A 107,436-nucleotide genomic window follows, 5' to 3' on the forward strand; every position below is an offset into this window, starting at 1 on the left:
CTAAAATCATAAATAAAAAAGAGCAGATAGGTAATCCTGTGAACAACTGAATGCCAAGAAATGAGATAATTTGATGAAACGGACAAATTCCTAGAAGGGCAAAATTTACCAAAACTGGCTCAAAGAAGGAATAGAAAATCTGAATAAGACTATAAAAATTAAAGATCTTAAGTTACTACTTTAAAACTTCCTACAAAGAGAAGCTCAGTCTAATTTAGCTTCACTGGTGAACTCTACCAAACATTTAAAAGGAATTAACATGGATCCTTCACAAACTCTTTTAGAAAATAGATGGGAAGTGAGCAAAAAAAAGGGAGTTCACCCTGGTAAACAGCGTATATGCCTTTTCAGTTTGTTGATTATTTCCTTTGCTTTTTGAAGCTTTTGAGTTTTATGTAGTCCACTTTTCTATTTTTGACATTGTTGCCTGTGATTTTCATGCCAAATCCAAGAAATCATTGCCACCAACAACGTCAAAGTTTTTCCCTAGCTTTTTCTCTGAGGAGTTTTAGAGTTCCAAGTCAGTGTTTACATCTTGCTTAAAAGAGGAATATTTGTTGTCCATAAAAAAGAAGCAAATCCTGCCATTGGGACAACATGGATAAGCATACAGACATTATTATAAGTGAAATAATCCAGTTACAGAATGACAAATATGGCATGATTCCACTTATATGAGGTTTTTAAAATAGTCAAAGTCATAGAAGCAGAGGGTAGAATGAATGATAGTTGTCAGGGGCTGGGGGGAGAGAGAAGTTGGAAATTGTTTTCCAATGGGTATAAAGTTTTTTTATTCATGATGAATAAGGCTATAGTTAACAATACGGCATTGTGCATTTTATAATATGTTAAAGGGGTGGATCTTATGTTGTGTTCAATCAAAAAAGATTACAAAGGCACAGAAGGGCATTTTTCCAGGTGATCAATATGGTTAGTACCTTAGTTTAGTGATGGTGTCGTAAGTGTATGCATATGTACGATCTCAACAAAATGTGAAGTTATTTGGTGCATCAATTACACCCCAGCAAGGCCAAGAAGGAGCAAATGCAAAGAACCTGCAGGAATTCTCACCCTAAATGGTGAAAAGCTGATTTCTTCACCATAAATTCAGGGAAAATATAATGATGTCAGCTATCATCATGTATATTCAACAAAATATTAAAAGTTCTAATGAGGGTAATTAGAGAAGACAAACAAATAAAAGATAACCATATTCGAAAAGAAAAAGCAAAACGGTCTTTATCTGTAGATGACATAATTTTGTACGTAGAAATTCCCAAGGATCCACTAAATATCTGTTAGAAGTAATAAATGAGTTTATGAACTTTGCAAAATACATAATAAATTGCAAAAATCAATTGTATTTCTTTACACTAGCAATAGACAATCCAAAAACAAATCTTTTTTTTTTTTTTTGAACCCATGTCCCCTGCATCGGCAGGCGGACTCTCAACCACTGCGCCACCAGGGAAGCCCCAAAACCAAATCTTATAAAAATCAATTTACAATACTATCATAGGGAATAAAATGCACAGAAAAAGTTAATAGGAGTGCAAGAATTGTCCACTGTAAACCAAAAATCAGTGTTCTGAGAAAATAAAGAAGATCTACATAAATGGGAAGATAGCTCATATTCTTGTATTGGGAGGCTTAGTGTTGTCAGTAAAGCAATACCCCCAAGTTGACCTATAGTTTCAACAAAATTTCTATCCAAATCTCAACTGGCTTACTTTTGGGCAGAACTGACATTAATTGTCAATTTATAATATCATTGTCATTAATATTGATATGGACTCAAGGACCCAGATTGCCAAAACAATATTGGAAAAGAAAAATGAACTTAGAGGACTTTCATTTTACAATTTCAAAGGTTACTGCAAATCTATAGTACAGTGTGATTCAGGCATTAGGATAGACTTTAACATAAAAGAATAAAATTGAGAGCACAGAAATAAACCCTAAAGTTATGGTCAATTGATTTTTAACAAAGGGGACCAGAAAATTCAGTGGGAGGAAGGAAGTCTTCAAGAAATGATGCTTGGGTAAGACGGGAATAAAGACACAGACCTACTAGAGAATGGACTTGAGGATATGGGGAGGGGGAAGGGTAAGCTGTGACAAAGTGAGAGAGTGGCATGGACATATATACCCCACCAAACGTAAAATAGATAGCTAGTGGGAAGCAGCCGCATAGCACAGGGAGATCAGCTTGGTGGTTTGTGACCACCTAGAGGGGTGGGATAGGGAGGGTGGGAGGGAGGGAGACACAAGAGGGAAGAGATATGGGAACATATGTATATGTATAACTGATTCACTTTGTTATAAAGCAGAAACTAACACACCATTGTAAAGCAATTGTACTCCAATAAAGATGTAAAAAAAAAAAAACCCCACACAGTTATGGTCCATTAATCTATGACAAAGGAGGTAAAAATACACAATAGTGAAAAGATAGTCTCTTCAATAAGAGGTGCTGAGAAAATTGGACAGCTACGTGTAAAAGAATGAAAATAGAACATTCCCTAACACCATATAAAAAATGAACTCAAAATGGGTTAAAGACCTAAATGTAAGACCTGAAACCATAAAACTCCTAGAAGAAAACAGGCAGAACACTCTTTGACATATATCATAGCAGTGTTTTCTGAATCTGTCTCCTAAAGCAAAGGAAATAAAAGCAAAAATAAACTAATGGGACCTAATTAAACTTACAAGCTTTTGCACAGCAAAGGAAACCTTCGACTAAATGAAAAGACAGCTTACTGAATGGGAGAAAATATTTGCAAATAATGACCGATAAAGAATTACTATCCAAAATATATAAACAGCCTATACAACTCAACATCAAAAAAGAAAAAAGCCAGATTAAAAAGTGAGCAGAAGGGCTTCCCTGGTGGCACAGTGGTTGAGAGTCCGCCTGCCGATGCAGGGGACATGGGTTCATGCCCCGGTCCGGGAGGATCCCACATGCCGCAGAGCGGCTGGGCCCGTGAGCCATGGCCGCTGAGCCTGCGCATCCGGAGCCTGTGCTCCGCAACGGGAGAGGCCACAACAGTGAGAGGCCTGCGTACTGCAAAAAAAAAAAAAAGAAAGTGAGCAGAAGACTTGAATAGACATTCTTCCAAAAAGACATGCAGATGTCCAATAGGCATATGAAAAGATGCTCAATATCCTCAATCAGCAGAGAAATGCAAATTTAAACCACAATGAGACGTTACCTCACCCCTGTCAGGATGGATATCATCAAAGACCACGATAAGAGATGTTGCCTAGTATGTGGAGAAAAGGGAATCCTCGTACACTGTTGGTGGGAATGTAAATTGGTGCACTCACTATGGAAAACTGTATGGAAGTTTCTCAAAAGTCTAAAAATAGATCTACCATATGAACCAACAATTCCAGTCCTGGGTATTTATCCAAAAAAATCCCCCAAACACTAATTCAAAAAGATACATCCTTAAAAAAAAAAAAAAAAAAAAAAAAGATACATCCTTGATTTTTTGTTATAGAAATTAAGCAATATCCTGGTTAGCTTTCCATGTAAGTTACTTTTAGAAGTATTGTGCTATATTGACCATCTCCGCATATCTCTGCAGGTCAAGTCCTTGCTGGCCTGCCACCCCAAATTTGCTGCTTATTTTAATAAACTGCTCATCTTACTTTGACAGTAAAAAAAAAAAAAAAGAAAAGAAATGATGCTTGGAGAAATAGATATACACATACAAAAAGTTTCAGGACCTCTATCTTATACCATAAACAAACAAGTCTCAAAATGAATCATAGACTTAAATATAAGAACTAAAACTATTAATTTTCAGAAGAGAACATAAGAGCAAATATTCACAATTTTGGTTAGACAATGATTTCTTAAATGTGACACAAAAGAACAAATGATAAAAGAGATTGACATCAGAAAGATAGCAGGATAGGAGGTCCCAGCCCTCCTCTCCCACAGTAACACCAATTTAACAACTGTCCATGATGAAAATTCCTTTATGAGATACCTGGAATCCAGGTGAGAGGGTTCATCAGCGTGGTGCAGCACAGAAATGAGAAAAGACCTGTTTGAAAGGGTGAACAGAAAAGTTCCACTTTCCTCCCAACAAGTCACAGAGCAGCACTGAGAAAGATCCCCTTGGCCCATAAGTTCTTTCACTGGCGAAAGAGAGAGAAAGACTCTGGATTCTAGCATCAGGCCACAACCATGGACGTCACCAGGCAGCCTGCCCAGGGTCCCTGACAACTGGACTGTACAGACTCTCTGGCCAAGCTGTCTGGTGTAGACCTTTCCCTGCCTAAGCCAGTCGGTAAAGACTGGAAAGGGTGACTGCTTCTTCAAATGGGCAGACAGAAATGCAAGGCTGCAGGGACCATGAAGACTTGGGGGAATATGATACAACCAAGGAAACAAAATGCAGCTGCACTAATTGACCCTAAAGAAATGGATATCTATGAACTGCCTGACAAAGAATTCAAACTAATCATCTCAGAGAAGTTCAGGCAGATCTTTAAGTTGCAATGAAATGGTGCTAAGCAGCATTATGAAGGAATAAGAAAGTGCAAATCTCACTGAAAAAGGTAAAGGGAAATATACAGACAAACTATAATGTAATACTGGACCAGTGATATGTAAATTACCTTTTAGCACTGACATAAAAGCTAAATAAAAACGTATTGGGGCTTCCCTGGTGGCGCAGTGGTTGAGAGTCCGCCTGCTGATGCAGGTGACGCGGGTTCGTGCCCCGGTCCGGGAGAATCCCACATGCCGCGGAGCGTTTGGGCCCATCAGCCATGGCCGCTGAGCCTGCGCGTCCAGAGCCTGTGCTCCGCAACGGGAGAGGCCACAACGGTGAGAGGCCCGCGTACCACAAAAAAAAAAAAAAAAAAAAGTGTTAACAATTACGACCATAAAAGTTTGTTTTATAGTTAACAGCCATAAAACGGTAAATCAACAGTAACACAATCATAGTAGGGGATTTAACACCCCACCTTCTCCAATGGACAGGTCACCCAAAATGAAAATAAATAAGGAAACACAAGCTTTAAATGTTATATTAAACAAGATGCACTTAATAGATATTTATAGGACATTCCATGCAAAAACAACAGAATACACTTTCTTCTCAAGTGCTCATGAAAGATTCTCCAGGATAGATCACATCTTGGTCACAAATCAACCCTTGGTAAATTTAAGAAAATTGAAATCATATCAAGTATCTTTTCCAACCATAACGCTATGAGACTAGATATCAATTACAGGAAAAAATCTGTAAAAAATACAAACACATGGAGACTAAACATTACACTAATAAATAACCAAGAGATCACTGAAGAAATCAAAGAGGAAATCAAAAAATACCTAGAGACAAATGACAATAAACACCATGACCCAAAACCTATGGGATGTAGCAAAAGCAGTTTTAAGAGAGAAGTTTATAGCAACACAATCCTACCTCAAGAAACAAGAAACATCTCAAATAAACAACCTAACCTAAAACCATAAGCAATTAGAGAAAGAAGAACAAAAAACCTCCAAAGTTAGCAGAAGGAAAGAAATCATAAAGATCAGATCAGAAATAAATGAAAAAGAAATGAAGGAAACGATAGCAAAGATCAATAATACTAATAGCTGGTTCTTTGAGAAGATAAACAAAATTGATAAGCCATTAGCCAGACACATCAAGAAAAAAAGGGAGAAGACTCAAATCAATAGAAATGAAAAAGGAGAAGTAACTACTGACACTGCAGAAATACAAAGGATCATGAGAGATTACTACAAGCAAATATATGCCCATAAAGTGGATAACCTAGAAGAAATGGATAAATTCTTAGAAAAGCACTACCTTCTGAGACTGAACCAGGAAGAAATAGAACAGGTAAACAGACCAATCACAAGCACTGAAATTGAGATTGTGATTAAAAATCTTCAAACAAAAAAAGTCCAGGAGCAGATGGCTTCACAGGTGAATTCTAACAAACATTTAGAGAAGAGGTAGCACCTATCCTTCTCCAACTCTTCCAAAATATACCAGAAGGAGGAACACTCTCAAACTCATTCTACGAGGCCACCATCACCCTGATACCAAAACCAGACAAAGATGTCACAAAGAAAGAAAACTACAGACCTATGTCACTGATGAACGTAGATGCAAAAATCCTCAACAGAATACTAGCAAACAGAATCCAACAGCACATTAAAAGGATCATAAACGATGATCAAGTAGAATTTATCCCAGGAATGCAAGGATTCTTCAATATATGCAAAACAATCAATGTGATACACCATATTAAAAAATTGAAGGAGAAAAACCATATGATCATCTCAATAGGTGCAGAAAAAGCTTTTGACAAAATTCAACAACGATTTATGATAAAAACCCTCCAGAAAGCAGGCATAGAGGGAACTTACCTAAACATAATAAAGGACATATATGACAAACCCACAGGAAACATGTTTCTCAATGGTGAAAAACTGAAACCATTTCCACTAAGATCAGGAACAAGACAAGGTTGTTCACTCTCACCACTATTATTCAACATAGTTTTGGAAGTTTCAGCCACAGCAAACAGAGAAGAAAAAGGAAATAAAAGGAATCCAATTTGGAAAAGAAGAAGAAAAGCTGTCACTGTTTGCAGATGACATGATACTATACATAGAGAATCCTAAAGATGCTAGCAGAAAACTACTAGAGCTAATCAATGAATTTGGTAAAGTAGCATGATACAAAATGAATGCACAGAAATCTCTGGCATTCCTGTACACTAATGATGAAAAATCTGAAAGAGAAATTAAGGAAACACTCCCATTTACTATTGCAACAGTAAGAATCAAATACCTAGGAATAAACCTACCTAAGGAGATAAAGACCTGTATGCAGAAAACTATAAGACACTGATGAAAGAAATTAAAGATGATACAAAGAGATGGAGAGATAGACCATGTTCTTGGATTGGAAAATCAACATTGTGAAAATGACTCTACTACCCAAAGCAATCTACATATTCAGTGCAAACCTTATCAAACTGCCAATGACATTTTTCACAGAACTAGAATAAAAAATTTCACAATTTGTATGGAAACACAAAAGATCCCGAATAGCTAAAACAATGTTGACAGAGAAAAATGGAGCTGCAGGAATCAGGCTCCCTGTCTTCAGACTGTACTACAAAGCTACAGTAATCAAGACATTATGGTATTGGCACAAAAACAGAAATATAGTTCTTTGGAACAGGATAGAAAGTCGAGAGATAAACCCATGCACAAATGGTCACCTTATCTTTGATAAAGGAAGGAAGAATATACAATGGAGAAGAGACAACCTCTTCAATAAGTGGTGCTGGGTAAACTGGACAGGTACATGTAAAAGAATGAAATTAGACCACTTCCTAACACCATACACAAAAATAAACTCAAAATGGATTAAAGACCTAAATGTAAGGCCAGACACCATCAAACTCTTGGAGGAAAACATAGGCAGAACACTCTATGACATAAATCACAGCAAGATCCTTTTTGACCCACCTCCTAGAGAAATGGAAATAAATACAAAAATAAACAAATGGGACCTAATAAACTTCAAAGCTTTTGCACAGCAAAGGAAAACATAAACAAGACCAAAAGACAACCCTCAGAATGGGAGAAAATATTTGCAAATGAAACCGACAAAGGATTAATCTCCAAAATTCATAAGCGGCTCATGCAGCTCAATATCAAAAAAACAAACAAGCCAATCCAAAAATGGGCAGAAGACCTAAACAGACATTTCTCCAAAGAAGATATACAGATTGCCAACAAACACATGAAAGGACGCTTAACATCACCAATCATTAGAGAAATGCAAATAAAAACTACAATGAGGTATCACCTCACACTGGTGAGAATGGCCGTCATCAAAAATCTACAAACAATAAATGCTGGAGAAGGTGTGGAGAAAAGGGAACCTTCTTGCACTGTTGGTGGGAATGTAAATTGATACCCCCACTATGGAGAACAGTATGGAAGTTCCTTAAAAAACTAAAAATAGAACTACCATATGACCCATCAATCCCACCACTGGGCATATACCCTGAAAAAACCATAATTCAAAAAGAGTCATGTGGACTTCCTTGGTGGTGCAGTGGTTGAAAGTCCCCCTGCTGATGCAGGGGACACGGGTTCGTGCCCCGGTCCGGGAAGATTCGACATGCCGCGGAGTGGCTGGGCCTGTGAGCCAAGGCCGCTGAGCCTGCACATCCAGAGCCTGTGCTCCGCAACGGGAGAGGCCACAACAGTGAGAGGCCTGCATACTGCAAAAAAAAAAAAAAGGAGTCATGTACCACAATGTTCATTGCAGGTGTATTTACAGTAGCCAGGACATGGAAGCAACCTAAGTGTCCATCGACAGATGAATGGATAAAGAAGATGTGGCACATATATACAATGGAATAGTGCTCAGCCATAAAAAGAAAGAAAAATTGAGTTATTTGTAGTGAGGCGGATGGACCTAGAGACTGTCATACAGAGTGAAGTAAGTCAGAAATAGAAAAAGAAATACCGTATGCAAACAGATATATATGGAATCTAAAAAAAAAAAAACCAAGGTTCTGAAGAACCTATGGGCAGGACAGGAATAAAGACTCAGACATAGAGAATGGACTTGATGACACGGGAAGAGGGAAGGGTAAGATGGGATGAAGTGAAAGAGTGGCATGGACATATATACACTACCAAATGTAAATTAGATACTAGTTAGGAAGCAGCCGCGTAGCACAGGGAGAACAGCTCAGTGCTTTGTGTCCACCTAGAGGGGTGGGATAGGGAGGGTGGGAGGGAGACGCAAGAGGGAGGAGATATAGGGATATATGTATACGTATAGCTGATTCATTTTGTTATAGAGCAGAAACTAACACACCATTGTAAAGCAATTATACTCCAATAAAGATGTTAAAAAATAAAATATTTTTTTATAAATACAGGATAAGAAATGAAAATTCTGACACAATTAGCATATACCATGTGTGTTTTGTGGCAAGTAAAATTGTAGAGTTTTTGTATGCAATCGAGGTTAGTTGTTATCAGCTTAAAATAGACTGTCCAAACTGTAAAAAGCTTTATGCAAGAATATGGTAACCAGAAAGGAAAACCTAACAGTAGATACAAAATGATAAAGAGGAAATTATCAAAGTATATTACCACACACACAAAAAGACATTTGCATTGATTTGTTCCAGAATTCAGTTCATTCCTTTGATCTCATTGAAACCCTTCCATATTACAAGGAGGCAAAATTAGGGTTCATATCCATGTTTGCTTAGTGGAGACATACAGTGCCTAGATCACATGAGAAACTTCTGTAAGGCAAGGCTGCACTGAAAACTGAGGTCTTCTCAAGGGGCCTCCCAAGAAAGATGCCCCTGGAAGATGCTGCCCTCAACCAAAAGACATATTCTTCTATATCATTGGGATCAGAGCTGTCCCAAATTTGGGGGAGACAAGAAAATAGGACATAGACAGAAGAATTCTGTGGCATGAGATAAGCTTCCTCTAATCACCAGGACCCTGAAGTACAAACAGGGAGTGAAGTATTCCAACTTAAATAGTAAACAAAATAAACTTCTGATGAACCCACTTTCTCCTTCAGCTACTGCCCTATTCTCTGATTTCTTTCTTTCCCATTTATATTTTTACCCATTCCTATAAGATATTCAACCCCACCAAATTTCTTAAGATCCTAATGTTTTCCATATTTTCACATCCAAATGGTTATTTGTGGTAGATGGTAAATTCCTCTTCCTAGAAACTTTTTTTGGCCACCAAACCCTACTCTGTTCTTGTTTTACTAACTCGTTGCAGGCTTCTCTTTCTCATTCTCCTGTGCTGACTCTTCCAACACCGGAGTGCTGAAGGGCTCAGGTCCTGAATATTTTCTCTTCTCTGTGTATACTCACTCTCTTCATCTCTTTACTGATGGCTCCTAAATTTACATCACCATCATAGCCTCTCCTGTAAACCCCAGGTTTTAAAACTTGCTCCACCTTCAAATGACATCCAGAATCTGGCTGACCCTAACTGCACTATAACTTCCCAAGTCTAAGTCGCTCTCATTTCTCATCTGGACTATCATCCCCTCCCCAGTTTCTCCAAATAAATCTTCATGTAAATCTTGTGATGTCAAATCTCTGCTCAAATATCTCTTGTGGCTTCCAACTCATCCAGGATGAAAGTCGACACTGTTACACTCAAGTCCGTGTTAGATTTAGTTCCCCTCTGTCTCTTTACCTCTCTTATATTATCTAACTTTGTTATAGACACACCAGTTTCCTTCATGTCTCAAAGGATACCGGGCATACTCCCACTGCCTTTCTTTTGCCCACAAAATACTTACTTCAAAAATTTTTTAGTTCTTTCAGTTCTCTAGCCAACTGCTACCACATTTGAGAGAATTTCCCTATGCATTCTCCTTACATGTTAATATTTCCTTGTTCTGCTTCATCTTCTTCATACCACTTAGCACTCCCAGCTATATATTTGAATATTGTCTATTTCCTCATTATTCAAATAGAAGAGGTATGTTTTGTTCTGTGTTGTATCACGTTGAAGAATTCTTGGCACATTAAGAGTTTGGGGAACATATTAAGTGATTGTGGAATATTGAATAAAAGGAACATGAGAAAGCCCGAGGCATTGGGATCCAATCATATAACCCATAAAATATCATTTATTTCAAAAAGAAGGATTTAATATGGGGAAATAAGTTGCAAATTTTCCAACAAGGGGTGGCAAGACAATTTAGGTCATCAGTAACAAGAAGCTGCTACCACAAGTCTAGACAACACATAGAGGAGTTGGTGCTACCAGAGGAGGTTCAGGTTCCAGGGTCACCCAGAGGAGCCTGGAAGAAATGTACCAGATGGTGGTTGCTGGAGAAACAGAGGAGATATTATCACTGGTGAAGTCACTGCTTCTCTTCTCCTCTTGCTCTCCAATCTTTTACCATCACCTCCTACTGCCTGAACCATAGTCCAATTGGCAAGGCCATCTGGAAATGTAGTTTGCAAGGACACCAACCTGGTTATTATCTTAAGTTCTATTGGGGTTCAACTCTAGCAAATGCTGTGATATCCACGTATATTTGTGTTCAGAATGGGATATATTTCCATCACAATCTTTTAAAACAAATCTTCTAGCCTCTCTATATGTTATGCTTTCTGTGTCATATAACAGATTCTTTGTTTTCAGAAACACCTGTTCTGTTTTATTGGTCAGCTTGTCTCCTCCTGTTCCTATAACTCAGTGTTTCTTTAATTCAGTAACTCACTTGTTTTATGTATCTTTAAAACCTGGGTGAGAAAGTCACTTACCTTTGTCCTTTTTCAAAATTAGCATAGCTATCAGCAGAACATTTTTATTCCATATACACTTTTAACCTTGTGAGCACTGAAATTTACATACAGAAGGGTATATTAAAATATAAGTAGATTTTAAGAATTATTATAAAGACAACTGTTTAACCACCACCCAAATTAGAAAATATAACACACTAGTAAATAAGATGATACACATGTTCTGTACAAAGTAATATTCCTTCTTACCATTTTATCAGTAATCACCCTCTAAATGTTTATAGTAATCATTTCAATTCATATCATTTTGTTGTTGTTTATGGTTCCTTTATTAGATAAAATTTACACATGGTCAAATGTACAAATCCTAAGTTAAAATTCAATGTATTTGCATAAATTCATATACTAGTGTCATCTACAATCCTTTCAAGGGGCAGATTAATTCCATCATCCAGAAAGCTCTTTTGTGCTCATTCCTCAGTCAGAATTGTCATGTAGCCCTCACTTCTCTTCCAATATATATTTCACTAGGTATTAGGTTTATTATTAACCTATAATTAGAATTACAGGTTAATATTTTTTGTATTTGGCTTTTTCTCAGTATATTGTACATGAAATTAATGTATGTTTTTGTTTGGATCAATATTTTATTCCTTTTTATTGCTGTGTAGTATTACCTAGAACAGACTTGGAAATATTCCCAAACCACATTATCTGATAAGAGGTTAATATCCAAAATACTTAAGGAACTCCTACAACTCGACAGCAAAACCCAAAATACTACTTTAAAAATAGGCAAAGAACCTAAATAGACATTTCCCCAAAGAAGACATACAAATTGGCAGCAGGTATATGGAAACTTGTTCAAATTCACTAATCATCATGGAAATGCAAATCAAAAATACAAGGCAGGGGGGCTTCCCTGGTGGCGCAGTGGTTGAGAGTCCGCCTGCCGATGCAGGGGACACGGGTTCGTGCCCTGGTCCGGGAAGATCCCACATGCTGTGGAGCGGCTGGGCCCGTGAGCCATGGCCGCTGAGCCTGCGCGTCCGGAGCCTGTGCTCCACAACGGGAGAGGTCACAACGGTGAGAGGCCCGTGTACCGCAAAAAAAAAAAAAAAAAAAAAATACAACGGGGAATCATCTCAACCTCTTAGAATGACTATGATGGAAAAAAATTTATGTTTTAAGGCAGGACGAGAAATTTTAAGCATAGCATGTTCTCTGCCCATATTGGGCTCTCCTTAGTAGGCAATGTGCTTCTGCATTATACATTAACCAGACCTCCTGAAAGGAGGGAATGCATGCTTGATTTAACAGGTCATGGTGACCTGCTGCTTGCTTGGTATGTGCAGAACTGGACTATGTATCTTTGGTGAACTTGGTGTAAAATGTCAGTGTGTCATTTTGATGCAAAATTCTTTGTCTCAAAAATGTATGTGACTGTGCCTTTGACTTCTAACAAACGGGATAGGCTTCAGAATTTTCTGGAAGGCTTTCTCCTGGGTTATAATGCTCAGCTTGACTCGAATAAAATTCTTTATTTCTCCCTTTTGATTGAAGATTGATTAATTTTCATCAGCAGCTATCATCCGAAAACGAGAGATAATAAGTTATGCTCAATAAAGGGAATACTTGTACACTGTTGATGCTGATGTAAATTGGTACAGCCACTACAGAAAACAGTATGAAGGATCCACAAAATTTTTTTTTTAAAACACCATAAAATCCAGCAATCCTACTTCTTGTCATATATCTAAAGGGAATGAAAGCAAGATAATGAAAAGTTACCTGCACTCTCATGTTTATTGCATCATTATTTACAATAGCCAAGATATGGAAGCAACCTAAGTGTCCATCCACAGATGAATGGACAAAGATATGATATATGTATAAAAAATGGAATATAATTCAGCCATGAAAAAATGGAAGTGCTGCTCTTTGTGACAGCATGGATGGACCTTGAGGACACTGTGATCAGTTAGATTAAGTTAGACAGAGATTGACAGATTCTGTAGGTAACTTAGATGTCAGATCTAAAAAAGAAAAAAAAATTCATGGAACAGAGACTAGGATAGTGGTTATCAGGGGACGGGGGAAATGGGGAAACGTTCAATGTTACAAACTTGCAGCTAGTAGATAAATAAAGTCTGGAGATGTAATGCACAGCTAGCGATTATAGTCGAAAATACTATTTTATAAATGTCAAACTTGATAAGTTAGATCTTAATTGTTTTCAACACAAAAAATAAATAATAATTTTGTGACATGAATAAAGTGTTAGCTAACACTATGCTGGTAATCCTACTGCAACATACAAATGTATCAAATCAACATGTTGTGTACATTAACCTTATACAGCTTATATGTCAATTATATTACAATAAAAAACAAGCAAACAAAAACTTGAAACAATCCAGATGGCCTTCCCCAGAAGATTGGTTAAACTAACTTTTGCATATACATTTTGTGTACTCACCAATAAAAAGAAAACAAACTATAGATAAACATAGCAACTTGGATGGATATCTGTATAATTTTGCTTAGTGAAAAAAGCCAATTCCAAAAGATTATAAATCAAATTATTTCTTTTTTAAAATTAAAAAATTCTGCTTATTGAGATAAGATTTATATAAAATTGTGTACATTTAAAATGTACAACATAATGATTAGATATAGGTACATGTTGTGAAATAATTACCACAATAAGGTATGTTAACACATCCGTCACCTCACATAGTTATATTTTTTTGTTGAGCGCTTTAAAAATCTAATATTTTAGGAACTTTCAAATTTACAGTAAAATATTGCTGACTCTAGTCACCATGCTGTACATAACATTCCCAGAACTTCTTAAGTGTAAACTGGAAGTCTGTGCCCTTTGAACACATCACTCGATCCTGCTACCCCTGGCAACCAAGCTGGTAATCACTTCCCTGTTTCTATGAGTTCAGGCTTTTTAGATTCCACATATATGGAAGGTTATACAGGGTTTGTCTTTCTCTTTACTTTTTTTTTTTTTTTTTTTGGCGGTACGCTGGCCTCTCACTGTTGTGGCCTCTCCCATTGCGGAGCACAGGCTCTGGACGCGCAGGCTCAGTGGCCACGGCTCACAGGCCTAGCCACTTCACGGTATGTGGGATCTCCCCGGACTGGGGCACGAACCCGTGTCCCCTGCATCGGCAGGCGGACTCTCAACCACTGCACCACCAGGGAAGCCCTGTCTTTCTCTTTATGACTTATTTCACTTAGCATAATGCCCTCAAGGAGTCAACCGTGTTGTAAATGGCAGGACTTCTTGATTTTTCACATGGCTGAATAATATTCTCCATACTATTTCTCTATTATATCTCTATCTGTTACATTTCATCTATCTATATCTCATAGGTGGTACATACCTATATTTTTCTAATTCACTTAGTGGTGGATACTTAGGTTGTTTCCATGTCTTGGGTATTATAAATAATGCTGCAAAGAACGTGGTAGTGCAGATATCTCTTTAAGATAGAGATTTCATTCTTTTGGTTAGGTACCCAGAAGTAGGATTGTTGGGTCATATTGTGTTTATATTTTTAATATTTGGAGGACCCTCCATACCGTTTTCTCTAGTTGCTGTTCCAATTCACATTGCCATCAGTTGTCTACATGTGTTCTTTTCCTCCACATCTTCACCAGCACTTAACATCTCCCCTCTTTTATACAATAATTGTTCTAACAGGTGTGAGGTAGTATCTCATTGCAGATTTGATTTACATTTCCCTGATGACCAGTGATGTTGAAATCCTTGTCATGCATCTGTTGGCCTTTTGAATATCTTCTTTGAAGAAATGTCTGTTCAGTTCCTCGGACCATTTTTAAATCAGATTGTTAGGGTTTTTTTTTTGTAATTTGATATATAGTTTATGTGCAATGTTGTGTCATTTTCAGGTGTATAGCATAGTGTTTCAGGGATTTTTAAGATTTTTTCCATTATAGGTTATTACAAGATATTAGGTATAATTCCCTGTACACAGTAAATCCTTGTTGCTTATCTATTTTATGTATAGTAGTTTGTTTCTCTTAAACCCATACCCCTAATTTGTCCCTTCCCACTCCCTCTCCCTTTTGGTAACCATAAATTTGTTTTCTATGTCTGTCAGACTGTTTCTGTTTTGTATATATATTCATTTGTATTATTTTTTAGATTCTACATGTGACTGATATCATATAGTATTTGTCTTTCTCTATCTAAGTTACTTCACTAAGCATGATATTCTCTAGATCCATCCATGTTGCTACAAATGGCAATAGTTCATTCTTTTTCTTGGCTGAGTAATGTTCCATATATACATATGGAATATATCTTCTTAATCCAGTCATCTGCTGATGGGCATTTGAGTTGCTTCCATGTTTTGGTTATTGTAAATAATGCTGCTACAAACATTAGTGTGCCTGTATCTTTTCTAATTAGTGTTTTGGTTTTGGGGGGATGTATACCCAGGAGTGGAATTGCTGGATCATATAGTAGTTTCTTTTCTAGTTTCTTTTGAGGAATCTCCACACTGTTTTCCATAGTGGGTACACCAATTTACATTCCCATCAGCAGTGTACAAGGGCTCCCTTTTCACCATATCTTCACCAACATTTGTTCTTTGTGGTCTTTTTGATGATAGCCATTCTGACAGCTGTGAGCTAATACCCCACTGTGGTTTTGATTTTCATTTCTCTAGTCATTAGCGATGTTGAGCATCAATTCATTTGCCTGTTAGTCATCCATTTGTCTCCTTTGGAAAAATGTATGTACAGGTCTTCTGCCCATTTTTGTTTAGATTATTTGTTTCTTCAGTGTTACAAGCTGTTTATATATTTTGGATATTAACCCTGAGTCAGCTGCATCAATTGCAAATATTTTCTCCCATTTTATAGGTTGTCTTTTTGATTTTTGATTGTTTCATTTGCTGTGAAAAAAGATTTTAGTTTCATTAGGTCCCATTTGTTTATTTTTTATCTTATTTCCATTACTCGAGAAGGTAGGCTAAAAAAATCTTGCTGTGATATATGTCATAGAGTGTTCTGCCTATGTTTTCCTCTAAGAGTTTTATAGTATCTGGCCTTACATTTAGGTCTTTAGTCCATTTTGAGTTTAGTTTTGTGAATGGTGTTAGGAAGTGTTCTGATTTCATTCTTTTACATGAAGCTGTCCAATTTTCCCAGCACCACTTATTGAAGAGGATGTCTTTTCTCCATTGTATATTCTTGCCACCACTGTCAAAGATAAGGTGAACATATATATATATATATATATTTTTTTTTTTTTTTTTTTTTTTTGCGGTACACGGGCCTCTCACTGCTGTGGCCTCTCCCGTTGCGGAGCACAGGCTCCGGACGTGCAGGCTCAGAGGCCATGGCTCACGGGCCCAGGTGCTCCACAGCATGTGGGATCTTCCCAGACCGGGGCACGAGCCCGTGTCCCCTGCATCGGCAGGCGGACTCTCAACCACTGCACCACCAGGGAAGCCCCAACATCATTCCTGATGGTGAAAAACTGAAACCATTTCCACTAAGATCAGGAACAAGACAAGGGTGCACACTCTCACCACTATTATTCAACATAGTTTTGAAAGTTTTAGCCACAGAAACCTGAGAAGAAAAAGAAATAAAAGGAATCCTACTAGGGAATGAAGATGTAAAACTCTCACTGTTTGCAGATGATATGAAACGATAAAGTTTCCTAAAGATGCTACCAGAGAATCCTAAAGGTACTACTAGAAATCTACTAGAGCTAATCAATGAGTTTGGTAAAGTAGCAGGATACAAAATTAATGCACAGAAATCTCTTGCATTCATATACACTAATGGTGAAAAATCTGAAAGAGAAATTAAGGAAACACTTGCATTTACCATTGCAACAAAAAGAATAAAATACCTAGGAATAAACCAACTAAAAGAGACAAAAGACCTGAATGCAGAAAACTATAAGATGCTGATGAAAGAAATTAAAGATGATACAAAGAGATGGAGAGATACACAATGTTCTTGGAGTGGAAGAATCAGCATTGTAAAAATGACTATACTACCCAAAGCAATCTACAGATTCAGTGTAATCCCTATCAAACTACCAATGACATTCTTCACAGTACTAGAACGAAACATTTCTCAATTAGTATGGAAACACAAAAGACCCTGAATAGCCAAAGCAATGTTGAGAAAGGAAAATGGAGATGGAGGAATCAGGCTCCCTGACTTCAGACTATGCTACAAAGCTACAGTAATCAAGCCAGTATGGTACTGTCTAGAAATATAGATCAATGAAACAGCATAGAAATCCCCAAGATAAACTCAAGCATATATGGCCACCTTATCTTCGATAAAGGATGCAAGAATATACAATGGAGAAAAGACAGCCTCTTCAATAAGTGGTGCTGGGAAAACTGGACAGGTACGTGTAAAAGTATGAAATTAGAACACTCCCTAACACCATACACAAAAATAAACTCAAAATGGATTAAAGACCTAAATGTAAGGCCAGACACTATAGAACTCTTAGAGGAAAACAGAGGCAGAACACTCTATGATGTAAATCACAGCATGATCCTCTTTGGCCCACCTCCTAGAGAAATGGAAATAACAACATAAATTAACAAATGGGCCCTAAAGAAACTTAAAAGCTTTTGCATAGCAAAGGAAAACATAAACAACATGAAAAAGCAACCCTCAGAATGGGAGAAAATATTTGTAAATGAAGCAAGTGACAAAGGATTAATCTTCAAAATTCACAAGCAGCTCATGCAGCTCAATATCAAAAAAACAAACAACCCAATCCAAACATGGGCAGAAGACCTAAACAGACATTTCTCCAAAGAAGATATACAGATTGCCTACAAACACATGAAAGCATGCTCAAAATCACTAATCATTAGAGAAATGGAAATCAAAACTACAATGAGGTATCACATCACTCTGGTCAGAATGGCCATCATTAAAAAATCTACAAACAGGGGCTTCCCTGGTGGCACAGTGGTTGAGAGTCCACCTGCCGATGCAGGGACACGGGTTCGTGCCCCGGTCCGGGAAGATCCCACATGCCGTGGAGCAGCTGGGCCCGTGGGCCATGGCCGCTGAGCCTGCGCGTCCGGAGCCTGTGCTCTGCAATGGGAGAGGCCACAACAGTGAGAGGCCCGCGTACCGCAAAAAAATAAAAAATAAAAAAATCTACAAACAATAAATGCTGGAGAGGGTGTTGAGAAAAGGGAACCCTCTTGCACTCTTTGTGGGAATGTAAATTGATACAGCCACTATGGAGAACATTATGGAGGTTCCTTAAAAAACTAAAAATAGAACTACCATATCACCCAGCAATCCCACTACTGGGCATATATCCTGAGAAAACCATAATTCAAAAAGAATCATATAGGGCTTCCCTGGTGGTGCAGTGGTTGAGAGTCCGCCTGCTGATGCAGGGGACATGGGTTCGTGCCCCGGTCCAGGAAGATCCCACGTGCCACAGAGCGGCTGGGCCCGTGAGCCATGGCCGCTGAGCCTGCGCGTCCGGAGCCTGTGCTCCGCAACGGGAGAGGCCACAACAGTGAGAGGCCCGCATACCGTAAAAAAAAAAAAAGAATTATATAGCTCACTGTTCAATGCAGCACTATTTACAATTCCCAGGACATGGAAGCAACCTAAGTGTCCATCGACAAATGATAAAGAAGATGTGGCACATATATACAATGGAATATTACTCAGCCATAAAAAGTAATGACATTCAGTTATTTGTAGTGAGGTGGATGGACCTAGAGACTGTCATACAGAGTGAAGTAAGTCAGAAAGAGAAAAACAAATACCGTATGCTAACACGTGTATAGAATCTAAAAAAAACGCAAATGGTTTTGAAGAACCTAGGGGCAGGGCAGCAATAAAAACACAGACATAGAGAATGGACTTGAGGACACGGGTAGGGGGATGGGTAAGCTGGGACAAAGTGAGAGAGTGGCATGGACACATATACACTACCAAATGTAAAATAGACAGCTAGTGGGAAGCAGCTACATGGCACAGGGAGATCAGCTCGGTGCTTTGTGTCCACTTAGAGGGGTGGGATAGGGAAGGTAGGCGGGAGATGCAAGAGGGAGGAGATATGGGGACATATGTATACATATAGCTGATTCACTTTGTTATACAGCAGAAACTAACACACCATTGTAAAGAAATTCTACTCCAATAAAGATGTTAAAAAAAGAGGGTCTCAGCTGTAGGAATAATGTGGTTATCAGGGGAGACCACAGAAACCTAGTTCAGCTCCTTTGGGGCAAAAATTCACCCAGCCCAGGGTGTGTAACAGCCAAGGATGCCTCCATCCATCTTTCAGAGTGTCAACCTCTCACTTGAACCTCAAAATAAACTGAATTCTGTGGACTGTGTGGATCACCGTCACCATGGTCGTGGAGAACAAGCTGGTGATGTTGAAAAAATCAAAAACTGGGTAATTTTGTCTCGCATCCCCAGAAAGAACAGAAAACGATTATTTGTTGGAATGTTGGTTGTGCTTTAGAAAAGGAAACTAAATGAAATATAAATGACTGATTCCAAACAGCCAATAAGGAAAGACGAGATGAGATGTTTGGGATCCTGGTGGTTGATCTTTGTGCTTCACTGCTGACCTGCTTTAGGCCCTTAATTTCCACAATGTCTACTCTTTAGAGATGTGAGATCTGTGACTGTGTGGTGCAGGCTGGTCTGTTCTCCAGCTTCTTTGCCTTCTTCTCCCTGGTGAAGATAAAATGCAGAATAAAGCTGATCCTAAAACTGAAAAAAAAGTGATTGTATTTTGTTAATTATTTTAATCTAAATTCAGTGTAAACAATAAAAACACTTGTTTTCTGTTCTTTCCACAGGAAAATCATAAAGCAGTTCACTTCTGTGTGTCTCAAATTCCATTTTCTGGAAGTGACTGAAGACCCTGTATCAGCCTTATTTTAGCTTGATTAGAGACCATTGTACATGCCAAAGTCCAAATTTGACTTTACAGAAATCACTGAGCCCAAGCACATTCAGAGAGTAAAACTTTAAACAGATTTAATGGTCATCAGAGAGAAGTATCTTTGGTAAATTATTTTCTCTGTGACTTTTCTAAAGAAGAAATACCTCCTGATTCCAAAAGGACTGGGGACATTGCTTCCACTGCTCTGTTGCAGTAGTGAGGTCACAGGAACCATTGATGAGAAACTGGTGTGAGGTCACATAGACTTAGTGTCAATTAGTGAAAGGAAATGTTTTTCTCCCTTTGAAGTTGTAGCTAAAGTCATCCTGACTCTTCGTGAGGATCACCTGTACACAATGGCCTTTGAGGAACTCCTGGATGAATTTGGTGACCTGGGGAAATTCCAGATCCTTCAGCTGGTTTTTTTTTTTTTTTTTTTGGCGATACGCTGGCCTCTCACTGTTGTGGCCTCTCCCGTTGCAGAGCACAGGCTCTGGACGCGCAGGCTCAGGGGCCATGGCTCACGGGCCCAGCCGCTCCGCGGCATGTGGGACCCTCCTGGACCGGGGCACGAACCTGCGTCCCCTGCATCGGCAGGCGGACTCCCAACCACTGTGCCACCAGGGAAGCCCCTTCAGCTGGTTTTAATTCTTCCTTCTCTCATGATAGTAGTTTGTCATCTACTATTGGAGAATTTCACTGCAGCCATTCCTAGTCATCGCTGCTGGGTCCACATCCTTGATAATGGCACTGTCTCTGATAATGACACTGGGACCCTCAGCCCTGATGTCCTCCTGAGAATCTCCATCCCGTTAGATGCTAGCTTGAAACCAGAGAAATGTCATCATTTCCTCCTCCCCCAGTGGCATCTCCTTCACCTGAACGGCACCTTCCCCAACATGACTGACCTGGACATGGAGCCCTGCGTGGGCGGCTGGGTATATGACCGAAGCTCCTTCTCCTCCACCATCGTGACTGAGGTAAAGGCCCCATCTACCTCTCGTGAGTTCATGTTATGGGTGTTTACAATAGCATAAAATAAACACAGTTCAACCGTTCAGTTGCTGAGTAGATAATGTAGCCACCTCTCTTTCATTCTTTTAGGAAAAGTGATTGCTTATCTATTTAATTGCCAAGCACTTATAGCACAATTGATGACAGTGAAATCAACAAACTAGACATGAATTTCACTATCACAAAGCTTTAAATTTAATGTGAAGATTGATGGTTGGATAAGTACTTGATATAAATTGTGGAAAATTATTCTTGGTCGTTTGCTCTCAACCTAGTTGCAAATTGCAACTATTTGTTAGTTTTTTAAAAAATTCCATGTCCTGGCTACTTGTCTGAGAAACAAATTGGAGTGCATTTCACTCTGGGTGTGAAATCTGGGAATCAGTGTTGAAAAAAAACTTCAGTGGGGCTTCCCTGGTGGTGCAGTGGTTGAGAATCTGCCTGCTAATGCAGGGGACACGGGTTCGAGCCCTGGTCTGGGAAGATCCCACATGCCGCGGAGAAACTAGGCCTGTGAGCCACAACTACTAAGCCTGCGCTTCTGGAGCCTGTGCTCCGCAACAAGAGAGGCCACGATAGTGAGAGGCCCGCACACGGCAATGAAGAGTGGCCCCCGCTTGCCACAACTAGAGAAAGCCCTCGCACAGAAACGAAGATGCAACACGGCAAAAATTAATTAATTAATTAATAAACTCCTACCCCCAACATCTTCAAAAAAAAAACTTCAGTGTTTTCAATGTGTGCAAATATTGAGGTCTACTGAGGTATGCAGTGTTAAGTGAATGTAAAGATTGGCCCCAAGATAACCTAGGAGAGTTAGCTGAGGAATTCTAGAAAATATATGCTTAAGCTGAGACATGAATGATTCAGATGAGTAGATGTAGTAAAGGAAGCCATAGGGTGTGTTCACTGAGGGCTATTGGAGTCAGTGCACATCAAGGGATACAAGATGCTGTGAAGCTCCTCTGTGCTGGTTTCCTTCTCTTCCGGTGGGACCTCGTATGTGATCATCAGTCACAGAAACGAGTGGTTCAATCCCGATTCATGGCTGGAATGCTGGTGTGGGGCCTCATATATGGCCATCTCTCAGACGGATGAGTGTCTCTAGCTCACTGCTGCCCTTCCTCTGTGGTGTTTTCACAGTTTATGATTAACTGTTTCATAAAGAAGTCTTTATTGAGCTCCCCCAGTATACAATTTAAACTGTTGTGGGTTGCCTTGGTTCCCAGGGAGCTATAGATGGAATTGCAGAATTAGACTCATTGTGATAAATGCCATTTTGTTGCCACAGAGCTCTCTGTACTGGACACAGAAATGACCTCTTTATGAGATCTGGGAACATTTCAGAACAGCATTTAGAGGCAAGTTACCCTAAACTTCATTTATAGAGATGAGAAGGAGTTGCCAATGGGAAGTAAAAGGAATGCAGGCCTTTGCCATAGCTTCTATATTAAGCACCTTACAGATTCAGTGAGCTAAATGCTGTGGCTTCCTACATCAGTCACCATGCTGTGGTTACCCCACTGCAATTAGTATTCATTCTATAAAACCTGGTGCTTTGTTACTTGGTGCTGAAGTTGAATTAAGACATGTTGTGGCTATAATCTGGATGTTTGATTCTGTAAAAAAAAAAAAAGCCTCGTTAGAGGTAATACTTGCAAGCATGTAAGGTAATTAATCTGTAGACCCCTGGTGTTATAACTTGTGTGTGAGAGGTTTGGGTTATTCTGTGCCTGGCAGTAATCATTTGAAAGTAAGAGGACTACCATGGCAGCCATACATGCAAGTCTCCTGTAGGGGAGGTGAAAGGCTTAAAGTATCCCTTGTTGTCTGTAAGCCTAACATCATTTAATCCTACAGCTGAAAATTGTGGACTCTGAACGTATCACCTCAGTGTAATTCATAAAAGATTTCAGGGTCAGAGTGCTCATATTGGCCAGTCTTCCAACTGAACCCTTTACGATGATTCACAGTAAAATGCTGATTGATCTCTTTATATGGGCATAGGGTAATAGATATGTGTGGCTGTGTGTGGAAGTGGGTTATGACAGGTGATGAGTGTGGAAACTTAAGGAAAGAAGAGGGAGTCTTATAGCTAAGCTAAAGATTTTAAACTAAAAAGCTTCTGAATACCATCATGAAAAGGAAAAACAAAGTGGGATTATGTCAAACTAAAAAACTTTGCAAAGCAAAGGAAATGATCAACAAAGTGAAAAGGAAACCTACAGAATGAGAGAAAATATTTGAAAGTCATATAGCTGATAAAGAGTTACTATCCAAAGTTTACAGGGAACTACTACAACCAATGGCAAAAATCCACAAATAACCTGACTTTTTAAATGGGCAAAGGAAATCAATAGGTATTTCTCCAAAGATCACATAGAAATAGTGAACAGGTATATGAAAAGATGCATAACATCTCTAATCATTAGAGAATTACAAATGAAAACAACGAGATGTACCCTTATGCCAGTTCAGAAGTCTAATATATCCAAAACACTGTTTTCAAGACCAATGTCAAGGGGCTTTGTCCTTATCTTTTTTTCCAGGAATTTTACTGTTTCGGGGTATTGTGTAAGTCTAATCCATTTTGAGTGAATTTTTTCAATTGTGTATATAGGGGTCAAACTTCATTCTTCTCTATGTGATTATACAGTTTTCTCAATACGATTACTGAAGACACTGTTATTGGCTTCTTTACCACATATGGTATCTGAAGACTTAATTTCTGGGATCATAAATCTTTTCTATTGGTTTATGGTCTATTTTAATGCCAGTACCATTCTGTTTTATTACTATAGCTTTGTAGTATATTTTGAAATCAAAAGTGTGATGCTTCTAGCTTGGATCTTCTTTGTGAGGATTGCTTTGACTATTTAGGTCATTGGTGATTTCACATAAATTTTAGGATAGTTTTTCTATTTCTGTGAAAAATGTCATTAGAATTTTGAAAGAGATTGCACTGAATCTATAGATGGCTTTGCGTACTACGGACATTGTAAAAATACTAATTTTGCTAATATGAACTTGGGTCATCTTTCCATTTATTTATGTCTTACGTTCTTTCATCAAAGTCTTGTTTTCAGTGTCCAGATCTTTCATCTCCTTGGATAAAATTATACTTAATTATTTTATTGTTTTTGATGCTAGAGTAAATGGGACTGTTTCTTTCTTATTTTTTTTTTTAACATCTTTACTGGAGTATAACTGCTTTACAATGGTGTGTTAGTTTCTGCTTTATAACAAAGTGAATCAGTTATACATATACATATGTCCCCATATCTCCTCCATCTTTCGTAACCCTCCCTCCCACCCTCCCTCTCCCACCCCTCTAGGTGGTCACAAAGCACCAAGCTGATCTCCCTGTGCTATGCGGCTGCTTCCCACTAGCTATCTATTTTAGGTTTGGTAGTGTATATATGTCCTTGCCACTCACTCACTTAGTCCCAGCTTACCCGTCCCCCTCCCTGTATCCTCAAGTCGTTTCTCTAGTAGGTCTGTGGGGACTGTTGTTTTATCAGCTTTTTCAGAACTTCTTTTTTTCTTTTTTAACATCTTTATTGGGGTATAATTGCTTTACAATGGTGTGTTAGTTTCTGCTTTATAACAAAGTGAATCAGTTATACATATACATATGTCCCCATATCTCCTCCCTCTTTCATCTCCCTCCCTCCCACCCTCCCTATCCCACCCCTCTAGGTGGTCACAAAGCACCAAGCTGATCTCCCTGTGCTATGCGGCTGCTTCCCACTAGCTATCTATTTTACGTTTGGTAGTGAATATATGTCCATGCCACTCTTTCACTTTGCCCCAGCTTACCTTTTCCCCACCCTATATCCTCAAGTCCATTCTCTAGTAGGTCTGCATCTTTATTCCCATCTTGTCCCTAGGTTCTTCATGACCATTGTTTTTTTTTTAGATTCCATATATATGTGTTAACATATGGTATTTTTTTCTCTCGTTCTGACTTACTTCACTCTGTATGACAGTCTCTAGGTCCATCCACCTCACTACAAATAACTCAATCTCGTTTCTTTTGAGCAATATTCCATTGTATATATGTGCCACATCTTCTTTATCCATTCATCTGTTGATGGAAACCTTGGTTGCTTCCATGTCCTGGCTATTGTAAATAGAGCTGCAATGAACGTTTTGGTACATGACTCTTTTTGAATTGTATCTCAGGTATATGCCCAGTAGTGGGATTGCTGGGTGGCATGGTAGTTCTATTTTTAGTTTTCTAAGGAACATCCATACTGTTCTCCATAGTGGCTGTATCAATTTACATTCTCACCAACAGTGCAAGAGGGTTCCCTTTTCTCCACACCCTCTTCAGCATTTATTGTTTCTAGATTTTTTGATGATGGCCATTCTGACTGGTGTGAGATGATATCTCATTGTAGTTTTGATTTGCATTTCTCTAATGATTAATGATGTTGAACATTCTTTCATGTGTCTGTTGGCAATCTGTATATCTTCTTTGGAGAAATGTCTATTTAGGTCTTCTGCCCATTTTTGGATTGGGTTTTTGTTTTTTTGATATTGAACTGCATGAGCTGCTTGTAAATTCTGGAGATTAATCCTTTGTCAGTTGCTTCATTTGCAAATATTTTCTCCCATTCTGAGGGTTGTCTTTTCATCTTGTTTATGGTTTCCTTTGTTGTGCAAAAGCTTTGAAGTTTCATTAGGTCCCATTTGTTTATTTTTGTTTTTATTTCCATTTCTCTAGGAGGTGAGTCAAAAAGGATCTTGCTGTGATTTATGTCATAGAGTGTCCTGCCTATGTTTTCCTCCAAGAGTTTGATGGTGTATGGCCTTATATTTAGGTCTTTAATCCATTTTGAGTTTATTTTTGTGTATGGTGTTAGGGAGTGTTCTAATTTCATTCTTTTACATGTAGCTGTCTTGTTTTCCCAGCATGACTTATTGAAGAGGCTGTATTTTCTCCACTGTATATTCTTGCCTCCTTTATCAAAGGTAAGGTGACCATATGTGCGTGGGTTTATCTCTGGGCTTTATATCCTGTTCCATTGATCTATATTTCTGTTTTTGTGCCAGTACCATACTGTCTTGATTACTGTAGCTTTGTAGTATAGTCGGAAGTCAGGGACCATCACTCTGATACCAAAACCAGACAAAGATGTCACAAAGAAAGAAAACTACAGGACAATATCACTGATGAACATAGATGCAAAATTCCTCAACAAAATACCAGCAAACAGAATCCAACAGCACATAAAAGGATCGTACACTATGATCAAGTGGGGTTTATCCCAGGAATCCAAGGATTCTTCAATATACGCAAATCAATCAATGTGATACACCATATTAACAAACTGAAGGAGAAAAACCATATGATCATCTCAATAGATGCAGAGAAAGCTTTTGACAAAATTCAACATCGATTTATGGTAAAAACCCTCCAGAAAGTAGGCTTAGAGGGAACTTTCCTCAACATAATAAAGGCCATATATGACAAACCCACAGCCAACATCATTCTCAATGGTGAAAAACTGAAACCATTTCCACTAAGATCAGGAACAAGACCAGGTTGCCCACTCTCACCACTATTATTCAACATAGTTTTGGAAATTTTAGCCACAGCAATCAGAGAAGAAAAAGAAAGAAAAGGAATACAAATGGGAAAAGAAGTAAAGCTGTCACTGTTTGCAAATGACATGATATTATACAAAGAGAATCCTAAAGATGCTACCAGAAAACTACTAGAGCTAATTGATGAATTTGTTAAAGTAGCAGGATACAAAATGAATGCACATACATCTCTTGCATTCCTATACACTAATGATGAAAAATCTGAAAGTGAAATTAAGAAAACACTCCCATTTACCACTGCAACAAAAAGAATAATATATCTATGAATAAACCTACCTAAGGAGACAAAAGACCTGTATGCAGAAAATTACAAGACACTGATAAAAGAAATTAAAGATGATACAAATAGATGGAGAGATATACCATGTTCCTGGATTGGAAGAATCAACATTGTGAAAATGACTCTACTACCCAAAGCAATCTACAGATTCAATGCAACCACTATCAAACTAGCACTGGCATTTTTCACAAAACTAGAACAAAAATTTCACAATTTGTATGGAAACACAAAAGACCCTGAATAGCCAAAGCAATCTTGAGAAAGAAAAACAGAGCTGGAGGAATCAGATATTTCTTTGTTAGCATGTAGAAATGCATTTGATCTCTATATGTTGATTTCATATCCTACAAAGTTACTGAATTTGTAGATTAGTTCTAACAAATTTTTTTGGTTGAGTTTACAGGATTTTCTATGTACAAGTTCATATCATCTGCAACCACAGAGAAAATAATTCCTCCTTTCCAGTATGGATACATTTTACTTCTTTTTCTCTCCTGGTAGCTCTGAGTAGGAATTCCAGGATTATGTTGATAGGAGAGGTGTGAGTGGGCACACTTTTTTCCCCTGAACATAGAGGGAAATATTTCAAAGTGTCACTACTATGTGTGATGTTATCTGAAGACCTGTTGTATATCATTTTTATTATGTTCAGGTATGTTCCTTCTATACCCAGTTAATTGGGCACTTATATTTTTATTACAAATACGTAGACATTAACAACACACTCTTGAACAAACATTCCACTGAAGAGGAAATTGAAAGAGGGTTTTAAAAATATCTGAGACAAACAAAAACAAAATCACAGCACACCATAATTTCTGAGATGTGGCAAGATACTAGTAAAAGTGAATTTTATATTAACAAATGTCTATGTTAGAAAGAAAAAAGATCTTAAATAAACAATCTAACTTTATACCTCAAAGAAGTAGAAAAGAGAACAAACTAAGCCAAAAGTTAGTAGAAGGAATTAACAGTCAAGATTACAGCAGCATTAAATGCACCAACATTCAAATTATAGGGGTCCCAGAAGAAGAAGAGAAAAAGAAACGGACTCAGAAAATATTTGAAGAGATTATAGTTGAAAACTTCCCTAACATGGGAAAGGAAATAGTTAATCAAGTCCAGGAAGCACAGAGAGTCCCATACAGGATAAATCCAAGGAGAAACACGCCAAGACACATATTAATCAAACTATCAGAAATTAAATACCAAGAAAAAATATTAAAAGCAGCAAGGGAAAAATAACAAATAACACACTAGGGAATCCCCATAAGCTTAACAGCTGATCTTTCAGCAGAAACTCTGCAGGCCAGAAAGGAGTGGCAGGACATATTTAAAGTGATGAAGGAGAAAAACCTACAGCCAAGATTACTCTACCCAGCAAGGATCTCATTCAGATTTGACAGAGAAATTAAAACCTTTAGAGACAAGCAAAAGCTAAAAGAACTCAGCACCACCAAACCAGCTTTACAAAAAATGCTAAAGGAACTTCTCTAGGCAGGAAACACAGAGAAAGAAAAGACCTACAATAACAAACCCAAAACAAATAAGAAAATGGTAATAAGAACATACACATCGATAATTACCTTAAATGTAAAAGGATTAAATGCTCCAACCAAAAGACATAGACTGGCTGAATGGATACAAAAACAAGACCTGTATATATGCTGTCTACAAGAGACCCACTTCAGACGTAGGGACACATACAGACTGAAAGTGAGGGGAGGGAAAAAGATATTCCATGCAAATGGAAATCAAAAGAAAGCTGGAGCAGCAATTCTCATATCAGACAAAATAGACTTGAAAACAAAGACTACTACACGTGACAAAGGACACTACATAATGATCAAGGGATCAAACCAAGAAGAAGATATAACAATTGTAAATATTTATGCACCCAACATAGGAGCACCTCAATACCTAAGACAAATACTAACAGCCGGAAAAGGGGAAATCGACAGTAACACCATGATAGTAGGGGACTTTAACACCCCACTTTCAACAATGGACAGATCATCCAAAATGAAAATAAATAAAGAAACACAAGCTTTAAATGATATATTAAACAAGATGGACTTAATTCATATTTATAGGACATTCCATCCAAAAACAACAGAATACACATTCTTCTCAAGTGCACATGGAACATTCTCCAGGATAAATCATATCTTGGGTCACAAAATCAGGCATGGTAAATTTAAGAAAACTGAAATCATATCAAGTATCTTTTCTGACCACAATGCTATGAGACTAGATATCAATTACAGGGAAAAAATCTGTAAAAAATACAAACACATGGAGGCTAAACAATACACTACTTAATAACCAAGAGATCACTGAAGAAATCAAAGAGGAAATCAAAAAATACCTAGAAACAAATGACAATAAAACACTATGAGCCAAAACCTATGGGATGCAGCAAAAGCAGTTCTAAGCGGGAAGTTTATAGCAACACAATCCTACCTTAAGAAACAGAAACATCTCAGATAAACAACCTAACCTTACATCTAAGCAATTAGAGAAAGAAGAATAAATAAACCCCAAAGTTAGCAGAAGAAAAGAAATCATAAAGATCAGATCAGAAATAAATGAAAAAGAAATGAAGGAAACGATAGCAAAGATCAATAAAACTAAAAGCTGGTTCTTTGAGAAGATAAACAAAATTGATTAACCAGACTCATCAAGAAAAAAAAGAAGACTCAAATCAACAGAATTAGAAAGGAAAAAGGAGAAGTAACAACTGAAACCGCAGAAATACAAAGGATCATGAGAGATTACTGCAAGCAACTATTTGCCAATAAAATGGACAACCTGGAAGAAATGGACAAATTCTTAGAAAAGCACAATATTCGACACTGAACAGGAAGAAATAGAAAATATAAACAGACCAATCACAAGCACTGAAATTGAGATTGTGATTAAATATCTTCCAACAAACAAAAGCCCAGGACCAGATGGTTTCACAGGCGAATTCTACCAAACATTTAGAGAAGAGCTAACACCTATCCTTCTCAAACCCTTCCAAAATATAGCAGAGGGAGGAACACTACGAAACTCATTCTATGAGACCACCATCACCCTGATACCAAAACCAGACAAGAATATCACAAAGAAAGAAAACTACAGGCCAATATCACTGATGAACATAGATGCAAAAATCTTCAACAACATACTAGCAAACAGACTCCAGCAGCACATTAAAAGGATCATACACCATGATCAAGAGGGGTTTATCCCAGGAATGCAAGGATTCTTCAATATACACAAATCAATCAATGTGATACATCATATTAACAAACTGAAGGATAAACACCATATGATAATCTCAGTAGATGCAGGAAAAGTTTTCAACAAAATTCAACACCAATTTATGATAAAAACCCTCCAAAAAGTAGGCATAGAAGGAACTTACCTCAACATAATAAAGGCCATATATGACAAATCCACAGCCAACATCATTCTCAATGGTGAAAAACTGAAACCATTTCCACTAAGGTCAGGAACAAGACAAGGTTGCCCACTCTCACCACTATTATTCAACATAGTTTTGGAAGTTTTAGCCACACCAATCAGAGAGGAAAAAGAAATAAAAGGAACCCAAATTGGAAAAGAAGAAGTAAAGCTGTCATTGTTTGCAGATGACATGACACTATACATAAAGAATCCTAAAGATGCTAGCAGAAAACTACTAGAGCTAATCAATGGATTTGGTAAAGCTGCAGGATACAAAATGAATGCACAGAAATCTCTTGCATTCCTATACACTAATTATGGAAAATCTGAAAAAGAAATTAAGGAAACACTCCCATTTACCATTGCAACAAAAAGAATAAAATACCTAGGAATAAACCAACTTAAGGAGACAAAAGACCTGTATGCAGAAAACTACAAGATGCTGATGAAAAAAATTAAACATGATACAAACAGATGGAGAGATATACCATGTGCTTGGATTGGAAGAATCAACATTGTGAAAATGACTCTGCTACCCAAAGCAATCTACAGATTCAATGCAATCCCTATCAAACTACCAATGGCATTTTTCACAGAACTAGAATAAAAAATTTCACAATTTGTATAGAAACACAAAAGACCCTGAATAGCCAAAGCAATCTTAAGAAAGAATAATGGAGCTGGAGGAATCAGACTCCCTGACTTCAGACTATACTACAAAGCTACAGTAATCAAGAAAGTGTGGTACTGGCACAAAAACAGAAATATAGATCATTGGAACAGGATAGAGAGCCCAGAGGTAAACTCATGCACATATGGTCACCTTATTTTTAATAAAGGAGGAAAGAATATACAATGCAGAAAAGACAGCCGCTTCAATACGTGGTGCTGGGAAAACTGGACAGCTACATGTAAAAGAATGAAATTAGAACATTCCCTAACACCATACACAAAAATAAATTCAAAATGGATTAAAGACCTAAATGTAAGGCCAGACACTATGAAACTCTTAGAGGAAAACATAGGCAGCACACTCTATAACATAAATCACACGAGATCCTTTTTGACCCACCTCTTAGAGAAATAGAAATAAAAACAAACAAACAAAAAAAACAAACGTGACCGAATGATACTTAAAAGCTTTTGGACAACAAAGGAAAACATAAACAAGATGAAAAGGCAACCGTCAGAATGGGAGAAAATATTTGCAAATGAAGCAACTGACAAAGGATTAATCCCCAGAATTTACAAGCAGCTCATGCAAGTCAATATCAAAAAAACAGAAACCCAATCCAAAAATGGGCAGAATACCTACATACACATTTCTCCAAAGGAGATATACAGATGGCCCAGAAACACATGAAAGAATGCTCAACATCATTAATCATTAGAGAAATGCAAATCAAAACTACAATGACATATCACCTCACACTGGTGAAAATGGCCATCATCAAAAAATCTATAAACAATAAATGCTGGAGAGGGTGTGGAGAAAAGGGAACCCTCTTGCACTGTTGGTGGGAATGTAAATTGATACCCCCACTATATACAACAGTATGGAGGTTCCTTAAAAAACTAAAAATAGAAATACCATACGACCCAGCAACCCCCTACTGGGCATATACCCTGAGAAAACAATAATTCAAAAAGAGTCAATTACCACAATGTTCATTGCAACTCTATTTACAGTAGCCAGGACATGGAAGCAACCTAAGTGCCCATCAACAGATGAATGGATAAAGAAGGTGTGGCACATATATACAATGGAATATTGCTCAGGCATAAAAAGAAACGAAATTGAGTTATTTGTAGTGAGGTGGATGGACCTAGAGTCTGTCATACAGAGTGCACTAAGTCAGAAAGAGAAAAACAAATACCGTATGCTAACACATATATATGGAATGTAGAAAAAGAAAAAGAAAAAGAAAAAAAGGTCAGAAGAACCTAGGGGCAAGACGGGAATAAAGACACAGACCTACTAGAGAATGGACTTGAGAATACAAGGAGGGGAAGGGTAAGATGGAACAAAGTGAGAGAGTGGCACAGACATATATACACTACCAAATGTAAAATAGGTAGCTAGTGGGAAGCAGCTGCATAGCACAGGGAGATCAGCTCGGTGCTTTGTGACCACCTAGAGGGGCGGGATAGGGAGGGTGGGAGGGAGGGAGATGCAAGAGGGAAGAGATATGGGGACATATGTATATGTATAACTGATTTTGTTATAAAGCAGAAACCAACACACCATTGTAAACCAGTTATACTCCAATAAAGTTGTTAAAAAAAAAAGACTGTTACAAGAGACAAAGAAGGACAGTACATAATGATCAAGGCATCAGTCCAAGAATAAGTTATGACAATTGTAAATATATATGCAGCCAACATAGGAGCAAGTCAATATATAAGGCAAATGCCACAGCAATCAGAGAAGAAAAAGAAATAAAAGGAATCCACATTGGAAAGAAAGAATTAAAACTGTCAGTGTTTGCAGATGACATGAAACTATACATAGAACATCCTAAAGGTGCTACCAGAAAACTACTAGAGGTCATCAATGAATTCAGTAAATTTGCAGGATACAAAATTAATACAGAGAAATCTCTTGCATTCGTACACACTAACAATGAAAGATCAGAAAGAGAAATGAAGGAAACAATCCCATTTACCATTGCATCAAAAAGAATAAAATACCTAGAAATAAACCTAATTAAGGAGGCAAAATACCTGTACTTTGAAAACTGTAAGTCACTGATGAAAGAAATTGAAGATGACATAAACAGATGGAAAGATATATGAAAGTTCTTGTACTGGAAGAATCAATATTGTCAAAATGACTATACTACCCAAGGCAATCTACAGACTCAATGCAATCCCTGTCAAATTACCAATAGTGTTTTTCACAGAACTAGAACAAAAAAATCTTAAAATTTGTATGGATACACGAAAGACCACCAATAGCCAAAGCAATCTTGAGAAAGAAAAATAGAGCTGGACGAATCATGCTCCCAGACTTCAGACTACACTACAAATGTACAATAATCAAAACAGTATGGTATTGGCACAAAAACAGAAATAGAGATCAAGGGAACAGGATAGAAAGCCCAGAAGTAAACCTACGCACCTATAGTCAATTAATCTATGACAAAGGAATCAAGAATATACAATGAAGAAAAGATAGTCTCTTCAATAAGTGGTGCTTGGAAAACTGGACAGCTCCATGTAAAAAAATGAAACTAGAACGTTCTCTAACACCTTACACAAAAATAAACTCAAAATGATTAAGGTCCTAAACGTAAGATCAGATACAATAAAACTCCTAGAAGAAAACATAGAACACTCTTTGACATAAATCACAGCAATATTTTTTGGATTCACCTCCTAGAGTAATGAAAACAAAAATAAAAATAAACAAATGGGATCTAATTAAACTGAAAAGCATTTGCACAGCAAAGGAAACCATAAAAACAAAGAAAGAAAGAAACAAACAAAAAAACCCGAAAAGACAACTCACAGAATGGAAGAAAATATTTGCAAATGAAGCGACCAACAAGAGATTAATCTCAAAATATACAAACAGCTCATGTGGCTCAATATCAAAAAAGCAAACAGGGCTTCCCTGGTGACGCAGTGGTTGAGAGTCCGCCTGCCGATGCAGGGGACACGGGTTCGTGCTCTGGTCCGGGAAGATCCCACATGCTGCGGAGTGGCTGGGCTCGTGAGCCATGGCTGCTGAGCCTGTGCGTCCGGAGCCTTGCTCCGCAACGGGAGAGGCCACAACAGTGAGAGGCCCATGTACAGCAAAAAAAAAAAAAAAAAAAAAAGCAAACAACCCAATCAAAAAGTTGGCAAAAGATCTAAATAGACATTTCTCCAAAGAAGACATACAGATGGCCAAAAACACATGAAAAGATGTACAACATCACTAATTATTAGATAAATGCAAACTACAATGAGATTTACAATAGCCAGGACATGGAAGCAACCTAAATGTCCATCAACAGAGGAATGGATAAAGAAGATGTAGTACAGCGTTTCCCTGGTGGCGCAGTGGTTGAGAGTACGCCTGCTGATGCAGGGGACACGGGTTCGTGCCCCGGTCCGGGAAGATCCCACATGCCACAGAGCGGCTAGGCCCGTGAGCCATGGCCGCTGAGCCTGCGCGTCCGGAGCCTGTGCTCCGCAATGGGAGAGGCCACAATGGTGAGAGGCCCGCATAACACAAAGAAAAAAAAAAAAAAGAAGATATAGTATATATATACGGTGGAATATTACTCAGCTGTAAGAAAGAATGAAATAATGCCATTTGCAGCAACATGGATGTACCTGGAGATTATCATACTAAGTCAGAAAGAGAAAGACAAATATATCTCTTATATGCAGAATCTTTTAAAAAATGATACAAATGAACTTATTTACAAAACAGAAACAGTTTCACAGAAAAGGTGGGGGGAGGGATAAATTGGGAATTTGGGATTGACATTTACCCACTGCTATATTTAAAATAGATAACCAACAAGGACCTACTGTATAGCACAGGGAACTTTGCCCAATATTCTGTAATAACCTAAATGGGAAAAGAATTTGAAAAAGGATAGATACATGTATATGTATAACTGAATCACTTTACTGTACACCTGAAACTAACACAATATTGTTAATCCACTATACTCCAATATAAAGTAAAAATTAAATATATATGTAGAAAAATAATAAAGTCAAATTAATTGCCAAAAATAGAATTAATTAGTCATAAAAAGGAATGAAAGAATGGCATATGTTACAACATAGATGAAACTTGAAAACATTATGTTAAGTGAAAAAAAAAAACAGAAAGAAGCCAGATACAAAGGCCCACATACTTTATAACGTGATCTCTATGAAATACATAAATTAGGCAAATCCATAGAGACAGATGTAGATTAGTGGTTGCTAAGAGTTAGGGGTAAAGTGGGGAATGGGGTGTGACTCCTCATGGGTACAGGTTTCTTTTGTGGTGACGAAAATGTTCTGTAATGAGAGCGTAGTCATGGACACACAACTGTGAACAAATAAAATCCACGTAAGTGTATATTTTAAAAAGAATTACGTGTTATATGAGTTATACCACAATAAGGCTTCAAAAAATTTTAATGGAAGATTTAGTGCTAACAAAGGTGACATTTTTCCTATATTGCTCCAGTTCTTCCATAGCACATTGAGCATTTGCCATATATATGTTTTATAATATCAGATTGTAGTTACTTACATACCTCTCCCTTACTCACCATAGTCTTACACTTAAAGACCTTGTCTAACACAATGCTGTATTCCTAGAACAGAGCAGGTCCTCACAAATGTTATCCAAATGAATCTATAAGCCTGTAAAAAATAAACTTCTCTACGCACTGACTTAGCCCTCTGCCCTCCATCACTACCCACCCTGACCCCATTTTGAGTAATTTATTTTCAATGTGAAGTCATGGTTTGATTTGACTTTCAGCAGAATAATGTCATTTACCAAAAGAAAAATATTGTATCATATTTCACTTGCTTTAAATTAACTCAGGACTATTTTCATTAACTCTTTTAATCAAAAGTCAGTACTAAAAAGCAAAGCACTTACTTTCAGTACTTTTCACAGAAAAACAAAAGACGTTTCACTTTTGAGTCTGACAAATGACATGTTCTGAAAGGGACTGCAAACCATGTAGCAGGTTTATTTTATTTTATTTACAGATGTGTAGCTCAAAGTCCAGTGTCACTTTGGGACACTGCTGATAAAAAGAATTTTCACAAAGTAGACCTTTAAACAGTTTTGTCAATTGCTGGAAGCATCTCAGCAAAATATTTCTCTGTGACTTTAAAGAAAACAGTTACCGACCTGATCCCCAAACAAGTTGGAGAAATAGCTTCCATGGCCTTGCTGTGAAGGTGAGACAGGGCCCATTGAGCTAATACTGAGATCAGGATCAATACACACTTAGTGTGTGACATAGTGAAAGGAAACTTTTTCTCCCTTTGAACTTCTCTAAATAGTCATTTTGCCTCCCCTTGGGGATCACTGCTCAGCTCAATGGCCTTTCAGGACCTCCTGGATCAAGTTGGAGGCCTGGGGAGATTCCAGATCCTTCAGATGGTTTTCCTTTGTATCTCCAGCCTCATAGTGTACCCTCATATTCTATTGGAGAACTTCACTGCAGCTGTTCCTGGTCATCGCTGCTGGGTTCACATCCTTGACAATGACACTGACTCTGCTAATGGCACTGGGACCCTCAGCCAAGACACCCTCCTGAGAATCTCCATCCCACTGGACTCAAACCTGAGGCCAGAGAAGTGTCGTCGCTTCCTCCTCCCCCAGTGGCAGCTCCTTCACCTGAACGGGACCTTCCCCAACATGACTGACCTGGACACGGAGCCCTGTGTGGACGGCTGGGTGTATGACCGAAGCTCCTTCTCCTCCACTGTCGTGACTGAGGTAAGAGGCCCCGTTTACATCTTATGAGTGCATGGTCTGGGTGTTTAAGGGTAACAGAGTAATGAACAAGCTTCTAGAATTTTTAGTCACTATTAGGTGCTCATTCTTCATTCTTTCAGCAAATATTAATTACTTCTTTACTGAATGTCAGACACCTATATATTTCATGAGTCTAATGAACTCAAAAATAGATGTGACCTTGCTATTATATGGCTTTTATTATTTAAAAGATCAAAGGTTAAGCAAGTAATTTATGCGATGTGTTTAAAAGGCCAGTAATGCTCAGCCTGGCTTGAAAATTAGAAATATCAGGGATATTGATCAAAACCTCCAAGCGCTGTACCCCAGAGCAACCATATGAGAAGATCTGTAATGAAATTCTGGCATCAGTAAATTTTTAAATCTCCTCAAATGATTGCACTCTGTGGCCATATTTGAGGATCACTTATTATGGAATTTAAAAAGGCATAAATATAACCAACAGGTTTAAGCTGATACCTGAATGATAAAAGTCAACTAAAGTAAAAAAGGAAGCTGGAGAGGAAAAAAGGGCTGAAACAAAGAAACGTGTAAATCATTTAAACTGTTTCAATCAGGTTTCCACTGAGGGGTTATAAGTTGTGGAGCTCTCCTTTGTTGGTTTCCTTCTCTTCCAGTGGGACCTGGTATGTGAATCTCAGTCGCTAAAATCAATGGCCAAATTCTTATTCATGGCTGGAATGCTGGTGGGAAGCATCATATATGGCAATTTATCAGACAGGTGAGTGTCTCTGGATCACAGCTCTCTTTACTCATGCATTTTCATGAACTCATAAATCATTCTACCATTAAGCAACAGTTATGATTACTGTAGCTTTGTAGTATAGTCTGAAGTCAGGGAGCCTAATTCCTCCAGCTCCATTTTTCGTTCTCAAGATTGCCTTGGCTATTCGGGGTCTTTTGCGTTTCCATACAAATTGTGAAATTTTTTATTCTAGTTCTGTGAAAAATGCCAGTGGTAGTTTGATAGGGATTGCACTGAATCTGTAGATTGCTTTGGGTAGTAGAGTCATTTTCATAATGTTGATTTTTCCAGTCCAAGAACATGGTCTGTCTCTCCATTTATTTGTATCATATTTAATTTCTTTCATCAGTGTCTTATAATTTTCTGCATACAGGTCTTCTGTCTCCTTAGGTAGGTTTATTCCTAGATATTTTATTCTTTTTGTTGCAATGGTAAATGGGAGTGTTTTCTTAATTTCAGTTTCAGATTTTTCATCATTAGTGTATAGGAATGCCAGAGATTTCTGTGCATTCATTTTGTATCCTGCAACTTTACCAAATTCATTGATTAGCTCTAGTAGTTTTCTGGTAGCATCTTTAGGATTCTCTATGTACAGTATCATATCAGTATGATACTGGCACAAAAACAGAAATATAGATAAATGGAACAGGATAGAAAGCCCAGAGATAAACCAACGCACCTATGGTCACCTTATCTTTGATAAAGGAGACAAGAATATACAGTGGAGAAAAGACAGCCTCTTCAATAAGTGGTGCTGGGAAAACTGGACTTTTACATACTGTAGAAGTATGAAATTAGAACACTCCCTAACACCATACACAAAAATAAACTCAAAATGGATTAAAGACCTAAATGTAAGGCCAGACACTATCAAACTCTTGGAGGAAAATATAGGCAGAACACTCTATGACATAAATCACAGCAAGATCCTTTTTGACCCACCTCCTAGAGAAATGGAAACAAATACAAAAATAAACAAATGGGACCTAATGAAACTTAAAAGCTTTTGCACAGCAAAGGAAACCATAAACAAGACGAAAAGGCAACCCTCAGAATGGGAGAAAGTATTTGCAAATGAAGCAACTGACAAAGGATTAATCTTCAAATTTTACAAGCAGCTCATGCAGCTCAATATCAAAAAAATAAACAATCCAATCCACAAATGGGCAGAAGACCTAAATAGACATTTCTCCAAAGAAGATATACAGATGGCCAACAAACACATGAGAGAATGCTCAACATCATTAATCATTAGAGAAATGCAAATCAAAACTACAATGAGATATCATCTCACACCAGTCAGAATGGCCATCATCAAAAAATCTAGAAACAATAAATGCTGGAGAGGGTGTGGAGAAAAGGGAACCCTCTTGCACTGTTGGTGGGAATGTAAATTGATACCCCCACTATATACAGCAGTATGGAGGTTCCTTAAAAAACTAAAAATAGAAATACCTTACGACCCAGCAATCCCTCTACTGGGCATATACCCTGAGAAAACCATAATTCAAAAAGAGTCATGTACCAAAATGTTCATTGCAGCTCCATTTACAATAGCCAGGACATGGAAGCAACCTAAGTGTCCATCAACAGATGAATGGATAAAGAAGATGTGGCACATATATACAATGGAATATTACTCAGGCATAAAAAGAAACGAGATTGAGTTATTTGTAGTGAGGTGGATGGAACTAGAGTATGTCATACAGAGTGAAGTAAGTCAGAAAGAGAAAAACAAATACCGTATGCTAACACATATATATGGAATCTAAGAAAAAAAAGGTCATGAAGAACCTAGGGGTAAGACGGGAATAAAGACACAGACTTACTAGAGAATGGATTTGAGGATATGGGGCAGGGGAAGGGTAAGCTGGGACAAAGTGAGAGGGTGGCATGGACATATATACACTACCAAATGTAAAATAGATAGCTAGTGGGAAGCAGCCGCATAGCACAGGGAGATCAGCTCGGTGCTTTGTGACCACCTAGAGGGGTGGGATAGGGAGGGTGGGAGGGAGGGAGATGCAAGAGGGACGATATATGGGAACATATGCATAGGTATAACTGATTCACTTTGTTATAAAGCAGAAACTAACACACCATGGTAAAGCAATTGTACTCCAATAAAAATGTTAAAAAAAAAAAAACACTTATGGCAAATTAACTTCCCTGGGGCTTCCTTGCTCCCTAGGGATCTAGAAACACAAACAAATGGAGAATTACAGTCCATGTGGTGAGGGCTATTTTATCAGCTGTGAGCACTGTGTATGGGATACAGAAACAACATCTCCATCAGACATGGGAGCATTTTAGGATGAGGTTTAGAACAGAGGTGCCACAACATGTGGCTTATAAAGACGAGAAAGAGGTACCTATGGGAACAGAGAGGAAGATGTTTCACATCATGAGATTCAACCTGCTCAATGATACAATATGGAAAACAGTGTTGCATGCCTTAGCCAGGGGGCCGTGTTCAGTCCCTCTTAGCTGAATGCTTGTGGATTTTCAGAGCATGGTCATCATGTCCCTGTTTCTCAAGTGTGATGTGTAGACATTCCTAAGAAACCTGTGTAATACATAGCAAAGTGTCTTGGTGGTGTATTCCAAGGAACTTGATTTTTATTTTTGCTGAAACATTACTTTAAAGGTAAATTTTTCAACCATGTAGGGAATTAATCTAATGACAACTTCTGTCACCATTTGTGATATTAGAAATTGGAATACCCTGGGCCTGACCATACCACTTCTGAATTAGAAAGCCAACCTTTGCCACCACCCAAGCCTGTCTCTTCTAAAGGGTGTGGGGAATTAAGGTGCCCCTTACCACTACTAGCATAATGCCATCTGTTATCTCAGGTGAAAACTGTGAATTCTGAATTTATGACCTTATAAAAGGTACCTTATAAAAGTTTTCAGAGTCAGAATGTTCATTTCTAACAGTTCTATAACACAGAACTACTCATCTTGCAGAAATAAAAATAAAACAATATATCTATGCTGATTGATTTTTGAAAAAGCTTCCAAGACCATTCAATGCGTAAAATATGGCCCATTTAACAAATGGTGCTGTGACAATTGGATATCCACATGCAAAAGAATGTGAATAAACCTAAAACCATAATAAATAATAACACAACATGGATTAGCAACTTAAATATAAGATCTAAAACTATAAAACTCAGGAAAAAACAGGTGTAAATCTACATGACTTTGGGTTTGGCAATGTATTCTTAGATATAATACCAAAAGCCTGAGCAACAAAAGAAAATATATATAGATAGGACTTCATCAAAATTAAAAACTTTTGCACATCAAAGGACATTATCAAGAAAGTGAAAAGATAACCTATCTGATGGGAGAAAATATCTGTAAATCATATATAAAGAATAGATAGGCAAATAGACCAATGGAAAAGGGTTTAATATCTAGACTATACAAAGAACTCCAACTCAACAACAAAAAGACAAAATACTCAATTTTTAAATGGGCAAAGGACTTGAATATACATTTATTTCATGAAGTTATACAAATAGTGCATAAGTACATAAAAAGATGCTCAACATGATGTCATTTAAAAATGCAAGTCAAAAACCACAATAAAATGCCACTTCACACCTACTAGGATGGCTATAATTCAAAAAAAAAAAAGGAAAATAACATGCATTCACAAAGATATAGAGAAATTAGAATCTTGTACATTACTGATGGGGAGGTAAAATGGTGCCACCACTATGACAAATACTTTGGGAGTTCTTCAAAAAGCTAAATTTAGGGAAACCACATGACCCAGCATTCCATCGCTAGGTATAAAACAGAAGGAATTGAAAACAGGAACTCAAACAGATAGCTTATACAACAATGTCATTGCAGCATTATTCACAATAGCCAGAAAATGAAAACAACCCAAGTATCCATCAACAGATGGATAAAATGTGATATGTACATACAATGGAAATTGTTCAGCCATAAAGGAAATAAAGTTCTGAATCATACTAAAACCATGAAAACATGTAAAGTAAAATAAGAAAAGACAAGACAAATATTTATGATTCCACTTATATAAAATATGTAGAATAGGAAAATTCATAGAGAATAATGTAGAATATAGATACCAGAAGATGGGGAGAAAGAGGAATGGAGAGTTATTGCTTAATGGGTACAAAGTTTCTGTTGAGGATTTTGAAAAATTTTGGCAGTAGCTAGTGACGATGGTTGCACAACATTGTAAATGTAATTAATACCAGTGAGTGATCTATACAGTCAAAAGTGGTTAAAATAGCAAATCATATTTTATATATTATACTGAAATTAAAAAGAAACTTAAGAGCATGAGAAGACAAACCACAGACTTGGAAAAAATACTTGCAAAAGACACCTGAAAAAGAATCGTTATCCAAAATATACAAAGAACGCTTAACAAAAGGAAAATGAACACTCCAATTTAAAAATGGTCAGAAAACTTGAAAGGCGCCCCACCAAAGAAATTATACAGATGGTAAATAAGCATATGAAAAGATGCTCCACAACATATGTCATTAGGGAAATGCAAACTAAAACAATGATATACTACTGCACACCTATTAGAATGGCAAAAAGCAAAACACTGACAACACCAAATGCTGACAAAGATGAGGAGCAACAGGAACTCTCTCTCATTCGTTGCTGATGGGAATGCAAAATGTTACAGCCACGTTTGAAGACATTTTGTCAGTTTCTTACAAAATTAAGCACACTCTTGGCAAATAATCTAACAATTAAGTTCCTTGGTACTTTCTCAAAGGACTTGAAAAGTTATGTCCACACAGAAACCTACCTGTGGATGTTCATAGCAGCTTTATTCATAATTGCCAAAACTTGGAAGTAACCAACATGTCCTTTAGTAGATGAACGCATAAATAAATTGTGTTACATCAAACCATAGAATCTTACTCAATGCTAAAAGTAAATGAGCTATCAAGCCATGAAAAGACATGGAGGAACCTTAGATATGTATCACAAAGTGAAAAAAGCTAATCTGAAAAGGCTACATATTGTGTGATTCCAACTATATAACATTCTGGAAAAGTCAAAACTATGGAAAGAGTAAAAGGATAAGTAGTTGGTAGGGGGGGAAATAAATGAATAAGCAGTGTACAGAGGTATTTTAGGGCAGTGAAACTACTCTTTATGATACTGTAACGGTGGGCACATGTCATTATACATTTGTCAAAACCCATAAAATGTACAACACCAAGAGTGTATCCTAATGTAAACTATGAACATTGGGGGATAATGACGTATAATTGTAGGTTCATCAATCACATCAAATGGATCTTTGATATTTAAAATCCTTGTTGGTTAGTTCCAAAATTTGTCTCATCTCAGGAGAAGATTTGAAAGATTTCCATTCTCTTGGGAATGAGTTCCATTTTCTTGGTTCTTCACATATCAAGATATTTTGAATTACATCTTGAATATTATAAATATTAAGTTGTGAAGATTCTATTTTCCATTATTATTCATCAGTAATACTGATTCCTTCATTTTAGCAAGTAATTTTCATGCCTGAAATTAAAAACTGTTTCTTATGCAGCAGCTCTGACCTCAGTTTAGATCTTTGTCCTTAGTTGAACTTATTCTGCAGGTGTATGTTTCAGGGGCCATCTGGGGGATGTGTGGTAGACACAATTGTGGGATCCCCTCTTTACCACTTTCCCTTGCTGGAACCCCCACTTTTTCCATTGTTCCCAGCTTCCCACCATCTGTGCCCTGATTCTCCAGATTGCAGGATGGCAGGTTTTTTCATGCACCTCATTCACTTTACTGTGAGGACTGTACCTTATTCCAGGCTAAAAGCCATGGAAACAGGATGTTCTTTATATTGCTCTCCCTCTGCTCTTATCTGAGAGAGTATACACTCCCCATTACAGTCTATCTGCTTTTGTTCACTCTCACCTATGTTCCAGTAGCTCCTTTTCATGTATGTACCTGCATGATATTTCTTTTCTGAGGGAATGGAGGGCAAATAGTAGGGTTTAAGGCCTTTATTCCTGGAACCAGAAATGTATGCATCAGAGGCTTTTAAGAGGAGTATTATAATAGAATATTTTAAACCTAATTCTTGAATCTCCATTGATAATTAACTGAGAGAGCCAAAATCATGTTAGGGAAGACATTTTAAAAGTCTGTCAAAATAGGCCTTAGGAAAGATGGTGGGAATTTGAATTAGGAAGATGTCCACAGACATGGTAACAGATAGCTGGATTTGGGTCATAATTTGAGGACAATGCAGTAGAACTTCCTGATGCTTTCAGATTTTTAAGGAGGTGATGGTGTGGCAGAGGGTCAAGGAAGATATCTATGTGTCCAGGCTGAGGAAATGGATGAATGCTGATACCATTTAGTGAGATGAAGGAGGATAGGGAATGAGGCACATATAGAGGAGAAAGTCAAGACTGCTGTTTTGGGGGAGGTGGCCAAGATAATTGGAGTGGGAAGACCCTGAGCTCACTTCCTCCCTTAGGCACACCAAAATTACAACTATTTACATAGCAACTATTGATAAGAAAGACCAGAATCTAGCAGGAAAAAAATCTTTTACAACTAAAGATATAAAGAAGGAACGAACCACAAAAAGACAGGGAGGAAGGACAGAGATTCAGTATAGTCAATACCTATATCCCCAGGTGGGTGACCCACAAACAGGGAAGATAATTACAATTGCTGAGGTTCTCCCCAAGAAGCCAGGAGCCCAAACTTTACATTGATCTCCCCAGCCTTGGGGTCCTGCATCAGGAAGATGAGCCCCCAGAAGGTTTGGCTCTGAAGGCAAGCAGAGCTTAATTTCAGGGGAGCCAGAGGGTTGTGGGAAATAGAGACTCCACTATTAAAGGGTTCACACAAAATCTCACATGCTCTGCGATGCAGTGCAGAAAGAGAAATTTGAAAGGAGCCTGGGTCAGACCCACTTGCTGATCTTGGGGAGCCTCCCAGAGACGCAGGTAGTAACTGGAACTCACCCTGGGGACATAGACACTGGCATCAGCCATTTGGGGAGCTCATTCTACAATGTGGACACTGCTGCTGGCTAGTGCCATTTTGGAATCCTCCCTCTCCCAGAACCTGGCCCTGCTCACCAGCTTGTCAACACCAGTACTGAGATGCCTCAGGCCAAGCAACTAGCCATGTAGGGACACAGCACCACCCACCAGCAAGAGAGCAGCCTTAAGATCCCCTGAGGCCACAGCCACCCCAGCACACATCCATTTCCACCAGAGGACCCAGGACCCAGCAACACACACCAGTGTGCCATCACTAGCCACAGGACACCCAGGGCCCGGCAACCAGAGAATCTGGAACCCATCAGATGGCCAACTTCACCCACCAGATGGCCAGCACTAGCCCTGGGCCAGCCACACACATGGCAGTGGACAGGCATCAACTCCAGGACCCATTGGGCCCCAGCCCTGCCCACCAGCAGGCAAACTCCAGCCCCAGGACCATGGCAGCTCCACTGCTCACCATGTCAGGACCCAGCCCACTCACCAGCAGGCTAACACCAGCTCCAAGACACCTTGGACCCCTCGGCCAGCTGCCCCAGGATCCAGCCCCACTCACCAACAGGCCAGAAACAGCTTTAGAATAACCCAGGCCTCACAGCCAGGTATGTCAGGAACTGACCCAAACGACGAGCAAGTCAACACTAGATCTGGAACACTGGTCAAAAAAGCAGCCACCCCAGAACACACCCACCAGAGGGTCAGAACTAGCCCTGGGACAATGCAGGACTCTGCATCAGCCTCCTTACAACCGAGCCCAGCCAGCCAGCAGCCAGCAGCCTCTGCACAAGGCAGGGCCTGGCAACCAACTGGACTGGGGACCAGCAACTCCTATGAGGCTGCGCACAGTAGGCATCCACAACAACAGAAGCACCCATGCGGCCCACATAGGGGGCACCTCTAGAGCATATAGCTCTGGTGACCAAAGGGAGTTGCACCACTGGCATGGATAGGACAACTCCTACAAAAGGCCACTTCTTCAGGTCAGGAAACATAACCAACCTACCAAATACATAGAAATAAAAACAGCAAATTATAAATAGAGCTAGCACATATATATGGAATCTAAAAAAACAAAAGTTCTGAAGAACCTAGGGACAGGACAGGAGTAAAGATGCAGACAAAAAGAATGGACTTCAGCACATGGGGAGGGAGAAGGGTAAGCTGGGATGAAGTGAGAGAGTGGCATGGACATATATACACTACCAAATGTAAAATAGACAGCTAGTGGGAAGCAGCCGCATAGCACAGGGAGATCAGCTCAGTGCTTTGTGACCACCTAGAGGGGTGGGATAGGGAGGGTGGGAGGGAGATGCAAGAGGGAGGAGATATGGGGATATATGTATACATATAGCTGATTCACTTTGTTATACAGCAGAAACTAACACACAATTGTAAAGCAATTATACTCCAATAAAGATGTTTAAAAAACCCCAGCAAGGGGCTTCCCTGGTGGCGCAGTGGTTGAGAGTCCGCCTGCCGTTGCAGGGGACGCGGGTTTGTGCCCCAGTCCAGGAAGATCCCACATGCTGCGGAGCGGCTAGGCCCGTGAGCCACGGCCGCTGAGCCTGCGCTCCGGAGCCTGCGCTCCGGAGCCTGTGCTCCGCAACGGGAGAGGCCACAACAGTGAGAGGCCCGCGTACAGCAAAAAAAAAAAAAAAAAAAAAAAAAACCCCAGCAAATTAGGCAAAATGAGGAAACAGAGGAACGACATTCCAAATGAAGGAACAAGATAGACCCCAGAAGAACTAAGTGAAGTGGAGATAACCAATCTACCCAATAAAGAATTCAAAGTAATGATCATAATCGTGATCAAAGAAATCGAGAGAAGATTGGATGAACAGAATGAGAAGTAAGAAGCTTTTAACAAAGAGTTAGAAAATATAAAGAAGAACCAAACAGAGATGAAGAATTCAATAACTGAAATGAAAAATACACTAGAAGGAATCAGTAGAGTAAGTGATAAAGAGGAAGAAATCAGCAAACTGGAAGACAGAGTAGTAGAAATCACTAAAGCTGAACAAAAGAAAAAGAAAAAACAATAAAAAGAAATAAGTACAGTTTAAGAGACTTCTGAGACAACATCAAGTGGGCTAACATTCATATTATAAGGATCTCAAAAGAGGAAGAGAGAGAGAAAGGGGCAGAGGACATATGTGAAGACATAATAGCTGAAAACTTCCTAACCTGGGAAAGAAAACAGACAGCCTGGTCCAGGAAGTACAAAGAGTACAAAACTCAAAAAATAAGAAACAAGAAAATTGTGAAAGGAAAAATCTCATTGGTTAAGGCATATATACAGTAAAGGTAGTAAATGAACCAGGTATAAAGGTTAAAAGAAAATTAGTTAAATCATCTCTATGTGCAATAAATATTTAAAGGATTCCAAAAACAAAAAGAGGGCTTCCCTGGTGGCGCAGTGGTTGAGAGTCCACCTGCCAATGCAGGTGACACGGGTTTGTGCCCCGGTCTGGGAAGATCCCACATGCTGCAGAGCAGCTGGGCCCGTGAGCCATGGCCGCTGAGTCTGCATATCCGGAGCCTGTGCTCCACAACGGGAGAGGCCACAACAGTGAGAGGCCCGTGTATCGCAAAAAAAAAAAAAAAAGATGTAAAATATGACATCAAAAACCATAATTGTTGGGGGAGGGGAGTAATAATGCAGGGTTGTTAAAATGCATTTAAGTTAAGAGATCAGCAGCTTAAAATAATCACACATATAGAGAGACTGATATATATATATACCTCATGGTAACCAGAAACCAAACACCTATAATAGATGCACTCCCCACCTCCCCAAAAAAGAGAAATGAATCCAAAGGTAACAATAAAGATAGTAAAATCTATCACAGGTAAAATCAAATCACAAGGGAAGAGAACAAAAGAGAAGAAAGGAACGAAAAAGAACTATAAAAACAATTAACAAAATGACAATTAGTACATACCTAACAATAAGTATTAAAAATGTGAATAGACTAAATGCTCCAATTGAAAGACATAGTGTTGCTGAATGGATACACACACCTAAAAACAGACCCCTATATATGCTGCTTACAAAAGACTTACTTCATATCTAGAGACACACACAGGCTGAAAATGAGGGAATGGAGAAAGTTATTCCATACAAATGGAAATCAAAAGAAAGCCAGAATAGCAATACTTATATTAGACAAAAGAGACTTTAAAACAAAGACTGTAACAAGAGGCAAAGAGGGCCATTGCATAATGATCAAGGGCTCAATTCAGGAAGAAGATATAAAAATTATATATATATATACATACATACACAAATATATATGTATGTGTGTGTGTATATATATATATAAAACATAGGAGCACCTAAATACATAAAGGAAATATTTACAGACATAAAAGGAGAAATCAACATGGCACAATAATACTAGGGGACTTCAACACCTCAATTACACCAACGGAGACATCTTCCAGACAGAAAATCAATAAGGGCTTTAAATGACATATTAAATCAGATGGAGTTAATAGCTATATATAGAATATCCCATCAAAAAGCAGCAGAATACAGATTCTTTTCAAGTACTCATGGAACATTCCCTAGGATAAGTCATATGATAGGGCACAAAACAAGTCTCAGTAAATTTAAGAAAACTGAAATCATATCAAACATCTTTTCTGACCACAATGCTGTGAGACTAGAAATCCAATACAAGAAAAAAACTGCAAAAACCACAAGAATGTGGAGGTTAAACAAATGCTACTAAATAACCAATGGTTCACTAAATAAATCAAAGAAGAAATTTAAAAATACCTAGAGACAAATGAAAATGAAAACACAACAATCTGAAATCAATGGGATACAACAAAAACAGTGCTAAGAGGGAGTTTTATACAAGCTTACCTCAGAAAACAAGAAAAATCTCAAATAAACAACCTAAACTTACACCTAAAGGAATGAGAAAAAGAAGAGCAAACAAAACCCAAAGTTAATAGAAAGAAAAAAATCATAAATATCAGAGCAGAAATCAATAATACATTAAAAGTATCATAAACCATGATCAAGTGGGACTTAACCCAGGGATGCAAGAATGGTTCAATATCTGTAAGTCAATCAATGTGATACACCACATTAACAAACTGAAGAATAAAAATCATATGATCATCTCAATAGATGCAGAAAAACCTTGACAAATTCAACATCCATTTATGATAAAAAAGAAACCTCTCAACAAAGAGGGAACATACCTCAACACAATAAAGGCCATATGTGACAAGCCCATAGCTAAGTAGCATCATACTCAATGGTGAAAAATTGAAAGTATTTCTAGTAATATCAGGATGAAGACAAGGATGCCCACTCTCATCAATTTTATTCACTTTTATTTACATAGATTTGGAAGTCCTAGTCACAACAACCAGTTGAAAAAAGAAATAAAAGTAATCCAGGGCTTCCCTGGTGGCACAGTGGTTGGGAGTCCGCCTGCCGATGCAGGGGCCCCAGGTTCGTGCCCCGGTCTGGGAGGATCCCACATGCCGCAGAGCGGCTGGGCCCATGAGCCGTGGCCGCTGAGCCTGAGCGTCCAGAGCCTGTGCTCCGCAACAGGAGGGGCTGCAGCAGTGAGAGGCCCGCGTACCGCAAAAAAAAAAAAAAAAGTAATCCAAATTGGAAACAAAGAAGTAAAACTGTCACTGTTTGTAAATGCCAAGATACTATACACAGAAAATCCTAAAGATGCTACCAAAAAACTACTAGAACTCATCAATGAAATTGGCAAAAGTTACAGGATATAAAATTAATACAGTAAGTTGAAAACTTTCAAAGATGCGAATGTGCCCAGAGTAAGGGCGAAGAGAGAGAAGAGGAAGAAAAAGTAACTGAAGAACCAAAGAGATTCATGATGCAGGAAATGGCAAGAGGATTTTCTTTCTTTGAGGAGGCACTGTTAGTTTTTGAGACAGAGGACCAAAATGTAGAACAGTACATGAAGTTTGCAGCAGCCATTCAGAATGGAATCCAGTGCTACAGTGTCATCTATGATGAGAAAAAAAAAAAAAAAAAGATCTACTACCAAGACATCACTGGATTGTTTTTTCAAGAGGGTAGAGAGAATTGAATCTAGCAAGGAACCAGAAGCTGTGCCATCAATGACACCCATGAGTGCAATTGCAGCTTGCTCTCAGTCTCCTATTGCTGATGATCTTTCAGCTCTACTATCTCCCACCTCCCCTCCCTCCTCCAGTCAGTAACTCTTCTTGCCTGTTCACTTGATGCCAGCTCCTGTATGCCAGCTGTTGTACTGTACTACTGTACTTTTCAAGGTACTGGACTGTAAGATTAAAAATGTTTTCTTTATTTTTGTGTTTGTTTTTTATGCATTATTTGCTTGAAAAGTATTATAAACTTATTACAGTACAGTACTGTACTGTACAGCTGATTGTGTTAGTTGGGTACCTAAGCTAACTTTGTTGGACTTACAAACAAATTGGACTTACGAATGTGCTCTCAGAATGGAACTCGTTCATATGTAGGGAACTTACCGTATACAGAAATCTGTTGCATTTCTATACACTAACCAAGAAGTTATCAGAAAGAAAAATTAAGAAAACAATCCCATTTACAATTGCAACAAAAAGAATAAAATTCCTAAGGATAAGTCCAACTGAGGGAGTAAAAGGCCTGTACTTGGAAAATTATAAGGCACTGATAAAAGAAACTGAAGACAACAAAACAAATGGAAAGATAACCTGTCCTCAAGGATTGGAAGAATAAATATTGTTAAAATGACCATACTGCCCAAGGCAATCTCCAAATTCAATGCACTCCCTATCAAAATACCAATGGTATTTCTCACAGAACTAGTAAAAATAATTCTAAAATTTGTATGGAAACATGAAAGACCCCAAACATCCAAAACAATCCTGAGATAAAAGAACAAAGCTGGAGTATCATGCTCTCTGGTTTCAAACTATACTACAAAGCTACAGTAATCAAAACAGTATGATACTGGCTCAAAAACAGACACATAGATCAATGGAACACAAGAGAAAACCCAGAAATAAACCCACATTTATATGGGCAATTAGTCTCATCAAAGGAGGCAAGAATATACAATGGAAAAAGACAGCCTCTTCAATAAATGGTGTTGAGAAAACTGGACAGCTACACACAAAAGAATCAAACTAGACCACTCTCTCACACCAAGCACAAAATAAATTTAAAATGAACCGAAGACTTATATGTAAGGCCTGAAACCATAAAAATTCTAGAAGAAAACATAAGCAGCACATTCTTTGACATGGGTCTTAGTAATTTTGAGGGGCGGGGTGTATGTCTCCTCAGGCAAGGGAAGCAAAAGTAAAAATAAACAAATGGGACTACATCAAACTAAAAAGCTTTTGCACAGGGAAGGAATCTATCAACAAAATGAAAGGCTACTACTTAATGGGAGAAGATACATACAATAAGGGGATAATATCCAAAATATACTGGAATTCATAGAACTCAACATCAAAAAAGCAAACAACCTAATTAAAAAGTGGGTAGAGGATCTGAATAAACATTTTTCCAAGGAAGACATACAGATGGGCAACAGACACATGAAAAGATGCTCAGCATCAGTAATCCTCAGAGAAATGCAAATCAAAACCACAATGAGAAACCACCTCACATCTGTCGGAATGGCTATTATCAAAAAGACAATAAATTGGTGAGGATGTGGAGACAAGGGAACGCTTATGTACTGTTGGTGGGAATGTAAATTGGTGCAGTCACTATGGAAAACAGTATGGAGAGTCCTCAAAAATTAAAAATAGAACTACCGTATGACCCACAAATTCCACTCCTAGGTATTTATCTGAAGAAAACAAAAGCAATAATTCAAAAAAATATACGCACCCCTAAGTTCATTGCAGCATTATTTACAATAGCCAAGATATAGAAGCAACCTAAGTGCCCATCAATAGATTAATGGATAAAGAAGATATATTATATATATATGAAACATATAAAACATATGAAAGAATGAAATCTTGCCATTTTCAACAACATGGATGGACCTAGTGGGTATTATGCTAAGTGAAATGATTCAGACAGAGAAAGACAAATACTGATTTCACTTAAATGTGGAATCTAAAAAAGAAAACAGTGAACAAATATAACAAAACAGAAGCAGTTATAGATACAGAGAACAAACAAACAGGTAGTTACCAGAGGGGACAGGTGTGTGGGGAAAGAAATAGGTGAGGGAGATTAAGAGGTATAAACTTCCAGGTGCAAAATAAATGAGTCAAGGGTATGAAATGTACAGTGTGGGGAATAGAGTCAATAACAATGTAATATCTTTGTATGGTGACAGACGACTTATCGTGGTGATCATTTTGAAATGTATAGAAATATGGAATTACTATGTTGTGTAACAGGAACTAACACAGTGTTGTAGGTCAATTATACTCCAAAAACAAACTCATAGAAAAAGAGATCAGTTTTGTGGTTACCAGAGTCGGGCATGAGGGGAGGGGCAACTGGATGAAGGCAGTCAAAAGGTAGAAATTTCCAGTTATAAGATAATAAGTACTAGTGATGTAACATATAACATGATAAATATAATTAACACTGCTGTGTGTTATATATGAAAGCTGTTAGTACGGTAAATCCTAAGAGTTCTCGTCACAAGGAAAATTTTTTTCTATTTCTTTAATTTTGTATCTATATGAGATGATGAATGTTCACTAAACACTGTGATAATCATTTCATGATGTATGTAAGACAAATCATTATGCTGTACGCCTTAAACTTGTCCAGTGCTGTATGTCAATTATATCTCAATAAAACTGGGGAAAAAAAGAAAAACAGAAAAATTTTTAAAATAAAATAAAAATAACAAAACATCCCCTAAATTTCAAAGTGTGTCTTCTTTTTGTTCATTTCTACAACAGGTTGTTACTATCACTATATCTAACCTGTTTCCATTTCTCAGGTTTGGGAGGAGGTTAATGCTCAGATGGTGTTTGCTCCAGCTCGCCATTACTGACACCTGTGCAGCCTTTGCTCCCACCTTCTTCATTTACTGCTCCCTACGCTTCTTGGCTGGGTTTTCTACCATGAGCATCCTGACAAATATTTCTGTGCTTAGTAAGTCAATACTTCGGGTCTTTGACATTTTCCAAGCCTTAACTTTGACTTTGAAATTCTAACTTTGTTTGAAGTCAAAATCCTGTTTGTGTTTTCTTTCAGTTGTAGAATGGACAGTGCCCCAATTCCAAGTCATGGGAATGACCATGTCAATCTGTGCTGCTTGCATGGGACAGATCACCCTAGGAGGACTAGCTTTTGCCATTCGAGACTGGCACACCCTTCAGCTGGTGTTTTCTGTACCATTATTTGTCTTCTTTCTTTCCTCAAGGTATAAGCTTTCTTACATCCTTCGTCTTAGAGGATCCTAGATGCAAGGTACCTGAAATTAGGATGCAAGAATTCTGGGTGGTCTTAGTCAACTCTTGAGCACATGCTCTACTAATCTGTGTCCTATGTACAATTAAAGAAGCAGAACGGGTAGGGTTGCCAGATAATACCAAGGGCATTCAGTTAAACTTGAATTTTAGATAAAACAACAAACTTTTTTGTATAGTACGCCAAATATTGTATGGAGCATAGTTACACTAAAAATTATTCATTGTTTATATGAAATTTCTACTTACCTAAGAATTCTGTATTTTCATTTACTAACCAGATAAAATACAGTGTCTCATTAAAGTAAAATTTCAAATAAACAGCAAATACTTTTTAGTGTATGTCCAAAATATTGCATGGGACAGTCATACTCAAGAATTACCCATATTCACTGTCCATCTGAATTCAAATTTAACTAAACACAGTGGATTTTCTTGTTGTTTGGGGTTTTATTTATTTATTTATGGCTGCCTTGGGTCTTCGTTGCTGCGCGCGGGCTCTCTCCAGTTGTGGCGAGTGGGGGCTACCCCTCGCTGCGGTGCGCGGGCCTCTCATCACGGTGGCCCCTGTTGTTGCAGAGCACGGGCTCCAAGGAGCACGGGCTTCAGTAGTTGTGGCACACAGGCTCAGTAGCTGTGGCGCACGGGCTTAGTTGCTCCACGGCATGTGGGATACTCCCGGACCAGGGCTCGAACCTGTGTCCACTGCATTGGCAGGCGGATTCCCAACCGCTGCGCCACCAGGGAAGCCCAAACACAGTGTTTTATTTGCTAAAACTGATAATATCCCCCTGAATAATGGGGGGAGGGCACTATGACTCCAGCTCTATATTCCTGGCAGTCAGTGAAGGTGTACTGCATGGAGAGGTCATCTTCACAGCTTCCTAGTTATGGTACAAAAGAACCTAAGTTTATATTTCCTGGTATAACAAAACAAGAGATAGGTATTAGATGGGAGGGGAGAGGCATTTCAGGGCAATGAAAGTTGATGGCACCTCTGTCCTCTTCTTTGATCAGGTGGCTGGCAGAGTCTGCTCGGTGGCTGATTATCACCAACAAACCCGAGGAGGGCTTAAAGGAACTTAGAAAAGCTGCTCACAAGAATGGAAGGAAGAATGCTGGAGACGCTCTAACCATGGAGGTGAACAGGAGAGGGAGTTGGTTATGGAATATAGGAAACACATGACCTGACATATACACTAGTCGGCGTCCATAAAGTGAATGAAGGGTGGGAACACTGGTGTGGTCTGGGATCTTCTTACCTCTTTGTCCTGGTCTTCAAGAGCTGTCGACATGGCTTGAGTGAACACTAGGATGCTGATGTCGAAAGGACTGGATGGAGGTACTTTACTCAACAGAGGTAGATAACGCATATATGTGGAAGCTAGAAAAATGGTACAGTATTTGATTGTAAAGGTTGTTACTGTTCTCACTTTGTGTTAGAGAAAGTAACCGAAACGAATCCATTTCTTTCCAATTAACACTTCAATGTTTTTTTTTTTTTTTTCAGGATAGTAAGGCAAGTTGAAGGGCAGCTTAGTGACCATGCAGAATAGCGCATAAGGAGGCTTATTTGTCAAGTCAATCATATATGCTTCCATTCATGGTATATTTACTGAAAGGGCATTCTGTTCTATATAGGAAATACGGTAATGACCACAATAGTCCAAATCCCTGTTTCGCGGCGTTTACATTCTACTTATTACAAGTTCCAAGAACATGACTGAGTGGAAATGCTTCAGAGAGATCTTTCTTTTTCTATTTTCCTCCCCAGGTATGGAAGGCAGACGCTGCTGTATGTCATAAAGTAGACCATTCATCATGTCATGAATGTATAAATTATTTATTGAAAAATTATAATGTAGTAGGCATGGTGCTTGGTCATGAATAGCTGTATGAGTCAGAATTCCATTTTTCACAGAGTTTTAATATTAAAAAGAGAAATTTTAACATATATTTTAAAATAACTTTTATTGTGGTCAAAATGCATAGAATGAAATCTAAAAATTTTAACTGTACAATACAGTATTGTTAACTATGAGTACAATGAGCTCTAGGACTTTTTCATCTTGCATGACTAAAACTCTGTACCCATTAAACAACAATTTCTCAATTCCCTTGTCCCCAGTCCCTGGTGACCACCATTCTACTTACTGTTCTATTATTTTAATATTTTAGATACCTCATATAAGTGGAATCCTGCAGTATTTGTCCTTCTATGAGAACTATTTATCCTTTTGTGACTGACTTACTTCACTTAGCAAAATTTTCTAGATTCATCTATGATATAGCATATGGCAGGCTTTCCCCATCTTTATGGTTGAATAATATCCTATGGTATGAATATACTACATTTTCTTTATCCATTCATCCGTTAATGGGCATTTAGGTTGTTTCCATATGTGAATCGTGTGGCAATGAATATGAGTATGAAAATATTGCTTCAATATCCTGTGTACATTCTCTTGGCTATATAACCATAATTGATATCGCCAGATCATATGGTATTTCTGCTGTTAACTTTTTTGTTTGCAACGATAAGAGAATGAAAAGGATGCTAATAGAGACGAGGAGAAACCATCTGCCCTCATTTAACAGGAAAAAGAGAGTGCTAGGAGCTAGACAGCCAAAGAGAAGCGATAAAACATTTCTGCAAATAAGTTCACTTACACGTGTGATAGATTTTTTAAAAAACACTTTACTGAGGTATGATTAACATACAAAGAGCTGTACGTATTTAATGTACACAACTTGATGTATTTGCAGATGAGTATACATCTAAATATCATCACCACAGTTTATGCAATAAACATATCCATTACCTCCTAAAACTCTCTCTGCCCTTTCTTCATTATTTTTTTGTGATAACACGCAACATAAGATCTACCCTCACAGCAACTTTTAAGTATACGGTACAGTATTATAACCCTGGACACTAGACTGTAAAGTAGATCCCTAGGATTGATTTATCTTGCACAACTGAAACTTTGTACTCTATGACAAATACTTCCCCATTTCTCACATCCCCCAGCACCTGGCAAACACCGTTCTACTCTCTGCTTCTTCGAGTTTGACTCTTTCAGATTCCTCGTATAAGTGGTATCATGTAGTATTTGTTCTTTTGCACATGGATTATTTTACTTAGCATAATGACCTCTAGGTTCATTATGCTGTGGGAAAGGGTGGAATTTCCTTCTTTTTATTGCTGAATAATATGCCATTTTACATATATATGTGTATACACACACACACACATATATGTATATTCTATTCATCCATGGATGGACATATAGGTTGTTTCCATATCTTAGCTATTGTGAATAATGATCCAGTGGACATGTGGGTGCAGATATCTCTTCAAGATCTTGATTTTAATTCCTTTGGATATATACCCAGAAGAGGGATTACAGGATAATATACTAGTTCTATTTTTAAATTTTTGAGGAAACTCCATACTGTCTTCATAGTGGCTACACCATTTCACATTCCTAACAGCAGTGTACAAGGGTACCCTTTTCTCCACATCTTCACCAACACTAATTACTTTTTTTTATAATTGCAATCCTAACTGGTGTGAAGTGATAACTCGTAATTTTGATTTGCCTTTCCCTAACAACTAGTGGTGTTAAGCACTTTTTCATGTACCTCTTGGCCACTTGTATGCTGTCTTTGAAGAAATGTGTATTCAGTTCGTATGCCAATTTTTTAATTAAGTTATTTGGCTTTTTTACTATTGAGTTGTACGAGTTTCCTATGTATTTTGGATATTAACCCTCGATAAGACATATGGCTTGCAAATATTTTCTCCCATTCTGTAGGTGCTTTTTCATTTCGTCAGTTATTTCCTAGCTGTGTAGAAGCTTTTCAGTTTGATGTATTTAGTACGATTTGTCTATTTCTGCTCATGGCCTGTGCTTTTGGTGTCACATCCAAAAAATTATTGCTAAGACCAATATCAACGAATTTTTCTCCTATGTTTTCTTTAGGAATTTTACAGTTTAGATCTTACATTTTTTTTTTTTGCGTTACACGGGCCTCTCGTTTGTGGCCTCTCCCGTTGCGGAGCACAGGCTCCGGACGCGCAGGCTCAGCGGCCATGGCTCACGGGCCCAGCCGCTCTGCGGCATGTGGGATCTTCCCGGACCGGGTCACGAACCCATGTCCCCTGCATCGGCAGGCAGACTCTCAACCACTGCGCCACCAGGGAAGCCCTAGATCTTACATTTTATTCTGTAATCCATTTGTGTTGATTTTGTCTATAGTGTAAGTTTCCAGTTTCATTCCTTTGCATGTGGATATCCAGTTTTCCTAGCACCATTTACTGACAATATCCTGTCCCCATTGTGAATTCTTGGCACAACTGTCAGAAATCAATTGTCTGTATATGTATGAGTTTATTGCTGGGCTCTCTATTCTGTTCCGTTGGTCTATATGTCTGTTTTTGTGCCAGTATCACACTCTTGGTTACTGTGGCTTCGTAATATATTTTGAAATCAGAATATGTGATGCTTCCAGCTTTGTTTCTGTTCAAAAATGCTTTGACTGTGGGGACCGTCTGTGTTTCCATATGAATTTTAGGATTGTTTTTTCTATTTCTGTAGAGGATGCCATTGGGATTTTGACAGGGATTTATTGAATCTGCATATTGCTTTGTGTTGTATGGACATCTTAACAGTATTAATTTATTTGTTTAATCCATGAACATGATGTCTCTCAATTTTCTAGTATCTGCCTTAATTTCTTTCTTCAGGGATTATAGTTTTCAGTATACAAGTCTTTCACCTCCTTGGTTAAGTTTATCCCTAAATACTTTATTATTTTGATGCTACTGCAAACAGGATTGTTTTCTTAATTTTATTTTTAGACAGTTTGTGGCTGGTGTATAGAAATATAACTGATTTTATATGTTAATTTTGTATCCTGCAACTTTACTGAATTCATTTATTAGTTCTAACAATTTTTTGGACATGTATTAGGGTTTTCTACAAATTAGATCATGTTGCCTTCAAACAGACAATTTTACTTCTTCCTTTCTGATTTGAATGCCTTTTATTATTTTTTTTCTTACCTAATTGTTCTGGCCAGGACTTCCAGTCTTACATTGAAGTGTGATCCTTGTCCTGTTCCAGATCTTAAGGGAAAAGCTTTCAGTTTTTCACCATAGAGTACGATGTTAGCTGTGGGCTTTATATACATGGCCTTTCATGTAAGTTCCTTCAATATCTAATTTGTTGAGAATTTTTACCATAGAAGTGCATTGAATTTTGTCAAATGTGTTTTCTGCATTTATTGAGGTAATCACATGATCTTTAGCCTTCATTCTGTTAATCTGGTGTATTGCATTGATTTGCTTATATTGAACCATCCTTGCATCCCAGGAATAAAGCCCACTGGGTAATGGTGCACAATCCTTTCAATATGCTGTTGGATTTCGTTTGCTAATATCTTGATGATTTTTTCAACTATGTTCTTCAGGAATATTGGCCTGCATTTTTCTTTTCTTTTCTTTTCTTTTCTTATGGTATCTTTGTCTCACTTTGGTATCAGGATCATATTGGTCCGACAAAATGAGTTTAGAACTGTCCCTGTCTTCTATTTTTTGGAAGAGTTTGAGAGGATTGGCATTAATTAATTAATATCTAATTAATTAATCTTCAAATGTTTGGTAGAATTCACCTGAAAAGCCCTATGGTGTTAGGCTTTTGTTTCTGGAATTTTTAAAATTACTGCCACATACTCTTTATTAGTTATTGGCCTATTGAGGCTTTCTGTTTCTTCTTGATTCAATCTTTGTGGGTTATATGTCATATCTTTGTGTTGCAGTGATCCTTTTATCATTATAAATTACCTTCTTTGTCTCTTGTGACAGTATTTGATTAAAGTCTATTTTATGTATACAAGTTGACTACCCCTGCTCTCTTTTGGTTATCATTTGCATGGAATGTCTTTTTTTACCTGTTCACTTTATGTCTACTGTGTTTTTAAATCTAAAGTGACTGTCTTACAGATAGCATAACATTGGATCTTTTTTTAAAAAATTCATTCAGCCACCCTATATCTTTTGATGGATGAGCTTAATCCATTTACATTTAAAGTAATTATTGATAGGTAAGTATTTACAATTGATAAATTGTTTTCTCTCTGTTTTATTGTTCTTTTTTCCTCTCTTCTATTGCTATCTTTCCTTGTGATTTGATTTTTTATAGTGATATACAATACTTTGATTCTTTTCTGTTTTTATTTTGTATATCTACTGTAGGTTTTCTCTTTGTTGTTTCCATGAGACTTGCATAAAACTTCTTATAGTTATAACAGTCTATTTTAAGCTGATAACAACTTAAATTCTATTATGAGCAAAAACTATACTTTTACTTTCCCTAAACACATGTTTGATGTTATTAATGCCAGAATTCACTTCTCTCAAATCATGTATCTATTAATAATTTTTGTGGTTCTAGTTATTCTTAACAGTTTTGTCTTTTAACTTTTATACTAGTGTTAAAGAAATTTACATGCCACCATTACGGTATTAGATTATTCTGTATTTGTCTTATATTTACTTTAACCATAGAGATTTTTACTTTCATATTCTTTCGTGTTGCTGTTTAGTATCTTTTTCATTTCAACTTCCTTTACCCCTTCCTGTAAGGCACGTCTATTAGTGACAAATTCCCTCAGTTTTTCTCTGGGAAAGTTTTTATCTTCCTCATTTTTAGAGGACATTTTTGCTGGGTACTCCATTCTTGGTTGGCAGGTTTTTCTCTCAGTACTTTGAATATATTATTCCACTCTTTCCTTTCCTACAGAATTTCTGCTGAGAAATCCACTGATGGTCTTATAGTTTTGTTGAGTGTGGTGAGTCGCTTTTCTCTTGCTGCTTTCAAAATTCTCTCTTTATATTTCACTTTTGAGTATTTAGTTATAATATGTTTCCATGTAGACCTCTTTAGGGTCTACCTACTGGGAGTCCTTTGTGCTTCGTGAATCTGAATATCCACCACTCTCCCCAGAGAAGGGAAGTTTTCATCCATTATTTCTTTAAATGAGCTTTCTGGTCCTTTCTCTCTCTCTTCTCCTTATGTGATTCCTATAATGTGTATATTGATTTTTTTATATTGTTCCATAAGTTCCTTAGGCTGTCTTCACGCTTTTCCATTCTGTTTTCTTTCTGTTCCTCTGACTATGTAATTTCAAATGGCCTGTCTTTGAGTTCATAGGTCCTTTATTTTGTTTGATCAAATATGCTGTTGAAGCTCTTAATTGAATTTTTTAGTTCATTTATTATATGCTTCAGCACCAGAATTTCTGTTTGGTTCTTTTTTATGGTTTCTGTCTCTTCGTTGAACTCCTTATATTCTTTATGTGTTGTTTTCCTTGTTTCATTTTGTTGTCTTTCTGGGTTCTCTTGCAGCTCACTAGCTTCTTTATGATTATTGTCAAATATTTGTAGGCAGTCTGTAGATCTACACTTCTTAAGAACTGGTTACTAGTGCTTTATTTTGTTCTTTTGGTGATGTCATGTTTTCCTGATTCTTTGTGATCCTTGCAGCCTTGTATTGGTGTTTGTGCATATGAAGAAGCAGTTATTTCTTCCAGTCTTTACAGTCTGGCTTTGGCAGGGAAGCTCTTCACCAGTCCCTGGAAATTCTGGGCAGGCCACTTGGCAGAGACTACAGGTGGGCCAGTTAGCAGGGTTCAATAGTGGTCCTACTGCCTCAGTCCACATATGGCTGTGCCTTCAGCCAGGGTCTGCAGGTGGGAGGGCCCACTGCTAGCGTCCATGGAGAGGCAGAACTTGTTCTGGGGTCTGTGGCCAGGCCTGGTGCCATTGTCTGTGGACAGGCTAGATGCCAGACTCCACAGGTGCTGTTGTTGGTAGGCAAGTTTCATTTCATGGTGCCTGGATGGGCCTGCTGCTGGTCATGGGCCAAAGGCAGGTCTGGTGATGGGATCCACAGGCAGACATGTTGTTGGGGTCCTGAGAAGGGTGGCGTGGTGCCTGGGGTTATTACACAGATGCAGTGGCCCTGAGAGGCCCTGAGATGATAAAGAGCCATTGGCATAGTCCTTTTTTTTGTAAATGTTTATTTATTTATTTATTTATTTTTGGCTGTGCTGGGTCTTCATTTCTGTGGGAGGGCTTTCTCTAGTTGCGGCAAGCGGGGGCCACTCTTCATCGTGGTGCATGGACCTCTCACTATCGCGGCCTCTCTTGTTGCAGAGCACAGGCTCCAGAGGTGCAGGCTCAGTAGTTGTGGCTCACAGGCCTAGTTGCTCCACGGCATGTGAGATCTTCCCAGACCAGGGCTCGAACCTGTGTCCCTTGCATTGGCAGGTGGATTCTCAACCACTGCGCCACCAGGGAAGCCCCAGCATAGTCCTTTTTTTAAAGAAATTTTGAAATTTAGGTGGAGCTCTATGGCACTCTGAGACTGTATCAATATATACCTGACTTATAGGAAATTATTTTGGGCCAACTAACATCTTGGAAGTATCTTTAGTTCCAAGCCCACACCTAGTATTCTGCCTGCCAGGTTGGCCCAATCCAAAGAATTAAAGCTTAAATCTTACAGGAAAGTTATTTGCCAGGTAAATAACAAAAAATAAGTGTTACGAGCTGGAAGAAAGAAAGGAACAATGCATTATCAGGGTAAATGGCAAATGACAATCACCTCAGTGCCAAGAAGAAGAAAGACAACATTGTACAAGAGGAACAAATGAAATTTGGTTAAGGAACTGGATTCTGTGCATGAATGAGTACCCAAAATTGCCTTAATTTCATTTTTTAAATTTTGTAAAGATTATTCAGAAATCTGTGGTCTTAGTCATGTTTAACCTCCGTCTGACAGATTGCCAAACACATTCACTCCAGACAATCCTTCTTACTTAAAGCTGTTCCCCTTCATATCAATAACAATCCATTGATTAATCCAGTTTTGGCTGTCTTGGAGTCCAGTAAATGATAAACCTTTCCTCTGCCTAAATCACACCCACCTGAGGGATAGCTAATGTGCTCAGAAAGATGACAACAAAAACTTACGTTTTTCACTACAGTGAAAACTGAAATAGAGGAAGTGTCTAAATTTCAAGCAACAATAAGTTTGCTAACACTTCAACCCACAACTGAACTTATTCACAAGTGCCAGGTTTTTCCACAGATGCAGAGCCTGCGTTGCTAAATATAAGGTGTGACCCAGGCAGCAAATCTGAATGAATTTTCATTCTAAAGGCATTCTGGGTCACTGAAGCATATCCATTGCATTCTCCTAATTTACCAGTCAAATACCTCAGTCCTCCAAGAGGCAGTGAGGGTAGGTATAAAGTGAAAGTGGTCTGTAGTATTACTCTTTCAAAGTCTTTCTTCTTGGAAACATGAAGATTATGAAGAAAGTGCCCCTACCCTAAGCCACCAGTGTTTCTCAGGCAACTTCTTTTTGGTCAGTTCTTATTTCAGTCATCCTTTGGCAGATTCATTTTTCCATCTTTTCTTTCTTTACCTTTTAATAAATTGTCCTCCTCCCCTGCTCATTTCATTCTACTGGTTCTGGTATTTCAATGCAATTGTGGTCTTATCTACCTTCCTTCCTGCTCTAAACTCTGTACATTCCAAATTCTGATACTCTCCTCTTACCTCTGCTCTGTCCAATTTCCTCCTCCTATTCCTGTGTGACAGTCTTTTTCAGTCTTCTTTTCTATTGTCCTAATTGTTTCAGACCCAGTAGAAACACAAGAACTCATGCTCCACAGTAGCCCAGCCTGAAATACACTTCAGGCTGTATAACAAATACACTTTCTTAAAGGATCCCAAGGTGCACTGTCCAATCAAACCATTAAAAAGTATTCAATTGAAACTTGATTCTCACAAACTCAATGATGGCACACTTGTGTGATGGTAAGTGACATGGCAACTATGAGAGAACAACACAAATTTCTCCCCAGAATCCTCCGCAGGTTTCTCTTACATCCATAAAACTTCAGAGTTTTCCCAGCTATTCTACATTAAGAGACATTTCTTTCTAGATATCATAAATTGTAATTTTGAAGAAATAAATGTCCATTTTCTCCATTTCTGATCTCATTGACAAACATCTTCTCAAAGCTCTCCCGATCCATGTTTTATACCTATATTGGTTCTTGAATTTCAAGTCTTTCAGCTTCTAAATGCATTCCACCCTCAGCCAGTTTCTTCCACCCTCCCTGTCGTCCCTCTTTCTTTTTGTCTTCCTCTTTCCCTTCCAAATTTATTTCAGGACTACTTGATGACAGATCCTGTGACAGTCGCAGAGGGGAAAAGTCTACAGTTTCTATCTTCATAAAGATCACACTCAACAAGTAAAATGGGCTTGATAAAGTCTCTTTGAATTAAAGCAAGGGTGGAATGTGACTGTCAAGGAGGAATATATAATCTGAACTGCAGATATGTGGGCAATGAATGCATCTTGGAAGTAGTTGTATCTGAAATGGGTCTTACAGGTTAAGGTAGAACTATCCAGGTTTAAACCAGGCAGAGAGATGATTAAATTTGCAGTTGAGAGCAGTCCAAATGACTTACAGAGGGGTCAAACCAGGGTGTGCTGGTAAATGTTTAACACTTAACATTACAAGAGGAAAAGAAGCATAGATCTCAGATTTGTGGCAATTATCAATTTCCGTGGTGTGACTATTACCACCACAGTGAGTTTCATGCCACCAACAAGATGGCAACTGCTTTACAAACTATCTAAAAATTTAACAAAGGGCTTTTGTGAATTTTTACACACTGATTCCAGAACGCCACTGGGCAAGGGTTCAGACGAGGGCTGTTTCATGCTTTTTACCCCAGGATAGTGTTATGAGTGGTACAAAGCACTTTTTAAGCAAGAAAATGAAGTGAAGATCAGAGAGAAAAGTACCTTTTAAAAAGTGAAGATACAGCAGGCTCCCATTTGAATACGGGCCTCTTTTCCCCTGAATAAGGATTTTACCAGGTAGGAGGAAGTCCTTGAGCTCCTGTAAGTGATCTGGCATCGCCCCCCAAATACATCTGCTAACACTATTCACGTTTCTGCTTGCTCACCAAAAACGAACGGCCAGTGTAAAATAACCACACCATATCCCAAACTTTAACTTTGATATTGGATGTAATTTAAGGCTAGTCTTGCAGGCATTGCATCCCTCATCTGGCCCAAGTTTAAAGTATTATTTGAGCACATTCTTACATTATCATCCATGACAATGGCCTGTGGTCATGGGATTCTGGTGTTAGATGCAATCCTGACTCCTCTCTTCTAAAAGTGTAAGTCCAATATTTCACTATTTGGACTTGTTCTTTAAATGAAAGGACATTCTTGCATGTGTAGGTCCTCAGTTAGGGCGGCCTTTCATTTCTCTGAATTCCTCATGGAATTATTCCAATGGACTTCATGGTACGTTTTCATTTGTAGAGGTGGGATAAGAATTCGGACTATACTGTTTGAATAACTAATAAGTAAGTATCTGAGGTATGCTGGATATAATTCCTTATGCATATTTTTAGCCTCCTGTATGGACCAGGAAATCCTTGTGAGGGAAATGCCATTATTTTTCTCCACCTCTTCTCCTCCTACTCTGATTCTTCTACCTGTTCTTCTTTTAAATGACAAGTAAATTGAGTTTTAGAAATATTTAATTACCTTCCTCAAGGTATATACCTAGCATGTTGCAGGGCTATTAAGTAACTCCAGATTACAACCAACTCTGGGTTTAAATCATTCTATACCAAGATCTCTCCTAATTTCATCCTCAGTTTTAATTCTAGGCATCTCATTCATGGAGGCACAACATGCCAGGATTTCCCCCAAAGTGACTGAGAAAAGAACCAAAATAAAGATTCTCAGGAAATGTTCTTTTTCCTGCGATAAGCAGTTTCTCTGCACAGGACAGCCAGCCAGCTGATAACCAAGCTTAGTTCTCAGGTCTTTCATGCCCATCTGGCACAAATGGAGCTTTGGAACATAATCCAAGCAACTCTGCATTTGATTCCCTTTCTAATCTGAGTATCTAAGGTACACTCCCTTTCTGATGCCCTGTAGTCCTCTCGAATCTTGTGTTTGAATATTTTTGTTGCTGCATCATTTCCTTCAGTCCCCTTTAACTCTGTAATTCTCTAGTCATACCACTTTTACTCCTGTCATTACATCCTCAGTGGCTATATTTTCCAGCAGACGGAAAGGGACATCATCTATCTTGTCATCTGTTGAGGGCCTCACAGTGCCTCCCGTTGTGTGACAACTGAACGGTCTGCTGTTGTTGTTGAAGGTCGTGAGATCCATCCTGCAGGAAGAGCTGGAGGCCGCACAGACCAAACCTTCTGTGTTTGACTTGTTCCGCACACCCAACCTGCGTAAGAGCATCTGTCTCCTGTCCTTTGTGAGGTGGGCTTCTCAGAATGCGTGAGGGATGCTAAAATAGTGGAGACATGAATCTATCCCATATCAAAGGATACAACATGTTGTGGGAACAGATTTGAGATAAAATACAGAGGAAGCCATAATGATAATTGCTGTGTTTAGAGTAGTCAAAGAGTTATGAAAAATACTGACCCAGAGCTATTTATACAACGGCGGGTTTTGTTTATCATATCACCCTACCAATCTCATCACTGGAAACTGAGACTGAGAACTTCAGTCACGGTACAGACATTGGCTTTAACTTTCTTCACTTGTTTGTTTCCATTTTAACGGAGGTAAAATTACAAGCAGTAAAGTGCACAAAGATATACATCTCAATGAATATTTCCATATGTAAATATGCAACCATCACCCAGATAAAGATATAGAAAAAAGCTCTAAAACACTAGAAGGCTCCATCATGCATCCTCCACAAAAAACACTCCAAACCCTCCCCCAAAACTTAACAATAATTAGGAGCTCCAATTTTAGAATTTTAAAATCATCACCTTGCGAGGAATTATTCCATAAAATAGACCATGTTTTTATACTTTAAAACCAACCATTGGCTGCGTGGCTAATATTTATTATCATCATTTGTAAGACAAAGGCTCTAAACCTTATGATAAGTGTCTTTCATTTTTGTTCACCACAGATTTGCAAACTTCATGTCCTTTTTTGGCCTGATTCTCCACCTCCAGTACATAGGGAGCAATGTTTTCCTGTTCCAGGTTCTTTTTGGTGCAGTCAACCTCCCAGCCAATTATGTTGCATTTTTGGCACTGAATCACCTGGGCCGTCAAGTAAGCCAGACGCTCTTCATGTTTCTCCTTGGAGTCTCCATTCTGGCCATCACATTTGTGCCTCAAGGTGAGAAGAGAGCACAGGTTGAAATAAGAAAATGTCTTACCTCAGAGATTTGAAGACAGGATCTGAAGGCAGAACGAAGTGAAGACTAGGGTTCTAAGGATTTTCCAGAACCAATCTGAGGATTTAGGATAGATTCTGTCATTAAGTGGCTGAGAAAGAGGCAAAGGTCCGTGAAAGTCAGTTCAGACATGTGGTTGTCTTCATCATATCAGAGATGTGTTTGGTAATTGATCACTTTCTCTTTGGCCAGTCACACTTGTAACTGTAAATGACAGTGTTATGTCACTATATATAATTATATCTCATGTGAGGACACAGCTGTCACTTCCTTTATCTGGTCTCTTTCTTATTACTACAGTTTCAGTGAAAATTTACTCCCTGATTGTATGTATCCACTCTTGTGTCTGGAATTAGGTCGCCATAACTGCAACCCTGGTCCCAGGGTGTCATCTTGACTCTAAGGTATTTTTAATCCTTTGTCTTCGAGCATAGAAGGTACAGAGAGTAGGAAAAAGGCATTAAGCTGTTAACAGCCTCTCTTAAAATCAATTTTACTAAATTAAATGACCATATGTAATTCATAGGGGAACCCAGGTGGTCACCATGCTTCAGCTAGCTCCCAGTGCAGTGATGCACTTTACAGGATCCCATCTTGAATATCAGCATCAACGCAAATTTGCTGCCTTACAACAGAGCTCACTCCCACGTTGTCACGCTTTCATGATTTTTTGTTTGTTTGTTTTGCGGTACGCGGGCCTCTCACTGCTGTGGCCTCTCCCGTTGCGGAGCGCAGGCTCAGCGGCCATGGCTCACGGGCCCAGCCGCTCCGCGGCATGTGGGATCCTCCCATATCAGGGCACGAACCCGTGTCCCCTGCATCGGCAGGTGGACTCTCAACCACTGCGCCACCAGGGAAGCCCGAGCCCCATTCTCTTATTACTCTCTACTGCATTACTAGCCCCATGTCAACATTGTGTAAACACCCAGGTTTTGAACTCCTGGAGGATATTGACGAGTCTTACATCCATCAGTAATTGCTCATATAATACTCCTATGTTATACATGAAAGGCAGAGGAGACACTGGACAGAGTAAATGAAAGCAAACTCTTGCTGGGTTTTTGTTCCCCTTTCCATCTTTGGCAAATTTCTGAAATCTCTGATATGTAGGAAGAGTTGATGCAATAACTCAGGTTTTTAATTTCTTATTTAAGTTGTAATATTTCTCAGCTATTAGGCTGTGCACATTCTCTGCCCCTGTGTGCTTTCTCTACCAGGTATTTAACACATGCAAGTGTCTCCAACTGTCTTTTTCTTTTTAAATATTTATTTATTTACTTAATTATTTGGCTGCACCGCGTCTTAGCTGCAGCACGCGGGACCTTCATTGCCATGTGCAGGATCTTCAGTTGCGGCATGTGGGATCTAGTTCCCTGACCAGGGGTCGAGCCCAGGACCCCTGCGTTGGGATCGTGGAATCTTAGCCACTGGACCACCAGGGATGTCCCCCAACTGTGTCTTTTTCATTTATAATTTGGTGGATGGTGATTTCTTCAGCTCAGATTTCCTGAGTCTCACTTGTCTTCTTCTCCAGAAATACAGACCTTGCGTGTGGCTTTGTCAACTTTGGGAATAGCAGTTTCTTCTATGGCTCTCATGTGTTCTTTTGCCCATGGAAATGAACTAGTCCCCACCATTGTCAGGTACACAATCTCATGGAAGCTCTATCAGGGTCAAAACAGACCTTTCCCAGCTAATCAAGATTTATAGTGGAAAGAAAACTAATCTGATTCATTATCAAAAGCATTGATTATAATAATATTAACAAAAATTATAGCCAAAATTTTTGTTAAAATCTCACTTTTGTCAGGCATGAGTTAAGCCCTTTAATGTGTCATCTCCCATAATCTGCTGAACCATTAAAGGGTAGGTGCTGTTGGTAAGAGTATTTTTTCAATAATGAAAACATATCTTAATGCACTTGTGCACTTGAAAGATTTGTGAGCAAACAAGAGCACATTTTAAACGTAAGGGTACGTCATCAGCCTTCATCTAAATATTGCTGAGGTGTCTCCCATAATCAAAGCAAAATAATAAATCACAAGTTACTTGTACGGATTTATACCAGATTATTTTTGTATTGTTGTTTGCACTCCAAGGGTAACAGCCTCAGGATTCATGGGAATTGCTTCTAATGTTGGGGCAGCCCTGGCTCCCCTCCTGATGATCCTAACAGTATATTCTCCCCACCTACCCTGGCTCATCTATGGAGTCTGCTCCATCCTCGCTGGCCTTGTTGTTCCACTCCTCCCTGAAACCAGGAATAAGCCTCTGCCTGACTCCATCCAGGATGTGGAAAAGGAGTGAGTAAACCGCTGGCTCTCCCTTAGGGTTGCTGTGTGATGTAGGCTCGTGCTAGGAGGGCAAGGCACCGTGCAGGGTCATTGTCCCCAGAAGGCTTACACCTAGACTACTCCAGGTGGTCAGTGCGTTTGGTTTAGCTACAGCCTCATCCCTCCTCACAGTGACCTCAGACTCCCCCAAGCCTCCCTAGATCACACAGACCAACACCAGTAGGCACCAGTAGGTTTAGTGATGAAGAAGCCAAAATTAATGCCCTCGTGTGACATACATACCCTTGAAAGCGTTTCACAAACATGCACAGATCCAGACATCAGATTCTCATCCCTCAGATCCTGGCAGCCCTCAGCCCAGTGAGGGCAGTGACCTCCCTGAGATTGCTGGTGTCTGTAGGTCTGTGACCTGCCCTGGTCGCTGAAGATCTGAGGGAGATCAGGGAGAGGACAAGAGCCCCTTCCACAGGTGACAATATATCTCAGGGGAAGGAGTCCTACTGTGTTGCCTGTAAGATTCAGACCACCTGGTTTTCACTGGGAATGAAAGTGTTAGGAAAAGAGAGGAAAAGGGTGGTAGTTATTGGTATTTTTAAGTGATCAAGAATTTGAAAGGGTTTAAATACTTTAATATACTTCCCTTGCCTCTTCCAAAGACCCCGTTAGCCAATACCATGGTGTCCAAGGGTGAGCGCTGAAACTATCAAAGCTGCCTCTCCAGATTCTGCCCTGGGAGCTTGGCTTTTTTCTTCACAAAATCTACTCAAATTCTCAGGGCAGGTGTCATGGTTTTTATCAAAGCTCGTGGACCAAGAATCAGCTTGCTCTAAAGAATGCAGGACATAGATGTTTTTCCATGTTTTTAAAATTTTGTTCGTTTGTTGTTTTCATTGTATTTGTTCTAGGAGAAAAGGCTCAAGAAAAGCAAAGCAGGAAGATACTTCCATGAAAGTGACACAGTTTTAAAGGATTCCAGGAACTAACTGCTAATCAAAGAGCGAGATAAACAAGAAAAATTAGGATCATTCCCAGATATTGGCAAAATTTGGAAAACAAATAAATAAAAAGATATAAAGGAAAAATGGACCCCATTTACAATTGCAGTTCTAAATAACTATATATAAAATGCCTATGACTACTCATAATAAGAAGTCTGAGGAAAGTCATAATACTTTTAAAGGGATCATAATAAAATATGTGTATAACTGTAGAACCCTAGCATGTTTCTGGAAAGAAAGAATAGTATTTAAAACACTGATTCTGCTCTAATTAATGACAGAGTAATTGATGTAATGATTACTTTGGGGACAATCTGAAAAAGTTCCAAATATATCTACAAATTAATTATAGACAAGATCCAGAAAAATGAAGTTTATGGAGGGAAAGTGGTGCAAGTATTCGGGGCAGCATACGCTGAAATGAAATGTAGGTGCATTTACAAATCAAAAGAAGTCCAGAATGAGACGGTGGTGTGTAGAACACTTAAAATTTGATAATTTGGGCATCATAAATCACTGGTAGAAAAAATGATTATGTAATAAATATCATTAACTAACTTTAGAAATAAATGACTAATAATTTGATTTCATTCTCTAAACCAAAAAAATATATATTCCATATGGTTAAAATGACAAATGGAACAATTAAGCCATGTTATTCAATAGAAAACGTGGGTACAAAGTCTTGGGATTAAGAAAACGTTCTGATAAGGAAAGCAAATGCCAACGATTTAAATATAGGTAGATTTGACTAAATACTCATTTAAAACCTCTATTGGACAAAACTCGAAAAACTTATGGGAGAAGTCTAGAAAAAATATTCACCAAAATGATAAAAGCTGTTAACTTTTAGTGGTGTACCTTTATGAGATTTTACTTTCTTCTTTGTAAGTTTCTGTACTCTAAGTTTTAAAAGGATAACGCAGCATTCTAAAATATTATAAGATACTATCAAAAATAAACTGCAAAAGACAAGTTAACAATTTTCAAAATTATTCTATATTAATATGTAGGATTCTAATAAATATTCATGAAAGAATACATAATTCAATATTAGATGGTCAAAAGGCAAGAGCATATAATTTTCAAAAGAAAAAAATCCTATGACTAATAAATTTATGAAAAACTGTACAAAACCACTGAAATTTAAAGACATACAAGCTAAGTAAAATACCAACTTTTCTGAAGAATGTAAATGGAAACTTGCTAATTGATGGTGGAGTTATAAAATAACATATACCACACAACTGCACAAAACAGAACGGTGTCATTATAAAGAGCTTTAAAAATCTTTCATTGATTCAGCAACCATTTATTCAGCATGTAATAGTTACCAAGCAGTATGATAGGAACCTTGGATACAAAGAAGAAATGAAAAAAAAATGTATAAAAACAGATGTAGCAGATATTAGTCTCTGTGTACTGGCGTGGCATCACATTTTTATTTTCTATGGGCAAAGAAAATTTATTTTAAAGTCCTCATTCCCTCCAGGCTGGTAGAAAATTGCAAATCAGTTACTTTGGGAAATTATTTCCACAAGACTTCCACACCAGAGCTATCCAGATTCCAGGAGTATATACGGTTACAAGGAGGAGCTGCACTGGTTATCGGTTACCTGTTCAAAGAGGTTACTACCAGACCAGTAGACACTCAAGTGCAGCAATTCTGCCATTCACACCACAATGAAATGTTGGAATCTGGGGCTTCTCATCTGACAGCTCAGCTCCTTTTACAGCCACAATGGAAGGGGTCTTCTGTTTCCATAGAGTGTTGCCAGGGCTCAGGACTGGGTTCCTGCTCCCCCAGAACCTACAAGCACTCCTCCATCCTCAGACTTCCTAGACACTCAACTTCTTTCTCTTATTAGCTCTTCCACACATACCTTCTAGTTACCCCATGGGCTTTAGTTTTTGAAACACAATCAAGTCAATCAGTCTTACAGTCTTTTTTTTTAAATTTCAGTTCTTTTTAAAATAAATTTATTTTTTTAGTTTTGGCTGCGTTGGGTCTTCATTGCTGTGCAAGGGCTTTCTCTAGTTGCAGCGGGCGGGGGCTCCTCTTCGTTTGGTGCACACGCTTCTTATTGCGGTGGCTTCTCCTGTTGCGGAGCTCAGGCTCTAGGTGCGCGGGCTTCAGTAGTTGTGGCTCAGGGGGTTAGTTGTTCCACGGTATGTGGGATCTTCCCGGACCAGGGCTTGAACCTGTGTCCCCTGCATTGGCAGGCGGATTCTTAACCACTGCACCACCAGGGAAGCCCCAGTCTTATGTCTTCTTTTGCCTTTTCCCTGCCAAATGACTTCCAAGAGATCAAGAAGCACAGAAATTACCACTTGCAGAAAGTGGGAAAGAGAGAAAGGGAATGCCAAGGAATTATCAATAATGAATGTCATTGGTTTCTCTGGTCTTCTTCCTAATGCATTGTTCGATATCCCATCAGGAGAAAGACTAGACAGCATCTATTGTGCATCACCCCAAAGGCTAGCTTGGCTGCCAGTCCATAAAATCTGATGTTTCACGGCAGATAAAGTCCCACAGGTCCTCATGGGTCTTTGACATTACACCAGCAGCTGCGGCCCAGCAGATGCTCTGTGATACAGAGAGGAGAGTGAGGTATATTTTGGTGGAGAAGTATAGTAAGCACAAGTATAGAAAACTGTGGTGAGAGGGTTGGGGAATTTTCCTTTCAGTCTGACACAGAGTTGCAGGGTCATTCTTCAAAAACGTCCAATCTGTCATTGTTCTGTAACGGGATCATGAGTGAACATGTTTCGTTTACTCTACATTTTGTAGTATCTCTTTTTTTTTTTTTTTTAATTAATTTATTTATTTATGGCTGTGTTGGGCCTTCCCCGCTGCATGCGGGCTTTCTCTAGCTGTGGAGAGCAGAAGCTACTGTTTGTTGCCAGGGCATGTGGGATCTTCCCAGGCCAGGGCTCGAACCCGTGTCCCCTGCATTGGCAGGCAGACTCTCAACCACCACGCCACCAGGGAAGTCCTGTAGTATCTCTTAAAAGGATTTTTAGAAAAGGAAAAGCCGAATTCAGATAACTAATGACATTTAAAGTCAAGTGAGGAAATGCTATATGGCAAATCTTGCCTCCTAATTGTAATATCAGAGCTTCTTCCTGGACATAGACACAGACTACCCACTTACAGAGGCCTTGTCAACCATACCCTTTCGAACCATGAGGCTGTATATAATTTTTGACAATCGTTATATAATATCTGATTCTATTAATTATTCAGAAATAGTATCATGGAATCTAGTCAACGGTTCCTAAAGAAGGACAGTACATAAAGCAAGTGCAGCTGTTTTTAGGACAGCAGGTGATTTATGTAATGACGTGGCATGGAAATCTCTGCTGAAAGAGGCTTCCCTTGGTACCCTCTCTAAGCGATTACCCTTTATTATTCTCAAAGCTATTAGGACATCACTGAGTGGAGTACAGTCTTGTAGTGAACCTGAGAAAAGGAAATGTGTGAAAGCTAGAGACCGCTGGGGTTTGTTTGTTTTTGTTTTTTACCATCCTATCATCTTTCTTTTCAGAAAACTCAAAGACACATTAGTTGCTCCCTGTTTCCCAGAATCTGTTTTCTCCAGAGTCCATGAGCTGCTGTTGATTGCAAGACAGAGACTAAGTGGCTTAGTCACCATAAGCCGTTGTCTGTATAGCATGTTCATAGGAGCTGAAAACTCTTATACAAGGATATCTCAACTAAAGAGCTGCTTTTTGTCATTTATCAACGTGTTCACTTCCTAGATATAGCATGTATTGTTCTATTTTAGATAAACTATGGCAATGACAAATAAAGCATACCATCCCTATGGGCAAGATAGATGGGCTACAACAGGAGTATGACTTAATGCACACATCTATTCCTTGGACTGGTCCTTGGTCAAACTGATGTACACCCTTCAATGTTACACTCCTGAGGGACTGCTCATACACAATAACTCATCCTTGTGGCGTTAACTTGGTTCATTCTGTGACTCGAGACCAGACATTTCTGAAGGGCTCTTCCATCTCTACCTCCTCCCGTAGGTTGCCTGGGCACTCTGTTGCAACAATACCGGTTCAACATTTAGCTGTAACCAGTCATGCCTTCCTCACAAACTTATAGATTGTAGTTCTAATAAACCTCCTGCATGAAAATTAATGGTTAAGAGGGTTTTTTTAATCCCAAAACACCAGACGCAAAACAAAGACTAATCTGTTAATTTACCTTCACTGAAGTATCCCAAGAGTGTTGTGGGTCCCCAAGAACACACTTGAGTTTCATGATTTACTGGAAGGAGTAACAGAATTCTGAAAAGCCCTTATAGTATGCTTATGGTTTATTACAGCGAAAAGAAAAATTTAAATCAGAAAAGGAAAAATGCCTTAGGTGGAACCCAGAAGGAATCAAGCACGAGCTTCCTGTTGGCCTTTCCTGTTTGGAGTTACGAACACCACTTAATTCTACCAGCAACACGTATGAAGAAATTCCAGCCACAGAAACTCACCCAGGCCTAGGTGTCCAGGGTTTTTATTGGGTGTCTGTCTTGTAAGTTGGACCACCCCAAGTGACTGCCCTTAACTACTCAGTTCTAGTCCCCCAAGAGGTCAGACTGATATAAAATGACCCATGGCCCCAGGTTAACAAAAGCACTCACTCACCATAAATCAGATTCATAGCTAAACTATCTGTCATAGCCCAAGTCCCAAATATACAAATAAACCCTTATCAAATCAAATATTCAAAAGACTTATAGGTTGTCTCCCAGGAGAGAGAAAAAGGCCAGTCCTTTCCTCAGATAGAGCAGGTTTTGAACATCCTAAGCCATTGAGTTAAAGTCTTTACTGCACACCAAGAGACCGTGAACACTGTTTCTTCAGTTTGGGCTAAAATTGTATTAGGTCAGGAAATGTTACGATTTTCATTCTGATTTCATTACGATGATGGAAATAGATTTAGTGGATAGAATTGACCGAATTTGACATTGTTTGAATTTTGAGGGAAGGACAATAAAGAGTTAAGGGAAAACCAGGCATTTTATTTGGATGAAATGAAAATTAATCCATTTATATGGATCCATTTGTATGGGTGAGGGTAAAATGTACAGAGACATCAGGAGAAGCAAGCAATAATAAGTAAAAGAATATGTGAAGTAGACAATATCTAACATAGATTTTCTAGCTATTCCTAATATCTCTTTTGCTGGTTATATTTCCTCCATGCTCCCTTTTCGAACCACAACTCCAAGAGCTCATCCTTAGTCTGTCAAGATCCCATCAAAAGATCAGAGCCTTAACTGATTCAGAGAATACAGATAAAACAAACATTTTTATTTATCTACATAGACAGTGAAGTGACAAGTAGCCGAGGATACAAGTTCTTCATCGTCTTTGTACCACAACCCACAAAGGAGGTCACAAAAAGGGATCAGAAGACTACAATCTGAGTTGTGGGACACCCCACTGATGAAGAGCTGACGCCAGCCTGCAGCTAAAGTATCTATTTTATACTCGGCAGCTCCTTTCTGAGGGAGGCAGAGCGGGAAGGCTCATACCTCACTAGAACCCAAATGGCAATAAGAAACTGTCTCTTAACAGGCATTAGCAATGTCATCATCACTGCTTAACATGTGCCCTCGGTCTGCACAATGGACTCCATGACGACTCCATGACTTCATGATATCACAACTGCAGTCGCAAGGGAGATAATGCCTCCCTAAATTTCAGGGGTCCACAGTGGAGCACCAAGCTTCACTGGACTTTTTTGATTGATCACACAAAGCTATTTAATAATGTGATATTTTTAGTAAGCTCTTCTTCCTCCGTTATCTCCATGATTACTGTAGTAACCTGCTTCCCTCTACAATGCTATCCTCTACTATCACAAAGGAACTACGTGACAACGCTGGGGAAGATAGATGGTTCCTGGTGTGCACTTATCTTACTAATCTGCTTCGAATTGCGACATTTCCCCATTGGGAACGTCCCTTACAATAACCAGAATACTACACAGATAGAACATATTGATTCCCACAATACATCCCACAATACAGTATCAATCACCACTACTTGACGTGTATCAGCCCTGAAGTTCCCACCCACAAAATCACAACAGTCCATTGTCCAATCTGAAAGTTATTTCCATATCCAGTTAAAGTAATTTCCCAGTGTAACATGAGTACCTCCTGGTAGCACAGTGAATTATTCCTCAGTGTCCAAAAATACGAAGAGATTCCTTTGTTGCCATAAGTTCCCCAATACACCTTCATCAGTGCATAACGTATCTGGGGCTCCTTAGGAACTGATGAATTTTAGACTTGGCCCCAGTTCTGTTCTTCCTTGAACGGATAAAGTTTGACTATAGGGATTACGTCAAAGTCATTGAATCAATACCAGTCCACACAGCATAGGCGGGAGGGAGCCACATTTTGCACTATAAATGAGAGAGCTCACTGATCTTCAATCTGGATCTTAAAATTCTGTTGCCATTTGCTGGTCTGTTATCAATTGGTAATATCCATCATGAGAACGTTATCAGTCACTTCTGTGGGTACCCCCTAAAGTAATCATCAGATACGTAAGAGTCCTACAGCATGGATCTTCAATCGGCCTGTATAACTGCCCAGTAGCCTAAAGAGCATATACCATAGTTTGTGTGCAGGCTTTAATTCTGTGGTTTTCATTGCCCAGGAGGGGAATCATTTTCCAGAAACACAAGAGAATATGTTATTGTCCAAGGAGCAGGAGAAAACACACATTTCCTATGGAATAACCTAAGGGGGGGAAACTTAACCAGTGCTACCCGTGTATCTCACTACATAGAAAGCTTCTCTAAGGAATCCCAGCCATGAGTCTGGACAGAACGATCAGCTTCTGTGCACTAGATCATGTTTGGGGTCCTACTGGGAGAGGAAGAGCAAAGATCTGAGATCGTAAGGTGTACTGTGGTCATTGGCTGTTTCTGCCCGCCTGACTCCTTCACTTCCTAACCCACAATAATCACACAGTTCTGGAGAACTGGCCCATCAGGGTATTTTGACGCTGATGTTATGAAGGCCTAAGTCCAGATGTACTCTTTTCTGTGCCAGGATTTGACAGTCACTTAAGCCAGTAAATTCGTCACTTCACTTAAGCACTTTTGTTGTTGAGTATTCTGTCCCTTGAAACTAAGAGAGTCCTAACGCAGGTCTACTTGTGGCTCAGGGGATATCCAGGGGTGAGACTTCAAGATGTCTCTAACAGGTTATTTCCCTGTATTTGGAGGATGACAGCTCAACCATGCCAAATATCCTTCTTTCCACACTTTTCTTAATATTATATGTCTGGCCGCGTCCTCGTGTTTGGGGTCTGGGTAGTGCCCTTAAACCGACAAGGCTCAGTGAGCCTCTCCCGCCTCACCCTTCCGGAGCCCAGCCTTGCAGAGTAGAGGTCCTGGGTGTGAGCCCCCAAAAAGCAGTTTCACCAGTTCAGAGCACTGTTCTCCTATTGCCCTGCGAAGCCCCATGGCTACCACCCATGGGGCACAGAGGAATGGAAGAACAGAACCCTCAGCGTCTGCATGTGAGTGAGAAATATTGAAACTTCTTGTTTTATCACCCTGAGCCGAGATGGCGGTGAAGGCTGCTCCTGCTACAATGTGCCAGACCGGGATCCCTGAGACGCCAGATGCGGCCCTCCCGGTGGGTTTCAGCGTCCGGGCAAGCTCTGCTGCAGCCACTGGTGGGTGGCCCCGTGCAGCCTCAATCCTGGAAGTGGATTCCCACCAAAGAGGTTCTGATGATCCATGGCTCCCGAGTTCCTCCCGGGATTGAGTCTTTTCCCGCCACCTCCCGGTAAAGAGGACACACCTTGTTGCTTCAGCCCTGTGAGAGACACTGCATTTGGGTCATCACAATTCAGTGTCTGTACCCTGCAGGGAGTTTCTGTCCCAAAGGTATCACAGGTCAGCTCGAAAGCTTATCCTACTCATGAATATCTATTACTATTCACCCCAAAGCCAAGGTCTGGTATTAGGATTATATGCAATTAGTTCTGCCTCTGCTGTGAGCCCCGTGGATGACTAGCCCTTTCTCCCTGCCCACATTTCCCTTTTCAATTATGCATCTTCGGGCCTTAAATACCCTCTTCTGGTATTTATCTCTGGGTTCATGATAAAGCAGCTCTTGATTTTAAAGTCCTTATTTTGCCAAGTGGAGACATTACTGCTATAAACATTTACCCAGCTGGAGCACTGTGTAAAGCTGGGTGAGTGGGTGCTACGTGTTCACGGGGGCCAAGTCTGTAATGGAGATAATGAACACATAGAGCCACAGGGTGACTGAAGGTCGTCCAAAAGTATTTAAAACAGCACAGGGATAAATTAGGAGGCTGGGATTAGCATATACACGCTACTATATATAAAATAGATAATCAACAAGGACCTACTGTAGAGCACAGGGAACTCTACTCAATACTCTGTAATGACCTAAATGGGAAAAGGATCTGAAAAATAATGGGTATATGTATACGTATAACGGAACCACTTTGCTGTACATCTGAAACGAACACAACATTGTAAATCAACTATACCCCAATATAAAATAAAAATTACATTAAAAATTTTTTTAAATAAAATTCACTATAAATTTTTAAAAAAGAAAGAAACGGCACCTGGGACAGCGTGAACGGTCCACGAATGTCACTGCTGTCCTTGTCATTATTACTTTATTGCCCTCAACTGTTGGTGAAGCCTGTCCGCCAGGGCTTCGGGTCTAGCACACGCCCCCCAGGCTGCCCAAGTGAAGTTCTGGGCCCTGCCCAGCCCAGCCCAGAGCTGCTCCATTTTTCCCGCTTCACTCATCAGGCAGCTCGATGATGTTATGCCTAAAGGGAGGGTTCTGATGCTCAAGCAAAGTGCAGAAGCCAGGGCTCTGGGAAATCCACTAAAGCCAGCCAGATCTCCCTTGTCTTTCCAACTCAGAACTCTCCCTGCCAACACGCTCACGACTCGCAGGATCAAGCAAAGGTTGGGGGAGCCATCCTGCATCAAGACGGAAACACCAGGAACCTGTGGCCTCCACTGGTTTCTTTTCAAATGCCCTTCTTTTGAAACGGAACTGGCAGAACCCCAAATTACTCATTTACAAGGCACCCCCCCCCACGTTGCTACAAACTCAAATATGCTTTAACTTTGAAGTTGAACTTTAAGCAATCTTTCTGAAAGTACACAGAAAAAAATCGTCTTTTTATATTTAACCTAGCAAACCAAATATATTTTAATACCCACCATAATCAAACAAAAAGAAGAAGAAAACAAAAAGAGAACCACTTTGCACCAAGAAACATCGTGTGGTCCATAAATAGTTGTCTTCTGGTTAAAGCATCTGCCCAGTTAACGATGGGCTGGTGGGCTTCAAAAGCACTGGGAACTAGGCTTCCCTGGCGGCGCAGTGGTTGAGAGTCCGCCTGCCGATGCAGGGGACGCGGGTTCGTGCCCCGGTCCGGGAAGATCCCACATGCCGTGGAGCGGCTTGGCCCGTGAGCCATGGCCGCTGAGCCTGCGCGTCCGGAGCCTGTGCTCCGCAACGGGAGAGGCCACAACGGTGAGAGGCCCGCGTACCGCAAAAAAAACCAGCACTGGGAACAGACACTTCAAGAGAACAGAACTTTGAATGGCTCAGAAAGCATTCTTAGACTTTGTATTGTTCGGCTAAAGTGATAAAAGAAGTTTCAGTAGGAACAGTGTAGGGTCAGAATGGTCTATTAGCATCAGCATGCCATGCATCCAACACCCCCTCCCCTTGTGCTGTGCTTGACTACGTGTGACACAAAAATCCCAGTCCTGCAGAATCAAAAGTCATGACTCCCTTTAAAATCTTTACTTTTTTGAACAAGCTCCCCTCCCGCCTGACTGCGGGAAATCCAGTTCCGTCCCAGAAGGTTCCAGAGGACTCCCACACGGAAACTCTGGTCTGCTTGCTCCCAACGGACTCCCTCTGGGGCATCCCTGAACCTCTCCTCCCCGTAGCTGCAGCCCTCTCGGGTGCTAAAAGCCGTGCACACTAGCTCCTTCCTTTATGCCCCCCACACACAGCAAGCAGGTGGCTTGCGGCTAACAGAAGGTGATTATAAGCGTAAGACAAAGACATAAAACTAGGAACTGGGGAGCAGCTCATCCCTACTCCCGGTGTCACTAGGGGGTCCCCTCTGTCTGTTTCTCTCCTCAGCCCCTGGCCTGCTGCCCCAGAGATGGGCTTCATTCCCCACGTGTCAGTTGGCACGTCTGACTGGTATATTTTCCCCTCGTTATCTCCCACTCCTGGCCAGCAACACCAGATCCCTCTGTCATCACAATAATCTCTGCAGAGGTTATTCAGGGTTTCCCAAAGTCCATCTTTCCATCCTTAAGCAAAACAACTGGGTTGTACGTAGCACCTGCCAGGCCATGTGTCACTTAGACTGGGCCTCCCTAATTAAGGAACACAGAACGTTTCTGTTCTCTGTTCCCTGTGATATGTCAAGCGAACCAATGCCACCACTGTCCCCACTCACCCATGCCCCCAAAACAAAAAGGAATAAACACTAAAAAAAATAAGAACACAAACAAGAGACCAGTATTTAACATCTCAGAAACATCTGCATTCAGATGACTTTCCCTTGGAATCTCCCCTCCAACAGTGGGTATGCGCCTTATATCTATCTACAAGACTAAACAGGCTCACCAAGGGGTCCCACTCGAAGCAGAATTGTTTTTACCCTAGAATGCAGGAACTGCTACAGGTTTTTTAGTAACACTTCAGGAAACGCTCCCCTCTTCATCTGCAAAATATGGTGTGTGCATTCCAGAGCTCATGACTTTATGGACAGCTCGGAAGCAGGGGGAGACCACTGGCCAGCAGGTAGTCTCCACCTCATGCTCCACTGCATCTTGCATTCCCCCAACCATCTCAGAACTGCTCACTGCCAGCCCTGACCAGCGCTCATGGGTTCAGGCAGAGGTGGGCGGAGCCAGGGCTTGGCACATGGCAGACACTCCAAAATATCTGTTGGATGAATGAGTGAACATAAGCCCTGAAATGCTCCTGAGGGTCTCTGCCTCACTGGGTACAAACCAGAAAGGACCCAGAGAAGTGTCTTTCTGTCCCAAACATAATAAGCAAAAGACAGATGAGTGCTGTATTTTGAAGTTACTACGTACGCCCTGGCATGGGGGAGTTGTTGGTCTGTTAATCAAACAACACCTGGTCCCCTTGATTAATGATTAATATGGTCTATGAGTTCAAAGTGATCTTCAGATCAAAAGGTTTACTAACCCATGACTGAGTTAATTCAAAGCTAAAATTTATAAAGTATAAATTCCCGGCACTTGAGTCCTCCTCCAAAGGAAGATTCCAACCTAGACCATATCATGAATAAAGAGACTGAGGGAGGGGTATTGGGAACTCCAGTGATCTTGTGGGGTGGGGAGGAGGTGATTACGGGAACTAGGGACAATGGCTTTATCCTAGTCGTGATTCACAGAAATGGGGGCGAGCTCCACCTACCAGCACCTGTAACTGCTGTGCAAAGCAGAGAGAGGGGCCACTCGGGACGAGCAGAGGGAAGACAATCAAAGAGACACACCCAGACTCCAGCATCTAGGACACAGAGAGAGGCAGTCAAGCTCGGATTGCTAAGAACAGAACAGAGAGGGGGAAACTGAAGAGTTTCCCTGCAGGTCTGTTTCCTCCAAACAGGAGAAAGCCTCTAGAAGATCCTAACAGATCTTACGTGAGATGCTCGGGGGTTCCATCCTGCTCTCTTCACATTCCTCATGTTTCCCCAGGGCATTTCGACAGCCCTTCTCTGGCTTTCTGGGGTGGCTTCAGCTCTCAGCCGGCACTAACGATCTCCAGCCATCATCTTAGATCTTCCATCATGTCCACATTGTTCAAAGCACAAAAACCACTCCTTTCTCTCCCTCATTCACACTGAAGTCCATTGATTAAATTATTTTAAGTATTCCTCTGAAATCGGTGAAGATAGAAATTACTAATTTTCTGGTGCTTATGAGGCAGAAAAGCAAAACAAATGCTCTTGTTGATTAAACTTTAAGTTGGGAGGTTTTTTAGACAATAAAGAATAAAGCTATGGATAAACAACAAGGTCCTACTGTATAGCAATGGGAACTATATTCAATATCCTGTGATAAACCATAATGAAAAGAATATGAAAAAGAATGTATGTATGTATGTGTAAGAGTCACTTTGCTGTACAGCAGTATTTAACACAACATTGTAACTCAACGTTACTTCAATTAAAAAAAAATAAAAGTCATGTATAATTTTTTTTTTTTTTTTGCGGTACGCGGGCCTCTCACTGCCGTGGCCTCTCCCACCGCGGAGCACAGGCTCCGGACGCACAGGCTCAGCGGCCATGGCTCACAGGCCCAGCCGCGGAGCGGCATGTGGGATCTTCCCGGACCAGGGCACGAACCCGCGTCCCCTGCATCGGCAGGCGGACTCTCAACCACTGCGCCACCAGGGAAGCCCCATGTATAATTTTTAAAAGAAAATATTTCTTGGGAAAGGTGTTCCTAGATGAAGGCACAGGTGGCCCTGAGCAGCGAGTTACAGGTTTCCTAAAAGGCCTCCTCCCCTGAATCGCACTGTGGGTCTGAAAGGGCAATAAAACGACCTTCTGAAAAGAATTCTTCATTCCTGGGAACGCTCGGCAGAGATTTCCAGGATGTTTCAAGCGCCACAGACTAGGTTCAGCCTAAAAAGTAAGTAAGGCTCCTTCCTACAAAGAGAGTAAGATGAAGTATGTGAAATGCCTAGCACAGTGACTGGCACCTAATAGATGCAGAATAAATATTAGGTTCCTCCCACCCTGAGAGTCCAGGGGTCGATAAGCACATATATTGGATGTATTTCTGGAGGCGTAATTGGGTACATTCTAGATTCTTCCAGAAACTCACAATTTTCTCACACGGGGCGGTGGGGAGAGCGAGGCAGGGGAGGGAAGGAGGCACGTTCTCTCTGCCGACGTCAGTAACTCTTCCTCTTCTTCAGAGGCTTCAGGCCATTGCTGCTTTGGGCCTTAGGCTGTCCACCACGGCTGAAAGCACCGCCCCTGCAGCCTTGGCTCCCTCCGTCAGCATGTGCTCTACCTGCAAAGCTGACCAGTTCATAGGACCCTCCGTGAAGCTCCTAGGCTCGCACCCTGCCCCACCCCTACCTCACCACACCCCGTCAGGAGCTGGCCTGCCTAAGAAGCTGCCACCTTCGATTCCCAAAGACCCTAGAGCTGCAAGAGACCTGGAGAAGCCAGGACGGCCTGAGGTGCACATCAGAGGCAGGAGCGAGCCCTTTCCCCAGGAGGCATCCAGGGCCCCTGGTCCCCTTCCTCCCCGAGAGCCATTCAGCCCACAGTCTGCCACTAGCACGGGGCTCAGAGGAGCACAGCCACTGAGTCCCTCATTCTACACACAGGGAACCTGAGAGCCAGGGAGGGGAGCTCACTTGGACAAAGTGACACAGTGAACGGCATCCGCACTTAGATCTGGGCTTGGGTCTCATGCACGCCAGGCCCAGGCTCCTTAGCAGGACCTCCTATGACCCCCTTGCGCCCTGGGGTCTTCTTTCCATGCACAGATGCTCAGGAGACAGGAGATCCCTCATACCAGAGCCCACCAGGCCCGAGCACTAGTACAAGGTCTCACAAGCATGGAATGGCTGGGAGAAGAGGCAGAGCAGGAAGGAGGAAGATGCAGAGTGGAGGGGGGTGAGTGGGCGAGGCTGCTAACCCTCACTGAGAAACGGGAGAGGGACAGACCAGCACTGGGATTCGAGCCCCGTAGGTCAAGAGAACACAGGTAACATAGAAAAGAAAATGGGAAAATTATGTTCCACCTTTAAACCTTGATCTTTCTAATCTATTAAAAAGGCAGCAGTACACACTTCCTCCTCTCGTCTCATGGGGTTTTAGTAAGGTCCAAACAGTAACAAGAGCAGCTCAAATTGTCACAGGCATTTAGGCTTCCAAAGCTTTTTCACATGTAGCGTACCACATTTAACTTATCACCATCCTATATGTGGGGGAGTGGGGGGGAAGGAGGCCAGACCCAAGTGCACAAAAGCCAGGCAGGGAATGTGGGTGAAGCTGGTAGGTGACATGCTGATGCCCTACACCCCTTCTAAAGGGGGAGCTCCTACTCGGCCCTGTAGAGTGTTAGCAAGCTGGAACGAGGGCCCAGTGGCCTGATCAATAGGTTATCCAAGACAGGCTGGGAATCCAGATTTTTTCTTTTTTTTTTTTTCGGTACGCGGCCCTCTCACTGTTGTGGCCTCCCCTGTTGCGGAGCACAGGCTCCGGACGCGCAGGCTCAGCGGCCATGGCTCACGGGCCCAGCCGCTCCACGGCATGTGGGATCTTCCCAGACCGGGGCACGAACCCATGTCCCCTGCATCGGCAGGTGGACTCTCAACCACTGTGCCACCAGGGAAGCCCCAGATCTTTTTATATAAAATTTCTATATTCTCAAATGTTTGAAAGTCATTCAAATTAAGAAAAGAAAAAAATACTAGTCGTCCAAGCAAAACACGTCTGTGGGCCAGATGTGGCCCACGGGCTGCTAGTTTGCAACTTTAGCTCTGAGTATCTACCGCAGTTTTTCCCCTTTTTGTAAAGGAAAAAAACAGTTTCAGAAATAAGATGATTTGGCCGAGGAGACCATGCCAGTTTAAGTGGCTGAGGAGGGATTCCACCTGGTGGTCTTACTATGCAGCCCAGTGCCCCCTCTACTACTCCATGGGTCAGTAGAGGTGAAAACACCTCCTGAGCCGTCCTGGAGCAACGGAAGGCCCCACAAGCCCAGCAAATAATAATGAAAACACCGATCACCAGTTGGACCCCTGATGCAGCAACAAGCCCCCAAGACCCCGGGTCAGAGCCGGGCGGGGGCAGGGGGTGCCACACCTGCTGGCTCCTGGGCACGCCGTATCTCAGGTCGTTGACAAAGCGCTTGCAGTTCCCGTCGATCAGGCTGTACTGCGCTATCTTGCTGGTCATCTTTTTCATCTGCTGGATGACCTTGTCCACGGGCAGGGGCAGGTATGTCCCATCCAGCTCGTTGTTGACCTTCCAGGAGCAGCCATGCAGCACTGTCCTCCAGACAACTGTATTTCACCACCGCCCGGTTGCTGAAGACGGACGTGATGCTGCTGGCCTCAAATGCCTCACCTAGAGGCCAAAGACAAGCCAAAGTTGGAAGCTGCAAGGGGGCAGTGGGGCAGAGCACCGGCTCAGTCCAGCCGCTGGATCAGTGGCTCCTCTTGGGGTCCTGGTTTCACCGTCTCTAAAAGGCACAGCAGAGGATGGCAAGTTGGACTAAATGAACTGCAAAGGGCCAGCTTTCCGCACTCCCCACTTTCGACCACCACTGCAATCTCTTTCTCATCAAGCTCCAGGCGTACCTTATGGTGTAGGCCCAGACTCCACTCCGTGTACAGATCTGACCAAGTCCTAGGACTGGAGTCTTGCTTTCCTAACCAGACTCCAGCAGTCTTCACAAACACGTGACGAATACCCTTACAGGTAAGAGTCAGCTCCTGGACAAGGGGCTGTCATGCGGTTCCAGGAATAGGCCTCCCTCTGCCACCACGCAGACCCGCTCCAACCCGCTTCCACCCAGAGGCGCTCTGCCTTTCCCTCTGCTCAAGTGTCAGGATTCTCACTGAGTGTTTGTTTGAAAACAGGCTTCCACAGCTTGGAAAAGCAGAAACGTCTGAAAACTGCTGTATTACCATATTTAGTCCTTAGAGGAGGGAGAGCTCCTGAGAAGGTCTGGAAGCTGCCCAAGGCCAGGTGGGTGGTAATTTAATATCAGGACTGTTTTTCTGCTACAACCATATGGATAGGCAAACGTGGGAACCCTCCCCCTCTGTAAGTTGTCTGAGTGCAAGAAATGTCCCTTGTTCCTTTCTGAAGTATTTGACGACTATCTGCTGGTTTTGCAAAAGCTGGCAGTAGGCAATTCGGCTCTCAGCAACGAAGATGGCAGAATTCATGTTTGAAGGAAGATCTGATGGGGGGCGGTGGTGACAAAACCGTTAACTTGTACAACTCTTTGGTTACGCAAGAGGAAGGCTCCTGGACTTAGTCTGGAAAGGAGAGGTGAAGACGAATGCAACGTGGAGCAATTTTTCATCCTTCGTGTAGGCATCCAGACAGGAAGGGGGACGGGTGTGGATGGATGGGGTGGGGAAGCAAAGCCAGGGGAGAGGGACTCTGCTCTGCAGGAAGGTCTCAGCCAGGTGAGGGGCGGGGCCAACCGAGGGGGACAGGAGACAAAGATGAGAGCTGTGAACAAGGTGCGGCCACAGGCATTTGGTACCAGTGCCCTTCTGTAATCTAATCTTGAACGGGCAGTACTCACACAGGAGGCAAAAATCCCCAAAGCATCAAAGATTACACAGAGGAGCCCCCGCCTCCCCTTCTCCCAGCTCCCCCATCTCCTGAGGCCACCATGTGACCAATGGTTCTGGATGTCCACTTTTAAGCTGCTTCACCTTCTGTGCTGTCATCTTCCACTATCACCACTTCTGCCCCCATCGAATCTCCACCAGAATTTAATTAGTCACCCGTTTAATCTCAGCCCTGTGTTAATGCTGCAATGAAAGGAGAACGATGCCCACACTGGGGGTGGTGCAGCCTGGGACGGGTTGGAAAAGCAGGGAGACAAGGTGAGGATGGAGGTGCCAGAGGTGACCAGGAAGCCAGATGGATGCAGCATTTGGGGCAATAGGAAGCAAGTGACAATCAGAACACATAAGCATCTACACCCCTCCCAGGGGACCCTCAGAAATAGAGGAAGGGTATTGAACTGCTGTCATTACAAAACGGAGGCTCCGGTCCTTACGCTTCTATTTTAAAAGAAAGAGTGGTCTAGGTGGTCAGGGAACTTAGGAATGATCTTGATACTTTTATCTGTCTTAGGGCTGGACACTCAGTGGTTTTTGGTGGACAGAGACCAAGCTCTATCACACAGTAAATTAAGGTCCAGTCATGCTTTGGGTGTTCTGCTGCTAAAGTAAGGCAGCAGCTGAGGAACACAGTAATTCGCTGTCCTTCTCTTTACTTTGCTAACTTCAATATCAATATTTCAATAGAGTATTCACTCTGACTTGTGGGAGCAGGTGGACCACACAGTCATCTTCCACATAGACAGCCCAGTGCTCGTAGCCAACCCGGAAAATCTCAATCAGGTCTCAGGTCTGGGTCTTGGTTTACCCTATGATGGAAGTGGAATGGAATGGAATGGAATGAAATGAAATGAAATAAAATAAAATAAAGTAGACTTCACATGCCCAAGGAAGTCCAGAGACCTCCTTGTTTGGGGATCAGCTACAGCTCAGCCTGAAGACACTGCCTTTCATCACTTTACAGAAACCCAGGCTGCAAAAAGCTCTCTTCACACAAATGGCCGAGGGACCCGTCCACTCCTGCTACCACCTTCATTATTAAAGCCACCGAGGCTGACAGTGCCAGCTCCAAATGCACAGCTCCGTACGCATACATGCCCTGTGATAAGCAAAGGAGCTCCTGTAAGCATTTCTCCTTGAAACTCAGCACCATGCGAGCTTTCTCAATAGAGGGCGCTAGAGAGACACTGCAAGAGGAAAAGGTTCTCCTGCAGGTTCTGGCTTTGGGCTGGGGAGTTACACCAAACTCCCATTCTTGGGATAAATCTCACCTAGTAATGATGTATAATCCTTTTTATATGTTGCTGAATTCAGTTTGCTACTATTTTGTTGAGGACTTTCACGTCTACATTCATAAGGGATATTAGTCTGTAGTTCTTTTCTTTGCCTGACTTTAGTATCAGGGTAACATTGACCTCAGAATGAGTTGGGAAGCATTCCCTCCTCTATTTTTAGAGTTTGTGAGGGACTGGTAATTGGTAACTCTTCTTCTTCAAATGTATGGTGAAGTCCTCTGGGCCTGAATTTTTCCTTGTGAAAAGATTTTTATTTACTAATTCAATTTACATGTTATAGGTCTGCTCAGATTTTCTAGTTATTCCTGAGCCAGTTTTGTTATCTGTGTCTTTCTAAGAGTTTGTTCATTTCATGTAAGTTTTCTAATTTGTTAGCATAAAGTTATTCACAGTATTCCTTTATTGTCCTTTTAATTTCTGTAAGACTGGTAGTAAACCACCTCTTTCATTCTTGATTTTGGTAACTTGAGTTTTCTTTTTCTTGGTCAATGAACGTAGCCAAAGTTTTGTCGATTTTATTTATCTTCTCAGAGAACCAACATATGGCCTCACTGATTTTCTCCATTTATTTCCATTTTCTATTTCATTGATTTCTGCTCCAATACTTATTATTTCCTTCCTTCTGCTTGCTTTGGGTTTAGTTTGCTTTCCTTTTTACAGTTTACTGAGGTAGGAATTTGGATTATTGATTTGAAATCGTCCTTTTTTTTTAAAAGATTTTTTCGATGTGGACCATTTTTAAAGTCTTTATTGAATTTGTTACAATATTGCTTCTGTTTATTATGTTTTGGTTTTTTGGCCACGACACATGTGGGATACTAGCTCCCCGACCAGGGATCAAACCCGCACCAGCCTATATTAGATTTTATTCTAAGCACTGCTTTAACTGCATCTCATAAACCTCGATATGCTCTGTTTTCATTTTCATTCAACTCAAAATATCTTCCAATTTCTCTATTTTTTCTTTTACCCATGGGTTATTTAGAAGAATGTTTTTGAATTTCCAAATACTTGTAGATTTCCCAAATTTCATTCTGTTATTAATTTCTAATTTAATTTCATGTGAACAAAGAAATATTTTATATTATTTCAATCCCTTTAAATTTGCTGAGACTTGCTTTATGGCCTAGAATATGGCATCTCCTGGGGAACATTCATGTCTGCTTATGAAGAATATGTATTCTGCTACCGTTGGGTGGACTATTCTGTAAACGTTAGTTAGGTCAAGTTAATATCGTTGTTCAAATCTTCTATATGCTCACTGATTTTCTGTCACATTGTTCTATCCAGCATTGACACTGTAGTATTTAAAACCCCCAACTATTATTTCTGAATTGTCTATTTCTCCCTTCAATTCTGTCAGCTTTTGCTTCATGAATTTGGGGATTATGTTGTTAAATGTGTGTGTTTATAACTGTTACAGCTTCATGATGAATTAACGCTTTATCATTGCAAACAGTTTCTCTTTTTTCCTAGTAATACTTCTTCCCTTAAAGTCTATTTTTTCTGATATTAGTGTAACCACTCCAGCTGTGGTTCTGCTTGCATCTTTTTACATCCTTTTACTTCCAACCTATTTATGACCTTGAATCTAAACTATGCTTCTTGTAGGAGGCATATAACTGGATCTTGTGTTATCAAGTCAGATGATCTCTGCCTTTTCCGGACTGTTTAATTGAGTCACACTTCTCCCTGTTGATTTGATTTCTCCCTGTCCATTTCAGCCTCCCTCCCTTGTGCTATTATTGTCATATTTATTACATCTTGGCATGTTAAAAGGCCAAAAATAAAATTTTATAATTACTGTTTAATTCGATTGTCCTTTTAATTAGGATAAAAGCTAAAATACATATTTATACTCTTTGATAATAATAACCAACATAATTACCTTTATGGGTGCTTTTTTTCTTTTCCTTTTTGCCACACCGCATGGCTTGTAGGAGCTTAGTTGCCTGACCAGGGATTGAACCTGGGCCCTAAGCAGTGACAGAGCAGAGTCTTAACCACTGGGCCACCAGGAATCTCCCATGCTTTGTATTCTTTCATGTGGATTAGTTACTATCTGGTGTGACTTCCTTTCAGCCTGAAGAATTTTCTTTGCTATTCCCTTTAAGGCAGTCTTCACTTATCTGAGACTACCTTTATTCTACCTTCTTTTTTTTTGTGGTACGCGGGCCTCTCACTGTTGTGGTCCCTCCGTTGTGGAGCACAGGCTCCAGACGTGCAGGCTCAGAGGCCGTGGCTCACAGGCCCAGATGCTCTGCGGCATGTGGGATCCTCCCGGACCGGGGCACGAACCCGCGTCCCCTGCATCGGCAGGCAGACTCTCAACCACTGCGCCACCAGGGAGGCCCCTACCTTCATTTTTGAAAGACAGTTTACTGGATATAGGATTTTTGGTTGACATTTTTTCTTTTGGAACTTTTCAAATGCCATTCCACTGCTTTCTGGCCTCCGTCATTTCTGATGAAAAGCCAGCTATCAATTTTATTGTGGTTCCCTTGTACATGATGAGTCTTTCTTTCTCTTGTTGCTTTCAAGATTTTCTCTTTGTGTTTGGCTTTCAGCCGTTTGGATTCTGATTCCCCCCCAGGGCTGGTGGTTGCCGTTGTTTGTTTGCTTAGAGGTTTGCCTGGATTGATTCTGTGGTGTCTGTTTCCCTCAGAGCAACCAATGGTGTATATGCTTCAGTTTTGTTTGTTTTTTCTTGCTCTTATTTTTAAGCCTGGCATAAAAATAATGGTCAGCCAGTGACTGGTCAGAGGTTAAGCCACATCTTGGGCCAATAAGGCATCACTCTTTTCCTACGGAGCTCGGCGTGGTTTGGAGAATTCATTCAGGTTCTAAAGTTTTAAAGTCTGTCCCAGCTGTTACTTTCTGCATTCACAAGGCCTCATGTTCCTCCAGGAGCTAGAGACTCACGCAGGCCCCTCTATTCTCTCCCAAATGTGTGTGCAGCCTTGTGCACTCCTTAGAGAACAGCAGCTTTTCTAGACCCTCTTTAGCTGTCTCATTACCTGGGTTTCCGTATTATAAAGTTCTGGCTGGTCTGTTAGTCCACCATTTGTCCCAACCAGTATTGCAACCTCAGGCTAGGCCTTCCATGATGTTTGTCACTGAGATAACTATTGTTTTCCACAACATCTCTGGGCATGGAATTTTCCACACTCTGCTCCAAATAAAGTTGCCCTCTGCTGCCACTGCCAGTCCTCCTGGCAGGTCCCACCCACCCAGGTAACAACTTCCCCACCACAGAGCTGGGGGAGGTGGGGGACTTACTAAGACACTACAGATCTCCACTGTTCTGAGATTCCAAGATTCAGTAGGCTTTCTTGATTCAACACTTATCAATTTGTTGTCTGCTTTTGGTCAAATTCCAGAGTCTTTAAATGGTTGTCTTTGATGGTTCTGTCCAGCTTTATTTTTGCTGTTTGGGGAGATTTTTCTGAGATGCTCTGTTAGCCACTCCAGATGTCCTGCCCACTTGATGGAATGAATTTTTATGGGTAAAAAGCAGACCATCTACTCAGTGATATTACATGGAAGGAACTGAGGCCAAGAAAGGGAGTGGATTTTAGAATTTTTATGGGCAAAAAGCAGGCCAAGAAAGATGAAGTGCTTCGTCCAAGGTCCTAGGCAAGTCAGTGGCAGAGCTAGGACCAGAACTGGGGTCCTGGACCAAACCAACTCCTTCTGCCTTAAAGAGAAAATACAGTGGCAACTGAGCTCCCACTAGAGGGCGCCCCAAACTAGCCTTCTCATCTGGAAAGCAGAATCACTATCCTTGTTTTTTCCTCGAATTATCTGCCAGTAGGAAGACCGCACAATTCATTGTGATGCTAGTCTAAGCCAAAAAAAAAAAATCAAAAGAAATCCACGTGCTGGTCATCAAGGATGCTGAACAAGCTTTGTGGTACAGGAAACAAAAAATTCTGGGGTTCAGGGGAGTGGATTTTAGAATTTTAAGTTTTCTTTTGTTCCTTAATACTCTCCACCTGCAATATTGCCACTGGATAGGGGTAGTCAGGTGGAAACTTGAATGGGATTCACAACAGACTTAATAGTCACCTAGCATTACCTGCTCTCTCGCTGAACTTTCTCCCGCTATAAATTGATGGTATTGAGCTTTGAGTCTCAACCTTGGCTACACATGGAAATCACCTGCGGAGCTTTTAAAAATTAAGATTGATGTGGAGTATGGCCTGGGAACCAGAATTTTAAGAGCTGCCCAGGTGACTCTAATGGCAGCCAAGGTTGTAGCCATATTGGGAGCTTTTCCAAGGTCCCATCCTTCCTTTTTCCTTAACTTTAGCCTGTCCCCAGCATTTCATGAACCTTAGGGAACCTGTCTATATCCTCCAGGGCGAACTCCACTCCCAGCTGATGCTCCAATCTTCAAATCCAGATTAAGGTTTCCCTGCCCCTTTTTCTCTCTTTGGAATAAGATATGACTTTGAAATCCTCCATCCATCTGCTATTTATTTCCTTTGCGCAAGCTGGCAACCCAGCTCCGGCCCTTCTCCCAGAAATAGGCACCTGGTTGGAAAAACCGGTCTTTCATAAGGTCGCTGGATGGTAACAGTTTCTGAAAGTCTTATAACTATGACAGGGGTGGTGCAGGGAAGTGGGTGGAGGGCTCGTTCCTGCCTGCAGCATGCGGCAGGGAGGCAGGAACAAAACCACAAAGACAGAGCTTTCTTTTGAACTCCTGGGAGTAAAAATGTAAAGTCCCTAGCTGTTTCTGAAACACACTGATTCTTGGGTCAGTCCCTGACCAGGCACTGGAGCAGATGTGGGAAGCTGGGAGCAGAAGAAAATCATCATGATACAGGTATTAGGAATTTCACTTTCAGCTCTGATCCTAACCCAGATGATACCTCAGAAATAAAACCTGAAGCCTCAGACACGGACAGGACGCCAAGGAGAGAATTCGAGTTAGAATGGTAGGCAGAGAATAGCCAGCTCTACCATCCACCAGTCCCTCCCATCAGGAAACTTCCACAAGCCTCTTAGATAGCCTCATCCACCAGAGGGCAGACAGCAGAAGCAAGAACTACAATCCTGCAGCCTGTGGAACAAAAACCACATTCACAGAAAGATAGACAAGATGAAAAGGCAGAGGGCTATGTACCGGATGAAGGAACAAGATAATACCCCAGAAAAATAACTAAATGAAATGGAGATAGGCAACCTTCCAGAAAAACAATTCAGAATAATGATAGTGAAAATGATCCAGGACCTCGGAAAAACAATGTAGGCAAAGATCGAGAAGATGCAAGAAATGTGTAACAAAGACCTAGAAGAATTAAAGAACAAACAAACAGAGATGAACAGTACAATAACTGAAATGAAAAATGCACTAGAAGGAATCAATAGCAGAATAACTGAGGCAGAACAACGGAGAAGTGACCTGGAGGACAGAATGGTGGAATTCACTGCTGCGGAAGAGAATAAAGAAAAAAGAATGAAAAGAAATGAAGATGGCCTAAGAGACGTCTGGGACATTAAACGCAACAACATTCTCATTATAGGGGTCCCAGAAGGAGAAGAGAGAGAGAAAGGACCCGAGAAAATATTTGAAGAGATTATAGTCGAAAACTTCCCTAACATGGGAAAGGAAATAGACACGCAAGTCCAGGAAGCGCAGAGAGTCCCATACAGGATAAACCCAAGGAGAAACACTCCAAGACACATAGTAATCAAATTGGCAAAAATTAAAAACAAAGAAAAATTATTAAAAGCAGCAAGGGAAAAACGACAAATAACATACAAGGTAACTCCCATAAGGTTAACAGCTGATTTCTCAGCAGAGACTCTACAAGCCAGAAGGGAGTGACATGATATACTTAAAGTGATGAAAGGGAAGAACCTACAACCAAGATTACTCTACCCAGCAAGGATCTCATTCAAATTTGATGGAGAAATCAAAAGCTTTACAGACAAGCAAAAGCTAAGAGAATTCAGCAGCACCAAACCAGCTCTACAACAAATGCTAAAGGAACTTCTCTAAGTGGGAAACACAAGAGAAGAAAAGGACCTACAAAAACAAACCAAACAAAGATTGGTTTTGACATGTATACACTGATGTGTATAAAATGGATGACTAGTAAGAAAAGAAAGAAAGAAAGAAAAAAAAGGTATAGGGAAGATAATCGTAAAAGATTTGGAAAAATTGTAAATACTTAAAAGATATCTGCACTCAGATTGCTTTACAAGCATCTTCAAGTTTATGTACCATCTAAAAGAAATGGAAAATAGAAATCATAGAAGATACTTTTTGTACTTAAGCAAGATTCATACTCAAAGAAAAAGTTTTACCCCAAGTCAACAGATTAGCATACATATACATATAAATGTTCATTTGTAGGGGTTTTGTGTGTATGTATTTATTGAAATAAAATGTGCATATTTCTTTAAAAAAAAAAAAAGAATGGTAGGCAGCTACAAAGTCATAGAAAGAAGACAGGGTTTGTTGTTAGGAGACCTGGTTCAAATCCCAACTCTGCCACTTACTAGGTGTTTGACACATTCTCAGTAGAACTTCCGAGAGAGCAAAGATGTTGGTCTTTACAAAAGAACATTTTACAAATGTCGAAAGATTATTGTATGCCCCAACGGAGCGCCTCACTCCTAATTACTCTGCCATGGTGAACATTTTTCTAATCCCTTGCAGTGAATACGATGGTTTTATTCCCCCCAGAAATTCTCCCTTTATGTATTCAATCAACAAATATTTATCAAGCACCTACTAGTTTAAGCACTGGGAATACAGCAGTGAATAAGGCTGACCAAAGCTCTGCCCTCTTTTGGAAGGAGACAGACAGTCAATAAGCAAAATGACTATATAATGTGATACATGCTATTAAGGCAGTAAATGGGGTGATATGATGGAATGCTAAGACTACTTTAGTACCGTATGTACTAAAGTGTAGCCATGGTAGATGGTCTGGATTCTTCTGATAGCAGCCGTCTCATTTCTCTTTGGGTAACTTCTCCCTTCCTCCCCAGCCCTGTGATCCTAGTGGGGATGCCAATCATTGCACCCTTTCAACTCAGGCCAATCCGAGCCTTTCCCTTGGGATTCTTTCTTAATTATTATTGAGGTATAGCTGGCGTGCAGCACTGTACTAGTTTCAGGTATCCAACATAATAATTTGATATTTGTATATACTGCAGAATGGTCACCACCACAATAAGTCTAGTTAGCACCCATCACCACACATAGTTACAGAATTTGTTTTTCCTCGTGAAGAGAACTGTTAAGATTTAGTCTCTTAGCAACTTCCAAATATGCAATACAGCATCATTAATTATAGCCGCCATGCTGTACATCACAGCCTGTTCGGTTTTATAACTGAACATTTGTACCATTTGACCCCCTTCACCCATTTTGCCCACCTCCCACCCCCTGCCTCTGGTGACCACCAATCTGTTCTCTGTATCTATGAGCTCGGGGCGGGAGGGGTTTGTTTGCTTGGTTGGTTAATTGGGGTTTGTTTGTCTGTTTTCAGGACTTTTTTGTGTTTAAAGCAAGGGAAGAGATGTTGTCTATTTCCTCTGGGGTGGCTAAGCAGGGCCTCCCTTCTCTAAACTGCATGGAAGAAGCTGTTGATGTAGAGGAAAATTGAGGCCATCGATCTGAAAGAAACCAAGGGGAGAGGTGGCCAGACAGACAGGATCCCCTGGCAGCGACAGGGGCCCAGATCCTGGTACCAGTCTCTAAAGAGCCCAGATCTGCCCAGGTTCCTACGGTGAGTCCTCCCTGACTCTAAGTTACCCTAGTAACCTTGCAATTTAAAAAAAATCTCTTCTTGACTTATACTAGCAAAGCTGGTTTTCTATAATCCAACTGAAAGGGGAGTGGTGTGGCAGAGGGTGACCGTGGATACACTCTGGTGCGGCGAGCCGCTTCTGACCAGCAGAATGACGAGTCACCACACGCTAGATTCTTCTCGTATCACACTTTATTGGAGTACAGCTTGGTTTCAGAAAGATGGAAGGAAGACCCCGAGCCTTATTCACCCTGGCTTTTATAATGCACTATAACCTGTGGCAACCTGTGGTTGGCTGGTTACCTCAACAAGATATGTGCTGTTCACAATTTATTGGTTGCAATTCTGATCCTTCATTAGCATATTGGCTCGTCGTGGCGCATGTGTGGCACATAGCCTTTGGGCTACTCCCTGATAACCGTTATCTGTGACATGGCAGAACAACGGCTTCCCGTTATCTGCGACAGGCAGAACAACGGCTTCCCACACTCTGGGCCCCAAGGGCAGGAGAGACCTCTATGAAGAGGTAAGATTTAGGCTGAGAAGGTAAAGGCACGAGGAAGAAAATTATGTGACCATCTGGAGGGTCATTCCAGGCAGGGGCAGGACAAAGACTCTTGGGCAGGAGGGTTTAGTGTGGCTGAATATGAAGGGAGAGAAGGTCGGATGAGACTGTAGAAGAAGAAAAGGACCCCATCGTGGTGGAGGTGGAGGTCTTTCCGACACCAGTTATAGACAGGAGACCGTGAGGGCAGACGAGTCCTTCAGGATACTGGTTGTGAAAGGGAGGAGGGGTACCAGGTGGGAAATGGACAGAAACAGGGGTCCAGGGAGGGCATTTTCAAGACAGGAAAGACGACAGCACACGAGTGCTGGTAGCACGGCTCCGGCGGGAGGGAGATGTTGAAGGCAGCAGAGAGAGGAGATTAATCAGCAGCAAAGGGGCCTGAAAAAGTGGGAGGGGCTGAGATCAAGAGCCCCCGAGGAGGAGCTGGCCTTCCCATAGAGAGGTCAGGGAGGGCCTTTCTGACCAGAAGACACGCACTGGTCTGCTTGGGCTGCCATAACAAAATACCACATGCTGGGTGACTTAAACAAGGGAAATTTATCTTCTCACAGTTCTGGAGGCTGGCGAGTCCAAAGACCAAGGTGCCAGCAAGGTAGGTTTTGCTCTGAGGCCTCTTCTCTCGGCTTGTAGGCAGCTGCCACCTCACTGCAAGCTCACGTGACGACACATGGGAGATCTCAGTTCCCCAACCAGGGACTGAGCCCTGGCCACAACAAAGAAAGCTCCTAATCCTAACCACTAGACCACCAGGGAACTCCCAAGTGACTACTTCTTTGTGTGTGGAGAGAGAGAGCTAGCTCTCTGGTGTCCCTTCTTATAAGGGCACTAATCCTATCATGTTAGGGCCCCACCCTTATGATTCCATTTAACCTTAATTACTTCTTACTCCAAATAGAGTCATGCTGAAGATTAGGACTCCAACATATGAATGTGGTGGGGGGAGGGAGGGACCCACATACACTGAGTCCATAACAACATATGTGAGCTGGATTTGCAAAACCAGGAAAGAGCAGTTTTGGCAACCCAGTGAGTGCAAAGGCTCTGAGAAAGGGAGGACTTGGGTTCATGAAATGTACAGAAAAGAGGCGGGGATGGTTGGTACAGAGTGATCAGGGGGAGGAGAGAGATACAAGGTGAATCTGGAGATGATATACAGATCCAGACAATAGAAAGCAAAAAGGAGAGAATGTGGGCAGGGTGGGGGGTGGACGCGTGTCCATGGTGAGCAATCTCTGAGGCCTCATTTGAGTAGAAGAGCTGGCGCTCCTCATGTGCTAGGACCTCAAGATGCATTTATTTCATCTGTCCTATCTTGGCATTAATTCACCCCTGTTGCACAAAGCAGTAAGTCGTTCCATGTATTTTAAAGGGTATGTACATGTCTTGATGAAATCAGCACAAATAGGAGTCAAATGATAGAGCCTCAAAATGGCATGAGGTTAGTGAAGGTGAAAAGTAAGCATGTCCGTCAAAGACCTACACGTAGACCTCAATCAGGTTAAGATAAAAACAGAACAGCTTGAAGTGACACATCCCAGCAGGTTTTTGTCCTGACTCTCTGAAACAGGGGCAAGTGAATGAAACCATGTATTAATGTTACACAAAGTTTCATATGGGGAGCTGGTAATGACGTTGCTTGTCATTTTATAAGATAAATTCCTCTCTTCCTCCTATTACCCAAATAGTCCACAAGCACCTTGAGGCCAAGGACAAGACTAGCCTCCCAGATCTCTGCTGAGTAAAACACTGTAGAGAAGCAATGCTATACACTCCTTATTTCGCTATTATTAAGTAAAATCCTATTCATCTTGTATTACATTTTTGCCATTAATACTGAGTTCTACAGACCTGCTTTTGCTTATAACGTTATCAAAAGAAACTCCAGAGTGCTCACTTCGGCAGCACTTATACTAAAGAAACTCCAGAGCCTAACCTTTAAAAATGCAAGTCCTGGGGCTTCCCTGGTGGCGCAGTGAGCCTGCCGACGCAGGGGACGCGGGTTCGTGCCCCGGTCCGGGAGGATCCCGCATACCGCCGAGCGGCTGGGCCTGTGAGCCATGGCCGCTGAGCCTGCACGTCCGGAGCCTGTGCTCCGCGGCGGGAGAGGCCACAGCAGTGAGAGGCCCGCGTACCGCCAAAAAAAAAAAAAAAAAAAAAAATGCAAGTCCTTATAAATTTCCATTTAAAAGGAGTCTTGGCTTTGTGACCACCTAGAGGGGTGGGATACGAGGGTGGGAGGGAGATGCAAGAGGGAGGAGATATGGGGATATGTGTATATGTATAGCTAATTCACTTTGTTATAAAGCAGGAACTAACACACCATTGTAAAGCAATTATACTCCAATAAAGATGTTAAAAATAAATAAATAAAATTAAGTGTTTAAAGTGATGGCACCCTGCAGCTGCAGAGATAGCTGTATCTTTCCACGGCATCAAGCTTGCTAAAGAATCTGACTTGACAAAGTATCAAATTGAAAACACAAGAGTATCAGGTTTGAGATACTGTGAAATATGGAGGCTTCCTGAATATTCATTAACCGTCACCAACTTGTTCTGTTCTCTGTTAATATAAATCAGTGCTTAGAATATCATCTGAACAAAGTGGTCTTGAGACATTCTAGAAACTGTTGTAGTTCAAGGAGGAACTGAAATTCCTATTGGTGGTTGGGCTTGATAACTCACCGGCCTGGTAATAATGCTGGAATCTTGACGCCTCTATATTCCTAAACCATACAATTGAGACCAACTCAATTGGCGCCTTCCTCTCCTATCATAGAATGAGAAATAAAAACCTTTGACTGTAAGGATTATTATTTTACTAAAGAGATTAAGAGTCTCACCACCACTTGAACAAGTACAACGTAGCGAGTCATAGTAAGTCCAGCAGTAACTGTGATGGCCAAGCTCTCTAGCAGACCCTGAGTACCTCGGATCACATGACACTACAATCACTGCTAGAAGACACCTTCAAAACTTCGGATCAATCTACTCATGTTTTCTTATAATTTAAATTCTTTTAGAAGATAACTGTATATATCCGAGAGAACTGAAAGTGCGGACACAGGTCCACCCTTGTACATGAATGTTCATAGCAGCATTATTCCTAACAACCAAAGGTGGACGCAACCCAAACGTCCATCAACTGATGAATGGCTAAACAAAATGTACTGATAGTATATCCGTACAATGGAACACTACTGGCCAATAAAAATGAATGAAATACTGACACGGGCTACAACATGGATGAACCTTATAAACATTATGCTAAGTGAAAGGAGCCAGATACAAGAGATCACAGATTGTATGATTCCATTCACATGCAACGTCCAGAAGAGGCAAATACTTAGAGACAAAAATCAGGTTAGCGGTTTCCAGGGACTAGGGACAAGGGAAAATGAGGAGACTGCTAATGATGTGGAGTTTCTTTTTAGGGTGATGAAAGCATTCTAAAATTAGAGCATTACGATGGTTGCACAACTCTGTAAATATACTAAAAACCACCACACGGTACACTTTAAAAGGATAAATTTTAGGTATGTGAATTATATCTCAATAAGGTTGTCATTTTTTTAAAAGGTAACTGACAGCTTAAGCAAAAATACAACAACAACAATGTATGTTGGGATTTATAACATATGTAGAAGCAAAGTGGATGTTAATAATGCAGTGAGGCCAGATATGGAGAAATGGAGCTACTGTAAGCTTCTTATACTATAAATAAAGTGGTACAGTATCACACGAAGGTAGACCATAATAAGTTAAAAATGTAGAATATAAAAACTAAAACAAGAATTAAAATTACAAAACACAAGGAATTATAGTCAATAAACCACAAATGAAATAAAACTGAATCACAAAAAACAATCAAAAAGAAGTCGGGGGAAAAAAGGAGAAAGGAAACAAAAAAACAGATAGGACAAATAGGAAATAACAGATAGGACAAATACAGATAGGACAAATAGGGATGGCAGACTTAAATCTCAGCCTATTAATAGTCACATTAAAGTACATAGTCTACACGTCCTAATGAAAAGGTAGAGATTGTTGATTGGATAAAAAAATAAAACCCAACTATGCTACCTACAAGAAACACATTTTAAATACAAATACATAAATAGGTTAAAAGGAGAAGGAGGAAAATGACATACCATGCTAACACTAATTGAAAGAGCTGGAGTGACTATATTAATATCAGACAAAGTAGACTTCAAAGCAATGAATCTTTCTAGGAATAAAGAAGGTATTATTTGTAATAATAAAGGAATCAATTCATCAATAATGAATAACAATACTAAATGTTTACATATCTAATGATACGACCTTATGATTCATTAAAAACAAACTGATAAAACTACAAAGAGAAATAAACAAATCTACAATTACAGCCAAAAATTTCAGTACTCCTCTATGTAATTAATAGAAAAATATAAACAGAACCTGAATAACACTATGAACCAACTTGACCTAATAGATATTTATAGACTACTCCATCCAACAATAGCAGAATACACGTTCTTCCCAAAAACTAACAATATTTACCAAGAAGGACCATATCTGGGGCTGTAAAACAAGTCTCGTTAAATTGAAATGGATTCAAGTCATACAAAATACATTCTCTGACCACAACAGAATAACTTAATTACCAAAAGATATCTTGGAAAATCTCCAAGCATTTGGAAACTAAATAACATTTGTCATAACCCACAGGAGATAAAAAGGGGGGGGATTACTTTGAATTGAACAAAAATGAAAATACAACATGCCAAAATTTGTGGGACACCACAAAGCAGTGCTTAAGGGGAAGTTTATAGTAATAAATGCCTATAATAGATAAGAAGAAAAGTCTGAAATCAGTGTCCTCTACTTCCACCTGAAGACAGAAAAAGAAGTGCAAATTAAAACCAAAGTAAATAGAAAAAAGGAAATAATAAAAATCAGAACAGGATCAGAGATAGAGAAAACAGAAAAACAACAGAAGAAAATCAATGAAATCAAAAGTTGGTTCTCCGAGAAAATCCATAAAATTGTTAAAACTCTAACCGAATTGATCAGGGAAAAAAAGAGAAGACGCAAATTACCAATATCAGGAATGAGAGAGGTGACATCATTACATGTCCTACAGATACTAAATGGATAACAAGGGAAAATTATGAACAACTTTATGCCAATGTATTTGACAAAGCTCACTCAAGAAGAAACAGATAATGTGACTATCCCAAAATATATGAAGGAAATTGATTTTGTAGTTAAAAATCCTTCAAACAAAGAAAATACCAGGCCCAGACAGCTTCACTGGTAAATTCTAACCAACATTAAAGGAAAAAATAATACCAATTCTTCACAAGAATTCTGTGGAGTAGGAATACTTCTGAACTCATTCCATGAGGCTTGCATTACCGTAATACCAAAACAGACAACTACAAGAAAATAAAATTTAACAAATTAATACCCTTTATGAACATAAATGCAAAAATTCAAAGCAAAATTTTGTAAATTGCATAAAACACTATACAAAAAGAATAATACATCACGGTCACATGTGTTTCCCCCCCTCCAGGATTTCTAGGTTGTTATAACATCTGAACACCAGCCAATATAATTCAAACTAAAAAAGAAAAATTATATGATCATCTCAATAGGTACAGAAAAAGCATTTGTTAAAATTCAATGTCTATTCCTGATTTTTTTTTCCAAAGAAACTCTCAACAAACTGGTAAAAGAAAGGAACTTTCTTAACCTAATAAAAGGCATCTATGAAAAACCTACAGCTTACATCATACTAAATGGTAAAGACTGAATGCTTTCCCTCTAAGTTAAGGAATTAGATAAAGATGTCTGCTCCCACCACTTCCATTAAGCATTGTACTGAAGATTCTGGCTAGTATCGGTACAATTTAAGACAAAAATAAAGGCATCCAGCTAGGAAAGGAAAAAGTGAAACTGTCTTTATAGGTGACATGATATGTAAAAAGTCTAATGGAATCGACCCAAAAAAAGTTACTCAAGTAAATAAGTCAGTAAATAAGGTTGAAGGATACAAGATAAGTATCCTTATCTAAGTACCCTGGAAAAAGTCAATTATATTTCCAATCACTAGCAATAAACAATCAGAAATTGACATTTTTTCACTTTAAATGTTCAAAATTGAAATTTAAAATTTTCTGAAATACCAATTCAATAGCATCAAAAAGCGTGAAATACTTTCAAAAAGATGTGCAGGATGTGAAGCTGAAATTTACGAAACACTGCTGAGAGAAATTAAAGAAGACCTAAGTAAATAGAACACCTTGTTCATGAGTCAGGAGACAATATTGTGAAGACACCAATTCTCTTAAAATTTGATGTGATTCCAGGGAAAATCTCAGCAGGCATTTTATAGAACCTAGGATAGCCAAAACTACTTTGAAGAAGAACAACAAAATCGGAGGGCTAACATTCTTGACTTCAAGAGTTATTACAAAGCTACAGTAATCAACATAGTGTGGTATTGGCCTTACAGTAGGCAAATGGGATCAATGGAATAAAACAGCCCAGAAAGGGACCCACTAGTATGTGGATAACTGGTTTTTACAAGGTGCAAAGGCAACTCAGTGGGAAAAGGATAGTCGTTTCTAGAAATGGTGCTGGAATAGCTTGATAGCCACGAGGAAAAAAAAACAAACGTCGATCTATACCTCGTGCCCTATACAAAAATCAACTCAAAATGTATCAAAGATGTAAACGTAATGTGTAAAAACTAAATGTAAAAACTAAAACTTTAAAATAGCTGGAAGAAAAGAGGAGAAAACCTTTGTGACCTTGGTTTAGGCAAAGATTTCTCAGCTACAACACCAAAGGCACAATTCATAAAAGAAAAACTTCTAAACTGGACCTCAACAGAGTTAAAATTTTTTGTTCTTCAAAAGATACTGTTAAGAAAACAAAAACACAAACCACAGACTGAGAGAGAATATTGCAAGTGATGATGAACTTCATCTGTACTTGTATACAGAATTTCTGAAGAACTCTCAAACAGATAAACCAAGAGAAAAAATAGGCAAAAGATTTGGATATTTCACCAAAGATTATATATAAATATAAGGAAAGCAAATAAACACAGGCAAAGATTTTCAACATCATTAGTCATTAAGGGAATGCAAAGTACAACGGCAATGAGATACCGACATACATATTAGGAGAGCTAAAGTTAAAGAGATTGACCAAACCAAATGCTGATGAGGACGAGGAGGAACTGGAACTCTCAGGTACTGCTGGTGGGAATGTAAAAGGGCACAACCACTTTGGAAAACAGTAAGTTAAACAAACATCTACCAAATGATTTAGCCACTATATTCCTACATATTCACCCAAGAGAAAACATATGTCTATACAAAGATCTGTAAACAAATGTTCATAGCAGCTTTATTTGTAACAGCCAGAACTGGAAACAACCCAAATGCCCATCAAGGGGTGAATGGATAAATAGTGGTCTATCCATACAATGAAATCCTGCTCAGTAATAACAAGGAGTAAACTACTGATAACCTGCAACATGGATATAATTTGAAATAATTACGTGAAAGGAGGCAGACAAAAAAGAGCACATACAATATGATTCCATTTATATAAGTCTCTAGAAAACGCAAACTAACGCATAATGACAGAAAGTGCATCAGTTGTTGCCTGGGGATGGGAGTGGGAAGAGGGAGGGGTTTACAGAAGGGAACAAAGAAAGCTTTGGGAGTGATGGAGATGTTCGTCATCTGGATTGTGGTGATGGTTTCATGGGTGAATACGTATGTCAAAACATATCCAAATGTATATTGCATATAAGTTTATCGTATGTCAGTTATACCTCAATAAAGCTCAATAATCAGCTCCGTAAAGCTGTTTTCAAAAAATTTTAAAGGCATAAGCAACATCCCAAATCAGTGTGCAGTTCAACCTGCCACAGTATAAATAAAGTAAAATACAATATTATGTGGGGAAGAAGTCGCCAGGAAGTTAAAGATATGCCTGGTCTGAGAATTCCCGAGATACCCACCTCTGCTGCCTGCTTTATTAACCTTCCCGCACTCCCAGGCTCCGGAGCTGAATTCCACTCTGCTCTCTTCTGGTTGGGTGTGGACTCCAAGGGCTTCTCCCTAAATGAATTTTGTGATTATACAGTTAATAAACAAAACACTTTTTCACAATTATTGGAAATTCTGTATTACTTCAGATTTACGATTTTAAGATATCTTTTAGTTTTCAGATTATAGGAAACATTCCCCCCCCCCAAGCTTGTTTCTGTGATGCCATTTGCTGTCATACATTTGCTGTTTTTTGCTTTTCAGACAATTGTTTAAAATGCTAATGCTAGCAATGAGTTGCTTTCAGGGGCTTTCCCCCCCTCCTCTGATGATCTTTTTTTTTTTAGTATTTATCAAAGTGATACTTGGACATAGCTTTTTTAAAAATGGTAACTGTACATAATGACTTATATGGAAATGCAACAGGCCTCTGCTCTTTCCCTTCCCCTCCCAGTCCTCCTGGCCAGAGGCAAGCCCCTGGAACTCCTGAGCTGTTTCTTCCAATAATTAGCTCCATGTTTCTGAGAAATCTTGTTGACAACACTGTAACTGCAAGTAATGTGAAAGAAATCATTATATTTTGTTCCTAGAAACAAAATGTTACAGGAGAGGACTGAAACTAAAGGTAGGAGTATGCTTTTGGGGTAGAAAAGTAGAGTGAAATATATGGGGGCCAAAAAGACCTGGGTTTGAATCCTGGCTCTGATATGTGCTGTTCAACCTTGAGCTAGTAAACTAGTCTGTCTGAACCTCAGTTTGATTGTCTATAAAATAGAGATGTTAATATTTTTCTCGCAGAGTTGTCAAGAGGGTTAAATGAGAAAGCATATGTACACATCTAATACATTACCAACCCCCAAATGGCATTTTCTTTACCTTCCCCAAATTTTAACTCTTCTCCAAAAGCACAGTATATGGGAGTGGGGGAGTGGGGGAACCCCTCATTTTCCTTATTGCTCTTCTCCAAACTTTCAGCTCTCAGAATTTTAAATAGAATCAACTATCATGTTTTTAATGAAAGCGAATTGCAGAAATTGGCAAGAAGGTTGCATCATTCATTAGTTACTAAGCCCAGCTGACAAAAGATTGTAAGCACTCTTGGAAAGCAATTCAGTTCTCAGGAGTCTGTAGAATGGCCTTGCGCTAGAAACTGCTACAAGGTAGCCTCCCTCCAGCAGGTCCCAGGACTGCCCTCTGGCTGTTGTTACCAGGAGCACACCAGCCTTCGTTAGTGGTAGGCTGGTTCACAAAACCAGCTCAGGATTTGTTTTACAAAACTGTCATCAAAGTCGGTTCTTCAGAAGGCTTGTAGCCACCCAAAGACCCAGTCCTTACATACGAAGAATCTTACCCCTGCCGGACGGATGCTGCTTCTGCCCTGTTCTAACGTGCCCTGCTGTGGCTGCTTGGGCAAGAGCTGGACCAACTCTTGAGATCCCACAGATTCTTCTAATTCAAGGGGGAAAAAAATGTTATTGAATATTTAAACCACAACTGCCTTCTATAGGGCGTGAAACCCATGAAAGGAGGACTGGAGCGAGCACCTTGACAGCTATGCAGAGGTGGGAGCTCCAGTCTAGAACCAAGCCTGGCACCTGGTTAGCCCTCAATAAACTTTGGGATAAAGGGGGTTGTGAGACCGTCCTGGAGAGGGCTCAGCTCCTCCGGGAAAGAGAGGCTTTGGAATTCCTGGGTACAGACTCGGGAAGAGGATGCCTCTATCCCAGATGGCAGAATCCTCGGGGCCAAACCCAATGGCAGAAGCTTCTGCGGAGCCAGAGCTGCTGTTATAACTCTACCTGCCCGGCAGCTACCCCGTCTGTCCCATTTCCACCCTAAATACAACAGGAAGGTAAATACTCGAGAGAGTCACTGGACGCCTGGTTCGCTTCGATTACATTAATAACCAACGATCACTCCAAAATATTCACTCATTTCGGTTAACAAGCATTTCGCACAATGAACAAATATCTACGAGAAGGAGAGTTGAAAGAAACCATGGTGACCTTTCTGGGGGTCCAACGGCCTGCTGGGGCCTGGAGAACGACCCCGGAAGGTTCCAGGCCCGGGCGTGGGGGCTTGGTGAGGCGGAGCCCCCCCTCCCGCGGCGACCCGACTGGGGCCCAGGCGAAAGTCCAGGAGGAGACTGGGTGTCATTCGTCCGTACACTCGCGGTTTCCGAGGCGGCCTGAGGCGGGGCCGGGGGAACCTAGGGAGGAGGCGCCCGCACTCGCGCTAGGCGGCGGGGCTCAGGCCCATCCCGCTGCTGCCGCCCCGCCGGTCCCCGGGCCTCGCTGGGGGCAACGCGCCAGGCCAGTTCCCAGTCGGCGCGGCCCCGGGTCGGCAGAGCCGCGGGGTCCGGGATGCTGCTTGCTGGGAGGGCGGAGGGGCGCGGAGTGGGCACGCGGGCGCGCAGCGAACGGCGGGGGCGCGCGGCCAGAGCGCGCGGGGCGAGGGCAGCGCGGGCGTGGTGAGCACGTGTCCGAACACAGCCGGCGCTGATGGGGGCGCTTCAAAGCCCAGGAACCTGCGCGGGGCCGGGGGGTGGGGGGCGCTTTGAGAGGAAAGGCAGGGAAAGGCGGCGTAGGAGGCGACTGGGGTGGAAAGTAACAGAACAGTTTCTGTAAGACTCAGAGGTGGCATCTGATGTGGCTGGAGAAGCTGAAGCTCCACGGAGCAGACAGAGGAGCGACATCTGGAGATAGGGGTTGAGGCCAAGTTAGGAGGGTTTGGGGAGGTACGCTCAGGAGTTAAAATCTTGGGCGATTCAGACCAGATCGAGCGATCGATAATCTTTTATATGTTTTTATTAAAATTATATACATAATATGTAATATATATACAAAAGAATCCATGGAATACATGTAGTTATGAAACATGACGATAAAATTACCACCCATGAAAACACCATCCTACTAAGAACCGCAACACACCTAGCACAGAGGCTTCTCCTACCTGTGTGTTCTTCCCTTATCCCATCTCCCAGCCCTACCCTCACCTCCACCCCCATCCCCCAGAGGTCACCTCTCTCCAGTCTATCATGCTCTTGCTTTTTAAAACTTTTTAAAAATCTCTTATTTGTAGTCCTAACACGTTGTTTCATTTTGCTTATTTGAAGCTTGTAATAATCATATCACACACAGAAAAAAAAATCGTATCACGCTGTATTGTCTTCTGCAATCTGCTTCTTTTAAAGTTGTTTCTAGGGCTTCCCTCGTGGCGCAGTGGTTGAGAGTCCACCTGCCGATGCAGGGGACGCGGGTTCGTACCCTGGTCCGGGAAGATCCCACATGCCGCGGAGCGGCTGGGCCCGTGAGCCATGGCCGCTGAGCCTGCGCGTCCGGAGCCTG

The 107,436-nt window shown here is 40.2% G+C and overlaps 3 protein-coding genes and 1 long non-coding RNA gene across 9 annotated transcripts; 3 read left to right on the top strand and 1 right to left on the bottom strand.

Moving 5' to 3' along the window:
• The first annotated feature begins 20,538 nt into the window (after positions 1–20,538).
• On the top strand, positions 20,539–22,390 carry LOC116758409 (solute carrier family 22 member 24-like). The gene is made up of 3 exons (XM_032641216.1): positions 20,539–20,697; positions 20,914–21,257; positions 22,282–22,390. Exons 1-3 carry the CDS (start codon positions 20,635–20,637, stop codon positions 22,388–22,390), a joined length of 516 nt encoding a protein of 171 aa, XP_032497107.1. The 5' UTR covers positions 20,539–20,634.
• On the top strand, positions 21,182–71,952 carry LOC116758836 (solute carrier family 22 member 9). 6 transcript variants are annotated; one of them, XM_032642088.1, is made up of 11 exons: positions 21,182–21,258; positions 36,774–37,092; positions 37,749–37,852; positions 52,863–53,017; positions 53,120–53,288; positions 54,352–54,475; positions 65,611–65,726; positions 66,397–66,611; positions 68,204–68,312; positions 68,769–68,972; positions 69,869–71,952. In XM_032642088.1, the coding sequence occupies exons 2-11, from the start codon at positions 37,012–37,014 to the stop codon at positions 69,927–69,929; spliced, it is 1,338 nt and encodes a 445-aa protein (XP_032497979.1). In that variant the 5' UTR covers positions 21,182–21,258; positions 36,774–37,011; the 3' UTR covers positions 69,930–71,952. The 6 variants fall into 6 exon arrangements, with proteins under 6 accessions (XP_032497979.1, XP_032497976.1, XP_032497977.1 ...); XM_032642085.1 differs by lacking the exon at positions 21,182–21,258 and having other exon boundaries at positions 36,691–37,092; XM_032642086.1 differs by lacking the exon at positions 21,182–21,258 and having other exon boundaries at positions 36,691–37,092; positions 68,931–68,972.
• An 11,042-nt stretch (positions 71,953–82,994) lies between these two features.
• Positions 82,995–106,345, bottom strand: PLAAT5 (phospholipase A and acyltransferase 5). Its single transcript, XM_032640485.1, is given in 10 exon segments — positions 82,995–83,087; positions 84,896–85,081; positions 85,083–85,154; positions 87,097–87,188; positions 87,191–87,209; positions 104,059–104,154; positions 105,438–105,535; positions 106,093–106,174; positions 106,176–106,267; positions 106,270–106,345. Coding segments are annotated over 10 exon segments (906 nt in total).
• On the top strand, positions 94,939–103,145 carry LOC116757952. Its single transcript, XR_004351119.1, has 3 exons — positions 94,939–95,035; positions 97,479–97,483; positions 103,135–103,145. It is a non-coding gene; the product is annotated as an uncharacterized LOC116757952 (long non-coding RNA).
• Positions 106,346–107,436: the final 1,091 nt, after the last annotated feature.

The sequence above is a fragment of the Phocoena sinus genome, chromosome 8 (assembly GCF_008692025.1).
Source record: "Phocoena sinus isolate mPhoSin1 chromosome 8, mPhoSin1.pri, whole genome shotgun sequence".
Lineage (NCBI taxonomy): Eukaryota > Metazoa > Chordata > Mammalia > Artiodactyla > Phocoenidae > Phocoena > Phocoena sinus.

Excerpts from the sequence above, each read along its gene's own strand:
- LOC116758409 (XM_032641216.1), top strand. The coding sequence starts at position 20,635 with ATGGCCTTTGAGGAACTCCTGGATGAATTTGGTGACCTGGGGAAATTC. Across the intron at positions 20,698-20,913 it reads AATTCCAGATCCTTCAGCTG|CAGCTGGTTTTAATTCTTCC; the intron begins GTTTTTTTTTTT and ends GGGAAGCCCCTT. Across the intron at positions 21,258-22,281 it reads TCCTCCACCATCGTGACTGA|GTGGGACCTCGTATGTGATC; the intron begins GGTAAAGGCCCC and ends CCTTCTCTTCCG.
- LOC116758836 (XM_032642085.1), top strand. The coding sequence starts at position 36,691 with ATGGCCTTTCAGGACCTCCTGGATCAAGTTGGAGGCCTGGGGAGATTC. Across the intron at positions 53,018-53,119 it reads GACAAATATTTCTGTGCTTA|TTGTAGAATGGACAGTGCCC; the intron begins GTAAGTCAATAC and ends GTTTTCTTTCAG. Across the intron at positions 68,313-68,768 it reads CTAGTCCCCACCATTGTCAG|GGTAACAGCCTCAGGATTCA; the intron begins GTACACAATCTC and ends TTGCACTCCAAG.